General features: G+C 44.8%; 2 protein-coding genes and 1 pseudogene across 2 annotated transcripts; 1 reads left to right on the top strand and 2 right to left on the bottom strand.

Annotated features, from left to right (window-relative positions):
* Window positions 1-57,896: 57,896 nt before the first annotated feature.
* On the bottom strand, window positions 57,897-58,015 carry LOC143986380 (5S ribosomal RNA; annotated as a pseudogene).
* A 6,936-nt stretch (window positions 58,016-64,951) lies between these two features.
* ATP5PB (ATP synthase peripheral stalk-membrane subunit b) lies at window positions 64,952-91,911 on the bottom strand. The gene is made up of 7 exons (XM_077481527.1): window positions 91,756-91,911; window positions 87,835-87,871; window positions 82,284-82,429; window positions 79,032-79,195; window positions 71,657-71,782; window positions 66,758-66,937; window positions 64,952-65,129 (listed from the first exon to the last, which is right to left on the bottom strand). Exons 1-7 carry the CDS (start codon window positions 91,781-91,783, stop codon window positions 65,058-65,060), a joined length of 753 nt encoding a protein of 250 aa, XP_077337653.1. The 5' UTR covers window positions 91,784-91,911; the 3' UTR covers window positions 64,952-65,057.
* Window positions 91,912-92,284: 373 nt separating this feature from the next.
* On the top strand, window positions 92,285-123,532 carry WDR77 (WD repeat domain 77). Its single transcript, XM_077481526.1, has 10 exons — window positions 92,285-92,439; window positions 93,950-94,135; window positions 99,212-99,353; window positions 100,320-100,369; window positions 103,216-103,286; window positions 111,930-111,984; window positions 113,856-113,927; window positions 117,542-117,650; window positions 119,612-119,680; window positions 122,616-123,532. The coding sequence occupies exons 1-10, from the start codon at window positions 92,355-92,357 to the stop codon at window positions 122,770-122,772; spliced, it is 996 nt and encodes a 331-aa protein (XP_077337652.1). The 5' UTR covers window positions 92,285-92,354; the 3' UTR covers window positions 122,773-123,532.
* Window positions 123,533-144,179: the final 20,647 nt, after the last annotated feature.

Here is a 144,179-nt window from a genome sequence, read left to right as displayed (position 1 = left end):
CCTGCCAAACAATAGCCATCAGACCTTATACGGCAGCCCACAGTACACTGTGGCCGAAAGCCGAATACTCGACTACTCGAACTTCCACCTGATAACATTTTGAGAATGTATGTACTGAAGACCAGGTAGCAGCCTTACAAATCTGAGCCACAGATACCTGATGGCGAAAAGCCCAGGAGGTTTCTACACCCCTGGAAGAATGAGCTCTCACCCTAAAGGGAGGAGCTTTACGTTTCAGACCATAGGCCTCAATGACCAATTGACGGACCCAATTGGCAATGGAAGCTTTGGAAGCTGCTTGCCCCTTTTTGGGTCCTTTTGGTAAAACAAAAAAGGAGTCTGATCCTTGGATCTCCACAGATCTAGACAAATAAACCTTGACTGCCTGATCAATGTCCAAAGAATGCAGTCGTGTCTCTTCCCTGGAACGAGGCTGGGAGAAAAAAGAAGGCAAAATAATGCCCTGATTTACATGAAAGGCCGACACTTTTGGCAAAAAGGATGGCACAGGTCGTAACACATTCCTGTCATAGTGGAGGATCAAGTACGGTTCCCTGAATGAAAGGGCCACCAACTCCTATGGAGGCTGGATCCAACCATCTTGACAAACTTAAGGAACAAGAGCTGACGGCAGAGCTTAAAAAGGAAAAGAGAGCTGAACTCGCTGGCCTATTTAACACACTCAAAAAACTGGAAGCATTACATAAAACTTAGCACAGAGTACCCACTCAGAACTTGTTGAAACTTGCACACGCATCCAGGAAGCGCTGAGCCATAATCTCCTGAAAAAAATTGCCCTTTCACAAAAGCTCTTTTACGAGTTTGGCAACAAAAGTGGCCACCGCCTCGCTCAAGCTCTAAAAAAAAAAAAAAAAAAAAAATACACCAATTACATTCCCCTACAGGCCAGACGCTTACGAAAACCAATTACATTGCACAAGAATTTGAAAACTATTATTCCTCCCTATACAATCTCGTTGCATCCAATCCTCCTTCTACGCTACCCTCCAAAAGATTAAACAAGATTAAATCATTCCTAGACCAATTTGCCCCAGGGAAAATACAAAATGACACCGTCACCAATCTTGAATCTCCTATCTCCATAAAGGAATGGGATCAGGCTAGTAAACAATTAAAACCAGGAAAGAGCCCAGGCTCTGATGGACTCCCTGCAGTATATTATAGGACATTTTCAGATACCCTTCGATCCCCCTTTTTGAAAGCTTTTAACTCCCGCTGTCCCTCAAACCCTCTCACAAGAGACATGTTCGAAGCCCAAATAGTAGTTACCCCTAAAGATGAAAAGGATCCCACACAAACAGGAAATTACAGGCCAATCTCACTATTAAATATAGACAACAAAATTTTCTCCAAAATGCTAGCAAACAGATTATTACCACTTCTCCCCTCTCTCGTTTCCCAAGACCAAGTAGGCTTTATCCCTGGTCGTGAGGCTAGGGCTAACACCATTAAGGCAATTAACCTACACCACCTGATAAAACAAACAAACCAGAAAGGTTTTTTTCTTGTCCCTAGATGCCGAGAAGGCATTTAACAGAGTGGCATAGAACTACATGGAAGTGGTCTTAAAAAACATAGGCTTAGGTCCACACATGCGCGGTCTGATTCTTTCATCATATGCAGGCCATCAGCCAAAGTACGAGTCAACAACACTCTGTTGAATGCCTTCCCTATACTAGATGGAATGAGGCAGGGCTGCCCCTATCTCCTATCCTCTTTGTTCTCACTCTTGAGTCCTTCCTCCATAAAATTGAAACTAAACCAAGATATCAAGGGTATACAAGCACCAAACAGAGAATATAAATATGCTGCTTACACAGACGACATACTACTGTTTTTGACCGAACCACTGACCACCTTGCCAGTATTGTTAGCAGAGTTTAAACATTTCCAATCCCTCTCTAACCTCCAAATTAACTTCTCAAAGTCCCTTGCCCTCAACCTTTCCCTGCCTCAATGCCTAGTAGATCGATGCAAAGAAAACGTCCCATTCCTCTGGAAACTTGTGTCGATCACGTACCTGGGTATACAACTCCCCTCCAAATTCCCTGACCTCTATGTGAAAAATGATGTACCTCTCTTAAACAAATTATCCTGTGATCTCAAACACTGGAACAAGCCAGTATTTTCATGGTTTGGTAGAGCGGCCATCCAAAAGATGAACGCACTACCGAGAATGCTTTATATCCTTCAAACGGTCCCAATCCAAATCCCACCATCCTTCTTCAAAACATTTAAACACATCTGCTCTAGATTCCTCTGAAGAGAACATAAAGCTAGAATCAACTTCAAACAACTCACCAAACCTAAACGACTAGGAGGAATTGGCCTACTAGATCTTCGCAATTACCAAACAGCTACTCACCTCACCAGAATAGTGGACTGGAATGTCCACTCCCCTTATAAAGATTGGGTATCCTTAGAAGCTTCCATCTCAGCCTTACCTTTGTATGCTCTGCCTTGGACAACCCCAAATCACATCCCCACCAAGACATGTCTCCATCCTCTGATAGGGCCTACCTTGCACTGTTTCCAGAAACTGTGTTCCCAATCCACTCTATCCTCCATCCCTGGACCTCTAACCTTGGAAAATCTAAACTCTGCCTCCCAACTTGCAAACCAATTGGAGAGACCACTCATTTCCTCCTGGACCTACCTCCTGCTCGTCCAACAGCTCAAACTGCTAAACAAAAACTCGCAACATTCGCGTCAACTTACCCCCTTGGAAAGACTATGCATCCAGGCGACACCCCAAAATCTCACCTGATATCCTCCACACATAACCTGCTTTTTGCGTACCTACAGGCCAATGAGAGTCCAGCCTGTAAAACTGGGAGAAAGACCTCTCGATCACGCTCTCATCTGAGAATTGGGAACAAATTTTCCTAAATATACACAAGGGCTCTTCTAACGTCACTAGATAGGAAAATGGATACAAAGTGCAATCAGATGGTACCGCACTCCATCCCTTCTTATACAAGTTTTATCCATCCACACCAGGCAACTGCTGGAAATTCCATCAAGAGAAGGGCCACGCTACTCCATATATGGTGGTCTTGCACCCCACTTAAAGCGTTCTGGAGGGAAGTGTGCCGCATAACCTCCCAGGTTACCTCTTATGACTTAACACTTTCCCCTGCCCAATTCTTACTCCAACATTTGCCTTTTTCACACAACTTCTACCACAAATCCCTAGCAATGCACATGATCAATGCAGCAAAATTAATAATTTCTGATTGGGACTCTAAAACAAAGTTAATACTGCAGCTGCAGGAACAGATTCACAGGACTCAATCATTGTGTTTAAAATGTCCGTTCAGTGTCAAAATTTATTATTACATGTTATTTTATACATAGATAAGAAAGTGGTGTGAGATGTTATTAAAAAGTAACAAATAGAAATATGTTATTAAAAGCTAGCGAATAGAACAATTGCAAAAGTAAAACATTGAGAAGGGAGGGGGAGTAGAGAGCGTTTAGTAGGAGATGTGTCTGCGTGAAGGTTACAGAACACATTTCAACAGTGTGAACAAAATGGAGTCTCTTGTGCTTAAATGAACAGTACAGTGAATGTCCATGTCATTTCCCTCCTTTTGTTTATTTGACACCATTGAATGAATGAATGAATGAATGAAATACTTGTATAGCGCACAATGCGAACTGAATCGCCTCTAGGCGCTGTGGCGAGCTTTGATCATCTGCTAAAAGAGGAAGGTCTTGAGTTTTTTCCTAAAAGCCAGGTGATTTTCTTCCAGGCGGATGTTGATTGGTAGAGCATTCCATAGCCGAGGCCCTTGGACAGCGAATCGCCGATCACCCTTGGATTTATACCGGGCTTTGGGCACGAGGAGGAGGTTTTTGTTGGCTGATCGAAGACTGCGGTTTGGTGTGTAATGATTTATTTTCTCCATTAGGTATTGCGGAGCTTCTCTATGCACGCATTTGTGGGTGAGGCAAAGGGTCTTGAACGTGATCCGATTTTTTACGGTTAGCCAATGTAAGCTCCTCAGTGAAGGAGAAATGGATTCCCAGGGTTTTTTTTCCTGTTATCAGCCTTGCCGCCGTGTTTTGGATCAGTTGTTACATTCAGCCGATTGCTCCTGTTACATTGGCGCAGAGAGACGGCATCCTGTTCAGCTCTCTCCCAACTTTCTCACAATAATAGGTTCATCAGGGCTGGTGGACCATTTGTTGGTACAGTGGGTAGTCACACAGAGGAATAACCTGATAAGGAAGTAAATAACAAATATGAGATTTTCTGTAACCATGTTGCTATGCCATATAAAAAGTCACCAACACCTCCTAAACCCTTAAAAGGGTTCCATCCATCTTTAGCAATATCTCTGGCCTTATTCTGTAGTTCTCTTATCTTAGCAAGATGCCCTTTAATAATGTCCTCATTATCAGAAATGTATATACAAAAGTCAGTGTGAAATGACTTGCACATCCCACCTTGAGCTGCAGTGAGAAAATTTAGCGTTAAGGCAGGGCTTGATAAATTTACTTTAAATCTAGGAGCAATGCCTGGGGCAAGGCAAGTAATTTGAGCCATCTAACCCCCCCAACCCTAACTTACAGCAGAGCAGCCAGCCAATAACCCTGACGTAATGCCGTCAGGGTTATAGGTGGACTGAAAAGAATGACAAAAACCTGTTAATTTTCACATATCTTCCCCCTCTCCACTTTCTCCACAGCTCTCACCTCTTCATAAGTTGTTCCCTTCCCCCCTACTCTTTACAAATTTCTCCCTTCACAAATACCCCCGTGATTGAAGTTCTGCCTGGTCATGTGAACGGTGAGGTGCACATGACAGACTAGAACCAGGCCTGGTTGGATGTTTGGGTATGGCCCTCTCTGAGCCAATCAGCGGGAGTGCCGGGCCCGCTAAGAAGTCTGGGAGGGGGTACTTAAGCAGGTATGGGTCACGTGTTCAAGGTTCTGGAATTGTTAGTGAGACCCGTGTGGTCTGTTCTGGTTCCAGGACTGGGGTAGCCCTGTGAGGGGTCCGGTCACGGGATGTCTGACATCCCGCATCATGTTCCTGTCAGTGGCCCCTGATAGACCTGACTGGTCTGGGGTAGGGATCCGTCTGTTCCCGAGTCTCAGAAGCTGCTGGTCCGAGGCACTGTGACTGAGGGAGGACTCAAGGTGTCCGGGTGTGCTCTCGGCTTGGAGAGGCACCACAGTTCGTGGAAGTGACCGGGGGAGGACTCTTCAGAGGAGGGCTGGCAAGTGGCATCCTGAGAAGTGCCTGGTTACTGAGTTGGAAAGGACATTGATGAGTTCACACTTTTCCAGTACCACAAAGGAAGCGGGAAATGTTCCAGGTACAGTTAAAAAAAGGTTCCTGTTCATCTCCAGTTGATTGTTCAAGTTTTAAGTCAACGTGCTGACTGCCATGACCTCTAGCTAGAGGTCTGTTCAGCCTTGAAGTACCCAGCTGCGAGTGGCTACTCTCTGGGTGGAAGTAGAGACTTTGTTAAACCTGCAGTTCAAGGTACCTGAGTTCTTCACCCGTGCCCTCTGTTCCCTAAGAGACTGTTTTTTGAAAGTTCTACTGCAAAATAAAACCTTTTGAAAGGACTTTATCTGTGTCAGTGTACAAGTCATTGGGTATCAACCCTGGGAACCCCTAGACGCGGAAGAGCAGGCCAAGAGAAGGTAACCGGTAAACCCATTCAGTCAAGGCTGCCCTGCAACGGGTTATGGCCGCTACATATGCAACCAGGCAGGCCCTTGCACTACATAGTTTAAGATAAATATAAAGGAAAATAAATAGTAAAAGCATATGGAGTGCCCCCTGAGTATACTGGGAGCAGACAAGGTACTTCTAGATACAGGGGGCGGGCTTACATTCACCCTAGGGCTGAGTCCATGGCTATAATGAGAAGTTAGAACAAATATGGGCGCTAGTCACTTTAAGTAGTTTTCAATGCTTTAAGAACTTGAAAGAAGTAGTAGTAAAGAGGTTGAGGGGAGGTTGCAGATACCTTTTTATAGCAGATCACTTACAGACTCCATAGATTAAAAGACAAAACAGCTTTCTCTTAGCGGAATCTTGTATAGCTGGGTAGGTCTCTGCCACAGACCTTATAAACAGTATGATGTCTAGATAAGCCTCTCTCACAGGACTTAGCAGCCAGTACAATACCTGGATAAGTTTCTCTGACAAACTTAGCAGCCAGGAATGTGTTACCATAATTGGATTGTAGAACAGCGTCACAGTACCAGAACCTTTAAGCTGACCCAGCAGTACTGTGAGGGTAGGTTAGATGTAGGTGCATCCTCCAAGTAAGTCACCAGGCCCTTCTGAGAGAGCAGCCTTCATCCTGGCTCTCTCCAGCAAGGGTCCTCCCCTGGATCTCCTCAGCTTGTCTCGGCTTCTTCCAAACAGGCAAGACAGCCTAAGGACCACCTCAGAAGTAGTAGGCCCCAGACAGGCTTCTGAGCCTACTTGCACAGCCTGCAGCAGCGTAGCCTCCAGGCCTGGAGGGCCACAAGGTCAGGACTGACTAGAGCACATGGCATCTGTCCCATATATACCCATTCCCAGAATGCACAGCGGGAGGAACCTCCTACTGGGCTGTTTCTGGAAAGAGAATATTCATTACAGCTCAACTAAGTTGTTGTTCTCATGCTGTCCTGTGATACCAGTGACACCTACTGGCAACAATGGAAAATGCACATCACAGTCAAATTTAAGACAGAGTCAATAAACTATATATAATCAATCTGAGCTGGTTACAGCTCAGCCAAAAATGAAATTTACAAACAGCTTTAGGAACAAGAGGCTACACGTATAATGTATGGCCAGGCTCACACATACAGCAGGTAAAATAATATAAACCAATGGATAATATTAGACTTTAATGTGTGTTCTAGGGTATATTAGACACACACAGAAAAGATATGTAAAAATATAACAATTTTATTAGATATTACATAAGTTGAGCAGCCATATAGATGTCTATCTTGGCCATAGGATCTGGTTGATTAGCCAATGCATTTCACAGGAAAACGCACTACATCAGGGCCTCAGATCCTCTAAAAGAGGAAGGACGGATGAAAGCTTATACAATGTAATCCATAAGTTTATATCCATCAAGACTCTGTGATCCAATGGATCAGAGTCTTGATGGATATAAATTTATGGATTATGTGCAAGCTTAATCCGTCCTTCCTCTTTTTCATGGTTGATATAATACTCTGTTATGCTGTATGTTGAATTAAAAAATGGATGGCACGGGTTATCTAATGAACAATCGTCAAAAAAAAATGTCAATAAGCGTATATATTTATTGGTTTGCGCAAAAGTTATAGTGTCTACAAACTAGAGTACATTTTCTGGAATTCACACAGCTTTTAATTTATGACTGCCTATCTAATTTCTTGAGGTGCTAAAATGGCAGGGCAGTACAAAACCCTCCCAAATTACCCTATTTTGTAAGGTAGACACCCCAAGGAAATTGCTGAGAGGCATGTTGAGCCCATTGAATTTTTTTTTTGTCCCAAGTGATTGAATAATGACAAAAAAAAAAAATATTGTGACAACAAAAAGTTGTCACTAAATGATATATTGCTCACACATGCCATAGTCATATGTGAAATTACACCACAAAATACATTCTGCTGCTTCTCCTGAGTACGGGGATACCACATGTGGCACTTTTTGGGAGCCTAGCCGTGTACAGGACCCCGAAAGCCAAGCACTGCCTTCAAGATTTCTAATGCCGCGTACACACGATCGGAATTCCGGACAGAAAAAGACAGATGAGAGCTTTTCACTGGAAAATGTGACCGTGTGTATGCTCCATCGGAATTTAGCTGTCCGAATTTCCGCCAACCAAAAATTGATAGCATGCTCTCAATTTTCCAGACGGAAAAACTTTCTATCGGTAATTCCGATCGTGTGTATGCTATTCCGACATGCCAAAAAATCACGTATGCTCAGAATCCAGTATGAGACAGAACCGCTCGGTCTGGTAAAACTAGCGTTCATAATGGAGATAGCAGATTCGCCACACTGCAAATTTTTGTTCAATGCCGCGCATTCTCTTCTTTATATAATGCTAGAAGAATGAAGTTGTTTTGCTGCTCATATTCACACCGAGTTATCACAAACTTATTTATTATTTCTAGGCATCTCCTGAATAATTATTTTAATTTAAGCCAGATCTACATAATATATATGTTTTTTTTTTTTTTTGTAAAGTCCTTTTTTTCATTAATAGAAATTTTTGGATTATTGTATTATTTTCTCGTGCTCTCCTTTTTATTTTTTTATGTCACATTTCCACAGCACCATTATTATGTTGTATTTGTAAACCTGTTTGTTGTTGGTGTCCCTTGTTAATTTTGACATTGTATTTTTTGAAATGTACCTGCCTACTCACCCAAAAAAAATGTATTTGCTATTTGAAGAAAAACACATAGGCAAGTATTTCCTTGAAAAAAAAAACTATTTATTTTACATCATAAAAACAAAATAAAGATGAAGGCAATGCTGGAGAAAGTGCTTGAATTTGCAAAGCCTTTGGCCCCCAAGGCACACATGAACTTTGTGGCTCAAAAACTTGGTAGCTTGAGAACTCCATAGAGAAAGTAGGTCAGTCTGGTCCAGGAATCCCAGAGAAAAGGAGCAGCAGCAGATGACATATGTACCCAGGCTGTGGTACTACAACAGGCTGTGTGTTCTTCAGACCAGACTGAAGCCAGACAATCACTTTCTTGTCTTCTGTACGGCCTTCCCTGCAGCCTTTCCTGGAGGCTGTGGCTCCGGAGGTGGACCTGTGGCAGGAGGAGGAGGAGGATGGGGGAGCACACATAGGTGGTCGTCATCAGTTATTTCGCCACTCAACCCCGTGTGGATGGTTGTAAAAATTATTTTTTCACATTTGCACCATTGGCTCTCCTCCATTTGCTGTAAATTTGAGGCTATGTAGATGTCATAGGCCTCTACAGCATCGAGGGGGGATTTCAGGGTGTCATTAGCCTCCTTGATGAGGGTAAGTGCTGCCTCCTCTGTTTTAGTCCCCTTCCTGGGCCTTTTGTAAGGAAGGACAAGGGGAGGCACCTGAGACTGGGTGTTACTGGGCCCTGCCACCTCCTGGCTGTCACCTTCCTCCGCCTCCTCCTGTGTGCCACTTGCCAGAGCCTCGTCCTGGCTGAGGTCTTCCTGTGTATGACAAAGGGACAGAGTTTTAGTTTTTTGTACATCAAACACACACAATTTTCAGCTCATGACTGTTGCAAATTTAATGTTACTAAATAGAAAGGACTATCATTCTGAGCCCAGCATTTTTCATTCTTACCCCAATCATTTTTGGCCACTACTATCTATTGATATGTGAAATACTTTTTGTTAAATCATTCATTTCTTATCATTAATAACATATAATTAACAATAATTTTCACATAAAAAATATGTATAAAAATCCTATACCTGGCTCCAACTGGGCTCCTCAATCTCCTCCTGGATGGAAGGCCCAGGTTGGTTCACAGAAGCCTCAGCTGGGGTTGAGGGAAGGCTGGATGGAAGGCTGGAGGGAAGGGGTGCTGGAAGAGTCTAAAGCGATTCCCTGGCCTCAATATGGTCATCAAGAAAGTGCATCCTGTTATAGTACCACAGACTAGGTACATACACCTTATTTGCTGCTGCTCCTGGCCTCAGGGATTGCTGGACCTTCTGATACTCCTTCCTATAGGTGCTTCTCAATTTTTGTTTCCAAGACCTCATGTCTGCATTGGGGGTCTTTACAAATTCAAGCAGCTTCTCCAGCGTTGCCTTCCTAGCTGCTTTGTTATGATATAAGGGGTTTTTCACCTCCCATAGATTTCTCACATCTCTGTATTTATCCAGGAATTCGCCCAGGAATTCTTGATCTTTAAATGGATACATATTCTCTGCAAGACCAAACAAAAGACCAAAAAACTAATCTCAGGATAATCTTAAAAGCCAAAATAGGCCTCGATCTAGATTCAGTATAGTCCGCTCATGTCACCAAAGTTAAAATCTTACCTTCGGTGTAACGTTCGTCGCTTCTGTTCCTCCTTCCTCTGCACACAGAATGTAGTTACGACACACAGGTGTTTTAGCTTGATATACACTGCGCATGCGTGAAACTCCGCCCACGTCGCCCGCCCCTGACGTTCTTTCTAGAATATTCCCCGCCCCGTCTCTTTCGTCGCAGTGGGAGAGGAACATGGCGGAGACACACCAGGTGCATAATAGCAGTAACGAGGAGGAGGAGGAAAGCCCGGAAGCAGGAACAGCGCGATCCCGGAGGAGATTTAAGGCCACAAATATGTCCTTTGCTGAGATGTTGGAGATGGTCGACATCTTGAAGAAGAACGACTATGACAGGAATTATGGTCCATACCCAAACCCAAATCTGAGAAAGGCCAAGATCATGACTAAAGTTGAGAAGAGTCTGTACAGGAATTTTGGGGTACGACGATCCAAGGATCAATTGAGGAAACGTTGGTCGGACCTCAAATTAAGAGAGCACGATCAGTTTAGAAAGATCAAGAAAGTTATTCGAAAAAGTAAGTATTTGTCGTGTGTTCCTGTTATTAATAATGCATGCTGCGCCATGTGTTTTTCTTTATGGTATTGTACATTTAAAAATGGCTACTTTTATGTTCATACGCACAGTAAGTGGTCGTAATAAACATTGTTCGTTTCCAAAATAAATATGCTATTTTCCCAGATACCTGATTAAACACATTTGTTCATTTTATTTTTTAATTTAATAAAAGAGGTTTAGGACATTGCTGTCTAGATGTGTTTGAACCTAGAAGGAGCAGCAAACTAGATTCAGTGTAATGTATGGAGATGACAGTCAGCACCTGTCTACACATCTGGACATCTTGTACCCCACTTCCAAGCAATGTTTATCATTCATATTTGTTGCCTCAAATATCTATGTGCTAAGTATACCTTTTGTTTCATTCTCATAGGAGAGCAAAGAATCGGGAGCTATCAGGTCACCAGGGACCCCTCACCTCCTGAACAAGGGGAACAGAGGTCACAAGCTGAGGATGTGGAGGAAGGAGAGGTGCTCGAGACTGAGACCACAACAGGTGAGTGTCTGACGCCCCAGCTTCAGGTAATAAGAGATGTATGCTTGCATATTTCTAATACATGGTGTGTTTTTTGGATTTTTAGGTGATGTACAGGTTGTGGAAGAACAATCATCAGCTAATTTCACCAGTGACAGTGCCCAAAGGCTAATCCAGGATATCATGTGGTGCAGTCAGGATTTACACATTATAAAACAGAAAACTATGGATATTGAAGTAAAACTTAACATGATTGATGTCCTAGGAAGAATTTAATTTTAATAAAACTTGGCACTATTCCAAGTCAAAATTTTTAACTTTTTCAAAAAGCCTAATTTTGAAGATGCACACAGTATGTGAACATGTGCTATCTGCCATCAGGGGATAGCAATGTACGTGTTTTGGGCCTGCAACCCCTTCCTCAAAACTCAAGTAGGTGAGAGGAAGGGGTTGCACCCCCAAAACACGTCCATTTTTCCCCCATGATGGGAGATAGCACATGTTGACATTAGGCATGGGATCAGAATGCAAATCCCCACTTTGACTCTCAATTTGTGTGCATCTTCAAAATTAGGCTTTTACAGGGGTGACTTCACCCCATCTGTGGAAGGCAAGATCCACACATTTTGGACAATATAATGTGTGATCTTGCCTTTTAAGTTTTTCAATGTTGAACTTTGTAAGTTCCATAGTCGTGTTCTGTTTTGAAACATAGCTGTTTATGTAACCTTAAACCCCAAAAATATGTATCTAACTCAAAATGTTATATTTTTTTTTACCAAAAAAATGTTTTAAAACACACATGTGAATGTGTAGGGAGTAAAAGAATTTTTACTCAACAATGTGTGGCTTCTTCTTTCAATGATCAATACAATTTTTTTGTGTTTAAATTGGTGTTTACACTGTCAATGGGTTTAGATAATAATGCATAAACCACTTGGTCCTGCAAGTGCACTAGGAGACAGAAAATAGAAACACAAGCAGGAATTCAAAAATCCTGATTTTTCCAGCTTTAAATGTAAAATGTATTCAAAAATGTGCTGGCAAAGCAATGGCCCCCCTCCCCGAAAAAAATATTCCAAATAATTTTGGCGCACTTCACAGGCACTTTGGGGAGGCAAGCCAGGACGGGCCGCTTCCAGGGATGTCATTAATTGTGGAAGTCCAGCGTCAGGCCCAACTGTCACCACATAATTTGGGTTGTTTCTTTTCATAAAGTTATGCAGGATGCAACAAGATAAAATGATGGTATTCAGTTTTGTATTCCGCCATATTTATGGCCGTTTGAAACAGGCGGAACCGGCTGGCCAGAATCCCAAACGCGCTCTCCACAACTCTTCTGGCTCTGGCCAGCCGGAAATTAAAAAACCTCTTCTCAGGGGTGAGGGTCCTCTGGGGGGAATGGCCTCATGATATGGTTTCCCAGACCGAAAGCCTCATCTGCTACGAACACAAATGGCAGTCCTTCAACATTCTCCTCCGGGGGGTGGCAATCCCAAGCCCCCACTCTTGAGACGTCGGTAAAACTCGGTCCAAGTAAATACTCCTCCATCCGACATCCGGCCATTCCTCCCCACGTCCACATATATAAACTCATATGTCGCCGACACCACCGCCATCAACACGATACTATGAAACCCCTTATAGTTAAAATAGTATGACCCCGAATGGGGTGGTGGGACGATGCGGATGTGCTTCCCATTGATTGCACCTCCGCAGTTAGGAAAATCCCACCGCTGGGCAAACTGGGAGGCCACAGTCTGCCATTCCTGTGGCGTTGAAGGAAACTGTGGAGTCAAACAAAAAAATATAATTAGTAATTTTGCACAAAAACATTACAGGCAGATTATACACAAACATTGTTGGACAACATCAGTATAACATTTCTTGTAAAGAGTATTTAAAGGCTAAAATATAAGGTTCACTTATTAGATTCATCACCCCCTCTGATGGCCCCTTGTAAATATTTTGGGGGGGTATGTTTTGGACAGGTAACCACCCTCTCCACTATGTAATGGAGTAATAACAAAGTAATGTGTGTTACTTTGGCCAGCCCCTTCTTAATTACACTATTGGCAGCCCACCGGACAGGTAATAAGAAGTGGCATAAAAAAAAAATGTATAAATGGTATAAATTGTAGATTCTGCAATTACCTATCAAGATAATAATTGGAGAATAAAAATTTAAACAGTAGCATTTGAAAGTATTGAGGCAGGCCCTTGCACTACATGCTTTGGAGAAATGCATCCATAAATCTGACCACAAAAGAGATAGGTATATTGTGTATTGGGTTTGGCAAAGTCAGCAGATAGAGGATTGCTATCAGCTGACTTATTAGCGGTTGGGGGAAGGGGGGGTTCCAAATTATTTTGGGCCCCCCAAAAAGCCTCTGGCACTCTGCATGAATTTAAGGACAACAATAACATTTGTAAACATTTGAGGGGGTCTTTAGGGTAAAGCATTACAATGAAGATGACAAAATACATTGTTAAGTGACTAGACTATAGGAGTATATGGGCCTCGGATAGCATGCTGGGGGGGGGGGGGGGGTTAGTGAAGGCAAATATGCATGAAGGACAAAAAAGGAGCATACAAAAATCCAAAATACATGAGGACAAAGAGGAAATTCCCAGCTTTTTATAATTATGTTAATTATAGAATGATGAAAGAAATCCAATACATTAGCAAACATTAAATACATAGAATGTGATGTTAAAAGGAGAAAACTTACCCTCATATATTCATTCTGCAGGACCTGTATGATGGCAGAACAGGTCTCTGGAATAATGATTCCCAGAGCCTGGGGGGAGATGCCTGTTGAGAACTTGAGGTCCTGAAGGCTTCTCCCAGTCGCCAAGTACCACAACATGGCAACTAGCCTCTGCTCCGGAGTGATGGCTTGCCGCATGCAGGTATCCTGCCTGGTGATATAAGGGGACAGCAAATCCAGCAGACGGTGAAAAACGGGGTCCGTCATCCGGAGATAATTTCTGAAATCATCAGGATTATTCTCACGGATCTCACGCAGCAAAGGCATATGAGAGAACTGGTCACGCTGGCGCAATCAATTCTTGGTCCACGAACTCCTCCTCGCCCTGTTCATGGACTGGGCTTGTGTCAAAGTAAGAACCCCAACACCAAGCCCCCGCACAGCACGAACTGTATGACGAGTACGTACACGTAAAATGGCTTCAAAACAGTCAGCTGGTCAGAAAGGACAACAGAAAGCAGTGATAAACAACAAGGCCTGAAAGAACGAAACGCAAATCAGCAACGAGCGGACAATAAGCCCTGAAAATCAAAGCGTACTATACCAAGATATAGTCCACAATGAGCAACAAATGCTTACTGACTACATGCACTGATAAGCAGATACGCACCGACAAGTGACAAAAGGTGAGATCTGCAAAATACTCACCATAACTCTCAGCAAATAGCTTGGGGTGTCTACTTTCCAAAATTGGGTCATTTGAGGGTGGGGTTTTGTGCCATCTGGGCATTCCATGGCCTCCGAAACTGTGATTGGCAGTGAGGAGTGAAATAAAAAATTGACACCCTAATGCCACGTACACACGATCGAATTGTCCGGCGGACTTGGTCCAGCAAACAATCCGCCACGGACGGACACACGGACACTCGGAAAGTCCAGCGATTTCTAACGTGATGACGTACAGCACATATGACGGGACTAGAAAAATAAGTTCAATAGCCAGTAGCCAATAGCTTCCTTCTCGTTCTTGCTTCAGAGCATGCCTCATTCCTAGTCCGCCGGACTAGCACACCGACGAACGGATTGTCCGCTGAAAGCCAAGTCCGGCGGACAAATTTTGAGTCAAAACGACTTTCTAAGTCCGCTGGACTTTTACTTTAAAAAAGTCCGCTGGAGCCCACACACGGTCAAATTGTCCGGCGTACTGTGGTCCGGCGAATTAGATCGTGTGTACGCGACATTAGAAAGCCTGAAGGCGGTGCTTGGTTTTTGGGGTCCCATACGCAGCTAGGCTCCCAAAAAGTCTCACACATGTGGTATCCTCATACTTAGGAGAAGCAACAGAATGTATTTTAGGGCGTAATTTCACATTTGCCCATTGCATGTTTGAGCAATATATCATTTAGTGACAACTTAGTGCAAAAAAATATATATATATTTTTCCCGCAACTTGTGTCAAAATATAAAATATTCCATGGACTCGACATGCCTCTCAGCAAATAGCTTGGGGTCTCTACTTTCCAAAATGGGGTCATTTGGGAGGGTTTTGAACTGTCCTGGCATTTTATGCACAACATTTAGATGCTTATGTCACATATCACCCACTCCTCTAACCACTTGAAGACAAAGTCCTTTCTGACACTTTTTGTTTACATGAAAACATATTTCCTTTTTGCAAGAAAATTACGCTGAACCCCAAAACATTATATATTTTTTTTAAAGCAAAGGCCCTACAGATTAAAATGGTGGGTATTGCATTTTTTTTTCCACACAGTATTTGCGCAGCGATTTTTTTTTTTGGGGGGGGGGGGGAATACACTTTTTTAATTTTAATGCACTAAAACACACTATATTACCCAAAAGATGATCTTAGGCTGAGTACATGGATACCAAACATGACATGCTTAAAAATTGCGTACAAATGCGCAGTGGAGACAAACTACATACATTTTTAAAAGCCTTTACAGGTTACCACATTAGATTTACAGAGGAGGTCTACTGCTAAAATTACTGCCCTCGATCTGACCTTCGCAGTGATACCTCACATGCATGGTGCAATTGTTGTTTACATATGACGCCAGACGATTTTTTTGAAAAAATCTGGGTCTGTTAGACCCTAGATCTTTCCTCTGCTCTCAAAGCATCTGACCACACCGTTTGGTGTTGTAAAATGCTTTCCCAATTTCCCAATGGCGCTGTTTATATCTGGGAGGGGGGACATTGCAAAAAGATCTGAACAAATTAATGGGGTGGGCAACTACATGCCAAATGAAAAGCAGTCTAGAGGCTAATAAGCCGCTAGGATTGCTTTCCCATGAAAGCTGATCACTGGTTGAAAAGAATGATACCAAGATGATACCTAAACCCCCAGGCATCATTCTGGTATAACCATTCAAAGTCCAGCAACATACCAGTACGTTGCTGGTCCTTGTTGGACATATATTGTAATCTTTTTCTTCATGCAGCCTGTTGGCTGAACAAAAAAAAGAGATTGATCGGTGGGTATGCCCACCATTAGAATACCTCCCTTCATCCACCCACTTCTAATGATGGGCATATATGCTCCATTTATATATGCCGAAGCATGGGGGCATCCTCCCGCAAAAAAGTTATGCAGCGTACACACGGTCGAACTTTTCCACGGGCAAGCCCTCCATCGGAATTTCGACCGTATGTACGTGGCATTAGGAGCAAAATTGCTCCTCTGCCCCATGCTTTGGCATATATGCTCTTTTTTTTAAACTGCGGTGGTGAAATCACCTCCTACAGCATTGGAGTCACGGCTTTATGTATGAGCGTTCAGCAAAGCCAATTGAAATAAGTAAACAGACACTTTTTTGTACCAACGTCCGGCCTTACGGGCAACTAGATACAGTGCCAACAACTGGTCATTGAGGTCCACCCCTCCCATATTTTGGCTATATTCGTGGACACAGAGGGGTTTCTCCACAACACCAGTTGCCGTAGTAATTTGGACTGTTGTGTCTGCACGAAGGGAGGTAAGAACGAAAACATTCTTATTATCCCTCCACTTAATAGCGAGCAAGTTATTACACTGCAAGCAGGCTCTCTCCCCCAGCCTAAGACGAGAATCTACAAGTCCCTGGGGAAAGCCCCGGTGATTAGGTCGCACAGTGCCACATGCTCCAATCTACTGATCAAACAAATGACTAAACAGTGGCACGCTCGTGTAATAATTGTCCATGTACAAGTGGTACCCCTTTCCGAATAAGGGTGACACCAAGTTCCACACTATCTTGCCAGTGCTCCCTATGTAATCTGGGCAGTTCTCCAGCTCTACGTAACTCTTTTCCCTCATAAACCATAAAGCTCCATACATAGCCTGTTGCCCTGCCACAGAACTTATAGAGCTTGACCCCATAGCTGGCACGCTTGCTGGGAAAGTACTGTTTGAAAGACAAGTGGCCAGAAAATTTAATCAGGGACTCATCAACGCAGACAACTTGATAGAGAATAAACAAGGCTGCAAAACGTTTTTTTAAGTGGTTTATGAGGGGCCGAATTTTGTAGAGCCGATCGTATTCAGGGCTCCATGAGGACGACAAAGTTCATTGTTGTTGAAGTGCAAGAACCGCAAGATCTGCTCGTATCGTTTCCTGGACATGGAGGTAGAGAACATGGGCATATGGTCAGTTGGATGCGTGGACCAATACGTCCGCAACGTCATGAATTTATGTATGCCCATGTTGAGGGAAAGGCCCAGAAAGGTCTTAAATTCGGTAACTGTAATTGGTTTACAATCTCTGGCAAGGGAAGGCAACTGGGGATTAGTAGCGATGTGTTGACCAGCATATAAATTAGTTTGGCCCACAATAGATCTATAGAGATCTTCTGTGAAAAACAGTGAATAAAAATCAAGTGGCTTAAAATCAGCTGTTTCCACCTGAATACCGGGTTGGCCAGTGAATGGGGGAAGTACGGGTTCTGCAGAAGCACCCAATCAGGATTGGCAAATTCTGCAGGAAGGACACTATGGGAATGATAGGCCTGCCTTTGTCTTCTTCTTGGTGGCAGCGGGACACTACTTGTGCTTGCTACCTCGCCAGCTTGAACTGCACTTATGGGACTCGCCATGTCACCACGTCTTACTGCAGTGCTGGATGTACGTCCAGGGTGTACTAGGCCGCTGGTGCTTGCCAGTTCACCATAAGGAATAGTGGCGCTAGTACTGGCTCTCTGCTCCATACGAGGGAGCTGCGGTTCCTGCACCTCAACGACATCAGAAGATCACGATCGGGTACGTCTGACCTTAGCAGGGACCTCACCTTCGTCGTCAGAGCTATCTGTCATGTAGCCGCTGTCCTCTACAGGATCATATTCTGAGCCTGAATCAGTGAAGAGGAGGTCACTCATCTGTCAATCTGTCATGCTCAGAAACGTGTAGGCCTCTTCACTAGTGTACCTTCGATTTGCCATTTTGGGCTCTAAATTTAGTGGTACACTAGTGAGATTCACAGGTAAAAAAGCACCTAGGCTGTTAGCGACTGTATAAAATGCTACCAAAAAAAACTGTTAGTGATCGCAGGGATCAGGCCTGACTCTGCAAACGCTGCAGTTATGTGTGTTGTGTTTTGTAAGTGACAGTGATTGATATCTAGTGCTAGTATGCTAATATAGATCTGATCAGATATTGATCTGTTCAGATACTATACCACTAAGGGAGGTGTATGCTTTGCGCATGGGTGTTAGCGGTACTGGCACTAACCTGGCGCTGCCTGGGGCGACACAGACCCTATCTGACCCTAAGACCTAATTGATATCATCCGCCGGGTGATCAGGGGGATAAACCTTTATTGGGTAATAAATGGCGGGTGCCCTGATGCTATAAAAAGCAAACTAACCTGCGTCACCCGTAACACTTATACGGTGATCACTGGTGAAAGGGTTAACTAGGGCAATCAGGGGGTTAAAACCTTTATTAGGTAGTATATGGGTGGTTTTCTCACTTCACCAAGAAAGACAGTAAATTGACTTCCTGGTTAAAGTTGAAGGAGAAAGACACCCCATGGATAAAAGCAGTCTGGGGTTTTAGGACTATTTTGTCTGGGTAGATTGTTAGGTGAGGCTTCTTGTGTACAAAGGCTGCAGCTCTTACACCCTTTTCACAGAAATACAGTCTTCAGGGTTAGATTGCAGTGTAGCCAATTCTGTAGGATAGAAATTAAGCCTTGATAGAGTCTAAGGACTATAAGCAAATCCCACATAGGGAACAATGGTTTCCTGGCATGTCTATACTTGTAACTCAATGCATGCCTTTTAAGAATTGCATCACTAAAGGGTTAAGGACTCCTTAAACTCATGCAAGTGCAGACAAGGCTGAACTTTGAACATTAAACATATTTGAAGCTAGACCCCTGTTCAGCTACAGTTGTAAGAACTACAGAACCTTGGCTGGTTTAAGTGATAAATGACTCCAGACTTTTGCTGCTTGAGATCTGCATAATTTACCCATATTCTCTGGTAAGTCTTATTCATGGAGACCTCTCTGGCTTGACACAAGGTAGCCACTTAATTTTTCCTGAAGACGTACGCATGAGCACGAAATGCATAGAAAATGAGGCTTGAGACACATGATACAAGAGCTCTCACTTCCACATCCAGCTGAGACGCACGCCGCGCTTACCGTTTCACGATCTGAGTGACAGACCGGCCCCTGCCTCATCCATCAGCTGAGCTGCCATCTGTTGTACTGTATATGGCATGTAAGTGCTTTTAAAACCTTTCTGCCTGGGGTCTGATGTGATAATGTTCCATTCGAAAACAATTGGTCAGTTATGAAGAACCAAAGGACACTCAGGCACTGTTTTGCTGGAAGAGATTTCGCTCCTAAAGCATTTTGGCTTCCTCTATCAAAAGACGGATCTTCCCTTGTGCAAGTTCTACTGAAAAAGTTAAGCCTTGTACACACATTCAAATTTTCGGATGACTGAACGTCTGTTTTTTGTGGCATGCTAGTCTCATGTCAAAAGTGGAGAGGTCACCCACAATCCGGAAAAAAGTGTACTAAAACCATACTAATGAAACAAAAATCAGACGTAGAGTTCGCATCCTCCAAAAAATAGGATTTTCTGTACTCACCGTAAAATCCTTTTCTCTGTAATTTACCGACCGACACAGCTCCCACAAAATGGGTTGTCAGCCCTATCACTGGAGATACTAGGCAAAGTTGTAGCACAACACTTCAGAACTTTCAGTTCCGCCCAGGGGGCGGTTCCTAGGCTACAACCCCCACAGCCTGCCCTAGCAGACTCAGTACGTCAACAAGCAGTATAACGTAAAGAGAAAAAGGAGGGGCGGGTGCTATGTCGGTCGGTGAATTACAGAGAAAAGGATTTTACGGTGAGTACAATAAATCCTATTTTCTCTTATATTCACCGACCAACACAGCTCCTCTCTGTAACAAAATAGGACGTCCCCAAGCAGCTGTGCAAGGGGATGGGAAAAACAGCATAAAAACTTCATCCACCATTGCAAGTGGGAACTAGTGAAACTAAACCCACAAAAAAACAGCAGTGGGTGGAAAAATACCACCATATAACCGGGTATCCTCAACAGGAGTGATCCCCAAGGCCGCAACATTGCGGAAATAATGCAACAGTGCATAAACATAACGGTACTGCGTTTTTATCGAAAAAACAGGAAAAACGAAGCTTGCCTATCCAATTGCAACTACACTGCCGCCTGCAAAACTTTGCGGCCAAAACAGGCATCAGCCGATGCACTGACGTCTACCTTGTAGAACTTGTTAAGCGTATAGACAGATGACCAGGTCGCCGCCTTACACACCTGAACGACCGACGCTTGGTGTCGGGAGGCCCAAGAAGTTCCAATTGCCGTTGTGGAGAGAGCTGTGACCGGAAAGGGGGGCACCTGCCCCTTCAAGGCGTAGGGACTACACCGGAGGGACTACATGTCGTACCCCCTGAACAAAGGTACCCACTAAGGAGTGTAATGCCAGGGGTCATTGAAAAAAAGACAGCCAGGGCTGAGATCTGCCCCTTGATGGTGCTCAATGCCAATCTCTGGTCTACTCCTCGCTGGAGAAACAGCAGGATCCTTTCTATGGAAAAGGAACGCGGATGCCAACCATTCTCCTCACACATGGAGATGTAAGCCTTCCAGGTACGATGGTATATCTTCCTAGAAGAAGATTTCCGTGCCCTCAACATAGTTGGAATCACCGAGTCTGACAGACCCTGGTTCCTCAACACCTGGCTCTCAAAAGCCATGCTGTTAAAGCCAGCGATGGTAAAGCAGGATGAAAAAATCGGACTTTGAGACAGAAGGTCCTCTCGCAACGGCAGTCGCCAGGGAGCGTCTGCCACCAGATGCACCAGATCTGCGTACCAGGGACGCTGAGGCCAATCTGGGGCCACCAGTATCACTGGCATCCCCTCGGCTTCCACTCTGTGAAGCAGACGTGGCAACAATTTTAGTGGAGGAAAGGCGTAGATTAGCTGATACTGATCCAGAGCATCTGACGCGTCTGCCCACGGATCTCTCGTCCTAGACACGAATCTTGGCACCTTCCAATTGAGACGGGAGGCCAATAGATCCACATCTGGTGTTCCCCACTTCAGGCACAGCAGCCTGAATGTCTCCGGATGCAATGCCCATTCTCCTGGGTCCAGCATCTGTCGACTCAGATAGTCCGCCTGCTAGTTTTCCACACCTGGGATGTAAATGGCCGACAGGGCCGGAACGTGTCGCTCTGCCCACCGAAGTATGTGAGCGACCTCCCGAGCAGCGGCTGCGCTTCTTGTTCCCCCTTGGTGATTTATGTATGCCACCGCCATGGCGTTGTCCGACTGAATCCTGATCAGACGCCCTTGAAGACTCACCGACTGTGTGTGGAGACACAGCCTGATCGCTCTCAATTCGAGCAGATTGATCGGCAACTCGGATTCTACCGTCAACCAGAAGCCCTGCGTCGACTGAAGCCCCATCACTCCACCCCAGCCGGATAGACTGGCGTCCGTAGTGACCACCGTCCACTTCAGAGGAAGGAACGATTTTACGGACTGAATCACCGGGGACCTCAACCACCAGAGCAGAGAGTCCCTGACTGGTTGGCTCACCTGGATCTGTCGATCCAGGGACAACTGAGACTTGTCCCATTTTAACAAACTCTCCTTCTGCAGTACTCTGGTGTGAAACTGGGCGTAAGGTACTGCCTTGAAGGAGGCTACCACGAGCCCCAGTACTCGCATGCAAAAGCGGAGCGACGACCACTTGCGGTTCATCAGCAGTTTCACTGTGGACCTGAGAGTCTGCAATTTGTCTGAAGGGAGAAAAACTCTCGTTTCCCTGGAGTCCAACAGCAAACCTAGGTACTCCAGATGCTGGGCTGGCACAATCCCCAACTTCTTTAGGTTCAACAGCCACCCAAATTCTTGCAGAGTCTGCATGGTGATCGCCACATCCTCCTCTAATTCTGAGGCAGAAGATGCTCTCAGGAGATCGTCCAGGTAGCCCATGATCGCGATCCCACATTGTTTCAGCAACGCCAAAACTGGAGCCAATACCTTGGTAAAGACTCGGGGGGCTGATGCCAGACCAAAAGGAAGAGCCACCAATTGGTAATGGGCTTCCCCGACTGCAAAATGCAGAAACTTTTGATACCGAAGGCATATGGGTATGTGCAGGTACGCATCCTGGATGTCCAGGGATGCCAGGGAGTCCCCTTGATGGAGTGCAGCGACTACTGAGTGAACTGATTCCATCCTGAACCTCTGCACTTTTACAAAGTGATTGAGGGCTTTCAAGTCCAAGATTGGACGTACCCCTTCCTTCTTGGGAGCCACAAACATATTTGAGTAGAATCCCTGGAAGCGTTCAGAAGAGGTACAATCACCCCTCAATTCAGCAAGTCCCTTACAGCCCCCAACAGGGCCTCCTGGCGACCCGAGGATACGGGTACGCTTGAGGGGAAGAATCTGTTTTGGCGACCAAGAGATCGCAGACCCATTGGTCAGATAACCGGGAGGACCACCGGGCTGCAAACTCCCGAAGGCGACCCCCCACCTGAGACCGGGGGGGGGCAAACCTTCATGCGGTAGCACTTTTATTCACAGGCTTGTTAGGCTTGTGGTTCCAGGGACGTTTTTGACAGTCCGTGGGCATCCTGACGGGCTGGGGACGTTTTGTCTAAGCACCAGGCGGACGAAAAAGCCGTTTGTGAGCGGAAAAAGAGGGCCCTTGCCTGCGGCGTGGCTCCTTAACCTTCCTGGCCTGTGGGAGTAGAGTACTCTTACCACCAGTGGCATTTTTAATAATGTCATCTAACGAGGCTCCAAAAAGCCGGTCGCCAAGGAAGGGAAGATCCGTCAGGGCTTTCTTGGATGCCTGGTCAGCAGACCAGCATTTTAGCCAAATCAGGCGCCTCAGCACCACAGCTGGCAGTGAAGCCCTGGATAACAGAGGGAGAGTATCCAGTGCCGCATCACAGACATACTTAAGGCCTTGCATTAGTTAGTCTGCTAGTTCCACGCAGACAGGAGAGGCCTGTTGCTCTCCCAATTCGTGGTGCAAAAGTTTTGCCCACTCAGTCAGTGTCTGCGACACCAGTGCAGATGCCAGTACAGGTCGCACGGCTGACCCCACAACCGTAAACAAGGAACGAGCCACCGACTCGGCCTTCCTGTCCGTGGGATCATTGAATGCAGGAGTCCCCTCAACCGGGATCGTGGTTACTTTATTTAACCTGGATACTGGGGGGTCCACTACCGGAGGAGCCAACCACTTTTTTAGAAGGCTTTCCTCAAAGGGGTAACACACCACCATGTATTTGGGGACTGCAAAGGTCCGTTGCGGGTGACCCCATTCCTTGCAAATTAACTTATCAAAATAAGTCAGATACGGGAACACCTTAGGTGAACGTGCTGGCTTGTGGGACCCAAAAGGGACCAGTACATCAGCAGAGGGATCCGCTGGCTCCTGAATCTTCAGGATATCACGCACAGCTGTGATAAGTGCTCCAACTAGCGCTTTGTCACGTACGAACCCAGACGGGGACTCATCCTCACTGTCCGAATGGTCCTGGTCAGCGTCATCTGACAAGACAGAGCAGGGGTCACTGGCCTCAGCAGGACCAGAGTCTGCATCAGAGCTCTCCCCAGAGGACATGGGGGGGGCAGGGGCCACTTTTTAGCATCTTTCTTCCCACGTACAGCCTCTATCTTGGCAAAGAACTAATTGAGGATCGCCGTAAGGGGACCGCGCAGTCCGCAGATGACCCGGTTGCAATTGCCTGGATTTCGGGGAAGAAACACCAGGTTCTGAAGCCATGCTGACCCTACCCTGTCTGCCACCCGAAGGGGACTTAGGACAGTGACAGTCCCACCCTTCTGCTGCCGCTGACTGAGGGGCTCTAACCCGCTGGACTCACCACCCTGGGCAGTTCCGCGCTGTATTACCGCAGTGCCTGATGATCCCCAGCTCTCCCAGATGCAGAGATAGCAAAACTGTGACGGTGGCCTGCCGGTCGCACGATCAGTGAGCGTTCTGACCCACGTGTCTAGAATCGCAAGATAAACCTCCCAGCGCTCTGTGATGACCAAACAGGAAGCTGAGGGCACCGGGGCTGCTGCTAGAGCACAAAAACACGGTCCGGCTACAAGAAAATGGCCAGTGTTCTAATAGAGAATCACTAAGAAAATGGCCGCTTGAAGCCAGAAGCATGTCTGACCCTTGCCCATACTTAAAATGGCCGCCGATCAGCATTATGAGAGGCTAGAGAGAACATGTGGCAGACACAGTGCTGCCCCAACACAGGGGCAGACTACACAGGCATCCAGCCGGACTAAGCTGCAGGACCCAGGAACCCAGCACAGCTAAACTCCCAGGTGAGAGCCCAGGGCACACACACACACCGCTCAGCACATGTACAGCCCCCCCCTGTGAGGGGGGAAGGAGGGGAGTTAGGGACAGGGGAGTGAAGAGAGAGGGGCCCCCGAATCGACCTCCCAGGGAATGCCCATCTGCTCCTCCCTGCCGAGACAGGGAGAGCTGTACTTACCAGTCCTGAAGAGCTGGGAGACATTCCATGGTAGTCAGCTCCTGATCAGTATAGGGAAGACTACTGGCCCGGCATACTGGGACGCAGACATCAGTAGCCCGGTCATATGTATGCCCCAGAGCATAAAGCTCACGACCACCTCTGGAGCTGAGGTATGTCGTGGCCTGCCGAGCCGTAGCTGCGACCTGCACACGCTCGATGACCGGACTGGGGAGACTACAAGGATAAGTGAACCAGACTGTCACCCAGCCGGCTGTTGATAGAAGATCATAGGATCATTCATCTTGCTCAAAAAGCCAAGCTTCTGCATCCCTGATTGTGGCTTGCATGTGGATTTTCTGAACACAAGTGCATTTTTTGAACTAAGTGGAGAGTTAATAACCAGGAGTTGTGCTTTGACTGCTTCTGCTTGACTGCTTCTGCTTGCAAGTGTTGTTTTTGGGGGTGTTTTATTTTCTCCCCTCCTTTATTTGATACATTTGCTAGTAGTTTTTAAAAGACCTTTTTTTCTGACACTTTTTAAACAGCATTTTTTTTTCCCCCTCTTTCTTCCTGCCAAAACAGGGGAGGGGTTAATTGTTCACAGGTGTATAAAGGTAGTTATACAAACTCCCCCTTGAGCTTGCTCCCTGATTGTGGCTTGCATGTGGATTTTGTGAACACAAGTGGATTTTTTGAACTAAGTGGAGAGTTAATAACCAGGAGTTGAAAACAGGAGTTAAGACAGGAGTCTCTAACCTCCATCCTCCCCTCCATTTTAAAGATCCCACTGCAAGAGGCAACCAGACAGCTTTCCAGAAACGTCAGGCTGACAGCAAGCCAGATTCACCGGAACCAGAGTGTTTAAAGGGGACAACCGCAGCCAGGTAAGCTCGCACCTCCACTCCCCCCCCCCCCCCCCCCCAGTGATTGTTTCAGGGACTCCGTCCGACCGCCTACGGGGGTCAGGAAGGAATTTTTGCCCCACTGGTGCATTTGGCTGCTACTGTCAGGGGGTTTTTCGCCTTCCTCTGGAACAACCATAGGTTAGCATACCCCTACCTCCGGCCTCCTTTCCATTTTTTACGCTATCCTAGGACGACTATTCCAGATCACAGCCAGACTTCTTTTCTAAGCGAAGACCTCAACCTTAAGTAAAGGCAGCTGGAACAGCCAGCAACCAAATACAGCCAGCAACCGAATACAACAACTCCTTCCGCATCCATATAGGCATCCCCTGATCAACTTGCGCGCTAATAGCCTCAAGCACGGCGGCAAGTCTGATACCTAGCCCCACATCAGGATCAATACCCTGATCAGGATCATCATCTTAGGCCCATAGTACCATCAACAGCATCCACAAACCATGTGCTACTTCAAATACTCAGCTGAAGTTCTGCACAGACTAAGGAACATCAACACCACATTGCCATCTTCCATACAAAAAATACTTCAAAGAGAACAACTATTAAAAACCGGACGACAACCAGCTCCCAACCACAGGAAGACATCTACTCGACCACTACAATTAGATTGCGCCTTGATTAACGCCAGGTCTGCAGTCAAACATAGACTGGAAGTACACAACTTCATCATCGAGAACAATGTAGACTGCCTCTTCATCACCGAAAGCTGGTTAACCTCTGACTGCAACACCATCCTCACCGAATTGGTGCCGGAAAACTACAGGATCATAACCGAACACCGGATAGGGAAAAAAGGAGGAGGCCTAGCAGTGATCTTTAAAGGTCACCTTGATCTCACTAAACCATCAGCTCAGAACCCAGTGTCTTTTATGGAAACCCTGACGCTACATTTTCAACCAACACCCCATGACACCACTCATATTCTACTGTGCTACAGACCACCGGGACCAAAGTCCAATCTTCTTTCACCCCTCACGGAATCCTTTGCAATGCACACCCTAAAATTCAAAAATTTCCTGGCACTCGGAGATTTCAACCTTTGGGCAAACGAGCCTAAAGACCCCATCGCGACTGCCTGCATCAATCAACTAGAAGAACTGGGTCTACAGCAACTGATAAAGACTCCCACGCATGGGTCAGGACACACCCTGGACCTCATTTTCAAACAGAACATCGACGTCAACATACTCGACAACATAACTCTGCCATGGACGGATCACCACGCCATCAAATTCAAAATCGCTACCAACATCACCAACGCAAAACGGAAACCTGTAACAACGCACTGGACCAGATCGCATAAAAAACTGTACTCCGAAGCCTTCAAAACCACTCTGTCCAAAAAAATATCTACAATAACCTTAAACCACTCTACGGAGGAAACACTCAACTCCCTGAACAAGACATTACTGCAATCAGCAGACTCGGTAGCACCAAAACGCAGGGCTCTCATCAGGAAGAAAAATGCTGGATGGTTTAATAGCTCCCTCTTCGTACTAAAGCAAGAACGCAGAAGAGCGGAAAGAACATGGAGAAGAAATCCCACCGAGGAAAACCTATTTAACTACAAAGGTCTGACAGAGAATTATCGGAAAGCAATCTTCAAAGCCAAAAAGGACCACTTCTCATATACAATCTCAACGGCCGCAAACCAACCACGGGAACTGTTTAAACTGGTTAATCAATCAATGAATCTGGTTTGTCTAGAACCCCCAGAAAGCGAATCCCAGGATTACTGTGACAAACTGTCGGATTTTTTCATCGATAAAGTCAAAACCATCAGGGAAACAATTTGTCAGAAGAAAACATCCAACCTCAGCCAGCAAAAACATAAAGAGGATGTCCGCACCAACATACCGCAACCGCCAAAATTTTCACTATCCCCAATTACCGTAGACACCGCAAAAAACATCATTAATAAACTGCGTGACAGTACCTCACCTATTGACATCATCCCCACAAAACTACTGAAAGAATGCTCCGACATCGTGGCTCCAACCATAACCCACCTCATAAACCGATCATTCCACGAAGGGATTGTTCCCAGCATCCTCAAACAAGGCATTGTCAAACCTCTACTCAAGAAACCAAACCTGGACCCTCAGGATCCAAACAACCGTAGGCCGATTACAAGCCTCAACACCATTTCTAAGATCATGGAGAAAGCTGTAGTACATCAGCTACAACTTCACCTGGATACTCATAAACTCCTGGACCCGCTGCAATCAGGCTTCCGCCCGGGTCATGGAACAGAAACAGCTCTCCTCAAGATTTGGGATGACGCCCTCGAAGCAGCAGATGACGGAGAGCCGTGTCTCCTCGTACTGCTAGGCCTAAGTGCAGCGTTTGATACAGTAGATCACAATACTCTACTCGTCCGCCTCACAGAAGTAGCCGGAGTCCAAGACATAGATCTCCATTGGTTCGCGTCCTTCCTAGGAAATCGGTCACAGACAGTGAAACTAGGAAAATTCCTCTCCGAAACTCGGGCAGTCACCTGCGGAGTCCCTCAAGGCTCTCCATTGTCACCCGTTCTCTTCAACATTTACATTCGCCCACTCCTTCAAATCATCAGATGCTCAGATCTCTGCTTCCACTCTTACGCTGACGACACACAACTTTATTTCCGGATCAATGGAAAAAAAGATCACCAACAACAACTTGAAAACTGCCTCAAATCAATAGAGGACTGGATGACCACCAACTCCCTCCAGCTGAACCAATCAAAGACAGAGCTTCTTATCTTACACCCAAATCATAAGCCCGCAACCAAAACCTCCTGGTCTCCACCAACTGTCTTTGGGCAGACTATCTCCCCAAAGACCAAAGCGAAGAGTCTCGGGGTTATTTTAGACGCACAAATGTCAATGGATGCGCAAATAGGATCTGTAGTCAGTCGATCTCACCATCTACTGCGCATGCTTCGCAGACTCATCCCTTTTATCCCAAAGAATGACAAAGCAGTGGTAGTTGGAACAATCATTAATTCAGGACTGGACTACGCAAACTCGCTTTACATAGGATTACCACAATATCAACTTGCGCGATTACAACTGATCCAAAACACGGCGGCAAGGCTGATAACAGGAAAAAAACCCTGGGAATCCATTTCTCCTTCACTGAGGAGCTTACATTGGCTAACCGTAAAAAATCGGATCACGTTCAAGACCCTTTGCCTCACCCACAAATGCGTGCATAGAGAAGCTCCGCAATACCTAATGGAGAAAATAAATCATTACACACCAAACCGCAGTCTTCGATCAGCCAACAAAAACCTCCTCCTCGTGCCCAAAGCCCGGTATAAATCCAAGGGTGATCGGAGATTCGCTGTCCAAGGGCCTCTGCTATGGAATGCTCTACCAATCAACATCCGCCTGGAAGAAAATCACCTGGCTTTTAGGAAAAAACTCAAGACCTTCCTCTTTTAGCAGATGATCAAAGCTCGCCACAGCGCCTAGAGGCGATTCAGTTCGCATTGTGCGCTATATAAGTATTTCATTCATTCATTCATTCATCAAAAAAGCACGGACCTATGGGCCCGCTGAGTTCCTAGGTCTATCTCCTTCGCTAGGCAAGAAAAAACTGAGTCTGCTAGGGCAGGCTGTGGGGGTTGTAGCCTGGGCGGAACTGAAAGTTCTGAAGAGTTGTGTTACAACTTTGCCTAGTATCTCCAGTGATAGGGCTGACAACCAATTTTGTTACAGAGAGGAGCTGTGTCAGTCAGTGAATATAAGAGAAAGTATATAGTCTGCACATCCAGCTTTTGTCTGATGAAAAAGTGAAAAAAGGCTGTTGAAAGCACCGTACCAATGATCCAAAAATTGGCACACAGCTCATCGTACAAATTTTTCCATCCGATTTTCATATCATGTGTACAGGCCTTAAGACCTATGTGAAGGCCCTGGGGGTGGTGTACAGACCGAAGGGGAGGCACTGAAACTGGTAACAGAATTGTGGATGGATTGGGACAAGTAGGTGTCTGATAAACCTACAGAGCACCCAATCTCCCATATTTATATATATATATATATATATATATATATACCGTATATACTCGAGTATAGGCCGACCCGAATATAAGCCGAGGCCCCCAATTTACCCCCAAAAAACTGGAAAACTTATTGACTCGTGTATAAGCCGAGGGTGAGACATGGCTGTCCATCCCTGTGTGTCCGTCCATCCCTGTGTGTGTGTCCGTCCATCCATCCCTGTGTGTGTGTCCATCCATCCATCCATCCATCCATCCCTGTGTGTCCGTCCATCCATCCCTGTGTGTGTATCCATCCATCCCTGTGTGTGTGTGTGTGTGTGTGTGTATTCATCCATCCATCCATCCCTGTGTGTGTGTGTGTGTGTGTGTGTATCCATCCATCCATCCATCCATCCGTGTGTGTGTGTGTGTGTGTGTGTGTGTGTGTATTCATCCATCCATCCATCCCTGTGTGTGTGTGTGTGTATCCATCCATCCATCCGTGTGTGTGTGTGTGTGTGTGTGTGTGTGTGTGTGTGTGTGTGTGTGTGTGTGTGTGTGTGTGTGTGTGTGTGTGTGTGTGTGTCCGTGCAGCCTTGTGTGTGTGTCCAGCCTACCTGTGTCCCAAGCCTCCGTCCCGAGCCGCCGTCGTCCCGAGCCTCCTCTGTCCCGTGCCTCCTCTGTCCCGTGCCTCCTCTGTCCCGTGCCTTCCGGTGTCCCGTGCTTCCTCTGTCCCGTGCCTCCTCCGTCCCGTGTCGTGCCGATGGATCGCCGCTCTTCTCGGCGGCCATTCTACGATTCAAAAGCTGCGCCTCCGTCCTCCGCCTGTGATAGGCGGAACACTCAATTTCCCAGCAGCCTGTGTTCCGCCTATCACGGACATCCTCTCATACTCGTCCGTAGTATGAGAATGAACGGATGTCCGTGATAGGCGGAACACTGACTGCTGGGAAATTCAGTGTTCCGCCTATCACAGGCGGAGGCGGAGAAGGAGGCGCGGCTTTTGAATTTTAATGTCCGCCGTCTGTCTGCTCGATACGCTGATCGAGCAGTCAGACAGCGGTGACTCGAGTATAAGCCGAGGGGGCACTTTCAGCCTCAAAAAAGAGGCTGAAAATCTCGGCTTATACTCGAGTATATACGGTATATATATATATTAGAATTGATTGGGGGTTCTCTATCTTGCACGACTCCAACTTTCTGTGCGTGTTGAGTTTTTTCAAGTTTAGCACTGGGCACAGATTATCTAGTTTTGATTTCTTTTTTTTTTTTTCACTAGGAACAGGTGAACCAAATCCTCATCTCCTCTGGGCACTAGGAACCTTCACGATTGTTGTTTTTTTTATTTAATCCGGCTTACAAATTGGACCAGATTTTTCCATCAAATCTGCCTGGCTAGAAGAAATCAGAAGGTGGACAGCCCTTAAAACTTTCACCAATGTCACACCAATATAGCCCACTGATCCTGAATATTTTCCATTCAGGTTTGTGCAAAAGCTTCACACAGGCTGGGCTTCAGCTGTTCGCTCAAGACAGGTGCCTTAAATTTTTAAGGCTTTAACTATGAAGATTGGGTACTTCTCCAGTTCCTTTACTAATATTTTTCCCGGGCTATAGGATTTTGCCTCCTTGTATCTACTTGGGAGTTGCCGTCTGTATGTTGGACCTTTGTAATTTTTGTGAGATGATATTCGCCATGACTTGCTAGTGGTCCCCCTTGAAATGGCCTTGCGGTTCACCTGGCGGTCGGTTTGCGGCTAATTTTGCTTGTTCACATTTCGCCAAACCAGCGGACTTCTGGTGCTGTTTGCAGCGGCCATATATGTGTACATTGTGAAGAACTTTGATCCATGACACATCCATCATGGGGTACAGGACAGCCAATTGAGACATTTCAGTACATGGACATACCCCCCTACTTTATAAATAAACCTGATCTGGCGGCCATTTTACATTCTGTATTTTGTCAGTGTAGGGAAAGGACCCTGTGTGGAGCAGGGACAGTCAGTCTAATCACTAGCTAGTTAATTAGCTATTACTATTAGGTCCACAAAAGTCCTTTTAAGGACTGGTATAGGTGTGCAGTATATAGGGTTGTAATACACCTATAATATACTTTCTTTCAAATATAGAAAGTATATTATGGTGCACTGCTGATTGCTGTGCTGCTGAGTGCTGACCGATTCTGCAGCTGTCTTTTATCAGTGTAGGGACTGAGGGACAGCTTGGTGTTTGGAGCAGGGACAGTCTGCAAATCACTAGCCACCAGGTCCACAAAGGTCCTTTTATAGGTGTACAGTAGATAGGGTTGTACACGTATAATATACTTTCTTTCAAATATAGAAAGCATATTATACTTGACTGCTGTGCTGCTGACCGATTCTGCAGCTGTCATTTCTCAGTGTAGGGAGGGACAGTTTGGTGTTTGGAGCAGGGACAGTCTGCAATTCACTAGCTACTAGCTAGCTACTATTAGGTCCACAAAGGTCCTTTTAAGGACTGGTATAGGTGTACTATTTGGTGTGCAGTATATAGGGGTGTAATACATGTATAAAATACTTGCACATATAGGAAGCATAGTATAGTGCCTTTCCACTGTGCAGCATTGTGACTGCTGAGCGTTTCTGTAGTGATACTACAAAGAGTGACAAACGCAATTAGAAAAAAGTATTATAACTGGTGTGATAGACCAGTGGCCCCCCAAAACGACAGATTGAAGTGGGGTGTTATATACCTTCTTCCACATACATTCTGCACTTCTCTAGAGACTTTTGTCACAGGGTCATTTAAAAAATGACAGGCAGAGGAAGAGGCGGGCCCTTCCGAAGGGGTGGTAAGGGTAGGGCAGGAGCAACAGGCTTGAGCCAAAGTGGCAAATTGCAGAAGGTGCGTTCGATTACAGCAAAGGACACACCAGACTTGGTTGAGTGGTTCACTCAGCCTTACTCTTCTGCACCCTCCTCATCCTCTCAATCTGCACCCTCTTCTTCACTCTCTGCTGTGTGCACCCCCAAAGACACTACCACCAACACCACCACCACCATATACCCTCCGCTTGAGTCACAGGAATAATTTTCCGATCCATCACAAGACATTGCCGATGCGCAGCCACTCTTGGCATTGGATCAGGAAGAGGAGGTAGCAACAACCGCCACTCAGCAGTCTGACGACAGTACCCAGATCAGCCCAAGGAGGAGGTCGGTCCCCGGTGTTGCTGCCTACTCCGAAATCTCTAATTATAGCGGTGGGTAAGGTGAAGTTGATGATGACGTGTCTAGTGATGTCACGTGGGTGCCCACAAGAGAGGAAGAGGAGGGGAGTTCAGAGGGATATATGGACAAGCAGATAGGGAGGAGAAGCAGGCGGAACTTAGATTGCACAGGAGGGACAAAGCAGACTGCTAATGTATCAGGAGCGAGGCATCAACCATGTACGGTCACATCTGGTACTCCCAGGATGCGGGCACATGGCTCCGCAGTGTGGGCTTTTTTTAATGTGTCCGCTGCTGACCAAGTAAGCCCAACACTCACCTAGGGACGACCGCCTTAAGAAGGCACATGAGCTGCCATCACCGAGCCCAGTGTCCAGCCTCGTCTTCTACTTCTCCTCTCTCCTCACAATTGTCCTCCACTCCACCTTCCATCATGCCGTCCTCACGTTTTTCTGGAAAAAGGCAGGCTTCCGTGGGCCAAATGTTCAAGCGTAAAAAAAACGACGCCGGATAACCCTCTTGCCCAACGGTTGACCGCTGGCTTGTCAGAACTGATAGCCCGCCAACTGCTGCCATATAAACTGTGGACTCGGAGGCCTTTTGAAAATTTGTGGCCATTGGAACACCACAATGAAAGGTCCCAGGAAGGAAGTATTTCTCACAGAAGGGCATCCCAGAGCTATATGGCCATGTTCAGCGGTAAGTGAATGTATCTCTGGCACACAGCGTCGGTGCCAAGATACATCTGACCACAGACACGTGATCTAGCAAACACGGGCAGGGAAGGCATATAACTTTTACTGCCCACTGGGTGAACCTTCTGACGACTGTCAAGCATGTAACCTGTGGCACCCGTGTAGATTTTCCCCCCTCTTTTTATTTTTATTTTTAGTTTGTCATCTACATACCTTGCATTTCTCTATACTCATACGTTTACCTATCTACTTGCACCACCTTCGAGGGAATTTGGGTAGTGTATACCAATTTATCAATTCTATGTTACATATCTCTATATTCTATATTTTATAATTTATATTACATATGATATAATATTGTGCATGCCCCCACAGTGCCTTCATATGACTGTTCTCTGTGCCTCACGTCTGCATCATCTCTTTAAATTTCAGATTAAATTCTTATCTTTATTTTTGGATATTGTTAATGCAATATAGCTTTGTATTACACATTGGAATATATGTTTTTCTTTTCACTTTTAAGAGTTTTATTGCGCCCCAGAAGAAGCGTCATTGGGACACGAAACATGTCGGGCATAGTCATGGGACCCTATATCAGCACATCATCTCAGTGAATATATATTCAAATGCTTATCCTGAATGGGTTATTGTTAGCTACTGTATATTCAAGTATCATATATGCTGTATTATGATGTTATTGCTGATTTAGGTCCCGGTGAAGGAATGTACTCTCCATTTATGGTTTTTAATCATTGTTTTGTACTTTTTTGAATAAATTTAAAAAAATTATCCTATTGCATTTTTTTGTTTATACTGGTGCCTATAAAGTCCACAAGTCCCATCTAGTCCTTATCTTTTGTACCCATGTAGATTTGGTTTTGCCGCCACAGATTGCATGCAGGCCTGCCTCTTCTTCTCCTCCTCCTACTCCATCCTCCTCCCTCTCCTCCTCGGCTGACTCCTCCTTTTCCGCTGCTAGCGTCTCTTCAGCTGCACCTCTCAAGATCCCCAGAACCTATGCAACATGCCAGGTGAGATGTTGCCATGCTGTGCTGCGTCTGTTGTGCCTGGAAGCCAAGAGCCACACTGGCTCTGCACTCCTTTCAGCTGTGCATTCACAGGCAGATCTAGTGGCTAACACCGCTCAATTTGACAGTTGGTAAAGTGGTGTGTGAAGACGGTGCCAATCTGCTTAGCGCATTGAAAGAGGGCAAAATTACACATGTGCCATGCATGGCACATGCCTTAAACTTGGTCCTGCAGCGATTTGTTGTCAAATACCCTGGGGTCCAGGACATTTTGTGGCAGGCAAGGAAAATATCTGCCCATTTCAGAAGATCTTACACGGCCATGGCTCGACTTTGCTGACATTCAGCGGTGACGCAATCTGCCGGTGAGGCATCTTATTTGAGATTGCCCGATGCAATGGAACTCAACCTTCTATATGCTTGATAGGCTGCTCCAGCAGAAGCGTGCAGTTAACGTCTACCTGTACAAACTCTGCAGGAGAACAGGTTCTGGGGAGCTTGTTTCTTTTTAACCGCGCCAGTGGCTGCTCATGCACGATGCATGAAGACTTCTGTGGCCATTTGATGAGATCACCAAACTGGTCAGTCGCAGCCATGGCGCCATCAGTGACATCGTAACTTATGCCTTGTTTATGGAGCGTCATGTCATTGATCAAGCCGTGGAGGAGCAGGAAGATGAGGAAGTCGCAATGCTGGATGAATTCCCGGGGGGGGCTACTCTATCTGAGACAAGTCAGCAACAGGAGTCTGAAGAGGAGTCAGAGGAGGATGGTGCCGGGGCAGATGAGGAGGAGCAAGAAGAGCATGCTTTAAACCTTTCTGGGATCCCTGTTGTTATCCGTGGATGGGGAGAGGAGAACAAGGAGAATGACATTATCCCGGATGATGAGCAGGAGCCAGGCCACCACACCGCTTCCAGTTTAGTGCAAATGGGGGCCTTCATGCTCCAGTGTTTTAACAGGGACCCCCCGTATAAAAAACATAAAGGTCAATGACCAGTACTGGGTGGCAACGTACTTAGACCCCCCGGTACAAATACAAAATGGCAGAAATGTTACCACCATCACAGAGGGCTGTCAGAATGGAGCACTTCCAGGCCTTGCTTCGAGAAATGCTGCATTCTGCTTTTGCGTGCGCTGGCAGAGGAGGAATTCCCACTCCCAGAGAAAGAGTTGCGGGTACCAATTCAACAGCGCCTGCAAGAAGAGGGCGGTTTGAAGATGTGTTGGTGACTTCTGATATGAGGTCATTCTTTTAGCCGGCCCATCGACAGGTCTCATCCGGATCCAGCATCAGGGAACGCCTAGACCGACAGGTGTCCGACTACATTGGGTTAACGGCCGATGTGGACGCTCTGAGAAGTGATGAACCCCTGGACTACTGGGTAGGCAGGCTTGACCTCTGGCCAGAGCTTGCCCAATTTGCAATGCAACTGTTGGCTTGCCCCTCGTCCAGTGTCCTGTCCGAAAGGACGTTCGACGCAGCAGGGGGATCGTGACCGATAAGAGCACTCGCCTAGCTCACGACAGTGTTGACTATCTCACATTTATAAAAATATATGAGGCACGAATCTCTGAATAATTCAACACATGTGACCAGTAGCCCATGTATATGCATAACTCTATATCAGGGGTGCTCAACCTGTGGCTCTCCAGCTGTTGCAGAGCTAAAAGTCCCATCATGCTTCTGCTTTCGGGAGTCATGCTCGTGTAACTGTCAGCCTTGCAATGCCTCATGGGACTTGTAGTTCTGCAACAGCTGGAGAGCCACAGGTTGAGCACCCCTGCTCTATATAAACAATTTATTAGCGCACGGACCTTTTTTCTACCTTTGGCAGTGCTCTCTATCTCGGTGCTGGTGTCAGTGCTCTCTATCACGGTGCTGGTGTCAGTGCTCTCTATCACGGTGCTGGTTTCAGACAGTGAGGGAGATAGCAGCAGAGAAGCCAATTGGCAGGCAGCGCCAGCACCATGGCTGAGGATCAGCACTGGACTGGCACCTCCGGACCACTGCAGTGGAGCCCTGCATAGGTGGGGGTAAGGGCCGGGCTCAAGCACAGGTTGGCACACTGGGATACTGGCACAGGACTGCGCTGCCCTAACTGTGGCACTAATTATCTCCTGCACCCCCTTCATAGCCTGCCCTGACCTTGCCTTTCCTCCATGATCTTCATGTGCTCCTGAATTGTCAAAATTTCACAGATAAAAAAAAGAATGCATATCGTTGTCGATCCCAGATTCACTTAATACTTTTTTATGTCAGTGTCCATGTTGTGGGACTATGTGTGCACAGCTAGTAAGTATTTTGTGGCCAAAAATATGACTTGTAGGTTTTTAGGTTCGCGACGGACCCCATTGACTTTAATGGCAGGCGAACCTTAAAAACCTCCAAATCATATTTTCGCAAACTTTTGGCCGCGTTCGGGAAACGTCCTGTCAGAAGTTCGTCCATCACTAATGGCGGTATCCTGCCTACTCCAAAATAGACTGGATCCATTGCCTGGCATCTTGCACCAGTTTTGTATATAAGGCGGGATCCACCGACTTCACCCATAATTGCACTCCTTGCCGTGACTGCAGGGTACACCACTCTTGAAATACATCAAATGACGTCTACCGACAAATGCACCAGTCTCCCGCCAATTTTAGCTCTTACCAAAGCTGTTACCACCTAGTCTCTCTTCACTTCCTCCAGAAGGGCTTTTTTAACCACCTCAATACTGGGCACTTTCAACCCCTTCCTGCCCAGGCTATTTTTCAGCGCTGTCGCACTTTGAATGAAAATTGCACAGTCATTCAACACTGTACCCAAATTATTATTATTTTTTTTTATCTTTTTCTTCACACAAATAGAGCTTTCATTTGATTTAATCACTTTTTTTTTAATAAAAAATTTGTATTTTTGGTTTGTCAGTAAATTTTGGAAAAAAGTAATTTTTCCTCCTTCACTGATGGGCACTGATGAAGCTGCACTGGCAGGCAGCAAAGGGCAGCACTGATGAGCAGGCACCGACTGGCATCACTTGTAGGCACTGATGGGGTTTTCCTCTAATCAGATTACCTGCCCAGATCTCCCCTGGAAGGAGATGTAGCTGATCGGCACTCCTTGCCACTAGGGATGAGCCGAACACCCCCTGGTTCGGTTCGCATCAGAACTTTCGAACGGACCGCAAATTTGTACGAACTTTAGAACCCCATTGAAGTCTATGGGACTCAAACGTTCGAAATAAAAAGTGCTAATTTTAATTGCTAATATGCAAGATACTGTCCTAAAAAGGGTTTGGGGACCTGGCTCCTGCCCCAGGGGACATGGGTCAATGCCTAAAATGTTTTTAAAAATGGCCGTTTTGGTCGGAGCACTGATTTTAATGATGATTAAAGTGAAAAAAAAAGGTGAAATATTCCTTTAAATATCGTGCCTGGGGGGTGTCTATAGTATGCCTGTGAAGTGCCACATGTTTCCTGTGTTTAGAACAGTCCCTGCACAAAATGACATTTAACGGAAAAAAGTCATGTCAAACTGCTTGCGTTTTTTTAATGTAATATCTGGTTCCGGCAATATGGATGAAAATCATTGAGAAAAATGGCATGGGTAGCCCCCCCTGCCCATTACCAGCCCCTTTGGGTCTTGTACGGATATTAAGGGGAACCCCGTACCCAAATAAAAAAAAAAGTAAAGACGTGGGGCCCCCAGGCCCTATATACTCAGAACAGCAGTATACAGGCGGTGCAAACAAGACAGGGACTGTGTAGATTTGTTGTGTTAAGTAAAATCTGTGTGTAATTTTGAACTGGTACATTTTTAAAGTGTAGCTCCAGTCAAAAAATCTATTTTTAAGCTTTTTGGAAAACATAGGGAAGGGTTATCACCCCTGTATAATTTGTTTTGCCGTCTGTCTTTTTTCATCTCACTTCCTGTTATCTCCTTCCGTTTGCAAGTAGGAGATGTTTGTAAGTTGGATGTTTGAAATTAGGGGCCTGCCCTACATGCTCTGCAGAAATGGCGGAACAAGGTGCTGATGTTCCCACAACATTGCAAGCCCTCAAAGTGACTTCTGGTGGGCGCTGGAGCGCCCTGCTGTGAACGATTATATCAAGAATTGTAATTACATGCCATTGTTGAACAGTGGTAGAAAAATTGACCTTTGGTGGTTGTGGTGCTGGTGCCACAACACTATAAGTCCTCACAGTTACTCTGGGTGGGCACAGGAATGGGCCCTGCTGTGAAATATTATATCAAGAATTGTAATTACATGCCCCTGTTAAACAGGGGCTGAAAAACTGGGCCTTAGGCACTGGTGCCACGACACTGCAACTTCTCCCATATACTCTAGTTGTAGTGCAGGAATGAGCCCTGCTGCAAAGCATTGCATCAAAAATTTTAATTAAACGCCCCTGTTAAACAGAGGCTTAAAAATTGGGCTGGTGGCATCACCCAGAACCAAAAATGTTCTTCCAACATATCAGCGGAGGAGGAAGAGGATAGACAATCAACATAACAGGACAGTCACTCAGCATCAGCATAGGCAATCTTGAACGGATGTGATATTTCAAAAAAAAAAAAATTATTCGGTTACATCAGCTTCAGGTGCTTGATAGCTGTGGGTGACCTAAGACTGATTCATCTTTATGAAGGTCAGTCGATCAACTGAGTCGGTGGACAGGCGCACCTTGTGATCGGTAACAAAGCCACCAGCAGCACTGAAGGTGCGTTCCGAAAGAACGCTGGATGCAGGACAGGCCAGTAGCTCAATTGCATACTGTGCAAGCTCTGGCCAGTGATCCATCCTCAAGACCCAGTAAGCCAGAGGATTTTCGGTGGGAAAGGTGTCCAAGTCTGACCTTGCCCCTAGGTATTCCTGCACCATGTAAATCAGACGCTGGCGATGATTGCTGGAACCGATCATACCTTGGGGCTGCGGACTAAAAAATTGTCTGAACGCATCGGTCAGACGGCCACCTTCTCCACCGCTCCTTCTGATCGATGCCTCAGCAACACGTTGTCTAGGACCAGGAGTTTGTAAACTCCCAGTCTCTGGGAACGCGTTGCACAGACCTTTCTGCAAGGCCTCCCGGAGATGTCTCATCCTCTGCTCCCTCTGCGACGGCAATATAAGGTCGGTAACCTTACCCTTGTACCGTGGATCAAGGAGAGTGGCCAGCCAGTAATGGTCCCTCTACTTGATCCAAAGAATACAAGGATCCTTCCGCAGGCTTTGCAGGATCAGGGAGGCCATGCAGTGTAGATTAGCTGAGGCATTCGGTCCGGAGTCCTCTGGGTCACTAAGGACAACATGATCCGCAGCTACCTCCTCCCAGCCACGTACATGTCCATGGGTTTCTTGGGACTGTAAATCATCCCTACAAGACTGCTGCTGCTGAGTGCCAGCCTCCACCTTCATGCTGACACAATCATCCTCCTCCTCATCCTCTTCCTGTGTGATGGGTGGGACAGCAGGAACACGGTCTGGATAAAGGGGGCCTTGAGAGGCAAGGAAGTCCTCCTCTTCCTGCCTCTGTTCTGCCTCAAGTGCCCTGTCCATTATTTCACACAGTGTATGCTCCAACAGGTGGACAAGAGGTACAGTATCACTGATGCATGCACTGTCACTGCTCACCATCCTTGTGGCCTCCACCAACGGTGACAGGACAGTGCATGCATCCCTGATCATGCCCCACTGGCATGGTGAGAAAAAACTGAGCTCCCCTCACCCTGTCTTGGTGCCGTAGTCGCACAGGTACTCATTGATGGCCCTCTGCTGCGTGTGCAGGCCACTGCAGCATGGCCAACGTTGAGTTCCACCTGGTGGGCATGTCCCATATAAGGCGGTTCTTGGGCAGGTTCAACTCCTTTTGAAGCTCAGCCAGCCAAGCACAGGCATTAAATGATCGGCGGAAATGCACACAGACTTTCCTGGCCTGCTTCAGGACATCCTGTAAGCCTGGGTACCTGCCTAAGAACCGCTGCACCACCAGGTTAAGGACGTGAGCCACACAGGGCACATGGGTCAGTTGTCCCTGTCGGAGGGCGGAGAGGAGGTTGGTGCCATTGTCGCAAACCACCATTCCTGGCTTAAGCTGGCGTGGCATCAACCAGCTCTCGGCCTGCCCCTGCAGAGCTGACAAAATATCTGCCTCAGTGTGGCTCCTGTCTCCCAAACAAACCAGTGCAAGCACGGCATGGCATCGTTTTGCCTGCGTACTTGCATAGCCCCTTGAACGCCTACGGAGCACCGCTGGTTCTGAGGACAGAGCACTGGAAGAGGCCATGGAGGAAGAAGAAGAGGAGGGGGTGGAGGAGAGCGATGTGTCACAACCAGTAGTAGCATTTTGGAGGTGTGGTGGCGGAACAACCTCCAACACTACTGCACATTGTCCTGCATCCTTTCCAGCTGCCAGAAGAGTGACCCAATGGGCCATGAAAGACAGGTAACGTCCCTGTCCATGCCTTCTGGACCATGAGTCAGCGGTAATATGCACCTTACCGCTGACCCCCCTGTCCAGCGAGGCAAGGACATTGCCTTCCACATGCTGGTAGAGAGCCGGAATCGCCTTCCCTGAGAAAAAGTGGCGTTTGGGGACCTGCCACTGAGGAGCCACACATGGTAGACTCAGCCCCCTTTCGTGAGTTTGTACAAACTGAAAAGGCAGCAGTTGAAGTGCTAGCAATTTAGCCAAGCTAGCATTCATCCGCTGGGCATGTGGATGGCTGGGAGTGAACTTCTTTCGACAGTCCAGCAGCTGGGGCAAGGAAATTTGCCTGCTATAATCAGACGTGGGTGTACTGCTAGCAGAGTGCCCGGAAGCACTTGGCTGTGACACACCTAATTCTACACCTTCATTCCTCTCAGAGCAGGTTTCAGAGAGGACTGAAGGTCTAGTGGGGTTGGAAATCCCAGCTGATGAGGAGCAAGGAGAGGTCCGCTTTGTTCTTTGGTGTGGGTCTTTGAGGTACGCTTGCCAACGAGCTGCATGGCAGGTCAACATATATCTGGTCAAGCATGTGGTGTCCAAGCAGCTGATGTTTTGGCCACGTGAGATACGCTTGAGACATATGTTGCAAATAGCAGCGGTGCGATCTGATGCACTCATCTCAAAAAAGGCCCACACCAAAGAACTTTTAGAATAACGCACACTGGCAGCACCCTGCACAGGCGGAGCTCAGTCGGTGTGCTGTCCCTAAGCTCCTCCTCCCTCCTACCAGGCACCCACGTGGAGTCAGTGCCCTCATCATCCCCTCCCTCTTCACCGCTGGAGCAAACCTGGCAGTATGCTGCAGCTTGTGGAACATGACTGCCGGATTGCTGTCCTTCTTGAGCATCCCCTCTCTCTGCGCTCACGCTACTGCCTTCCTCTAGCTGAGTATCATCATCAGAGCCTACAAAACACTGGGCATCCTCCTGAAGCATGTACCCAACACTGTGCTCAAAGAGTTCAGGGGACTCCTCAGGAGGACGTGGTGGGTTTAGGGAAGGAGTCACTGATGATGACATTGAGATGAGGGAAGACGATGCGTTGGCATCTGCTTTGCTAGTACCCTGAGCCTGGGTGAGAGAGGATGAGGAGCATGAAGAGGGCTTGGTCATTCACTCTTCGGCATGATGCGGCTCAACGCGTTCAGCTGCTGAAAAGAAGGACAAGCGTGTCTCATGGCCACGTGCTGATGATGACGATGCACCGCGTCCACGACCAGCACTGTTGTCTTTAGACACAGAGCCTGCTTGCCCTCTTTTATCGGCTCGCGCCTGTCTGCCTCTGCTTGTTGGCCTTCCAGACATGGTAATGGCCTGAAGGGATATGGGAAAACAAGCAATTGGGTAGTGTATATTGTGCTGGAGGCACACAACACGCACTAACTCCTGCAGATGGCTCAATTAGAGAAGAGCTATATAGGTGGATATAATGGTGTATAGTGCGCTTAGGGCACGCAGACAACATGCACAATCTCCTACAACTGACTGCAAGCTCTATTACAGAAGAGCAATATAGCTAGCTATATAGGTGGATATAATGGTGTATAGTGCGCTCAGGGCACGCATACAACTCCCACAAACTCCTGCAGATTGCTAACAGCTCAATTACAGAAGAGCAAGAATGCAAAATCGGCCGATAACGAACGGTGTATACTGTGTTGAAGGTACACAGAGAACACCCACTAACTCCTACAGACGCCAACACACTACACAAGGCCGCCGCGTTGGCGGCCTTATATAGTGTGGGGCGTGTACTACACAGCCTGAGCTATGATTGGCCACAGGCATCCTGCCTGTGGCCAATCATGGCTCTCCTCGCTGCCGGCGCTGTGATTGGCCAAGCATGCGGGGTCACAGTGCATGCTTGGCCAATCATGAGCCAGCAATGCACTGCGATGGCGCAGTGCATTGTAGGCCGTGAGCGCCACACGAATTTGGCGCGAACGCCCCATAACGTTCGGTATTCGCCGAACGTGCTAACAGCCGATGTTCGAGTCGAACACGAAGCTCATCCCTACTTGCCACTCACTCTGCACTCTCGGGCTGGTTATTGATGGTCTGCAGGCACCTGCAGATGTTACAGTACATAAGAGCACTTCAGATCTAGATCACTTTTTCAGACTAGAGCCTCCTTAAACGTAACCACAAGGTGATGTGTATTGCCATCTGCATTAATGATGCATGCACCATTGGGGGAGACCACAGCAGGTTGACCTTTAGCTGTTTCAGGGTAGGCAGTTTTGACAACTTGTTTATACAGGCCCTTTTCTCTGACTTCTTTCATTCTTCCTGCATTAACTCCTCCAGTTCAGTGAAGGGAAATAAGTACCTTCTAACCTTGTGGAGATTTTCCTCCACCTTACCCCTTGCAAAAGGCTTTTGGACAATCAAAGCCTGTGGCCCCTTTACTGCCTTCTTCCTCCAACAAGCTTTCAAATCTGGACACCACCTACTCTGGTTGGAAGTGATAAGCAATCCAGCCACTGACTGGGGAGTACAGGCTTCATGCGTAAACTCCTTGCCTGAATCTTTACTCAAAGCCACTACTTTCCAGACATCCCCTTTGTCAGTTGTCGCTTCCACCAAGCGAACTTGATATACTAGCTTGTCAGGCAGACTTTCCACCACAAATGCAGCAACCATTAGGGCTGGTAACCTATGCTTTTTGTAAAACTGAGAGCAATAATAATGAAATGCAAGATGATGAACTTGATCAACATTGCCTGGATGTCTGCTCTTAGAGGCAACTTGTCTTGACTTTTAGAGGGCTCCCTCCATCTTGATGCCCTTACAGGGTGAAGATATTGGCTCTTTTTTACATTCTTTACTACTTATCTAAATCCATATACTTTAAAAGCAACGGGTGGTCTGACTGGGCAGCGTCCCCCATAGAAACATGACACAGTGATCGAGAGAAAGCATCGAGAAGGGGATAGTAAGGTGAATGCCATAAAGCACACAGTGAACCCAGAGCAACATTGAGAAGGAGCGTGGAAAAGCCCAGGTGAATGCCATCAAAAAGCAAAAAACATACCTTCAAACAATGACCACACAAGCATCCAGCATGCATGAGTAGAGAACTACACCATGTGTTGCCCAAAAATGCTATGAAACCATTTAAAACTGTCACATTTTGCCATTAGTGATGAAGTCAGTGCCTGAGCATGCTCAGATCACCATCTTGGAAAAGGGCTAGCCAGGAACTGGCAAAGGAGGCTGCATCACTTCCTGCCTTTAATGCTCAGAGTGTACTTGCACTGCTGCAGCCATCTTTGAAATATCAAATGCCCATTAAACAGAGAAAAGAAGTGAAAAGCATATGGAAAGCAAAAGGGAAAATGCTGTCACTTATGTAAAAGCTTGTTTAACCGCTTGCCGACCAGCTGCCTTCATACTGCGGCAGGTCGGCATGATCCCGCAAGCCATAGCTATATGTCGACTCTTAAGCGGGATAGCACATGCCTGCTGCACTGTGGGGGTGCAGCTGCTCATGGCCGATGGTCGGGGTGACCACCGGCCACAAAAAATCGGGGGCACAAGAGAGAACAGGGATGTCGTGTGTGTGGGGGTAAACACACAAATCCCTGTTCTGTGAGGAGAGACAGATTGTGAGTTTGTAATAGCTCCCCCTACAGTTATAACACAGTTAACCCCTTCCCTCTATAATGGAAATTTATAAGTTCTGTATAGAATTGTATTCTATTTTGTATGTATTGCACAATGCCCTCACTGTGCACACGGCACTAATAATATTTTCAGTACATGTTTTGCATTCTTTCGAGTCCTGATTAGAATTATCCTGCCTATGTAACACCCCTTGTCACCATAAATGTACAATTGTAATATTAATGCGATACCTACGTAATCATGTGTATAAAAACCTTCAAATGCATCATAATAAAGGAGAATAGTTATATGGAAAGATGCTGAGCGTATCTTTTGTGTCTGTTCCCTACTGCAGTAGTTCTTAATTTGGAACCACTAATCAATGAGGATAGGAGTTGCCCATCTATAAAATATCTTGTTTGGTTATAGCAACGCAATGCCATATTGCAAAAAATTTACCAGTTACTTACCGGTAGCTGTCTTTCTGGGAAATCTTCCAGGACGGCACACCTGAGAGATGAGAGGCTCCTCCCTACAGGAAACACAATCAATCGACAGCTGTTTTAAGTCCCCACCCTTCCCCTTGATCCTCAGTTTGTAGAGAAGTAACTCCTGAACCCAGTTCACAAGGGAAATCATTCCTCATAGGCACTCACCTTCTAGTGTTCTACAATTTTCCCTCCTCCAACGGGTGGGAAGTAGGCCTGCCGTCCTGGAAGATTTGCCAGAAAGACAGCTACCGGTAAGTAACTGGTACCTTTCTCAAGTCATCTTCCAGGACGGCATATCTGAGAGGATAAACAAGTACCTCAGGCCTACCTTAGGGTGGGGCCACTGCAAGACCCTCTTGGCGAACCTTGGTTCTGCAGTGAGCTTTACCTCCACTCCATATGCTCATATGCTTGATGAAGGTATCTTAGCTGGATCATGCGGCTGATCTGCAGGTCTGCTCCACAGATGTCCCTGCCCTTTCCGCTTCGGATGCAGTATCTAGGTGGAATGGGCTCTTAAAGATGGAATCAGAAAACATGTTAAACTTATAGGTTAGCAATGTTGCCTGTCTCACACATCTAACAACCATGGCCTATTGTGTCTGTAGGTGCTACTTAGAACTAAGTATACTGCTACTGCTCACTAAAAAGATAAATCAGAGACCTGTGTTGTAAGACAAGGACACTACATTAATCAATAAGAGGGCCTGTCTTAACACTACCCTGTTCAGGAAAATAAAGCTGCAAAAAAAAAAAAAGGGGGGGGGGGGGCCCTGACAGACAACCTTTTTTGTTCCTTTTTATCTTTACGTCAGCAAAGACTAAAGGGAAGCCTACTTAAGGGTAATAGATTAACAGAAGCTTGATCCCTGGGTTTAAGGCATGCCCAATCTATGGCTTTACTTATGCCTGAGATCGGGTATACATCTTTATACTTCAGCCTCAGGCCATAATACTCCTCTGAACAGAACTCTCCAAGTTCTTACTAAACAGGGCAATTCATTATCCCCTTCCTCCAGTGTCCCATAACCCTACAGGGCTTCAACCCTAGGAAATGGTTCTGGCATCCCTGAATGTAAGGGGTCAAGGTTTTCTGACATGTGGCATCTGCAGCCCGAACTCCTGGCCCCTCCATGGAAAAGAAGGCTGAATGTGACTAGCTAAACTGATATATCAAATATGGGAAGAGACCCAAATCTGAACCTCAATGTAGACAAACAGTCCTCACAGTCTGGGTTTTCTGATGTGCTGCCAAGATGTAAAAACATTAAGACACAAGCAAACTTTAAATGCTGCGTATTTCTGAAGTGCAGCTAGCTAGGTCATAACTGATATATAAATACAGAAAGGACAAGAACCCCGTTACCGTTGTGTTTTACTGATGTACAGCAAAACAAGGCTATAAATAAAGACAGAAAGACCCAAACTTCTATGTTGCATATTTCTGACAAACCACCAAATACAGTTATAAGATCAATATGAACGGGGGGAGGAGTCTGTGATGGTGCGTGTCAGCACCTAGCGTCCTGGTGTGCTCCATGGCCCCCACCGTTCGGAGAATGCCGCTGAGTGCGGCTCCCTGCTAATCCCCCCCCTGCCGGCCTCCTTGACTCGATCCTATCCCCCTCAGGGAAACGAGGATTTTCCCCCCACCTATCCTCCTACCTCCCCCCTCTGTCTCTCCCCCCCGGTCCGGGATAAGCATCAGCACTCCGTGTGACGATTCGGACCTTTAATGGGGTCCGTGGGGCTCCAGCGGGTGTACGGACGTGTGCCGGCGTGACCGGTCTACTGGATCAGCGGGCAGTGCAGGGCTGCGTTTTGGAAAACTTCGGTATACTTCGCTAACCCTCGGAAAGCCTGCTGTGAGTTACGGACGCCACCTACTGGACAAAGCAAGATATAGCTCCCAGGACTCAGGAAGGTATTGTATTGTATTGCACTGACAAAAAGGCAGAAATCTAATGAAGGTCAGTAAAAAAAAAAAAAAGGGGGCTGAATCTGAATGAATCTGAAAGAAAATGTTGAATATTTGAAGGCTAAATATATTATATAATTATAACAACAAGATAAACCTCACTACAAAGTAAACGGTAAATAGACGGAAAAAAAAAAAAAAAAAAAAAGTTAAAAATATATTGTACCATAATATCCGTTAAACAGGGGAATGCTTGGAAAATTTACTTGTAAGGGTCAATACATAAGCAGGAACATACAATTTCTGTGGCGTAACATCAGTGCCAAGACAATTCGTAAATATAGTGATAAAACTATTTCTCAGCAGTCACGGGAGGCTGTCGATACCCCAGGACAATAAATAAATTAAAAAAAGGGAGAGAGAGAAAAGGGAAGAGGAACACACATAATAATAGCAATAAAAGGTGTTCAACTATTGCTGAGCAAGATGAAGGGAAAATCAGCAAAAGCAGGGGCCACCCCAAAATCCCCACGCCGGAGCTTAGTAGCCAGTCCAGGTGCAATGAATAAATACGTTACACAGACGGCAGCCATAGAGAAGCAGCAATTAGAAAAAGCTCAATTGCAATACACAAAAACTCAACAGACAGAAACCAGTGACAAAAGGGAAAGAGAAAAGAACAAAAAGGAGAAAAGAAAACATCAAGCGCTAAATAGCTCCGTACAGGATCTAGAAATATTGGCTGATGTCCCATTAGAAGAAGGACCAAGATTAACAACTGAATCTGATTGTATGGTCGAACCCTTAATAATTCAACAGATACAGCAGGATAACCTCCAGGTTTTGCCCACTAAAGAGGAGATGATCTCCATGTTTGCAGCTCTGGAAAATACCATGAAAGCCGAAATGGAAAGATTACACAAAAACCTTGGTCACATACTTGAAAGGGTAGAAGAGGTGGAAAAAACAGTGGAAAAAGAAACGAAGATAATAAAGAACCTGGAAGCAGAAATACAAAACCTAAAAATAACACAAAAAGATCAAGCATACAAGATCGAAGAACAAGAAAATAGACATAGAAGGAAAAACCTTAGAATACGTGGGGTGCCAGATGCACAACGTGAGGATCTGACAGAAATAATTATGAAGATCTGTAATCCCTTAATGAATAAAGAAATAACTAATGAGATAAAAATAGTGAGGGTGCATAGAATAAGGAAACCTAAGGGTCTCCCACAAGAAATGCCACGCGATATCATAGTGCGATTCCAAAATGAAGAGGAAAAATATCAAATATGGAAGAATATAAGATTAAAAGCACCTTTAAGATACGAAGGAAAAGACATTCAAATATTCCAAGATTTCTCACAAGAAACTCTGAAGAGAAGAAGAGCCCTAAAACCGCTATTGACAATATTGGTAGAGAACGAAGTGCAGTATAATTGGGGCTTTCCTGCAAGTTTAATAGGGAGAAAAAATGGTCGGATAGCAAGACTGAGATTTATAGAAGAAATCGCAGAATTTTGTGGAAAATTGGGGATCCCGGTCCCGGGGGGGGGGGCGGAGGGGGGGAGGCGATGGGGGTGGGGGAGGACGAAAACTGGTCCCGCCCCTCTGTGCCTGGGGAGGGGGGGGGGAAGTGAGATAGAGAGAGATGTAAATTAGTGGAGGAGGGAGTTTTAGCCTGGTGGGACGTTTTTCTTCTTTGTTCCGGCCCGGTCCCCTCCCCCTCTTCGTTGGGGGGGAGGGGGATGGGAGGGGTTGGGTTAGGGGGGGTCGGAGGGGGGGTGGTGGGGGTTGGGGGAGCCCCTAATGGGCGTGATAACCACCTTGCCAATAGAAGGCGAGATGGGTGATGGCACCAAGTACATATAATGTCAGAAATCAAAATAGCAACATATAATGTTAGAGGAATGAATTCTCCAAAAAAAAAAAAAAATATACTAAGGGAGATAGAGGGATACTCTGTGGATATCGTGTTTTTACAAGAAACGCACCTGACGCTAGATTTATGTATTAGATTAAACACACAGAAGTATCCAACGTGGTATTACGCAGATACCCCAACAAGGGGCTCCAGGGGAGTGGCAATTGGGATCTCTAAAAAAGTCAAATGGAAAATGGAAGAAATAATAATAGATCCACAGGGGAGGTTTCTATTTGTAAAAGGATGTATAGAAAGAAATAGATATACATTAGTAAATATATACTGTCCCAATAAAGGCCCAAAAAAATATCTGAATAAAATCCTGAATAAATTAGATACACATAAACAGGGTCATATAATCCTGGGTGGGGATCTAAATTTTGCCATGGATCCGTATATAGATAGTACTTCACGGGGTATGGTACATGAAATTAAACAACATGGAATCTTAAAAAAGAAGATGGCCCAGCAACAATTAATGGACACGTGGCGAATATTTAATATGGGGAAAAAAGATTACACATATTATTCCACAGTACACGACATGTATGTCAGATTGGACTACATACTCGTTGACCATGAATTATTAGAAAACATACTAGAAGCAAAAATAGGATCCATAACCCTCTCAGATCACGCACCGGTAATAATAAAATTAAAAGATCCAGGAAAAGAATTTAGTAAAGGGATATGGAGACTTAATGAGTCCCTATTAGAAAACGTGGAAACAGAAAATATCGTCAATAATTAAACTGAACAATACTTTTTATTGAATGATTCGGAAGAGATCCCAAGGGCTACACTCTGGGAGGCCCATAAAGCTTTAATTAGGGGGAAATTAATCTCTATAGGGTCCTGGAAAAAAAAAGAAAGTGAAAAGCAGCAAAATGATTTAAAAGAAGAACTATATTTATTAGAACAAAAACATAAGTCTCATCTCGATAAAAACATATATAAAGAAATAATACATAAACGTACCCAATTAAAAAACAGAATGGAACAAGAAGTAAGAAAAATCTATAAAAATGTAGCAAGAGAGAGATATATGTGGGGAAACAAGACGGGGAAACATTTGGCCAGATTGGTAAGAGATAAAAAAGCTATTAACTACATAGAAAAGATTAAGAACGCGAAAGGCGAAATAAAATATAGAACATCAGAAATAGCAGAAGCGTTTAAAACATATTATGGCGCCCTATACTCAATTAGGAGCAGGGAGACAAAGTCAAAAGGAGACTAGAAAAATCAAAATACAGGAATACCTGAAGGAAATAGACCTACCAAAAATAACTCCAGAGATGGCCAGAAACTTAGAAGACCCGATCACCCCAGAAGAAATAGAGAACGCACTAAAGGATATGCCCAATGGGAAAAAGCCCAGGACCAGATGGTTTTACCATCAGATATTATAAAAAATTTAAACAACTGGTCCCCCAGCTATGTAAATTTTGGAATAAACTGGTAGAGGATGAGTCCATGAGAAAAGAATCACTACTAGCAAATATTACCCTTATACCAAAACCCGGTAAAGATCCTTCGATCTGCTCTAATTATCGGCCAATTGCGTTGCTGAACACGGACACTAAATTATATGCAAAAGTATTAGCAACGAGGATAAAAAAACTACTCCCAGAAATGATTAATGGAGATCAAGTAGGGTTTGTCCCAGGAAGGGAGGGACGAGATAACAGCCTTCGAACGCTGTTACTAATGGGGAAGGATGGAGAAACTAAACCTCCAATGATATTGGTTTCGATTGATGCTGAAAAAGCCTTCGATCGAGTAGATTGGAGTTTTATCATGGAAACACTACAGACATACGGCTTTGGGCCAAAAATGATGAAATGGGTGAATAACTTATATATGTATCCATCAGAGTGGGGGTTAATGGGAGTATGTTGTCTGCCTTTGATATGCATAACGGTACAAGACAGGGGTGTCCCCTCTCGCCTTTACTATATGTGATAGCTCTGGAACCCCTATTAGCAAAAATTCGAAATAATTCAGTCATAGAAGGAATAAGAATGGGGGGGGAAGAACATAAAGTGGCGGCATATGCAGACGACATACTCCTATATATGACTAACCCCCAAACATCGTTATCAGGTCTGATAAAGGAGATAGGAGATTACGGTGCCCTCTCCAATTTTAAAATAAATCCATTCAAAACTGTTATTCTGAATATCGGCTTAAACTCGCAAGAAGAATTGACACGGCATAAATTCCCTTTTACATGGGAAAAAAAAAGAAATAATATACTTAGGGATTAAAATAACAAAGTCAATTCAAGGGTTATATCAAGCTAATTATATCCCGCTAATAAATGAAATCAAGGAGTTACTCACAAAGATGAACAAAGGAACAATATCCTGGATGGGAAGAATTAATGTGTTGAAGATGGTGGTATTACCAAAAATTACATATAAAATGCAAATGCTTCCGATAAAAATACCAATTAGTTTTTTTTAATATAATAAGAGCGTTATTCTTAAAATTGATATGGCAAAACAAAAAACCTAGGATAAAATATAATTTATTAACAAGGAAAAAAAACCGGGGAGGAATGGCACTACCAGATATACACAGATATCACTTAGCAATCACTATATCGAGATTGGACGAATGGTCAAACTCAACCACTAAAAAGAAATGAGTAAAAATGGAGGAGATATTGATGGGGTCACAATTACAAAAAAATATTTGGATTCCACCAAACTTTAGAGCACTTAGTAGTAGGACACACGAAATCACACTAACGACACTGAAAAAATGGGACACAATACAAAGTAAAAACAAATGGCAACACAATTCACCCCTAATCCCTTTAGAGGGCACGAGTTTCTTTACACCAGGACACGATACTCCATTAGGGAAACAAATGAAGGACTTACAATTAAAAGACATTATAAGGGAGGGGAAGTTAATGTCAAAATTCGATTTAATGATGAAGCATAAATGGCAAAGGTTAAAAGATTGGGAATATCAGCAGATTCAGCACTTTGTGAACTCCATCCCAAAACCATTAAGAAATGAAAGTAGTTTAACACTAATGGAAAAACTATGTACAAGGAAATCAGCAGTTAAGCATTGTGTCTCACAGATATACGATGGCCTTTCTGAACTAGAGGGCCAAGGAAATATCCCATCTATAGTCAAATGGGAGAAAGATCTTGGCTATAGAGTGGATGAGACCCAAATGATTAACTCGATATATGATTCCATATATGATATAAGATCAATTGAAGTAAATTACAAATGCTTAATGAGATGGCACTTAACACCAGATAAATTACATCAAATTGATCCCTCCAACTCCAAACTATGTTGGAGAAAATGTAGTATACCAGGATCAATTTTTCATTTTTGGTGGGAATGCCCAGTAATAAACCAATACTGGAGTAAAATAATAGAATATATAGAGAAGATAACAGGGCAAAAAATACCTTTATCCCCAGGGGAGTGTTTGTTCTTGGGAGTAGAGGAAAAGAGGAGTAAGCAATCCAAAAGAAGAACAAGAAATTCATTAATACCCGTCCTACTTAATGCTGCAAAAGCCATAATACCAAAAAATTGGTTACAGGTGAAAGGACCCTCGATAAGAGAATGGATTAAAAAAATTTAATACATAAATAATATGGAGTATCTAAGAAAAATGGAGGAAGATAGAATGACACAATTCCGTAGAACATGGGAAAAATGGAGAATATTTAAAAAGACGAAGCATTATACACAAGCATTAATGGAATGAAGAGCTGTGGAGATAGGGAAGGTTAACAGATAATTAGAGAAGAGGGAAGGGCGGGGGTGGTATAACTGAATTAAATAAAGAATAAATTACTAGGACAAGGCAACAACTATATGAGGGCAAATATAATTTAGGAGATGATAGTTTTACTCATTGTTTTTTCTATTCTCTTTTTTTTTCCTCTTAAAATGTATATGGTCTTCTCTTTTTAATGGATAAACATTAAACTGATATAAGGTATAACGAGAAGATAAAAAAAAAAAAAAAAGAAGAGATAGTGAAAAGAAAAAGATACCTTGCCACAATGATGTTAACAACAAAGATTAGGATTCTGAGAGTCAAACTGATTAGAAATTACTAATAACAAGAATCCTACCAAGTGGCAAAAAAAAAAAAAAATAATAAAATAAGATCAATATGAACACCAACTCCTGTGTTGTGCATTTCTGCTATGGCACAGGATAAAATATGGAACACAAGACAATCCTTTCTGTCATGCACTTCTGTAGTGTAGTTCAGATAGAACCAACACTGAGAAAGGACACAAGCAACCCGAAGCATTGTGTTTTTCTGAAGAGCAGTAAGGTAAGGCAATATGAAACAGAAAGCACCAACAAGCTTCAATCTTGAGTATTTCTTCTGTGCAACAACATAAAAGCAGACACTGAGGAAAAAGACAGACAGCTTTTACAGCTGCAATCTTTCTGGTCTGCTGCAAAAAATGGAGTTACGTACCGGTAACATCCTTTTCCAGGAGTCTTTCAGGACAGCCACCTTTGAGAGACACTGGCTCCTCCCCTCTTAGGAAACACCGCCTTCATTTTCATGATTTAAGCCTCCTCCTCCCTTCGTTCCTCAGTTCTTCCAGAGTACCTCCGGCCAACTGGGGAGACACAAGAACACGTCAAACAAATAAACTTTTAGTCTTACCTGACGGTCTCATGTGATGAGTTCCCGATGATCTGCAAAAAACCTGGGTGGGAACCGGTGCTGTCCTGAAAGACTCCTGGAAAAGGATGTTACCGGTACGTAACTCCATTTTTCCCCAATCGTCTTTCAGGACAGCCACCTTTGAGAGGATAAGCGAGTACCTTGTCTTAGGGTGGGACCTACTGCTTGCAGCACCTTGTGACCAAAGGGCTTGGTCTTTGGCTGAGAGAAGATCCAATCTATAGCGCTTCACGAACGTAGAAAACTTGAACCACGTTGCGGCTCTACAGATCTGTTCAGGAGACGCACCAGTCCACTTTGTCTGCGGAGTTGCCGCTGTCCTGGCTGAGTGTGCTTTAATTCTAACTGGAGGCTTTAATACCCCAACCACGCAAGTCTGCCCAATGGCTGACCTTAACCATCTGGTTAGCGTACGTCTAAAGGCTTTGGAACCCTTCCTAGCCCTTGGAAGTAACACTAAAAGTAAATCAGACTTCCTGAACTGACTTTGTGCAACCAAAATAATGAAGGACACATCTTTTAACGTCCAATAAGATGTGTTCCTGTTCTCTCACTGGTTTTGAACGAAAAATAGGCAGCATAATCTCTCGGACTCTGAGGATTAGAGACTACCATTAGGTAAAAAGGCCAGAATGGTGTTAAAAACTGAATGGTCTGGAAAGGGAGTGCCCTAACAGAAAGGGTTTCGAGTTTACTCACTTTCCTTGCCGTAGTGATTGCCATAAAAAAACAGTTTTGAGAGTAATCAACCATAACAAGCCAGATTCCAATTGCTGAAAAGGTTCTTTGTGAGAACCTGTAAAACTAATGAGCGACCCCGACTGGGGAGGGGACGACCAAAGGCTTGGTCTTTACCTACTTAAGGCTCTAAGAACCTTACTATACCAAGGTCTGATATTAAATGCCCTTCCAGGAATACGCTAAAAGCGAAAACCTGACTCTTCAATGTTTATGGGGCTAAACCTTTATCTGCCCCTGACTGCAGGAACTCTAGAATGGCTACAAGGCTGTGCACATTGAAGGAGTTCTCTGAGCACCAGCTGTTGAACCGCCTCCATACCTTCAAGAAAATGGTCTGAGTTTCTATTTACCTGCAATTCAGAAGAGTGGCTATTAAACAGTCTGAGACCCCTTTGCCCTTCGGCAATTCCTTCTTAGTAGCCAAGCTGCAAGAATCCACCTGGGGACCGCAGATTGGACCCTGGGAAAGGAGACACTCTTAGACCGGGAAAACCCGGGGGGGTTCCACTGACAGGCCCTTCAGAATGGAGAACCACGGCCTCCTGGGCCCAAGAGGTGTGATTAGAAAACAGGTAGTAATCTCCACCCACCTCTTCCCTGACCCTGCAGGAATCAGAACGGGAGGGGAGAAAGCATAGCACTTAGAGAAACCCTAACTCTGTGCTTTAGTGTGTCTGCTCCCGACCTCCCCTCTCCCCTGTTCATGGAACAGGAGATGGCTTCCTTTGCGTTTTCCCTTGAGAAAAAAAGAGGTCTATCCAAGGAATCCCCCAACTCTGGGTGATCCTTTCGAAAAACCTCCTGCTTGAGAACCTGGTTGCTCTGAGGAAATCTAATATCAGAATTTGCTCTCCTTTCAAACAGATCACTGGAAAGACAGGATTTTAATATTCGGCTCATCTGAGGATGGCCTTCGCTAGGACCCATAAGGATCCGCTCCAGGAGTCCACGTCCTGTCGACGTAAGCCACTGCCAAGGGATTGTTTCCATGACTCTTACATGAAGTCTCCAGAGAACTCTCTGAAAGATCCTGAGAACCAGATCTACTGTTCTCAACTCCCTCCAATTTGAGGATCTCTTAGATTCCTTCCTCTCCCAGGTACCCTGTACCAAACAGGAGTCTAGGTGTGTACCCCAACCTAAGCCGTTCGTATCGGTTGTAACCACCCTGGATACTGGCAAACTCCATTCTAGGTCTTGTAACAAACGTGCTCCCTTTCCCAAAGGGACCTCTTTACCTGAGTTGGAACCGAAACCAAAAAGTCCCAAGACCCCTGACTGTGGTCCCAAACCTTCAAGATAAATAGTTTGCAGAGGACGGTAACATGACCCCGTCCACTGAACTGCTAGGAGCGTGGCTGTCAGTAAACTCAACCTGCCTGAGTTTTTGACGGTTGCCCTGGAGAAACAACAGTGCTAGGTCTATCTTCTGAATCTTCTCCAAGGAGGGAAGACCTTTTGTTCTGTTGAGCCCAGCACCTACCCCAGGAAGGTGACCCCCTGGTAAGGAATTTAAGTTGGGTTTCTCTAGGTTCAGAGGCCAACCCAGGCTCACCAACAGGTCTTTTGTTACCTGTGGATCCCAAATCGACTGCGTCAGAGAAGGTACAAACAGGAGAAGATCGTCAAGACACACGATCACCGAGACTCCCCTGAGACGCAGGAATGCCAGAACTTCTACCATCACTTTGGTGAAGATACGAGGAGGAAAGGGATAGCCCAAAAGGGAAGTGTTTTGAACTGAAGGTGTAGCACCCCTACAGAAGTTATCACTGCCAGCCTCAGGAAACGCTGGTGGTTCTCTGGGATGGGAATATGCAGGTATGCATCCTTACTATCCATGCCCTGAAACAGTTTTGGTGGAAGAGGTGCCCTCACCCAGTGACCAAAACCAACAAAAGCAGTCTGTAGGTGACTAAGACACACAGACGCTTCAGGTTCAGGATGAGCCTGAACTTTTTCCAAAGGCTTGTGAACCACAAAAAAGTGAGAATAGGAGCCCTTCCTATCTATCCTGCTGGGACCTGTATTACCACTTCCTGTTCCTCTAACTCCTGAAGAGGAAAGAAGGGCACATTTTGGCAGCTCAGTGACAAGGAGTCTCAAACAGGGGGGAGTTCTGAAAACTCCCAACGGTAACCTCTTCTGATGATCCTCATCACAAACTAATTGGAGGTGATCATCTCCCACTGGGGGAGGAAGGCCCCTTTTTATATATTTCCTCTTAAGGGAAACGGCCTTTATCTTATCAGCCGTGCGATCTCGCACTGCTTCAAGACCTGGCCAAAAACAGCAGGTCTCCAGTAAAAAAGGATTACACAGAGCTTTTGCATTGGACGCCTTGACCCCCTGCCATGTCTTCAGCCTTAAGGCCCTCCAGGCTGAGTTGGTCAGAGCCGAAGATCTTGCATACATTCGCCTGGATTGAATCGAAGCAGCGTATGCCAACTCCTTAAGCAGCGTGGGAAAGGAGGATAGAAAGTCTCCTCTGCCGTCATTGCTTCATGCATTAATCTGGCTAAGCCGACACTTCATATTATGAGCCACCCCTGTGGCCGCTATGGCAGGCTTAGATATTTTCTTAAGAGAAAAAACCCATGCATCCTTCAGAAGGGAGTCCATCATTTCAAACCATAGGGTCTGAAAGTATTCCCATGTCCCCGAGGACAGGTCAGTATGCCTGGACATCTGAAGAAAGGTAGCCTCTAACCTGGGAGATTCTATTCCAGACAAGAGCTTCCTCTTCCGCCCAAGAAAAAACCTTTGTTTTAATGCACCAGAAAAGAAAGGTTTTCCTTCGGGACCCCGCCATTTCTGATGGCATCGATCAAGATGTCATGAACCGGGAACACCCGCTTCCCCCAGGCCCTAGTACATCTGATCGTGGGGTGACAATGCCTTCTTTTTTTTTTTTCTTGTATGCCTAAAGTGGTATGAATAGCTCCCAAGAGCTTATCCACTTCATCCAGGGGGAAGTTTACATCGTGAGGTTCTTTTGGGTTCCCCACCCAAGCCCTCACCATCAGATTCCCTTGAGAGTCTGAACGGCACTGTCAACTTCTTCCTCAACTTCCTCTCTGGAACCCTCTAGACTCTCCCTTAACCTGCAGGAGGAACATCCATCGGGTTAGGTGGAACACTCTGCTGTGCTGGTGAAAGAGTGCTCTGGAGCTGAGGCCACTGGAACTTTCACAGAAGCCGCCAGATATGCACCGTGTTCTGCTGCCTGTTTCCTGATGGCGCTCAAACAGGGACCTGAACCCTGAACCCTTAGGTTAAAGGTCTGACTGAGCTATCCGGTGCTTCAATACACTCTTAACCAAGTGCTCTGAACCAGGGATTCCCCCAAAGAGGCTCTATATGAAGGACGCTCCCTCCTAGAACCAAGGGGAGATTTGCTCATGTCCCCTACGGCACCTGGTATTCCCAGGTGGTCTCCCATCCAGGTACTAACCAGGCCCGACCCTGCTTAGCATCCGCGATCAGACGAGATCGAGCGCATTCAGGGTTATGTGGCCGTAGGCCTCTGAGACATAGAGATAAAAGAGCAGCATAAAAACCTAAAAAAAGAAACACCAGCACTACTTAAGAGGACCACCGGGAGTGCCCTCCCCTAGGATCAATCTCCATCTGGATCCCAGACGCACTGCCCTTCCCCCCCGACCACCTAGGGGGAAAAAACACCAGTGGAGCTACTGGTTGTAAGGTAAGGGAACCCCTCGCCAGGGCTTTTACCTTTGAGTGGCTGGTGCCGTTACTCCTGGAGCTCCTGAAGCCACTGCTTCGGACATTCTCCTGTTGAGGAAGAGTGGTACGAACGTGCCTCCAAAGCTACCTGTGCAACTTAGAAGAGAGGCTGCACCAGCCGAACGCTTGGTCCTCCTTCCGTCCGCGTCCGGAACCGGAAGACGCGGGTTCAACAAAGACGTCCGCCCCCACCAGAACTGACGTCGCCCGTCATCTGGTCCGGCCTCCAGCTCCAAGCCGACTGCAAACACAGGGGGACCTAGGACGTCCTGTTGCAGCGCCCCACTGGGCGAAAACGAATGGATGGACCTCCCTAAAACTTCCTGCTTTCCCCAAGCGAAGATTAGAGTGCGTGTAAAAAAGGTCAGTACAAGAGATCAGCTCCCCAGCCAACCGGACTGCCTATCCCGTTGAAGCACCCTCCTGCGGGCGAACGAAGGGATGAACCTCTAAAGACTTTCTGCTTTCCCCAAGCGAAGTTTAGAGTGTATGGACAGTACAAAAATTCAGCTCCCCAGCTGACCGGACTGCCTATCCCGTTGAAGCACCCTCCTGGGCGAACGAAGGGATGAGCCTCTAAAAACTTCCTGCTTTCCCCAAGCGAAGTTTAGAGTGTATGGTCAGTACGAAAATTCAGCTTACCAGCTGGCCGGCCTGCCGAAAGACCGATAGACGATCAGACTGCCGAGTGGGGCCAGAGCTCCGCTCGGATAGCTTCAGTCTCTCCAACTGATTCAGCTAAGGTTCCTTAGCGGTGTCTCCCCACCGGAGGAAACACCATAACTGAGGAACGAAGGGAGGAGGAGGCTTAAATCATGAAAATGAAGGCGGTGTTTCCTAAGAGGGGAGGAGCCAGTGTCTCTCAAAGGTGGCTGTCCTGAAAGACGATTGGGGAAATAAGACAATAACGCCATGATGAGTATTGCTGCTGTGTAGCAAAACCTCAACCAGAAGGGACATATAAGCTTAGGGCTCCCATACCCGTGCGACCTAACCTGCAACTTGGGACTGCAAGACACATGAGAAGTCATACACTATGACTTTCAATGGGTACCATTTGTGTCTGTGCGACTCCAGCAGTCCTCAATTCCTGGATCCACAGACCTCAAGATTACACAGGTTGCAGGGAAAAAAAAATAGCAATTTTCAGGTCGAACAAGTGAGGGGTCACCAATGCTGTGACTCCCTGGAGGAGTGCAGCCAACAACCCCCTGCTGTGTATCCCTAAGATGCAGAAAGGTAGATCAATAAGAAACACTGCTCACTGCTGTGCCTGATATAAAAACGATAAGGCAGTAAATATAGGACATACAAGACACAAACATTCAATCTTTGTGTATGTCTGATGTGTAGCAATATACCAATACTGAGCAGAGATGCCACCATCCTCAATGTGTCTCTCAGCTGAGCAGCAAAAACAAAAACAGAAAAAGACAAGCAACCTTCACTGCTGTGTCCTTTCTGATATGCAGCCAATAAGGCAGTATATGCAAGACATAAAGGACAGACAACCTTCAATCTTGTATATGTCTGATGTGCAACAATATAACAATTCTGAATAGAGATAGCACATCCATATTGAAGCCATTTGGCCTTGCGACAACATGTCAAATCGCATAGCTAAAAATCGGCATGCCACCACTTTGTGGTGCTACACGGATTACCAAAGGCATTATATGTACTACACCTGGCAGGGGTTCAATTTGTATTTCTGCTATGTAGCCCAACAAATTCGAACCATCAATTTTCACTGCTGCCTTTCTGATAAGGCAGTAATACAGGACACAAAAACCTCACAGACCTTAATCTTGTGTATGTCTGATGTGCAGCAATATAACCATTATGAGGAGAGATGTCACCAGACTCAATGATGTGCATTTCTGCTGTGCAGCACAAAACCAGAAAGCACAGACCACCTTCAACGTTGTATTTTTCTGATCTGTAGCCAAACAAAGCAGTACCTTTAGGATATAAAGGACAGCAAACAAGCTTCAGTGCAGTACATTTCTGATGTACAGCAATATAGCCCTTATGAGAAGAGATGTCACAAATCTCAATGTGTAATTCTGCTGTGCCACAAAAACATCCCAGCAAGGACAAACCTTCACTACTGAGGTCTACTGGTGTGCAGCCAATGAGGAGTCATGGTCTATCCCTTTATGAAATAACCAACAGGCAATTTATTTCATAGGCATAGCCTGGGCTGTAGATACTAAACCTTCACCACCAGTGAAGGAACAAACCCTAAAATGGTTAGACACCCTACTATAGTAGTTGTTGTCCTACCTTACCTCCATAGACTGAGCAAACGCTAGCCAGCTCATACCCAGGGGTGGGACTGATTAGCAACTAAAGTCTCAATGAGCCCAGCCCTAGAGACCAATTTAAGACAGCCTCTAGAAGAGGTGGTTACCAATTTAGCCTGGGGGTAAATAGCTACGTGCAGGCTTCAAACAAGCAATTATGTAGCTCTTGCATAGGTTTGCACAGAAAATCCTTAATTAAAAGGATGTAGGAAGCAATCTATGGTGAATCACCTTTAGATCTGCCACTGAGTGGATTGTAGTCCAAACCAACAAAAAAGTTTGTTCTTACCTCCTACACTATAACCAGTGTAAAGGTGGAGTGGGAGGTTGGAGCTTATGAAAGTTACCTATAGCAAGCAACCCCCAAAAGGAGGATCTGTCACAAGGGAACCCCTACTGTGCCACATAGAAGCTTGGTCCCTGCCCATCCTTGAATGTTAGGTCAGCTTTTAAAGCGGTAGTAAACCCGCAATTTTTTTTTTTATTTTGTTAAACCTGCAAAGCAAAATGCATAATGAGCTAGTACGCACCGCATACTAGCTCATTATGAAATACTTACCTTAGAACGAGGCCCCGACATCTGGCCCGATCCACGCCAAGGGAGCTGACATGCTCCCTCTGCGTTTCTTCCGGGTATCGCGGCTCCGGCGCTGTGAGTGGCCGGAGCCGCGATATCGGCACTCCCGCGCGCATTTCATTCCGGCCGGCCACTGCCAGATTTTCAGGCCGAGAATCCCCTTGTGCGCATGCGCCGCTGCAGTCAGCGGCGCATACCGAGGGGAATATCTCCTAAACCGTACAGGTTTAGGAGATTTTTTTTTACCTACAGATAAGCCTCATTATAGGCTTTCCTGTAGGTAAAAGTTAAAAATTTGGGTATACAACCACTTTAAGCATCATGAAGCAACTTCAGATTCCTAGCAGCTGGGCTAATAGGGCCGGTAACCTAGTGCACCTGCTGACCAGGGGAGCTTCTGAATCCACCAACCACTGCCCAATTAATAAATTGTTCAGTGGTATACCTGGCCTGTACTTTGTATCTACCAGGTCCCCTCTGTACGCTATATTCATCCCTACTAATGTGCCACAACTGGGCATGTAAGGAAAGGCTGGCAACCTACTGCTGCGATAACCACAGTGTCTCTGCTGTAAGAGGGAGCTGTGGCTGGTGGTTTTAGCAGTGGCGTCTGGGCTATTTGTATCCCAGCCCCAGGTTCTGCACTGCACCAGTCACTATATACACGGGGAGGGGGGGGGGGGGGGAGCAATGGCCTACCTACCTCTTTCCCATCTGAGGTGGTTTAGGCACACTTGTTCCTCTGCACCACCTGTCCACCATACAGCGTCTCTGATGCAAGAGGGAGCTGCGGCTGGTGTTTTTAGCAGAAGCTTAAGGGCTATTTGAATCCAGACCCCAGGTGAAATCTCAAATGCCCAGAAACCCTCTGGCTGGAATTGGGCATTTGGCAGCTAAATTCCCAAGGCAAAGGAAAGTAATCACCATTGTCGTCTTCCCCTTTTTGCCACAGCCAGCGGGCTTGCTTTTCCATCCTTATGGTCCACACGCAAGGAGGATAGCCGCCAAAGTGTCCCCCCCCCCCCCCCAATTGCTGTCCCCATAGGGAGTTGCAAGGTTAGGCTGTGTCCTGAACTGTACCAGTCAGTATATACACATGGGGGGGGAAATGCCTACCGTTCCTCATTCCCATCTGAGGTGGTTAAAGCAGACATCCACCGTAGTGAACTGGTGCCTCCTCGCTCTAGCGAAAGGAGGATGTGGGCGCCTGCTCCTACTGACTCTCAGCCTTCCCTCCTGGGTAAGAACGCCGCCGACATTTTCCCGAAGTTTGAAAATGACGTGAGTGCTTGTTGCCGCGCCCTCTCTGGCAGCCCACACAAGCTACCGGGGACACGCTCCCCCTGGAAAGAACCGATGGCCAGCACCCCCGTCTGAACAGCCACCTGGACAGGTAAGGAGGGGGGAGACAGGATAATGGCCCCCAAAGTTCTGGGTACACCACAGTACCTAGGGTCCTTCAGCTCTCAGGGGGGCTCTTCCAAATTCTGCTGCCCCCCTTGAGGAAAAGATTCGGGAACCCCCAAGGAAGGACAAGAATATCCTACCAGACCCAGAGGCTTTCCTAAGCTTGTGGTCTGGCTTCCAGGGGGAGACCACCAGCCCCAGGCTTCGGGTCATTTGGAAAAAAAAAAAAAAAAAAAGTTTCGCTGTGTAGGGAGAAACACAATAAAAAACTGAGGATCAAGGGGAACGGTGGGGACTTAAAACAGCTGTCGATTGATTGTGTTTCCTGTAGGGATTAGCCCATCATCTCCCAGGTGTGCCGTCCTGGAAGATGACTTGAGAAAAATGCTCTGGTCTTTGAGCAATCAAATCTTCTGGGGCTGAAGTGGTTAAAGCAGAACTCCGGTCAAAAAAAATTTTTTCCCCCCCATGTCCTTGTTGATCTCCTACCTTCACCAACTTTGCCATCCATGTTCTTCCGAGCTCTGTAGTTCCTCTTTAATAGGCTGCTGAACTTGCTGAAAAAACGTTATTGCCTGGTGACACCCTGTTTGTAAGACCGCTGGCTGCTATCACTCCCATATGCTCTGCCAGCGGTCTGACAGGCCCAGTTGTAGTCCTCTGAAAGCGAGCAGGGAGTTTTTATTTCATGTAGTGGGCAAAGGGGCGGTTTCACAACCGCCCCCCCCCCCCCAGTCTGTGCCACCCATGGAGGAGGTGTCTTCTCTCTCTCCTCCTCCCTGCCAGCAATCTGCCCCTCCACTCCGCCTGCTATCTCTGTGCAGAGCGGGTATTTTTTTTATCAGAAATCACTTGTATGACACAACAGGGATGTCGTGCTTTGTCAGATATAGTATTTGAGACCGATTGCTGATGTCCTGCCTCCTGCCGTTATTGGCACAGTGCGCTGTCACCAATGGGGGATTTTTTGGAAATGCCGGAGTTCTGCTTTAAAGCTTTCTTTGACATGCCTGCGCCACCAGAATAGGGCTCCAACCATATAGCTCATAGAGGCTGTATAGCAGGGGTGCCCAACCAGGGGCCCGTGGAGTACTCTGATGTGGCCTGCGACCTCCTACTCTGGGATGGAATAGAATAGAATACTGTTAAAGCTCAGTCTATTACTAAAATCACAGTGTATATATGGGAATATCTGTTCTGCAGTGGTTACTGGGCTGCTTTCAAACTGATCCGCAGATACAGAGCAGTGCACCTGCAGGGTTACCTGCACTGAGCCATAGACTTCTGTTATTACCTGTGAGTTTGAGCTTTCTGAAAAGTGCACCAAACCTGCAGAATATAATAGAAGTCTATTGCAAAGTGCAGGAAAGCCGAAAAGGTACACGAGGTGCAGAAAAACCGCATTGCATCAGTGTAAAAGCAGCCTTGGGCCCCTTTCACACGATTAGTCTGACCCAATTGGACCCTCCATTCACCTCTAAGTGGCAGATGCAAACCGACTTGTGTCCTACCCCCAATACGATCCGCTAAAAAAAATAAAGAGTTTAGTGGGCTGTATCTATGCAGAGCGGACACGGACCTGCATGCTCTGCTCATTGTGGCCCACGACCAGTTACTAAGTCGCTTAAGTGGCCCTTGTGCTTCAAAAGGTTGGGTGCCCCTGCTGTACAGGAAGGACTTCCACCCAGGAAAGGCTGACAAATGGTAAGGGATACCTCGCGATTCCAGGGCTATTCAGGTGAGGACAAAAAGGAGAATGCTGTGAGCCGGATTTGTCTTTGATTTATAGTTAAGCAGCCCTATCAGGTTGTGGGGGTGGAGCCACAACCCACTGTATGCAGCCAAGATACACCAGGAAATATATTTACCTAGAAAAATGGTGATGTGTTCAATACTTATTTTACCCGCTGTATGTGCAGTGGCAAAAGGGTTAGCTTGAATGCCTACACACCACTAATATATGTCATTGCATGGCCAATGTTTGTGTGGCGGCATGCCGAGTTTGGGTAGCCAGGTCTGTCTACATTATTCACAAATCTATGTGTATGACTTTTGGCAATTGTGAAGGTGTGATTGGAGCATATAGGTTGGGAGGGTTCCAGATTAGGGCATTTTTCCCACTCCTGTATACCGTTTTTTTCCCCCCGTGTCAAAGTTGTTACAGAAACAGGGTGTGCCTGCTGCATCCTCAGTGACCAGTCTGTCCGCTCTGTGGAAACTGGAGCAGACATTGATGTGTGATCTCCCACTCTGAGTTGATCCCCTTCTGATCAAAACGGAATCTGCCTGGTGTGAAAGGGGCCTCATTAAAATGCTTCACCAACCACAAACAAACAGCTTTTATCAATAGCTAATTTATAACAATTAGCTTCTGCTAAATTAAACAAAATTAAAAGAAAACAAAAAACTACAAGACAAAAATGTACACAACTTAGGTAGAAAGATTTATTTAGGAGTTACAAGGTATGGTACAGGGCAGGTCTGAACAGCTAGAAGCTCTGCTGTACAAATCTTCTGCTTTAAAAAAACTCAAGCTGTTGCTTGTACTTTCTTGGATAGAAGTTTCAAGTCACTGATGCATTTAGCAATACTTTCTTTTTGCTGAAAAACACAACAGATTTGTTTGGTTAACAAATAGATGCCCAGACAAAATAGATGTAACAGAAGCTGCTATAAGAGTATACATCGGGCTCAAATCTGTAAGCTATAACAATTCATTGCAGTGATCAGAGCATAGTCACAGGATTTATCACATGTGTTGTAGAGCAATAGCCTCTTTGAAAATTGGCAATTTTGGATGCCTGGTCCCCTTCTAGTGTCAAAATACAGAGATTATTCAGGCTGTCATAACTTGTGAAAAGAGCAAAAGATGAAAGCAACTAGCTGGTGTCACAGTTGAGTATATTGCCTTTTCCTTTTTTACATCTTTTTAACTAAACAGCAGAGTTGCTTTACAGAATTCACCTCACAAAACTAGTTCATATTCTATTCTCTGCTTTCTTAGGAGTTCTAGTGAGTCGGCCATCTTACAATGCTCACCTTTACCTTCTTTTGCTTTAAATGAAAATCAATCTTTTTTTATTTACATAAACAAAAATGACATTAAAAATGTTCAGAACTGAAAACAATGTAACAAGAAAAAAAGCAAAAAAAAAAAAAAAATACAAATAATAAAAATTGGAAAAAAAATATTACTAGTTCTAAAAAAAAATGCCAGAGAAATAATAGCCAAGGTGAGAGGAGTTAATTATGGCCGTTTAGGATTTAAAAAAAAAAATAAAAAAAAAAAAAAGGGGGTAAAATAGGAACTGCTTCTGAACATTTCGACAGCGGGAAGCGTCAAGCGTAGAGCAAACAGGGGGAGAGGGAATACAATTTATTTTTTAGTTTATGTGCATGCCTAAGGTTTGCAAGGTGGTAAGAAGGAAAAATATAAAATAAAATAATGAAATTATAAATAATTCTGGCTTTGTGTCAATATAGGTATACGTTTTCGGTTACAACCATTTGTCACAGCCCTTTGATATGACTGCTAATCTACAATTTAAAAAAAAAGATAGGCAAAAAACACCAAATGAATGACCTATAACATCTTCTGGGTTATTCAATAAAGTAGATCAGGAAAGGATAATACAGCATTCCTTCAGGAAGAATTGATTGCACTAAAGACCTGGCATACCGCTCCATATATCTGGCTCAAAATGAAATTCCAAGACTGGTGCCCATACATGTTTCATATATAGGGACGCACTCATCTATTCTGTGGGATGCTACCTCTATGGGCCAGCAATCACCATGCTCCTGTTTGACTCCCTGCAGTGCATTCATTTGAATGGGCCGAAATCTCAGTGGATTGCCCAAAAATTAGTGCATGCTCTACTTTTCAAAAATATACTACACCAAATCATAAGGCTCTGCTGTACCATGCAATGCAGACAAATGCAAGGTATTTGAGATCTGGGTTTAGGGCATTAGGAATATAAAAAGCGACAGCCGCAGCAGATTGCACACCCATTTTTTTAATGAGCGGGAAACCAGCATGGAGCGTGGCTTTCCTGCACCGTGTTCTGGTGCTAATGAGAATTAAATCAAGAAAAGCCTAACCCAAAACCACAGGAGGGTAAGCACACAGTGCAACACACTGTGGCTAAAAAGGCTCAATTCTACTCTCAAATAAAAATACATATTAATACAACAGACTGTGCAGCTATGGCAAGTCATAGTTTTACCTGCTGTGGAGTAAAGCTTTGCACCACATTCTTTTCCACCCAGTTAATCATGTGTTCCTGCTCCTTGTGGCGAAGAAGATGCTGTAGAGCCACCTGGTAGTCTAGACGTTTCTTCACCTCATTGTAGACATTCAATAGTCTCTCCTTGTAGTTTGCTTCCAAAATCATTGCCACATTGTTCTGTGGGTTTCAGAGGAGTTGAAGAAAAAAAGAAAAAAAAAAAAAAATAAAAAAATAAAAAAGGGGGAAACCAACAATTAGTGGACATAGAAGCTCCATTTCTTTTTCTGGATTGTTAGGCAAAATATCATTTCTCTGTGCTTACAGTACAATTCTTTCCATGGAGGGACAAATGATTCTTGATGAGAGCACAAACTAAATCAACCTATCTCAGCAGTCCTAAAAGTGTAAAATTATAGATTATGTACACTCCACCTCAATAGATGTGAGGATAAAAGAAATGAATTATAAAACCGTTAACTAGGTGGAATTATGTTCCTCCAAAACTAAACAAGATCAAACCAGGGCATTCACTGGCGTGTTGGAGAGAGTGTGGACAATCTGTCCTTTTCGATCAAAGGAATCCACATGTGTGCAAATGAGGGAAGTTTAAACTTGACATTACTTGGTTTCAAGTTAAAATAATTTTTTTGCTAAAAATTTACTTAGAAACCCCATAAATATATTATTATACATTTTTTTTTTTTTTGAATAGCCGGCACCTCACCACAGCAGGAGTCCAGGGAGGTGGATGATGCATGTGCCTGGATAGGCTCCTGGAACAGAGAACTGACTGACCATTCATCCATCCAGGTCAGTCAGACCTCAGATGTGTATTGTGCTGACCTACCTATACGGAGCCAAGTATGGTGGAGGAGAGAGGACAGATAGACAGAGCGACTGAGCAGGAGCAGAGCCATCGACAGAGACAGACCCCCCTCCTGTACCATGCAAATGGAGAAATATGTTATTTGACATTTGTTTAACTTAAAAACACATTGCTAATAGCACTTGCTACATGTTTGTAGTTTAAATATTTATATTGGCACTGTTTAACACTGAAAACAGGCATTTTAGGTACTTTTTGCAGTGTCAGTAAAAAATGTGTCCGTCAGTAAATTCCATGATTTTTGCCAGTGAAAAATTGGTTGCGTCTAATCTTTGGGGCCCTGCCAGTAAATTTTACTTCAGGGAGTGGGCAACACTGCTACCAGCAGACATTGCGGCCACGCACATCGTGTCCCCTGCCACGCAGCTCCTTAAAAAGTGCTGATGAAGATATTGATTCGTGGAATGTGCCGACCTGACACAGTATAATGACGACTGGTTGGCAAGTGTTAAAACCCCCGGAGGGCGCCAACACAACATGCCTCTGTTGGTTGAGGTCATAATATAAAAAGGGTAAGTAAGGATGACAGTCCTTGTTGCTGCGGCCAGGCCCATCATATTATTAAAATCAATAGATTTCATCCACTATGGTATGTCATGTCCTACTGAATACCTTAAAGAATAAAAAAAATAAAAATAATCAAGATCAACCAACAGTGACAAGGGTTGTTGGCGCCCTCCGGTGGTTTAATATACACAATATTTATCTAGGATCCTTTGTCTCTTCTATGGCCACCTATAGGACACACATCTGTCATCTAGCTAAAGCACTTCAGCCACAGAAGGATTTGTCCCCTTAACAAGGCCTTTTTTTGCGATACGGTACTTTGTTGCTTTAACTGACAATTGACAAATATAGCTTTCTTTTGGTGGTATTTGATCACCTCTGCGGTTTTTATTTTTTGCGCTATAAACAAAGAGCGACATAAAAAAAAAAAAAAAAAAAAGTATTCATCAGTTTAGCGAGGAAGAGGGGGGAGATGTGCCATAGGCATATAATTGGTTTGCAAAACTAATCGTGTCTACAAACTATGGGATAAATCTAGGGACTTTTTTTTATCGTTTTTAATGGTAATGGCAGCAATCTGATTTTTAGCAGGACTGCAACATTGTGGCGGACAAATCTGACCCTAAATTACGTTTTTTGGGGACCAGTGCTATAAAATGCACTGATCAATGTAAAAATTACACTAACAGTGAAGGGATTAACAGTAGGGGGGCGATCAAGAGGTTAAATGTGTTCCCTCAGCGTGTTCAAACTGTAGCGAGTTGGCAGGGACATGACAGATCACTATTATCAATCACTGGGAATAGCAGATCTCATGTCTATCAGAATGGTAATTCGCTTTGTTTATAAAGGCAGATCCTCATTCTGCCTCTGTATACCGTGATCGCGTGGTCTCTGGTGGACAGAGTCAGAGTCTGCCCAACCTGCGGGCACGCTCCCCCAGCATGCAGCCCACCTGCTATCGTGCCTGAGCGAGCCGCTGTACAGATATGGCAATTTGCGCAGGAGCTGACCTGCCCCAATAATGACGCCAGCTGGTCGGCAAACAGTTAATGGGCTCTAAAATCCAGTATAGTAATCAGATGGTCCTGTTCACTGTTTGTGCAAGTATTATAGCTTAATAATAATAATTGGTGTTACTTTGCTACAATAATTCTTGAAGACACAAATTTGGCGAAACATGTTGAGAATGTAACAACTTGTTGTAGCATGAAACATTTTAATCCAGTCTTAGACTGTTGAATAAAACAAAAAATATGGTTATTGGTTTTAATAAGTTTTTAACAAACTTAATAAAGAATAATTGTTAATTTTTAAACGCTGTGTTTTGACAGAGCAGTCTATAAAAGTCCTGGTTCACATATTTCTCTATTAATTTCTGACCTCAGCCATCTTGAATAAAGTCAGAGGATTCATTTAGCATTTGCTTCCTGGAATCCATCTGCCCTTAGCTTAGGCACACGGGCAGATGTGTGCTTAGCTGAGAAACCCCCTCCTCTCCTTCTGAAGACTCCAGGGATGTTTAAACTGTTTGTTTTTTGTTTCCAAGCCTAGGCAAAAATTAGAGAAAAAAGTTTGGCCTGGAAACCAGGAAGTAACAGAAGAAATGTGAAAAAAAAAAAAAAAAAAAAAAAATAGTTTAAACGATTAAATATCTATTTACGAATGCTAGTAGCATAAGAACTTAAAATAACCAATGTTGAGTGGGAGAGTTCAGTTCCTTTTTAGGTCCTGAGGGCAATGCTAAGAATGTTTTCCACCCTCCTAGGACTTGAAGCATACTGATCTAGTCAGGGGTTAAATCTATCTGTATGTGGCAGTATAACTCAGTTGTTCAAGAACTCTGTGTCCCTCAATGGAGGAGAAAGGAACGTATTTCCTTTCCAATATGACAAAGGTAGAGTAGATCTATACTGGTATTTTAAGAATCTGATATATCTTACAAAGTACAAAAAGTTGGAGGAAAAAAAAAAAAAAAAAAAAAAAAAAAAAAAGGTCCTGGAGTGGCCTAGCCAGTCTCCAGATCTCAGCCCCATAGAAAACCTTTGGAGGGAGTTGAAAGTCTGTGTTGCCCAGCGACAGCCCCAAATCATCACTGCTCTAGACCTGCATGGAGGAATGGGCCAATATACCAGCAACAGTGTGTGACAACCTTGTGAAGACTTACAGAAAACGTTTGACCTCTGTCATTGCCAACAAAGAATATATAACAAAGTATGGAGATGAACTTTTGATATTGACCAAATACTTATTTTCCAGCATAATTTGTGTGATTGTCTGGATTTGTTTCCACATTTCATCTCTCACACTCATAGTTGAGGTATACCTATGATGACAATTACAGGCCTCTCTCATCTTTTTAAGTGGGAGAACTTGTACAATTGGTGGCTGACTAAATACTTTTTTGCCCCACTATTTTTGTCCCAAAAAAATTGCATTTGAAAGACTGCTGTGCAAATACAGTGAGACATAATATATAACAACCACCATTTTATTCTCTAGGGTGTCTACTAAAAAATGTATACAATCTTTGGGGGTTCTAAGTAATTTTCTAGCAAAAAAATAAATAAATTTTAAACTTGAAACCAAAATGTCAGAAAAAGGATTAGTGTTTAATTGGTTAAATTTTTTTCACTTAGGCCCCTTTCACACATGGGGACCATATGTCCGTATTCCATCCATCAGTTTGCGGATGAAATATGGACATACATGCATTCCTATGGGATAGCGGTTGTCTGCGGATAAACATCCTATTTTTCTATCCATCAGCAGAGTGGATCGGATGAACAGACAGACTGTGTTCATCCAATCCCCCATAGAGGAGAGCGGACATCTGACAGGGAGGTCCCTACACAGTGTCACTGTCACATGCTAGCTCAGCGGGGATAAACGGAGCGATCCCCGCTGAGCAAGCTGATCATAATGGGGCGTATCATTACGGAGCCGTCCCGTGTGAAAGGGGCCTTACACACAAAGTGTATTCCATTGACAAATTGTTATAATGTTTATACTTAAGTTCAAATGATAAAGAATGTTTTGATTCTTGGCAGACTGCCCGGTTTTTCTCTTCCTTTCTTTAGAAGGCTGTGGCTTCAGAAGGAGAGAACTATTTGCATAGAAAGAATTGTGAAACACTTTAGTCAAGATTGCGATAACGATTCTTGACGATTAATTGTGCAGCTCTAAAACGGAGGCATCCTATGAGCAGGAGCCAGGAGGGGTAACATCAGACTGGGCAATCTTTTTTGTTTGCTAGTAACACCACTGTCTCTAAAACCTGTGTTCCCCCAATGAATGGCAAGAAACAGATTTTATGGTAAAAGGATAAAAAAAAATATATATTAATATTATATATTACATACATACACATATATACACACACACACACGGTTACAATTGATACCGGCCAGCTAAATCATGAACCTGTACATTTACAAAATCATACTTTATTACTGCCTGCCTTCTCAGTATGCGATATGCAAAAATTACTTCTGAAAACGTACCCTTTTAGCATCAAAAAGGTAATGCCGGCCTTCAACTCTCCACTGTTCTTTCTTTTCTGTCTCAATTGCAACTGCCAGTTCTTTGATTGCAGTGCCTTTCACAGACTGAGCCTTAGCAATTTTCTCCTGGAAGAGTCAAGATTTTTTTTTTTTTTAATATATAAAGGGGAAGCAGCATAAAACCATACACCTTATCTGGGCAATGTGGACATAAAATGACCTCACCAAACACCTATAATGCTCCATTCACACTTTTATGACTCCAAAGTTGTGCCGACTTTGGAATGCAACTTTAACCAGTGATAATGGACAACTGCATTGTATAACATTTAGGTATGACTTTTAAAAAAACCTTTAAGGGTTAACATTGAAGTGTATGGCCTTCAAGTTGCATGAAAGTCGGACCAATGTAGTGGATGAACTACTTTGCAGTTGCTGGAACTTTAAGTCCAGCATATATGAATGGTTATCATTGGAAACATGAGGAACGATATCACATGCAACTTTGATGTCCAAAGTTGCATGACAAGTTGCATGAATAATTTCCTTCCCCCGAATAAACTCCTATGAAGTCTTAAAATGACACTTCATTCTTATAAACACCGCAGCAGCCTACAAAACTGCCGCAGTGTAGCAATGTTAGTGTGCATTTCACAAATTATCCTTACCCAGCAACAAATGTTTCTCCTTGTCATGAAGTCTTTAGCTTATTTTTAAACAAAAATAGTTATAATCCTCCTGACAAACTTAACAGACTGTAGGCAAAGAAAATAAATATATACCGTTCTTCATTAAATGTAAGTATTTTGCTTTAAAATGAAGTCAGGCAAATAGGAACAGTAGATGATGGCAGAAATCACAGCTCCCATATTTTCTGTCTGTAAAGTTGGCCATAGACAGCTCGAATCTCAGGCAGTTCAGCAGGAACAAGCAGAGTTTCGGAAAAAAAAAAAAAAAGGCACTGTGTGTTGATTTGGGAATCTAGTGCATTTCTTTTCTGAAAAACGTGGTTGCAAGAAAGAAATGTGCACCATGTATGCTTTAGGCTCCCATTCACACTTGTATGACTCCAAAATCCTGCAACTTTGACACAAATTTGGATGGGTGCAACTTCGGTGTGACTTGTTGTCCCTATGCAGTCAGACCCACTGTTGCATGTAAAACTTTCGGGTAGGACATTCATGTAAATTTGAGGATTAACATTGAAGTCTATGGCCCCCCCAAGTTGAATGAAAGTTGGACCAAAAGTAGTCCATGAGCTACTTTGAGGTCATTGTGACTGATGCCGTGTACACACAATCGGACAACCCGCCGGACTTTGCAGTGACAACATGGGGACAAGGTTCTTTGGGGTAGGGAGACCGCAGCACACCCCCCCCCCCCCAATGTTGAGGGCACGCAGCCTGGTACAGCTCAGGAGGGGGGCGCTCGCTCATCACCATCCCCTTTCCTGACCAGCCGGGCTGCATGCTCGGATAAGGGTCTGCTATGGAGTTTGGGGGGACCCCACGCCGTTTTTTTTTTCAGCGTAGGGCCTCCCCTTTAAATCCATACCAGGTGACGGGGCTAGTGAGGTGTCAATCTCGACGATGGAGGCGGCGACATTCACTTCCTTCACTAGTTCCGTCTACCTGGAGCCACGTTCAAAACAAACTGACTTTTCTCCTTGTGTGGGCAAGTCCTTTCATTTCAAAAGTCCGGCGGACAATGTTGAGTCAAAACTTTTCTAAGTCCGTCTGACTTTTGGGGAAAAAAAAAAAAAAAAAAGTCAGCCAGAGCCCACACACGGGTGGATTGTCCGGCGGACCACAAAGTCCGCCAGATAATCAGATCATACATGAATGGTTATTAATGGGAACATGAGGCTACTTATGTAATAAATGTACTTTTATTTTTACTCAAAGCATGTGAAAGTTTCTAGGGGGTAGCAGTAATAACAAAATATTAAGGTCACTTGCGCACTGGGAGTAAAAAAGTTTTTTTTTTTCCCCCAATCGTCTTTCAGGACAGCCACCTTAGAGAGACACCGGCTCCTCCCCTCTGAGGAAACACCGCCTTCATTTTCATGATTTAAGCCTCCTCCTCCCTTCGTTCCTCAGTTATGGTGTTTCCTCCGGCGGGGAGACATCGCCAAGGAACCTGAAAGCTGAATTCGGTTGGTGAAACTGAAAGCTATCCGTGCGGAGCCCCGGCCCCGTTCGGCTATCCGACCATTTATCGGTCGGTCCGGGACAGTCCTATCGGCGGGGAGCTGAAGTGTTCGTACTGTCCATATACCCTAAACTTCGCTTGGGAAAGCAGGAAGTTTATGGGGTCGTCCGTTCGTTCACCCGTGGGTGTTTCAATGGAGCAAACAGTCCGGTCGGCTGGGGAAGCTGAGCACCCTCGACTGACCTTTACACGCACTCCAATCTTCGCTTGGGGAAAGCAAGAAGTTTTGGGGAGGTTCATCCCTGCGTTTCGCCCAGTGGGGCGCTAAACGAAGGCGTCCAGGGCCCCCCTGTGTATACAGCCGGCTGGGAGCTGGAAGCCAGACCGGTAGGCGGGCGACGTCAGTTCCGGTGGGGGCGGACCCCTTCGTTCGATCCGCGTCTTCCGGTTCCGGACGCGGCACGTGAAGGGGAACCTAGCGTTCGGCTGGTGCAGCCTCTCTTTCTACAGTTGCACAGGTAGCTGTTGGAGGCACGTTCGTACCACGCTTCCTCAACAGGAGAATGTCCGAAGCAGAGGCTTCAAGAACTCCTGGAGATAACAGCACCAGCCACTCAAAGGTAATAGCCCTGGAGAGGGGTTCCCTTACCTTATAACCAGTAGCTCCACTGGTGTGTTTTCCCCCTAGGTGGTCGGGGAGAAGGGCAGTGCGTCGGGGATCCAGGCGGAGTTTGATCCTGGGCACTCCCGGTGGTCCTCTTAAGTAGTGCTGGTGTTTCCTTTCTTTTTAAAGTTCAAGGCACTTTGTTAGGAGTGTATTAAAGGCCTGGATAGCTCAGTCCGTAGCTCTGTTTGGGTGCCATTAGAAAGCAGGCAGCAGAACAGGGTGCAGATCTGGCGGCTTCTGTGAAGTTTTCAATGCCCTCAGCTCCAGAGCACTCTTTTCACCAGCACAGCAGTGTTCCACCTAACCCAATGGTTGTTCCTCCCACAGGGTAGGGAGAATCCAGAGGGTTCCAGAGGGAAGTTGAGGAAGAAGTTGACAGGGCCGTCTCAGACTCCCAGAGGGAGACTGAGGGTGAGGACTTGGATGGGGAACCCAAAAGAACCTCACGGTATAAACTTCCCCTGGATGAGATGGAAAGGCTCTTGAGGGCTTTCCAAGTCACTTAGGAGGCACTGTCACCCCACGATCAGATGTACTAGGGCCTAGGGGGAGCTGGTGTTCCCGGGTCATGACGTCTTGATCGATGCCATCAAGGATGGCAGGATCCAGATAGAAAGCTTTTTCTTTTCTGGTGCATTAAAGCAAGGTTTCCTTGGGCGGAAGAGGAGGCTCTCATCTGGAATAAAATCCCCCAGATTAGATGCGGCCTTTTCTCAGATGTCCAGGCATACTGACCTGTCCCTGGGGACATGGGGGTACTTTCAGACCCTATGGTTTGAAGATTTACCATAAGGAAATCTCTAAGCCTGCCATAGCAGCCACAGTGGTGGCTCGTAGTACAAAGTATTGGCTTATCCAGATGAAGCAATGACGGCAGAGGAGTCTTTCTATCCTCCTTTTCCCGTGCTGCTTTAGGCGTTGGCATACTCTGCGGATGCTTCGGCTCAATCCATTCGATTGTATGCAAGGTCCTCGGCTCTGACCAACTCAGCCTGGAGAGCCTTAAGGCTGTGGACATGGCAGAGGGACAGGGCGTCCAGATCAAAGCTCGGTGGAATTCCTCTTTAGGGGAGACCTGCTGTTTGGGCCAGGTCTTGAAGCAGTGCTATCGCACGGCTTATAAGAAAGAGGCCTTTCCCCTTAAGATAAAATAGGGGGAGCAGTTAAAAAGGGTCCTTCCTCCCCAAGTGGGAGACGATCAGCTCCAATCAGTTTGTGTTGGGGATCATCAAAAGAGGTTACCGTGTGGAGTTTTCAGAGCTTCCCCCTTTTGAGACTCCTTGTCACTGAGCTGACAAGATGTGCCTTTCTTTCCTCTGCAGGAGTTAGAGGAATAGGAAGTGGTAACAAAGGTCCCAGCAGGTTAAACAGGCAAGGCTTCTATCCTCTCTTTTATGGTTCACAAGCCTTCGGAAAAGTTCAGGCTCATCCTGAACCTGAATAATCTGGGTGTCTTGGTCACCTACAGAAGCTTTTGGTTGGTTTTAGTCACGGGGTGAGGGCACCTCTTCCACCAAAACTGTTTCAGGGCATCGATAGTAAGGATGCATACCTGCATATTTCCATCGCAGAGAACCACCAGCGTTTCCTCATGCTAGCAGTAATAACCTCTGTAGGGGTGCTACACCTTCAGTTTAAAGCACTCCCCTTTGGGCTATCCCCTTCTCCCTCGTATCTTCACCAAAGCGATGGTAGAGGTTCTGTTCTTCCTGCGTCTCAGGGTAGTCTCTGTGATCGTGTATCTCGACGATCTTCTCCTGTTTGTCCCTTCTCTGGCGCAGTTGAACGGGGATACATAGCTTACAAGGGACCCATTAGTGAGCTTGGGTTGGCCTCTGAACCTAGGGAAACTCATCTTAAACTTCTTCCCAAGGGGTCACCTTCCTGGGTGAAGAGGGTCAGGTTGAGCTTTCTGACATCCACGCTCCTAGCTGTTCAGTGGACGGGGTTGCGTTACCGTCCTCTGCAAACTATTCATCTTGAAGGTTTGGGGCCACAGTAGAGGGTCTTAGGACTCTTTGGTTTCGGTTCTAACTCAGGTAAAGAAGCCAGGAGCGGTGGCGTGTGACAATGCGCGCCGTCTCCCAAAGGCGCAGTCTGCGGTTGGATTGCGTATGTCTGAGTTCTAGTCCACCCTGTGCCAAATCACGAGGGTGTCCGTTGCTAGCTTTAGCAAGGTGGCTCACGACTGATCACCGAATGGCAAAGGTCACAGCTGACAGTTCTGTGCTGTCAAGGTAGCAGTGAATAGCCGACTTAGACCATTGAGATAATACTACACAGCCCGTATTTTAAAGTCCCTTTGGTGGGATAGGGGAGCATGTTTGTCACAAGGCCTAGAGTGGATTTGGCCAATATCCAAGGAGGAAGGAGTCAAAGAGACCCTCAAAATTGGAGGGAGAACGTGGGGAGAGAGCAACCAGGTTCTCAAACAGGATGTTTTCGAAGTGATCACCCGGTGGAGGGGGGATTCCTTCGATAGACTTCTTTTGCCCCAAGGGAAAACGCGAAAGAAGCCATCTCCTGTTCTATGAGCAGGGGAGATGGGATGTCGGAAGCAGACGCACTAAGCACAGACTTAGGGTTTCTCTAGGTGCTATGCTTTCCCCCTTCCCGTCCTGATTCCCGTCCTGATTCCCGTCCTGATTCCTGCAGAGTTAAGGAAGTTTCAGGTGGAGATTACCATCTCTGTCTAATCGCACCTCATTGGCCCAGGAGGCCGTGGTTCTCCATTCTGAAGGGCCTGTCGGTGGAACTCCCCGGGGTCTTTTCCCGGTGTCCAATCTGCTGTCCCCAGGTGGAACCTTGCAGCTTGGCTACTGAGGAATTACCGAACGGCAAAGGGGTCTCAGACTGTTAGTAGCCACTCTTTTGAATTGCAGGTAAATGGAAGCTCAGACCATTTTCCTGAAGGTATAGAAGCGGTTCAATAACTGGTGCTCAGAGAACTCCTTCAATGAGCACAGCTCGGGGGCCGTTCTAGAGGTCCTGCAGTCAGGGGCAGATAAAAGGTTAGCCCCGAAACATTGGAGAGTCAGTTATCCGTTTCAAGCGTATTTCTGGATAGACATCTAATGTCAGTCCTTGGTATAGTAAGGTTCTTCAGAACCTTAAGTAGGCGAAGACCAAGCCTTTGGTCGCCCCCTTCCTAGTCGGGATCTGGCTTTGGTTTTACAGGTTCTCACAGGGGAACCTTTTGAGCCGTTAGAACCTTGCTCGTTAAAATTGATCACTCTCAAAACTGTATTTTTGGTGGCAATCACTACAGCAAGGAGAGTAAGTGAACTCGAAGCCCTTTCTATTAGGGCACCTTTTTTTTTTTTTACCTAAGGTAGCCTCTAGTTTCCATAAGAATACAGGGGATTGTGCTACCTACTTTCTGTTCGAATCCAGTAAGAGAACAGGAACACATGTTTCACAGATTAGATGTTAAAAGATGTGTTCTTCATTATTTGGATTGCACAAGGTCAGTTCAAGAAATCTGATTCACTTTTTGTGTTGTTTTCTGGGGCTAGGAAGGGTTCCAAAGCCTCTAAACGTACGATAGCTAGATGGTTAAGGTTAGCTATTGGACAGGCTTACGTGACAGGGGGGTTAGATCCTCCAGTTGGGGTTAGAGCACACTCAGCCGGGGCAGTAGCATCTTCTCAGGCAGAGTGGGCTAGGGCATCTCCTGCACAGATCTGTAGTGCTGCAACGTGGTCCAGTGTTTCTACGTTTGTGAAACATTATAGACTGGATCTTCTGTCAGTCAAAGACCAAGCCTTTGGCCGTATAGTACTGCAGGCAGTGGTCCCACCCTAAGGTAATATACTCGCTTATCCTCTCTAAGGTGGCTGTCCTGAAAGACGATTGGGGAAAAATGGAATTACGTACCGGTAATGTCCTTTTCCAGGAGTCTTTCAGGACAGCACCGGTTCCCACCCAAATTGTTTGCAGATCATCGGGAACTCATTACATGAGGCCGTCAGGTAAGACTTAAAAAGTTTATTTGTTTGACGTGTTCTTGTGTCTCCCCAGTTGGCCGGAGGTACTCTGGAAGAACTGAGGAACGAAGGGAGGAGGAGGCTTAAATCATGAAAATGAAGGCGGTGTTTCCTCAGAGGGGAGGAGCCGGTGTCTCTCTAAGGTGGCTGTCCTGAAAGACTCCTGGAAAAGGACATTACCGGTACGTAATTCCATTTTTTCTTTTGCAGATTTGAAATGAGATGGATTGTGGTCTATGGAGCAATGCACACAGCTGAGTAAAGATCGGTAATACAGCAATGAGTACAGAGCTGTAAAACAAAAATAGAAAATTTTACATTTGAGTGCAGTAATTTACTCATCTATAAAGGATAAGGATGTTAATGGAGTATATTACAAACAATGAAGACAAAATTTTACCCGATTATATGCTTACCCATACTCAACCATACTCAGGTCTTTAAACTTTTTTTTTGTTTTTTAATTCGGGGACCGTGTGCAAGAGGCCTATGACTGATTTCATTATTTTGAAGGTTATCATAAAAACAGACACAAAAGTAAAGAAAAAGCAAAACAAACCAGCTCACTTACTTCATTAAGCCGGTCTATGAACTCTGCTATTTTATGTCCATACGTCTTGATAGCATACACAGTAACAAGTCCAAAGGAAAGCATGGAAATGGTTTCATGATTAATTACATATAATTCTTTAGACAAGAGGTAAACAAGAAGACCAGTTCCAAACATGTAGGGACCTATAAAAGACATAAAATCCTTTGTCAGAATATAGAGATACAGTATCTCACAAAAGTGAGCACACCCCTCACATTTTTGTAAAAATGTTATATCTTTTCATGTGAAAACACAGAACAAATTACACTTTGCTACAATGTAAAGTAGTGAGTGTACAGCTTGCATAATAGTGTATATTTGCTGTGCCCCCCCAAAATAACTCACACAGCTATTAATGTTTAACCACTTACAGACCGGACCATTTTGCTGGTCAAAGACCAGACCACTTTTTGCGATTTGGCACTGCGTCGCTTTAACTGACTATTGCGACGTGGCTCCCAAACAAAATTGACGTCCTTTTTTTCCCCACAAATAGAGCTTTCTTTTGGTGGTATTTGATCACCCCCGCGGTTTTTATTTTTTGCGCTATAAACAAAAATAGAGCGACAATTTTGAAAAAAAAAAACGCATTATTTTTTACTTTTTGTTATAATAAATATCCCCCAAAAATATATAAAAAAACATTTTTTCCCTCAGTTTAGGCCAATACGTATTCTTCTACATATTTTTTGGGGAAAAAAAATAAAAATCGCAATAAGCAATTATTGATTGGTTTGCGCAAAAGTTATAGCGTTTACAAAATAGGGATAGTTTTATAGCATTTTTATTAATCATTTTTTATTATTTTTTTTTTTTTACTAGTAATGGCGGCGATCAGCGATTTTTATTGTGACTGCGACATTGTGGGGGACCCATCGGACATTTTTGACACATTTTTGGGACCATTGTCATTTATACAGTAATCACTGCTATATAAATGCAGCGATTCCTGTGTAAATGACGCTGGCAGTGAAGGGGTTAACCAGTGGGTGGCAGTGTAGGGGTTAAGTGTTCCTAGGGGTGTGTTACTAACTGTGGGGGGGTTGGGCTTTCATTTAGTGAACACTGATCTCTGCTCCAATCACATGGAGCAGAGATCAGCGTCACTAGTTGCTAGGCAGAATGGAGAAATGCTGTTTACACGGCCGTGAGACAATCGCGGGGACGTCGGCGGAGCGCTCCCGATGGCAGGGGGCGGCATTGAAGATTGGACGTACCTGTACGCCAATATGCCTGCCCGTGCCATTCTGTCGACGTACATCGTCGTGCACTGGTCGGGAACCCGTTAAACTGCTCGCAACAAAAGTGAGTGCACCCCTAAGTGAAAATGTCCAAATTGGGCTCAAAGTGTCAATATTTTGTGTGGCCACCATTATTTTCCAGCACTGCCTTAACCCTCTTGGGCATGGAGTTCACCAGAGCTTCACAGGTTGCCACTGGAGTCCTCTTCCACTCCTCCATGACAACATCATGGAGCTGGTGGATGTTAGAGACCTTGCGCTCCTCCACCTTCTATTTGAGGATGCCCCACAGATGCTGAATAGAGTTTAGGTCTGGAGATATGCTTGGCCAGTCCATCACCTTTACCCTCAGATTCTTTAGCAAGGCAATCGCCTTGGAGGTGCGTTTGGGGTCTTTATGTTGGAATACTCCCCTGTGGCCCAGTCTCCGAAGGGAGGGGTTCATGCTCTGCTTCAGTATGTCACAGTACGTGTTGGCATTCATGGTTCCCTCAATGAACTGTAGCTCCCCAGTGCCAGTAGCATTAATGCAGCCCCAGACCACGACACTCCCACCACCATGCTTGACTGTAAGCAAGACACACTTGTCTACTACTCAACCTGGTTGCCGCCATACATGCTTGACACCATCTGAACCAAGTTTGTCTCAGACCACAGGACACAGTAACCCATGTCCTTGGTCTGCTTGTCTTCAGCAAACTTTTTGCAGGCTTTCTTGTGCATCATCTTTAGAAGAGGCTTCCTTCTGGAACGAAAGCCATGCAGACCAGTTTGATGCAGCGTATGGTCTGAGCACAGACAGGCTGACCTCCCACCCCTTCAACCTCTGCAGCAATGCAGGCAGCACTCATATGTCTATTTCCCAAAGACAACCAACCATCGGATATGCCGCTGAGCACGTGCACTCAACTTCTTTGGTCGACCATGGCGAGACCTGTTCTGAGTGGAACAGGGTTGAGCTGTGGTGAGCTGTGTGTGTTTAGTTATTTTAAGGGGACAGCAAATTTACACTGTTAGGCCCCTTTCACACGGGACGGATCCGTGAGGGGTTTACTCACTTGCGAGGTTAGGCCCCTTTCACACGGGACGGAAATGAGGGGTTTACTCACTTGCGAGGTACTGTACATTAGAGAATTTTGCTTCAGGAGAAGTCTAGCAAAAACAGATGGCTCAGTTTTGAGAGGACACCAAAAACATTCATCGCACCCAAGATTTCTAAAATTCTGTGGGCACGTGCACATCAATTATATACCACCTAAAAACCTGTCAATGCTGAAGGGAAATTGGGGATCTTAGAGAGTTTTACTAAACTAGCGACTGGGTAAACCTTGGAGTTTTATCAAAAACACCACACCCACCCCCCCCCTTTTTTTTTGTGTATGCAAATTGTATAAATGTTCTCTTATTTGCTCCCTTTTGGTACATTATATATCCAAACAAAAATAGTTTTATTATATAGGTTTGACAAGTGCAAAAAAATGTAGCGGGTTTGTATAGCCAGAAATCTTGTGAGCCGATAACTTTCCGCCTCTGGGCGGTTATCAGCTAGCTTTGTTCCCCGATAGCTCTGGGGCCTACAAAATGCCTACTATGCAGAAGAGGGAGGAGTTATGTAGTCTTAACATGATCCCTGTCCTAGTGCGACAATTTGCTCTTTTGGCTGTAACTCTAGGACAGGAAATGTGTTATTTGCAGGATTACCACACCTAAGCACACATAGGCTACAATATTGTCATTATTTGGTCTTGGATTTATATACACTCGGGAAAAATACTTTAAAAGCATAAAGAATAAAAGTAAATTGTGGGCTACCCAAGGGAAAACTATGTAAAAAAGGACTCTTAAAGGGTTTATGCCAATGTAATAGTTTTCATCATATCTTCATTATATGTACTGTAGGGTTACTGTGCCAGCATGAGGCTGCATACAAAAATAAATACATGCATTAAAAGCTTTGCAGAAAATAAATAAAACAGCCAAAAATCCTGACCTGTGACTCCTGTCTTTGGATACAGGAACTGAAAGAATTCTTCAGGAATAAGGCCATGGCGGACCTTCCCAGGATACACTGGTAAAGGAGGAACTGGAGCCAAAGAAGGCTTCCCTGTGTGAAGAGACTGGCATGTATTCAAGATCCTAAAAAAGAAAAAATATATAATGTTAGATAGAGGTCGACCGATATGGGTTTTTCTCTGACCGATGCCGATATTTAGAAATCACAGCGGCCGATATATGATGCCGATTTTTTAGGCCGATTCTCTCCCCCCCCCCCCCCAGCTCATAAAATCTAACAGACACCTTTCCCAATGGGGCGTTTTTCAGGCGCTTTTGGGCTAAAAATAGCGCCTGTAAAGTGTCTGCAAAACAGCTCCCCTGCAGTCTGTGTGAAAGTGCTTTCACACTGAGGCGATGCGCTGGCAGGATGTTAAACGTTTGGAGTGGTGTATACCGCTCCTCCACCACTCCTGCCCATTGATATGAACGGGCACCACTGTCGAAGAGCATGCAATGCGATTTGGCAGCAGCACTTCACGGGCGCATTTAACCTAGGCCGCTAGCTAGGTTATATTCGCCCCACTAGCAGCCGAATAGCACCGCTAAAATGACGGTAAAGTGCCGCTAAAACTAGCAGCATTTTACCATCAACGCCTGCCCGCTCCAGTGTGAAAGCAGCCTTCATAAGTGATACAGAAATTTTTACATTTTTAACATTTATTAAACAAAACACCAATCAGTTTACTTGTATAATTTAGATTAAAAAAAAACCTATATAGTAAATAAAAACAGGTAGTCAAAACTTTTGGATGAAAAAAATAAAAAATCTATAATAATATGGGCTAACTTAACCGTTTTTTTTTTTTTTTTAAATCATTAGTGTATTTTTTTTTCCCAAAAAATTGCATTTGAAAGACCTCTGCGCAAATGCCGTGTGACATAAAATATTGCAACAACCGCTATTTTATTCCTTAGGATCTCTTCTAAAAATTAATTATATATATATATATATATATATATATATATATATATATATATATATATATTTATATTTATTTTATTTTTTTTTGGGGGGGGGGGGGGGTTCTAAGTGATTTTCTGGCAGAAAATACAGGATTTTAACTTGTAAGCAACAAGTGTCAGAAAATATTTAGTCTTTAAATGGTTAAACTAAGAACTCATCCACACAGGGTTGAGTTCATTCAGAAGTGTAAACATTGTATCTCTTTACTCTTTTCTTGGCAGACTGCCCAGAGAGGAGGAAAGTCCCTTCACTGATAACTCAGGCAACTTGCATTGACTTCTATTACAGAAGTCATTTGCAAGTTACCTGTAGTTCTAATCGGCCTTTTCATCAGCACAATCGGCCGATGCCGATTAATTAAAAGACGGCAATTTTGGCCGATATATTGGTCGACCTCTAATGTTAGATAAAAGGTATGACTAGGAGCACATTCCATTTGCAACAAACAACAAAAGTGAAAAATGCACTTCTACATAAAAATTTACTTTGTCCCCACCCCAGATGTATACTTGTGTGCATCAATAGCCTGTTGTAATGTTAGCCACATAAGACATTTGAACAGGCATTTAGTCAGGCCTTGAAATATAAATCAAAATATTTAAGTTTGCTTAAGTAAAAAAAAAAAAAAAAAAAAAAACCCACACACACTATAATAGAATTAAGGCCTAACTGGGAAACACGCTGATGTTAAAACATATTTAAGACATTGGGGTTTATTTTCTAAGACCCCTTTCACACCACACCGCACATTGCGTCGGCGGTAAAACGCCGCTATTTTTAGCGGCGTTTTACCGCCGGATTTGCGGCGCATTTTGGCCGCTAGCGGGGCGCTTTTACCCCCGCTAGCTGCCACGAAAGTGTTAAATCCACCGGCAATACGCCGCAATATCGGCGTTTTGCCGGCGGCATTACAGCGCTGCCCCATTGATTTCAATGGGCAGCAGCGGTGGAGGAGCGGTAAACACTCCGCACCTTCACCGCTCCAAAGAAGCTGCTGGCAGGACTTTTTTCTGACGTCCTGCCAGCGCACCGCTGTGGTGTGAAAGCCCTCGGGGCTTTCACACTACAATGGTGCAGCTTCTTTAGGGTGGATTGCAGGCGCTATTTCTAACGCTATAGCGCCTGCAAAACGCCCTGGTGTGAAAGGGGTCTAAAGGTAAATCCATTTTGCACTAAAAGTGCACTTGGAAGTGCAGTTGCTGTAGATCTAAGGGGTAGATCTGAAATTAGGAGAAGCTCTGTTGATTTTATCATCCAATCATGTGCAAGCAAAAAAATGCTGTATTTTTTATTTTCCTTGCATGTTCCCACTCAGATCCACAGCGACTGCACTTCCAAGTGCACTTGTAATGCAAAGTGGATATGCCTTTTGTAAATCAACACCCATTGTTAACTTACTGGTAACATGGTCTTTATCTGCTCTCTAGTTAATGTTCCACAATCAGACAACATGCCTGCTTACTGCAGGATTCTACTACATTCTCCACGAGGGGAAAAAAAAAAAAAAAAAGTAAAAGAATTCTAACCACAGGGGGAGGAGGAAAAGTCCAAATTCTTAAGGATGGCCTGGAGAGTCTACTTAAAGTCTTGTGTTCTTAGAAAAATTAGGACACCTTCATGCCAGAATGGGAAGCAAAGATTTTTTTCCCCCCGAGAATCACAAATTTTTTTTTTTTTTTTTATCAGCGCTGCAGAAATTCCAGATTCAGGAATCTGAATGTTGTCCACTAATGCTCAGGCTCCCTTTCAGATGGGCTGTCAAGGGTGAACCTCAACTGCATACAACATAAAGCTGAACTTAACTTATAACAACTTGATAAAAAAATAAAATATGTTCTTTAGCAGGAACATAGATTTCACATTAATAACTATGCTACCAAAAGAGTGTGTGCTGTAAATTGCCTCCAGCGTTGCTGCTGTTCCTTCTTTGCAGAGGCTACCATTTTGCTGAAGCCCAGAGCACAAAGCAGGAAATCATAAAGTGGAACTAAACCCATCGATTTAACAGTTTCAAAATACAATGACATCCCTGGAATGTCAGGATTGCTGTCACATTTTCTTGTGCCCTCAACCAAACTGTCAAACCATCAAATGGCTGGTATTAGAACTGATCACATGTGCAGCTCAATGGCAGTTGCAGATCAAACAAAAGCAGCTTCCATTGCTGTAAAGCAGGGATATGCAATTAGCTGACCTCCAGCTGTTGCAAAAACTACAAGTCCCATCATGCCTCTGGGTGTCATGCTTGTGGCTCTAAGAGTCTTGCTATGCCTCATGGGACTTGTAGTTCTGCAACAGCTGGAGGTCCGCTAATTGCATATCCCTGCTGTAAAAGGATAGGAGGGTTTAATTCTGCTTTAAGGCTGCCAGAAGATGGGCCTCTGCAAACTCTGTAGTGCCTAAAAATTGAGAGCAACTGAGCATGTGCAGAGCAGGGTGAGACAGTGTATTACTGGATTTAAACAGTATAGACACTTATTTTTAATGTTTTACATACAGTGGCTATACCTGCAGAATGGTCCTGTCTGACCTGATCTAGCAGGAATTAAATTTTCTGACTAAAGTTGCACTTTAAGTCAGGATTCTTTCCAGTTAGGCAGTAGACTACTGCATTGTCTGAAAGTGCTTGCCTAGGACACTGACAGAAAACCATAGACCACCAAGGTAGCTAGTGGCTCACCCCAATTTGAGGATCTTAAACCTTCTTAATCCAAGAGACCATAGCAACTTTCCCAAGAAGAGCCCCTCAGTGTCACACACTTGGTTAAACTGAATTGACTTGTGTCTGTTTTCAACCGAACTATGTAACATGATTACAAGAGGGCATGGGAAAACGGATGCAATTGTCGGCCTTGATACCCCCACACCAGAGGCTTTATATGCTATAGAAGGGAAAAACAAATGAAGAAAAGTAAAGAATTTTGATGCATGGACATATAAATTGAAGGGAAAACTGAAGATTCTTTGGATAGAATTGTCAGAAAAAAGGCAATGGAGAGCCCTATAAGCCACAGCAGATACTTCTTGAAACAGCTTATCGAAGCCGTTTAACCATCTTGCTAACCGATTTAGCATTGCAAGAAGCACACTTTTTTTGGGAGCGAGGGAGCTTCAGGCTTGGAGGAAAAAAAAAAAAAAAAAAAAAACAAGAAAGGCCCCTCAAAGAAACAACTAAGATGCCCACGATAAAAGAAGAAAGATAGCCGTGCCAATGAACAGAATCTCAGTTTAATATACAGGCTACATGAAACCACCTGAAGGGAAAGTGTGTACACTAAATGTTCCTGATAATCAAGGCCAAAGTACCTGTGCAGAAGCTCTGCCACTCACAAAGTAGTGCTACTAGTCCAATACAAAAACCCCTGATGATTGCAAGGTATATGGGAGGTACCCCCAAAACCATCAGCACAGCACTCAAGGGAGCAAAGGCACTGCCCTGCATAGGGTTCATACAAGCTCAAAAAGTGCACAGAGCCTGCTGAAAATTCCTGCCCATCAGAGGTAAAGTGGGGTACAGAAAACAAAGCCTACTTAACCACTTAAGGACTGACTCACTCCGATGTACGTTGGCAGAATGGCACGGCTGGGCACAATCATGTACGTTGCCCTTAAGAGCCCAGCTGTGGGTCTCGTGCGCTCTGCTGGCGGCGCACTTGCGACCCGGTCCTGAGCTCCGTGATCGGGTCACAGAGCTGAAGAATGGGGAGAGATAAGTGTAAAAAAACCTCTCCCCGTGCTTCCCTGTGTGGCTGTCACTGATCGTCTGTTCCCTGTTATAGGGAAAGACAATCAGTGACGTCACATGCCAAGCCACACCCCCTATGAAAAAAAAAAAAAAAAAACACACGCACCGGCCCCTAGTGGTTAACCCCTTCACTGCCAGTGACATTTTTACAGTAATCAGTGCATTTTTAATCGCACCGATTGCTGTATTAATGCCAATGGTCCCAAAAATGTGGAAAAATTGTCCGACGTGTCCGCCATAATGTTGCAGTCTCAAAAAAAAAAAAAAATTATTAATAAAAATGCCATAAAACTATCCCCTATTTTGTAGAAGCTATAACTTTTGCGCAAACCAATCAATAAACGCTTATTGCGATTTTTCTTTACCAAAAATATGTAGTAGAATACGTATTGGCCTAAAATGAGGGGAAAATAGAATTTTTCTCAAAATTGTCGCTCTATTTTTGTTTATAGCGCAAAAAATAAAAACCTCAGAGGTGATCAAATACCACCAAAAGAAAGCTCTATTTGTGGGGGAAAAAAAAGGCATCAATTTTGTTTGGAATCTGCGTTGCACGACCGCGCAATTGTCAGTTAAAGCGGCGCAGTGCCGAATCGCAAAAAGGGGCTTGGTCCTTTAGCTGGAAAATGGTCCGGGGCTTAAGTGGTTAAAGAAGTAAAAGGCAGGACAGGAGAGCACCTAACACAGCATACCTTCACTACCAGAAGAAAAAGGGAATCATCTTCCGTCCATTCACAGGTAACAGTATGTAACAGATGAGAATACGAAGTTACTTACCCAACTACAGCAGGTGCAGATTTCTTTACACTATAGGCTGTAAATCGGAAAAAAAAAAAAAAATGATGAGAACATACTTTACTGATGAAGTACATTTTCTTTTTAGGCTTAATAAATAAGGCAAAGAACACCATGCAGTATTCCATAGCAAAAAAAAAATAATAATAAAAAAAAAAAAAAAAAAAAAAAAAGGATTCATCTTTTTAATGTCAAAAATCAAGTTTGGAAAATAGAATTCCTTATGAGTGTACACAAAAGAACTCAGATAGGGCTCAAACAATTAATCAGCATAATTATGAAAACAGCTGTCAACTAGTTACATAATTTATTAGTTGGCCAGCTGATACATTTTGTTACATTTCAAAAAATACAGTGCAGCACATATATAGCTCAGTACACCACCCATACATGGCAGTAAGTGCCTGAGAACTTGTGAATGTGTAAGGAGCAATGCCTCATGGGACATGTAGTCCTGGGCAGGAGAAGGAAGTGAGTGATTCTAAACGCAGACATCTTTTTACCTTGCTATGGGGGCACTATATACTATACTTAGCTTGCTATAGGGGCACTCTGAGGGTAGGAGGATCCAGGAGTATCGGCAGGGGACTCCAGAAGTAGAATCAGAGATGCTCTGTGCAAAACCATTACACGGAGCAGGTAAGTATAACATGTTTGTTGTTTAACCACTTACAGACCACCTTCAGTATATATACTGCGGCAAGGCAGCTTGGCTGCTCAAACCGGCGTGCCTGTGGTACTGTGGACACGCAGCCATTGCATGTAAACATGGCAGGTCCTTGTTCTGATGGGAGAGAGAAGGATTCATCAGGAACAGTGACCTCTGTAGTCCCAGTCAATCCATCCCCATGGCAGTTAGAAACACCTCCCAGGGAACACTTAACCCCCCCCAATCACCCCCTAGTGTTAACCCTTCCCATGCCAGTTATACCAGAAAAAAAAAAAATTATATATATATATATATATATATATATATATATATATATATATATATATATATATATATATATATATATATATATATATATATATATATATATATATATATATATATATATATATATATATATATATATATATAATCTGATCCCCGCCATTACTAGTAAAAAAATAAATAAAAAGTCCCTAAATCTTTCCCCTATTTTGTAAATGCTATAACTTTTGCGCAAACCAATCAATATATGCTTATTGCAATTTTTTTAAAATCAAAAATATGTAGTAGAATACATATCGGCCTAAACTGATGATTTTTTTTGGGGGGGGGGGGGGTATTATAGCAGAAATATTGTTTTTTTTTTCCCCCAAAATTGTTAGCCTTTTTGTTTATAGCGCCAAAAATAAAAATAAAAACACAGAGGTGATCAAACACCACCAAGAGAAAGCTCTATTTGTGGGGGGAATGACAAATATTTGTTTGGGTACTACGTCAAACAACACGCGCAATCGTCAGTTAAAGAGATGCAGTGCTAAATCGCAAAAAATGGCCTGGTCATTTTAGGGAGTTAAATCCTTCTGGGGTTGAAGTTGTTAAAAAATAAAAATAAAAAAAAAATAATAATTCAACGTTTACGATCACTTTAACCACTTAAGGACCGGAAGATTTGCCCACTTAATGACAAGGCCATTTTTTGCAAAAACGGCACTGTGTCGCTTTAACTGACAATTGTGCGTGTCGTGTGATGATGTACCCAGACAAAATTGATGTAATTTTGTTTCCCCAGATATAGCTTTTTTTGGTGGTATTTGATCACCTCTGTGGTTTTTAGAGTCAATATGTTTTATAATAATAAATAGGTTTAGGCCAATATGTATATTACATATTTTTGGTAAAAAAAAAAAAAAAAATTGCAATAAGCTTACCGTATATACTCGAGTATAGGTCGACTCGAATATAAGCAGAGGCCCCTAATTTACCACAAAAAAACTGGGAAAAACTTATTGACTCGTGTATAAGCCGAAGATGAGACATGCAGCAGCTACTGTTACAGCTTAAAAAAAAAAAAGAGTGGAAAAGAGGGTCAACAATGCCCATCTGCAGCTGCATACCTCCCTGTGTATGCCTCCGTGTGCCAATCTGCAGCCTCTGTGTCCTTCTGCAGCCTCTGTGTCCTTCTGCAGCTCCGTGTGCCATTTTGCACCGATCAGCACGTCATAAAAACATACGGCGGCCATTCCAGGATTCAAAAGCCGCACCTCTCCTCCGTCTGTGACAGCCGGCGGCCCTTCCACTGTTCAAAAGCCGCGCCTCCCTGTCTGTGATAGGTGGAACACTCAATTTCCCAGCAGTCAGTGTTCCGCCTATCACGGACATCCTCATCCTCGTCCGTAGTATGAGGATGAGTGGATGTCCGTGATAGGCGGAACACTGACTGCTGGGAAATTGAGTGTTCCGCCTATCACAGACAGGGAGGCGCGGCTTTTGAACAGTGGAATGGCCGCCGTCTGTCTGCACGACACGCTGATCAGGTAGGCAGACGCCGGTGACTCGAGTATATGCTGAGGGGGGCACTTTCAGCCTAAAAAAAGGGGGCTGAAAATCTCGGCTTATACTCGAGTATATACGGTATATTGATTGGTTTGTGCAAAAGTTATAGCGTCTACAAAATAGGGAATAGTTATACTGCGGCAAGGTGTCTGGATAGCGCGAATCGCCGTAGGTGTACGTTGGTCCGTGCATGTGATATACTCGATGTCCGCCGGGAACCTACGATCACGGTACACAAAGGCAGAACAGGCATCTGCCTATGTAAACAAGGCGGATGCCCCGTTCTGACAGGGGACATGATAGAGATCTGCTGTTCCTAGTGATCGGGAACAGTGATCTCTGTCATGTCCCTAGCAGCCCACCCTCCCTACAGTTAGAACACACCCAGGGAACACATTTAACTCTTTGAACGACCCCTAGTGTTAACCCCCTTCCCCGACAGTGTAATTTATACAATGATCAGTGCATTTTTATGGCACTGATCAATGTAATAATGTCACTGGTCCCCAAAGAGTGTCATTTGTTGTCAGATGTGTCTGCCGCAATGTTGCACTCCTGAAAAAAATGAAAATTGCAGATCGCATTCATTACCAGTAAAAACAAAAAACTAAAAATAAAAAAAAGTCCCTAAATCTATCCCATAGTTTGTAGATGTGATAACTTTTGCACAAGCCAATCTATATACACCTATTGCGATTTTTTTTTTTCTATAAAAATATGTAGCAGAATATATATCAGCCTAAACTGATGAATACATTCTGTTTGTTTTTTAAAACATTTTTGGGTTATGTATTATAGCAGAAAGTAAAAAAGACAAAAAATACGTTGGTCTATGTGGTTTCCAGCACCACTCCTGTATGAGCCAGGCTTGTGATTCGGACAGGAATCGCACCACATTCCTGTTCAGATTTCATGCAACTCTCTGCAGTGCAAGTTGATCCCATTCATTTTTGTATGGGATCAACTCGCACTGCAAAGTATCAGCAAATACTTGACCAAAAATATCGGTATTTGTATTTGATGGTAAAATATAAAAAAAAAAAAAAAAACTATATAAATCGGTGCAAGCCTAAATAGGCATTATGCAGCCCAAGTCTCCCTCCCACTGACCACAGGCACTAGGTCATCCCACTGACCTCCTTCAGGCCCCCTAAAGCCTGAAGGACAGTAAATTAACCCTTTGCTTATAAAGTTTGGATCCCCCTTATCTAAAGGCATCGCATTTACTCTATGCAGGAGCACTAAAATAGAATACTACTTCAATCAGAATCGCTAGCAACGACGGAGAAATAGAGAGCATGCTGACAGGCCAGCCACCATGACCTGTACAGGTAAGTGACCAGGAGAACCATGGTGGAAGGTCACGTCCTTCACCAAAACCCCTCTTATCCCTTCTCTCTATAGAAGAGCAGACGCACCCGATACCAGAGCCGCCCTGGACAGCATGATGAACCTCTCCACTCAGGAACACAAGCGAGATACGAAGCCGCCTCCAGCCACACCGCTGCCCTCCGTGTCCCTGACAAGTCCCCAAAAACCAAGATGGCGAAGGCCACGCCCACTCGCACGTCAGGAGGCGGTAAGGTTACCCGGCAGCCATGTCAATTATGGGCAACACTCATCACACGTCTTTTAGCACTACTTAACTTGCCCATTATAAACATATACAAATGATTCCACTACAAATAGTTATTAAGATAAAAGTCTTCATGATGCAGTCCGTGCCCTTGTGAGAAATGGCAGGGTCTAACGCCTGGTTTACACAAAACGTTTTCCCGTGTAATACGTATTATTAGAACGGTAGTGCCCATACTAATTTATACCGAGTCAGCTAAGTCGTGTATTCTAAAAGCTTCAGTTTGTGCTTTTCCCATATTAAATATGGCGATGTGGACACTTCCTTTGAGGGCGGGGTTTGGAGAGGATGAGAGGCGGGGCGAGCTGTGGCTGACGGGAGGAGAGGCGGGGCGAGCTGTGGCTGACGGAAGGAATCCTGTTTGTGACACGTGCGGGAGAAATGAGTTGTGAGAGGCCGTGGGGGAGTCCAATGAGAGCCCCGGCCTGTATGGAGGAACACCTGGGAGCAGTGAGGTACCGGACAGGTGAGGGGAGCCTGCAATGTACACACACATATAAAAACATGCAATTCCATTATGGTGGTCATACAAGGTGCGATAAACCTGCTGAAGTCAAATTCAACAAAATCAATGTCTGATTTCATAAAACAATCAAATTGGACAACAATTGAGCGAGACAAGATTGATGAATGATGTTTTGATCTAGCTGGGAAAAATGCAGTCCTTACATGTGGATCAATTATAAGGGGTTCACCATTGAGCTACAACATCATTGGTTTACCCTGTGCAAGTTTTTTTTTTTAATCAACTTGAGTCTGTGAAAGGCGCTCTTTACACAGCCATGCTATTTTTGGTGTGATTTAATGGATTTGTGAAATCAGTTATCGCTTGTCTAATTTTACCGCCCTGTGTATGCCCATCATAAGGGTGACATACATGTTACAATCTGATCATACAATCTTTGTGTAATCCACTTCGGATTGACCAAAACTATGTAATAAGAGGCTCTACCTAAACGATCCAGCCCCTGGCACTACATAGTTGTTGGTAGATCTAAAGAAGATTGTACAATTAGATTAATGTGTATTATGGGCTTTTTGGTGGCCATACACTTGACAGTCTGATCAGTTCTTCACAGTATCGGATATTACAATCAGATCTGAGTCATTGAAATGACAGATAATGTGTCATCAATTGGATGAAAACCAGTTGATTTAACCAGAATTGGTGGAACTAGATGGACTTTTGTCTTTTTTTTTTTTTTTTTTTTCAACCTGTATAACTATGTAACTAGGTGAGACCTATTCAGACCGGTTTGGGTGAAAGATAAGATTGTAGGAAAATACAGACCAGTAAGTGTATGGTGTATCTGACCATTCCATCTTCTGATTAGATAGTAAATCTATTGATAATGCAATTATTATTATTATTAATAATAATCAGGTTTTGATGTAGGCTTTACAACATGAGGGCAGACATTAGTTACATTACAATTTGGTACAAGAGGAATCAGAGGGCCCTGTGTGTTAGAGCTTACAATCTAAAAAGGCAGGGTCGATTGATCAATCATGTATAAAATCATTCCGTGTATGGCCATCATGGGGTCTGCTGTCAAGTTTAAAGGGCAAGGAGCAGCCGAAATTGATGCAAAGGGTTGTTTAGATTAGATGTGTCCTAATCTAAAGGAGATTATACAGAGTATGGCCAGCTTTCTTGTCCTAGCTAAACTATTCCATTCATATGGAATAAGACTGGTCCCTGCACTACTACTAGTGATCCAGGTAAAAGTGGCTCCCCTGCCCCTTTATTCCACATGATGTGGGGACTGTCAGTTCAATATATGGATGTTTGTTTATATATAATACACACTTGGTTGTATATCACTAAAATAACGTTGTAGCACCTACCTTTTTATGTTTTGTAATTTTCCAGAATATAACCTATGCAAATAATGTGCCCCAGCAGATAACCACACATGTTTGTGAAATGTTCTGTTATTTTTAAATCTGAATACATGCATATTATTCTTTTTCAGATGGAGCACTGCTGATGTCCGCTTCTAGCCTAAACAGTCGCACTTGGGGAGGTTCCATTTGGGTTTTTAAGGATCCCCTGGGAGCTCCTAATGAAAGCCTTTGTACTGCTGGAGTTCAGACAGAGGCTGGTGTAGTAGATGTGGCCTGGGTCCTGGAGAAGGCAATCCTCGTAGCTTCAGATTGCGGTATAGAGATTTTGTCTGCCAGTCATTTATGTTTGTGCTAAAAGAAAATGAAAAGTGACCTCCACCCCACCTAATGTATGGGAAACCTTCAAAGTTACTTCTAGGAGCACCTGTATGTCTTTTACAGGGTTGATGAGAAAAAAAAATGCTAACTTCTTTATTATTTTTACGACTGATGATATCAAGCAGGCTGACCAGGCTTATATCTCCTCCATCGTAGAGGTGAAGACCGTGGACTGCAGTATAGTCCCAGTTTGCTCTCTCCAAGTTGTGTTGCTTTTCTGGTCCAAGAAAATTTGTTGGGATAGCACCAAGCTTATCTCCACCTGTTTTCTGCAGCTCTACAAATTGCTTCCACTGCTAAATTAAAGGGTACAGACAGGAGGAGCAGTTAATGCAGATTTCGCATGATACCTACAGGACTACTTTAATATCCTCCAGGGTTAAAGTGGTACAATTAAAGGTTTTTCACCAAATCTTTTATACTTAAAGTGGTGTTCTGCCTTGGTGAAAAAAAATTAAATCAGCAACTACAAATACTGTAGCTGCTGCCTTCTACTATATGGACACTTGCCTGTTCAGGGAGCCCGCGGTGTTGGCACCCCAGCCGATCTTTGGATCAACTGTCAGGTGCACCCGCCGCCATTTCAGGTAAGGGAAACCGGCAGTGAAGCCTTTCAGCCTCACACCGGGTTACCTACTGTGCATGTGCAAGGCACGCTGCGCTTTCTGATTTGGCGCGGGGGAGTTGGCCGTACTTCTGGGAGATCAGGCTGCAGCCCGGTCTCCTGGGGGTGGGGAAGGGGACCTGTCAATGGTGCTCAATGTGACACGGGAGGGGAGGGGGGAGCAATTAAGCAGAAGTACCACTTTTGGGTGTAATATTGCTTTGATGTAAAGTAGAGCGCCACCCAAAAGGGGAAGTTCTGTTTTTAAGGCCGACTCTTCCCCAAATGCCAATTTTTTTTTTGGGGGGGGGGGTGGTTTTAATGGGTACATGCTCCGATCACCTCCTCAGCCCCCATTCACACCTATGAAAATTAGATGTGGCTTACGCCACTTCCAATTCACAGGACATTTTAAAATACATTAATTTGAATGCTTCTGGTTCACATATGTGCGTTGCATTCGCAGTGCACATTGCACAAAACACGTGTGTGTGTGTGTGTGTTTTCTGGCCATTGCAGTGCAAATTACAACCCTTTATCTTCTATGGAAATGCATCTGATTCACAGATGCATTCCGTTCTGAGCACAAATTATCTCCTTATCCTCACTACACACTTTATTTCTACTGTCTTACAACTTCCTAATGCCTGTAACGTGTCTCATTGGGTGCTCAAAGGTGTATCTCCCTCTCCCTCTCCCTCTCCCTCTCCCTCTCCCTCTCCCTCTCCCTCTCCCTCTCCCTCTCCCTCTCCCTCTCCCTCTCCCTCTCCCTCTCCCTCTCCCTCTCCCTCTCCCTCTCCCTCTCCCTCTCCCTCTCCCTCTCCCTCTCCCTCTCCCTCTCCCATCTCTTATAATTTTATACTAAAATGTTAATTATGCTCACTTAAAGCCCTTGCTCTCCTGCACTGGCAGAGTGACCTTTATGATTAAAGTGGCATTATCTCCAAGCCAAAAATTGTAATATTTTGCACCTTATCAATCATTAGATGTAGTGATTGCAGTCGCTTTCTTTTTCTAGTCTATTTTTCCCTGGTGATTTGGCCAGTAACACACTTGCTGTATTTGAGTGCCTTCACTATGGATGAAGGAGCACACAGACCCCATTGAGACAGCAGCTTTGTTGATCTGGGGGGGAGGGGGAGTGTTGGGTGTCCTATCAGATTTGGATACACTAACAAATTGAAGCCAAAGTCCAAATAGTCTTTAAGCCGTTACAGTCTTTTTTTTTTTTTTTTTTTTCCTTTGTGATAAAGGTTTTACATAAATTAACTTAAGTGAACCATTGTAAGCACCCGTATTAGCGGTAAATGATCTGTTTCAACCTTTTAACTGTAACATTTGCAGGACAGCTTGTTCTGTTGAAAAATAAAAAACTTGGGTTTCTATACATGTGTATGTGCATTTGCACTGCAGACGAAAAAGTCCCCAAACCTTTTTTAAAAGTGTGCCACACAAGGATTTTGCACATGCAAAAAAAAGTGCCTTATTTTCTGATGCGTTGGGGTGCCATTAAAAATACATGGCACCCCTTCTTACAGCGTGTTTGGCCTGCGAGTCGAGAGTGCACAATTATGCATGCATTCCCAATCCACACAAACTAGCCCTACTGACTGGATCACCAGGTGAAAATAAGAGCCTAAAGAAAAGATGCAGCCATCACATGTAAGAATTGGTAAGCTGCGATATGTTTTGATTTTGGGTTTATTACTGCTTTACCTCTGTCTTTATTATTCGCTCACTTATTAGTCGGGAAAAAAGCTAATTATAATGTGGACTAATTTGGTACCCCTTTGTTAAATTGGAGCATACGTTTTCGTCTCAGGCACTCTTGTTTGCTATACTTTTTCTAAGCCCTTCGAATGCCGTTTATAATTAACGTTGTCATCCAGTATTTTTTGTGTGGTAAAGAATGACACGGTGAAAGGTGTGTGTGCTCTTCCTTTGTCCATGTTGTACATTAAATTGAACCTTTAAAACAAAAAAATTCTTAAAGCTATGAACAATCTACAGTCTAACACCCTTTGTTAAACCCATGTGATTAGGCTAAGTTTGTATTTCTGTGATGGTGTGGCACTGCCCCTGAATTCAAATCGAGCTGTATAGATTGGTATCTGCTTGCTTGGTTAATGCTGGGTTGTGTTGCCCAAATACACAGTTAGTCTGTAAAGCCAACTGTGTTCAGGGCAGATGTCAATTAAATTCACCCTGCGCTCATGTGGGCCATCAGGTGAGATACGTTAAGTGCCAATTCCAGCACCTTAACCGCCCCCACAGCAGAGGAACTTGCCCCAAGTAAGATGTGCCTTGTCTAAATGGCCAAATTCAGCTTGTTGGTGTAAAATCAGAGCTTTGTTTTTTGTGCTTGTAGAATATATTGATAATTATATAAATCACAGATCTGGTATTTTATCCATTAAAGAATTATTACATGTTTAACCAGCTAAACTATTGTTGGAAAGGTGGGAGGGGATGCTTTGAATATAACCTAAGCTACTGTATTTTATCGTACAGTCCTTAATTATCAAGTATAAATATTCAGAAATGTGTTAAAGGATAAGTTAACCTTTTTGGAATATGTTATATGTTCCATCCGTATTTGGGGTGGAATATGTAACATGTTCTATCTCTGGCAGCCAGTTCACCCAATCTCCGCGTGACAGTAGGCGGGGGGGGGGGGGGGGGGGATCTTCTCCTCACACCTGCTGTCACAATTCAAAAGCAGCACGGCCTTGCAGGGCTTTGCCCACATGACTGCATCATTCATTCGGTTTCCTGTGAATGAATAAACTACAACCTTACATGATGTCTCCAACTTACAAGCCGACCTTATTGTACTGTTTAATTGGGCAACTATGTGGCAAATGAGGTTAAATGTAAAATGATGCACTTGGAGACTAAGAATGTGCATGCATCATATGTTCCAGGGAAGAGTACAATTGGGTAAATCGGTGGTGAAGGATCTGGGTTTTTTTTGGAGATCGTAAGCTTAATAACCTGCAATGCCAAGCTGCAGTTTCCAAAGCGAGCAACTTATTTTCTTCTATTGAGAGACTCCAGTGAGAGATCATTTTGCCCCTGTACAAATCATTAGTAAGACCTCATCAGGAATATACAGTTTGGTTTTGGGCACCAGTTCTCAAAAAGGATATCGCGGAACTGGAGAAAGTGCAGAGAAGGACAACCAAACTGATTAGAGGCATGGAGGAGCTCAGCTATGAGGAAAGATTAGAGGAACTGAATTTATCCACTTTTGAGAAGAGGAGATTAAGGGGGGACTTGATCCAAATATATAAGGGGTCCTTATAGTGAACTTGGTGTTATTCACTTTAAGGTCATCAGAGGACAAGGGGCCATGCTTTATGTCTGGAAGAAAAGCAATTTATTCTCCAAATATGGAAAGGTTTCTTCACAGCAGGGTGGAATTAACTTAAATCAAGTCGATTTAAATCGCTAGTAAAAAGGCTTGATTTAAATCATCTTTAAAGAGCAACTGTCCCGCAGCGTCTCCCCCATCTGACCCGCTGTTGACTCACCTGACAGTCCCATTTAGTTTAATGGGATGGCTAGTGATGCGGCAGTGACACCAAAAGGTGAGGGAAGTGGCGGCAGTAGGTGAGTGAATGCCCACTGCTATGATGGGTCTGAAATGACAGGTTCTCTTTAAATGTGAGGACTTATTCTTGCTGGTAGTTACAATCTGTAATATTTGCAAACAAAATGTAGGTTTCCTATTTAGAGTAATAAGCTGTCAGGTTAGTAAAACAGCAATATCAACCAATTCACTCATACAGTTGTAGTGTACATAATATCACTGAGTACTAACATTTTATAGGGAAAGTTGATCCAGGGAATATCTGCTGATCAACAGGAGGAAAACATTCCTTCCTGGAGAAAATTGGATCATACTTTGCTGCTTTTTTTTTTTTTTTTTTTTTTTTTTTTGGCCTTCCTCTGGATCAACTGTGGGTATAGGATTGTGTATATGGGATTGTATGTGGTGTGTTGTTGTTTTTTTTTCCGCTAGGTTGAACTAGATGGAATTAATTTTTTTCAACCTATGACTGGTGGCTTGTAGTTCTGATTGAAGTGCAAGGGAGCTGATGAGCGTTCTTGAAGTTCATGCACAAGCCCTGCAGCTTGCAAACTGACAACCCGTATGCAGGTATGGGCTAAACGTTGCAGGGCTTTTCTGCAGAAGCCAGGCCTTGCATCCCTGATCCACTGTTCATGGATACAATGGCTTCTAGTCTCTTGCAGGAAAAATAATGCACCATTTTTTTATTGCAAAAATATGTGCGTTTATATAAAAAAAAAAAATCTAAAAAAGTGAACGTTTTCTGTTAAGTTGTTTGAATTGCCTCTTTTCGTGTAATAAAACTGTGTATTTGGATTGTTTTTATCTTGGCAGGTGCAGTGGAGCTATGGGAGTTGCTGGATAATGAATCTCTACTTGTTAATAAATTCACCAAATATGAACATGATGACATCGTCACATCTCTGAGTGTCTTCACTGGTGGTTCCCAGGCTGTTAGTGGGAGCAAAGACTTCAGGTTTGCAGTAAACAATTGAGTTTAAAGAGTCAGTCCATCCAAAATTGAGGACGCGTTGGTTTTCTTAGTTTCACCTCTTCCAGACTTTTGTGGCGAGATCACAAAAGGTTCCCAGGCTTGCCCACACAAGACCAATATTGTAGTGTCCCATTCTCCCTGTTGGGTTATTTTTTTTTTTCACTTTACTATAGAAAATTCAACAGTAGGAGAGGGGACATTTTTAAACTCCAAAGTGGATGAGAACTCTGCTGCTCAATCTAGCAGGATGATGTCTCTAAAGCCGTCCATAGATGGAGCGATAATCTTTCCTGCAACCATGGATTGGTCAGGGGGAGCTGCCCAGGCTTGGAGACTACACTGTAAAAGTCAGGCTGGTTGTACCAAAGTTGATAGCTGCATACATACCCATACATGGTCTATGGCAGACTTTAATCTGGTTATACATTATGGGGTTGATTTATTTTTTGCAACAAGGCTGTGAACTTTGCAAAGTGCAGTTGCGCTCAGCAAGTGCAATTGTTTCAGAGTTTAGTAAATGAGTTAAAACTTTACTTTGCAAAGAATACCAAATCACATGTAAAGAAAATAAATAAAACAGCATTTTTGCTTGTACATGATTGGATGATGGAAGACAGAAGAGCTTCCTGACCATTTACTAAGCTTTGGAGCAGCTTCTCTTGCAGAGTACAAATGCGCTTTGAAATGTACACAGTCAACTTGCCTTTAGTAAATCAATCCCTATATAATCTGTGTTCTACCAACAACTGTCATGTAGGAGCCTGTGTAATTTATTGTATAGGATTGTCTTCATATAGTTTAATGTGAATGGTACAATCAGATTGTAGATTGAGGTTTTGGCCAACCAGATAAACTGATGACTCATTTTTTGTGGATTGCTCCTTTAGATTACATATTGACTGTCTGATGTCTGTCTCCTGTTTGTAATAACCTTTATTTGTATTTTAGTGTAAAGGTTTGGGATCTTACTCAGAAAACTCCCTTGAATTCCTATAAAGGTGAGTGTACAATTTTTTGTACATTTCCTTCTGTCGGTCTGTTTGGTTTTAAAGCAGATTTTTAGATATGGCAAGTTTTACATAGGTAAATAGGTCCACCTTGGACCAGTAAGTATGTGTATGTGCCATACCTGTGGAAGCTAGTAATCCCTGTTGTCAGCACTGCCACTATGGTGTTTTCCGCTAGCTTTTGGGGTCTCTTGCCTGCCCTGCTGCTTGCTGAACACAGGAGGTCACTTTCTCAACACAAGCGCTATTGTTTGCATTCACTCATTGGACAATATTGAGATCAACCATCATCCCCACGCTGCCTCTCCAACCTGCACAATCAAAGAATGCTTTGCATTAATTGAGAAATTGTAAAGTGTTCCCTGAATGGCAGCTGTGCCAAGCAAGCGATTCCTTGTGTTTTAAAAGGCAGCAGGGCGGTTGCTTGGCAAGGGACATGGAAGCTAGCGACAATCCCTGTAGGAGTGTATGCCACAAATATGGCAGATACATAATTACTGTAGGACACAGTGGAAGCAGCGGTAGCCTATGGCTTCTGCTGCTGTCAATCAAACCCTGTGAGAGCAGGGCTGAGCCGGGCTATGTGTGTCTATGGATACATGCAGCCTGGCTCAGGCGCGAGACCACACTTCTGCGCCCATGGCAAGCGGCTTGCTAGAGGGCAGACACACAAGAGAAGGAGCAGAAAGCACCAGTCTAGGACCCCAGAGGTTCAGGGCTGCTTTGTGCAAAACCATTGCACAGAGCAAGTAAATATACCATGTGTTTTTTTTTCATTAAATAAAGCCTTTATAACCACTATAAATTAGAGGTCGGCCGATATTTGCGTTTTTTTTTTTTTTTTATTAATCGGCATCGGCCGATTGAGCTGATAAAAAGGCCGATTTAGAACTACAGCGCGACTTGGAAATGACTTCTTTAATATAAGTAAATGCAAGTCGCCTGAGTCTTCATAGAAGCGACTTTCCTCCTCTCTGGGCAGTCTGCCAAGAAAAGAGCAAAAAGATGCAATGTTTACACTTGAATGAATGAACTCATCTCAGTGTGTAGAGTTCTCAGTTTAACCATTTAAAGACTAAATCTTTTCTGACACTTGATGCTTACAAGTAAAAATCCAGTATTTTCTGCCAGAAAATCACTTAGACCCCCAAAAAATTATATATATTTTTTAGCAGAGATCCTAGGGAATAAAATAGCGGTTGTTGCAATATTTTATGTCACACGGCATTTGCGCAGAGGTCTTTCAAATGCATTTTTTTGGGGGAAAAAAAATACACCAAATGATTAAAAAAAAATGAACAGTAAAGTTAGCCCATTTTTTTTTTTCTTCCAAAAGTTTTGACTACCTGTTTTTATTTTATAGGCTGCTTTCACACTGGAGCGGGCAGGCGTTGATGGTAAAATGTTGCTAGTTTTAGCAGCGCTTTACCATAATTTTAGCGGTGCTATTTGGCTGCTAGTGGCGCGCATATAACCCAGCTAGTGGCCGAAGAAGAGGTTAAATGCGCCCGTGAAGCACCGCTGCCAAATCGCATTGCATGCGCTGCGGCAGTGGTGCCCATTAATATCAATGGGCAGGAGTGGTGGAGGAGCGGTATACACCACTCCAAATGTGTTGCTTGCAGGACTTTTTTTTTTTTTTAACATCCTGCCAGCGCATTGCCTCAGTGTGAAAGCACTCTGTCTTTCACACAGACTGTGGGAAAGGTGTCTGTTAGGTTTTATGAGATGAAGGGGGATAAAATAAAAAAATAAAAATCGGCCTAACATCGGCCCAAAAAAATCAGCATCATATATCGGCCATCGGCCGCCATGATTTCTAAATATCGGCATCGGCCAGAGAAAAACCCATATCGGTTGACCTCTACTATAAATGTTTTGCCTGTGCTTGAGAATGCAGAAAAATGCTCCCCATCCCGTGGTGCACTAGCTGTAAGTCCCCGTTTCCCCTATGTATAAAGTGCCTCGCGGAGTAGCCACTTTACCTCGCTCATCCCTTGACTTCCTACTTTCTGTCACTGAAGTGATGGGAGCGGACCCCGTTGATGGAAGTCTCCACATCACACAAGCAGTGATGGGGTCAAGGAGGACACTTTGCCTGTAACTAGAAGAGAAGTTTCAGGACCAGACTGTCACTTGCCTGCAGCTTTAGGTAAGTAAGGAGGGAATTCTGGTAGGGGTTTTATGCCAGCAATCAGTCAAGGGGAGTTATTTTCAATTACTGAAGAATTGCACTCTGCCTTGAGTTTGGATTTATGTAACGGCACACAACTATTCCTAAAAGTGTGTAAGACTGCACTTTTATAACCTCTTAAAGTATGAGTTGGGAAGATTTACTCGCTGTTTGTCATGTTTACAGTTCTTTTAAAAAATGAAAAAAGAAAATTGGGTTGTCCCCAGAACAGTAATAGAGGGTAAATCCTCCACTGGGGACACTAGTTCTGGTGACAACACGTGATTCCCTCACTTTGAAGGAATTTCTTCCCAATCTCTTGCTGTGGCTATGGGACAGGAAATCTCCGAGGGGTCACAGATGGCAAATAAAAGATTGACCGGAGTTATAACCCTTTCTTAGTTTAACCAAAATTAACTTTTACTTTAAAAAGGGGGAGTCACCTTTTTTTCAAAGACCCTGTCTTGACTGTTTTTTTTTTTTTTTTTTTTTCTCTCTAAACTCCATAAACCACCCAAGTTTGACATACTGCCAGGGATTACACTGAGCTGAAATGTATATGTGGTTTTGCAATTACTGGCTGTCTTATAAAATGTCATTGTGTGTAGAAATTTAGCCATTTTTGTTTATACATTTTTTTTTTTTTTTTTTTTTTTTTTTTTAGCACATTCCAGCTTTGTCAACTGTGTCTCCACCTGCCCTGGAAAAGAAACAATATTTCTTTCCTGCAGTGAGGTAAGGATTGTTTTTCATTTATAGCTGCAGGCTACACATGCTGATATGGAACTTATAAAGAAAATTTGCTCTAGTGTGTGTGTGTGTGTGTGTGTGTGTGTGTGTGTGTGTTTGTTTTTGTTTGTTTTTCTTTTGCTTCACTCAGCATTTCAAATGGACCAACCCTGTAAATTTCTTTAAACTGTATCTTCACCCGTAAATCGAAATATGCCTCCTTTCCATATGAAATGCATATGTTTAGGTACCATCACTCTGTCTTAGGCCCCTTTCACACTGGGGTGGTGCAGGTGTCGGCGGTAAAGCGCCAATATTTTTAGCGCTGGTCTGCGGCCGAAAAAAGGGTTATGACCGCCCGCGCTGCCCCGGGCCGGTTTTTTCATGCGCTACACAGGTGCTATTTTTAGCGACGTAGCACCTGAAAACCACCCCAGTGTGAAGGGGGCCTTACTGTCCCTGCTGCTCAAACAACTTTAGCACCAACTGCCCTTTATGGCTTTTGAGCCTCTTTAGCAAGTACTATCCAGATCTCAACAGCTTGCCGCACAAACGCACACAATTTGTCACCCAGTGTGTAGCCCAATATTCAGCCAACACCTAACACTTCCCATCTGCCAGTTATACCAACAATTTAAATCTTAACGTTGTCTGTGTGTAGTCCCCTTCAAGTGATATAAAAGGCAGTCTTTTTTTTTATTTTTTATTTTTTTGTTTTTAAATAACAAAAATGTCATATTTACCTGCTCTTTCTAATAGTTTCTCTTATATTCACCGACCGACACAGCTCCTCTCTTAGCCATTGGGTTGTTATGCCCACCACTAGGGGAATACTAGGCATTACCTTTTGTACCACCACCCCCTCCCTTTAGAATGTTGGCTCTATGAGCAAGGCCCTCTTGTACCTTTTTTGTATTGTACTGTAATTGTGTTGTCCCTCCTATACATTGTAAAACTCTGTGTAAACTGTTGGCGCTATATAAATCGTGAATAATAATTATTGCTTGTTATGTAACACTCAGAACTTTCCAGTTCTGCCCAGGGGGTGGTCCTTTGGGTAAGAACCCTCCAGCCTGCCATGCAGTCATCGGTTTTATTTTGCCTAGTGAAGGAGAAGGGCCTAGGAACTCTGCATGCCCATCGGTCCGTGACAGGCTGGATAGCATTATCCTTGTAGTCTCCCCAGTCTGGCCATCGAGCGTGTGCAGGTCACAGCTCCGCGCTAGGCCGACCGTGATGAAACATCAGCTCCAGAGGTGGTCGGAGAGCTTTTATGCTCCGGGGCATACATATGACCGGGCTACTGATGTCTGCGTCAGTGTGTCCGGCTAGCAGCCACCCTGTACTGATCAGTGACTGGATCTGTAATGGAATGTCTCCCAGCTCTTCCGGACTAGTAAGCACAGCTCTCCCTGCCTCGGTTGGGCAGAACAGCTGAGTGGGCTTTCCCTGGGAGGTCGATTTGGGGGTCCCTCACCTCCTTCTCTCCCTGTCCCTCTCCCTGCTGCTGAGCAGTGTGTTTGCCTGTGCAGGGGCTGGCTGGGGGGGCGGGGGGTTGGCGTTGGCTGAGTCCTGGGTCCTGTTTTTCATGTCCCTGGAAGGTGTCTGAGGCTATGCTGGTGTCCTTTGCAGCGCTGTACTCACTGCCATTGTTTGTTTCTCCCTGTCCCTCATGGCTCTTGCATGCGGCGGCCATCTTAGATGTGGGCAAGGGAAAGCATGCTCTCCTGGGCTTCAGCGGCCATTTTTCTTGTGATTGTCCCTATACAGGATGCCAGCGGGCATTTTCTTGAAGTCAGAACACGGTTTTTAGTGTTCTCTAGCGGCAGCATGTGCTCTGACAGCCATTTTCCCCTGCGTTTTTATGTCCTTATGCTGGACGCTGGGCGGCCATTTTCTTGGAGCCAGAGCACACCTCAGAGAGGTTTCAGCGCCATTAGCAGCTGCTTCCACCGACACAGCACTGTTTCTTCTGCACCTAGTAGCCAACAGTCTACAGACACTACCTGCTGGATAACGCAAAACCCTCAGGGTGGTGATTCCTGCGGGAAAGAGCTCCTCAGCCAGCAGTAGTAAAGGGGGTAGGACTGTCACTCTCCTAAATTCCCTACGGGTGGCAGACAGGGTAGGGTCAGCATGGCTTCAGAAACTGGTGTTTCTCCCCCCGAAATCCAGGCAATTGCAACCGGGTCGCCTGCGGACTGCGCAGTGCCCCTGGACACCCTGATGGTGGTCCTCAATTCGTTCGTTGCCAAGATAGAGGCGGTACGTGGGCAAAAAAGGTGCAAAAAAGCAGCCTCTGCCCCCCCCCCCCCCCCCGGGTCCTCTGGGGGGGGGGGGGTGTCGCAAACTCTGGCCCTGCTGAGACGGATGACCCCTGTTCTGTCTTGTCAGACCACGCTGACCAGGACCGTTCAGAAGTTGAGAATGAGTCCTGGGTCCATGCGCGACAAAGCACTTGTTGGAGCACTTATCACAGCTGTGCATGATACCCTGAAGATTCAGGAGCCAGCAGATTCTTCTGCTGATGTAGCGGTCCCTTTTGGGTCCCGTAAGCCAGCACGTTCGCTTAAGGTGTTCCCGTATCTGACTTATTTTGACAAGTTCATTTACAAGGAATGGGGTCGCCCGCAACAGACCTTTTCGGTCCCCAAATCCATGGCGGTGCATTACCCCTTTTGAGGAGAGCCTTCTCAAGAAGTGGCTGGCTCCTCCGGTCGTGGACCCCCCTGTATCCAGGTTAAATAAAGTAACTATGATCCCGGTAGAGGGGACTCCTGCATTTAAGGATGCCACAGACAGGAAGGCCGAGGCAGTGGCTCGTTCCTTGTTTACGGTGGTGGGGTCCGCCGTGCGACCAGTACTGGCATTCGCTTTTGTGTCGCAGACACTGAGTGGGCAAAACTGTTTCTCCGTGAATTGGGAGAGCAAGAGGCTTCTCCTGTCTGCATGGAACTAGCAGACCAACTAGTGCAAGGCCTTACGTACGTTTGTGACCCGGCCCTGGATACTCTTCCTCTGTCATTCAGTGCTTCAGTGTCAGCAGTGGTGCTGAGGCGCCTGATTTGGTTAAAATGCTGGTCTGCTGACCAGGCTTCTAAGAAAGCCCTGATGGATCTTCCCTTCCTTGGCGACCGGCTTTTCGGAGCCTCGTTGGATGACCTTATAAAAAAAATGCCACCGGTGGTAAGAGTACCCTACTCCCCCAGGCCAGGAAGGCTAAGGAGCCTCGCCGTAGGCAAGGGCCCTCCCTTTCCGCTCATAAACTGCTTTTTCGTCTGCCCGGAACTTCAGCTAAGCGTCCCCAGCCCGGCAGGACAACCACGGAAGGACAAACGTCCCTGGAACCACAAGCCTGTGAACAAGTGCTACCACATGAAGGTTTGCCCCCACCCATGTCTCGGGTGGGGTGTCGCCTTCGGGAGTTTGCAGCCCGGTGGTCCTCTCGACTATCCGACCAATGGGTCTGCGATCTGATTTCCACAGGCTACAAGATAGTTTCTTGACCACCAAACAGATACTTCCCCTCCAGCATACCCGTATCCCCGGACCTGCCGAGTCGCGGGGTGGTTGTACCGGTTGCGTAATCAGAACGTTTCCAGGGATTCTACTCAAATCTGTTTCTATTTCCCAAGAAGGAAGGAGTATGTCCAATCTTGGACCTAAAAGCCCTCAATCACTTTGTGAAAGTGCAGAGATTCAAAATGGAATCTGTTCGCTCAGTGGTCACTCCATCAAGGGGACTCCCTGGCGTCCTTGGACATCCGGGATGCGTACCTGCACATACCCATATGCCTCCGGCATCAAACATTTCTACAATTTGCAGTCTTGGAAGCCCACTACCAGTTTATGGCTCTTCCTTTTGGTCTGGCATCGGCCCCCCGAGTCTTTACCAAGGTATTGGCTCCAGTTTTGGCGTTGCTGCGGCAATGTGGGATCGCTATCGTGGGATACCTAGACGATCTCCTCCTGAGGGTATCTTCCTCCTCAGAATTAGAGGAGGATGTGGCGATCACCATGCAGACCCTGCAAGAATTTGGGTGGCTGTTGAACCTAAAAAAGTCGGTGATTGTACCGACCCAGCGTTTGGAGTACCTGGGCTTGCTGCTGGACTCCAGGGAAGCAAGAGGTTTTTTTTTTTTTTTTTTTTTTTTTTTTTTTTTTTTTTTTTTTCTTCCTTCAGACAAGCTGCAAACTCTCAGATCCGTGGTGACTAATGGTAGCCTCCTTCAAGGCAGTACCATATACCCAGTTCCACACCAGAGTCCTGCAAAAGGAGATTTTGACAGTGAGACAAATCTCTCAGTTGTCCCTGGATTGACAGATCCAGGTGAGCCAGTCAGTCAGATTCCCTGAACTGGTGGCTGAGGTCCCCGGTGATTCAGTCTGGGAAGTCGTTCCTGCCTCTGAAATGGACTGCGATCACAACGGGCGCCAGCTTATCCGTCTGGGGTGGAGTGATGGGGGTTCAGTCGGCTCAGGGCCTCTGGTCAACGGAAGAATCCAAGTTGCCAATCAATCAGCTTGAGCGATCAGGCTATGGCTCTCCACATGGTCGATGAGACTACAGGGGCGTCCGATCAGGATCCAGGCAGACAACGCCACGGCTGTGGCATACGTCGATCATCAAGGAAGAACAAGGAGCTCAGCCACCGCACGGGAGGTCGATCACATACTTTGGTGGGCAGAGCGACACGTACCGGCCCTGTCGGCCATTTATATCCCAGGAGTGGAGAACTGGCAAGCAGACTATCTGAGTCGCCAGATGCTGGACCCAGGAGAATGGGTGTTGCATCCGGAGGTATTCAGGCTACTGTGCCTGTGGTGGGGCACCCCAGACGTGGATCTTCTGGCCTCCCGTCTCAATCGTAAGGTGCCGGCAGCTGCACACAGGTTTTTTACCTGCTTTCCATTCAGGCAAAACCTTGAGCCTTTCCCACCACTTTAACACTTCTAAGAACACGTTCATTCCATATGACCTTAGTCTGTGTAGTGTCATAAAAAACTTGTATGAGCAGGAAGTAGTCACACCTTATGAGTCTGCAGTCTAAGGTTTGCGGAACCTTATTTAAATGGCCACAGTTGGTGGATTTGCACCTACCAGCTTGTTACCAGTTGCAGACAATAGCCAGACAAAAAATGCCCAAAAATACTTCATCACTAGCTATTCCAGAAGCTACTATTAAAAAAGACTTTCCGATATATAGTGTTAAGGAGCACTGTTCGGATGAAGATGGAGTGATTTAACTACTTCCAGACCAAGGACCGGACTTTCAGTGGGAATATCTGAATGATGCCTCCAGCTACAGGCATCATTCAGAAATCCTTGTTTTCAGCCGGCGATTCTGTGCTCCATAACAATCATGGCGGCAGTTCCACCACTTGATCGTTCTTACAGGCAATGGGAGGGGACATTCCCCCACCCCAGTGCCACAATCCTGTGCTTCTCCAGGCTCTCCCATACCATCGGGGACTCGGCGAATGAATCGCCGGATGACGAGCATAGGGATTTCCTCTGGTCACCAGTCATCTCTGAGACCGTCGGATGCCTGGGCACAACGTTGTGACGTTGCGTCCAGGCTGCGGTTGTAAACAAAGCCTTGATCGTGACTGGTAAGCATGAGATCGTAGGTTTTATTTTTTTTTATTTTTTTCCCGATCTCATGCTTTCCAGCCTGGAGGACAGATGGCGGGTCCTTTTGACCCGCATCTCTGCATAAAGAGACCCTGTCGATAATGATTCCTATTACAAGGGATGTTTACAGGAATAAAAGTGATCAAAAAAAGAATTTTTGTAAAAATAAAAATTTAAAACGCCCTGGTAGCTAGCGATCAGAAGCGAACGCACGTGCAAGTTCTGCCCACATATGTAAACGCCGTTCAAACCACACATGTGAGGAATTGCTGCATGTGTTAGAGCGCGAGCAACAATTCTAGCACTAGACCTCCTCTGTAACTAGGGTTGCCACCTCGTCCCTTTAAAACCAAACGCATATTAATTGCACAGTGTCTGTGGCTGATTAAGGTGATAATTAAACTCGCTTGGTGCCTTATCTGCATGAAATAAGCCTCAGAACCTGTGTAATTCATATGTGTTCGGGTTTAAAGGGATGAGGTGGCAACTCTACCTGTAACGCTAAACATGTTACCTGTTAAAAAAAATAAAAATAAAAAAAATGTAATGCATCACCTATGGAGATTTTTAACTACTGAAGTTTGGTGTCATTCCATGAGTGTGCACATTTTTAAAACGTGACATTTTGGGTATCTTTTTTTACTTGAAGTAGCAATCTTTCACATTATTGGGCTAACTTTACTGTCTTGTGTGTGGTTTTTATCGTGAAACAGTTCTCTTTTTTTTTTTTTTTTTCCCCAAAAAAAGTTTGAAAAATTGTGCAAATATCGTGCAAGATAAACAAGTTGCAATGACCGCTATTTTATTCCTTAGGTTATCTGCTTTGGGAAGAAAAACAGAGAGATATACATCTCATTTAATTGCTTCACAAGTGCCCCTGTTGTAATTTAAGCTGGGTTCACACTAATGCGAATGGATTCCGTGCATCCAATTCGCATGTCAGGAGATTGTGACCAGCTCTCTATGGAGCTAATTCACACATCTCTGGAGCGGCTCTGGTACATATCGGACAGGAGTCCTTTGCATCTTCTGGTCTGGTTCAGGTCCAAATTCAGACAAATATTTGGACCAAAATCAGACCTGAAACATTAACAGGGACACACTGGACACTACTGTGAGCCACTCCCATGCCTCAGTGTGAACCCAGCCTTAATGCTATTTAAAAACTACCTTTTTCTATCTGCAGTGCTGCAATTTTCTTTAAAATGCAATGCACAGCAGCTGGTGTACAGAACGTTCCCTAGAAATGTCAATGTTCCCTGCTTTTGTGATTGGCTCACCGATTTTCCCAGAAGTCTGCACTAAGATGCAAGTCAGATTTTAGGCATCCTCTGCAACAAAAATGTCATTATTGGTAAGATACTCCCAATGAGTTAATCACGTCAAAAGGCATTTAGATCCTGCACTTTTCCTCATTCAAACACTGCAAGTACATCAGTTTAATAATGAAAAAGTCACACCCATTCAGATTCATTTTGCACATGGACACAAACCGCTATTTCTTCTGAATAACAAAAGGTAGGAAGCTTGAAAAAAGTCTGTTAAAATCCTTGCACTGTACTTTGATCACCCAGAGGGATTTGTTTTGTTATAAAAAAGAAAAAGTTGAGGTACTTCAATACAGGGCACTTATACTTCCTGCCCAGACCAATTTTCAGCTTTCAGCGCTGTCGCACTTTGACAGTTGCATGGTCATACTACACTGTACCCAAACTAAATTTTTATACTTACAAATAGAGCTTTCTTTTGGTGGTATTTTATCACCTCTGAGATTTTTATTTTCACTAAACAAAGGCCGAAAATGTTGAAACATTGTTTGTTTGTTAAAAATAAATTTACAAAGTTTTTTGTATTTTTTTTCCTGCACTGAAAGGTGCCACTGATGGGCACCGATGAGGTGGTACTGATGGGTGTCAAACAATGCCTGCCAATCAGGGATGCCCATTGAGCGCACTGGCATCCATCGTGGTCTAGGGTGGCATACCTGGTGGTGACATCTCTGGTGATCCTGGTGGCATCCCTGGTGGTCCAGCATGGGCATCCTGGGGGGGAGGGGAGGCTGCTCTGATAAATCGGCACAGACCCCCCCCTTCAGAGGAGCAGCCAATCGGCTCTCCTTTACTCGTGTCTGACAGATGCAAGTGAGGAAAAGCTGATCAATGGGTCTTCCTGTTTACATCGTGATCACCCATGATTGGACACAGCTGATCACGTGGTGTAGAGTCTGTCAGACTCTTTACCTAGGTTGGAGTTGAGGTGTATCATACTGACATAATGCAACAACGATTGCCGCGATGCATGCCCCTGGGGAAGCGCATCGGCTTGATATCCCGGTGACATATGACGTCCGGTCAGTATATTGAAACCACTTTGCCGCTGTCATTTTGCAAATTAAACAAATTAAAGCTGAACTCCAGCTAACACTTTTTTAACCAGTTATGACAACGTCTTTTTTTTTTTTTTTTTCTTTTTTTTTTTTTTGGTGGCTAATAAGTTTTACATTAAGACAATCTGACCATTTTTATGCACCCCCGTCAGTGGTAAATTGTTTGTCTCAGCCCTCTATCTGCCACTTTTGCTGGACAGCTTGGTCATTTAAAGATAAAAATCACACTTGCCAAGTCACCAAGTTAAAATAAAGGGAAAGTTTAAAAGATGAATGCAACTACAGCATCTAAGCACAGGAAAACTGCTATCTAATTTTGTTTCTGGGTTTAATACTGCTTTAAAGTAAAGCTGTTTCTTTACCTTTAGTATATCCAAAAGTGTATAGAGATATATGGCAGTATGCATTCAGGCCTGAAATGAGATTTTTGCATGGAATTGCTATTTAACGTGTGGGGGTAAAGCAAGTATCAAATTGCTAATTACTATTGTCTCCTTATTCTGTGTGACAAGTGACCACAATGCTGAAGGGAATACCCCATAATGGAGACACAAAAAATGTATCTTTTTATATGTAAGGATGATTTTGATGCTTTTAGTAATAGTGCACTTGTAATTTTTTTTTAAAGGATGGCAGGGTATTGCTATGGGACACCAGAAACGCAAAACCTGCAAAACGTATTGGTAAGTAACATGGGTATTCTATAGGAAATATTTTTATCACTCTCTTAATTCTACTTAGACCAGACCTGGGCAAATTGCAAGCCCCAGGGCCACATCTGGCCTTTTGGCTGTCCTTATGCAGCCCTCTGCCTCCACTGTCAGCATGCCTCTCTGAGCTTGTTGGCTTCCTCACTGAGGAAACTGCCAGGCTCAGAGAGGCCCACAGACAGATTTTTAGGTGGAGTGCTACAAGAAATGGAAGGAGAGAGCTTGAGGAGCTGATCAGTACAGCAGGGAGGCTCGGTTTTAGTAGGGTACCTCCTAATGCTGTTCCACCACTTCACTACTATACTTGGTTGTTAGCACCTGCATGCTGCAAACCCCAGGAGCCATACACCTGTTCTTCACTCCAGGTCAGGATCTTCAGAAATCCCTGCTGTACGATCTCGGGCCTTCTCTCCTTCTTTTTTTTTTTTTTTTTTTTTGTCACTTTTCAGAGGGTGAAGAGATGTTATATCGCCTCCTTACCACTTGTTTTAACCATGTAATGCCTCACTACCATTCTGTAATCCCATGCATTGCTCCATTGAACATAAGGGCCGATTTGATATGCGGTGCCGCTTGTCAAACTCTGCAGCCCAAGTTTCATAGTTAAGTTGAATAAAGACACCAGTCCATCCAGTTCAACCTGAGTGAGTGTCTACAATTGTCCCTATCCTTGTACATTGCACACTCACGTGGGTCCCTACCCTCAAGGAGCCCACAATCCAAGGTCCCAATTCATATACTAGGGACAATTTTGGACAGAACCCAATTAACCTACCTGCATGTATTTGGATTGTGGGAGGAAACCGGAGTACCCGGAGGAAACCCATGCAGGCACAGGGAGAACATGCAAACTCCAGGCAGGTAGTGTCGTGGTTGGGATTCGAAGCAGCAACCCTTCTCTCTGCTAGGTGAGAGTGCTAACCACTACACCACTGTGCTGCCATAAAGTTGCAAATGCGGCATTTGAACAGCTCAGTCTGGCTATTATTTTGCAATACGTGTGGGTGGCCAGGGGGCTAGAAACTCGGCTGCCTGCTTTACCACCCACACCCTCAATCCTGTAATCACTCCATCATAAGTCAGTGTAAGCCTCCATTCACCCTGGTGCGGATTTGAAATTGTATTACTTCAGCATTTCAAAGCTGCAGATCAGTGCGATTTGCACTGCTGATTTCATTGCAGCTTGCGATTTCATGGAACAGAAGTCTATGCATGCCACAATGAAATCGGCAAGTAGTAGTGCATGATCCTTCTTTCATGTTGCTTCAGTATGAGATGCTATTTGGTTCCATTGCTGCCAATGGGGTGCAACTTGTCATTTGATTTGGAGCTATCAAATCGCATGACAAATCAACCCCGTGTAAATGGGGGGGGGGGGGGGTTAAGAGAATCGCTGCTGGAGAAAAGCAGCAAGGCCATCACAAGATCTGTGTGTGTGTGTGCATTTATATTACACCTGGTAGGACATGCAGACTTCCTCAATTTCTAGTTAACTATCCTTCCAGCAAAAATAGCATCTCTTATTCTTATGTGGGTACTGTGTTTGACAGTATGTCTTAATCTACCAAGAGTCTTTGTCATTCGACAATTCCTAAAGCCTTTCTGGACGCCAGGAGCAGTCCACTGCTGGATCATTGTGGAGAGGAGGATCAGGTGAGTAAAAAGGCTTCTCCTTTACCCCTGAACAAAATAAGCACCTTTTTTCTGCCCATAGTTGGGTTTTAACTGTTTATTTTGCTGGAGCTTTAAGAACCAGCCAAATGTTGCTATGAATGTAATGGTTTATTTAAAATGTCATTGTGTTATGTCTGAGATAATGACTTTAACATGTTTCTTGCCTGTAGATTTTTGCGCCTCACACAACATTCCCACATATGTTACGTGGCACCCTATCGAAGATGATACATTTGCTTGTGGTAGGTTGATTTTGTTTTTGGGTTTTAACATATGTGAAATCACAAATTCAAATGTTCTCGATTTTGATTGAAACCTTTCACTAAATTAAAATGCAGATCTTGTATGATATACAAGTCTCCGCTCATCACATCCATTATGTCAGTTGTCTGACATGCCTCTCTAGCATTACTTATACTGAGCATAATGTGTGGCTGTATGGAGATGACAGGAGCCACATTTGATAGCTCCTATACCTGCCAAGTTAACAATCACTGCTAAATCTGCTGTTGTCAAAGGAATTAATTTGTTTAAGATTTAACTATGGTCAAAAATTTTAATGTACCATGCAATAAAGCTCGAACACTTGGGAGACGTAGCAGTAAGCACAGCACTTGTTTACTAGCGCTACATAGCTTCTCCCAAGGCCAATTCTTTGCAAGGATATACAAGGCTAAAGATGGACTATGTATTTGGATGCATAGAAATTAAAACTAGACTGCACACTTATGAATATCAAATAGGCAAAAAACATTTGTGCAAAAGGTCTCTGTTATCCAATCCTGAATTAACCACTTGCCGCCCGCCCTATAGCAAATAGACAGCGGCAAAGTGGTTGCATAATCCTGACCGGACGTCATATGACGTGATCAGGATTATGAGCCGCTGCGCACCCCCGGGGGTGCGCATCGCGGCGAGCCGTCCAATCACAGCTGATCACAGTGTAAATAGGAAAAGCCGGTGATCGGCTTTTCCTCACTCGCGTCTGTCAGACGCGAGTAGAGGAGAGCCGATCGGCTGCTCCTCTGACAGGGGGGGTCTGTGCTGATCGATTATCAGCACAGCCCCCCCGAGGATGCCCACACTGGACCACCAGGGACACCACCAGGGATGCCAAGGACAAGGTATGCCACCCTAGACCACCAGGGATTCTATTCAGTGCCACAATGGATGCCAGTTAGTGCCCACAATGGGCATCACTGATTGGCATGCATTATTGATTGCCATCCATTAGTGCAATATATTATAATACAATGCCGCCTATCAGTTCCCATCTGTGCCGCCTATCAGTACCTACCCATGCCCACCTGTGCCGCCTACCCATGCCCACCTGTGCCGCCTACCCATGCCCATCAGTGCCCATCAATGCCACCCATTAGTGCCCATCAATGCCACCCATCAGTGCCCATCAATGCCACCTCATCGGTGCCCATCAGTGCCGCCTTATCATTGCCCATCAGTGTAACCCCATCAGTGCCCATCAGTGTAACCCCATCAGTGCCCATCAGTGAAGGAGAAAACGTACTTATTTGCAAAGTTTTGAAACCGAAACAAAAAAAAAAAATTTTTCAAAATTTTCGGTATTTTTTTTTATTTGTTTAGCAAAAAATAAAAACCGTAGAGGTGATCAAATACCACCAAAAGAAAGCTCCATTTGTGGGAAAAAAAATGATAAAAATTTCATTTGGGTACAGTGTAGCATGACCGCGCAATTGTCATTCAAAGTGCGACAGCGCTGAAAGCTCAAAATTGGTCTGGGCAGGAAGGTCTTTAAGTGCCTGGTATTGAAGTGGTTAAAGTGCTTGGTGCAAATAAATGTAAATGGTATTCAATAAACAATTGTGCAAAAAGTCCATAATATGAAATCTTAATTTAAGTGCTCAGTGCCAGTAAATGCATCCAAACATGAAGGAAAGTGATACCCAGGTGAATAGTGCTCTTCCTTGTTTTCCTGGTAGAAACACACTGCACTCACCAGAAATATAAGGCTTCTTTCCTCAAAGTAATTCAAAAGTTGCTTAAAGTATCCCAAACGGGTCTTCCCATATGCTGCTGTTACATTTTCAGTCAACCGATAGTATCCTGTACACATGGATGACTAGATCTCACTTTTTACTTGATGTTACTCCTGCACCTTTAAGAGGCTCTGTACAGACCTCACTCGCAAGGGAATAAGGTAGAGGAACCTCTCATAGTGTAGAAAAATATCCAGTTCTATTAAAAAAAAAACTTGCACTCCACCTGCGCTCCGAAAACTGAAAATGACAAGTCCTGTCCATCATATAAAATGTAGCCATATAATACTGGTTTTCGCATTTATTTTGTCTTGGTATTGGCTTCCTGCATTTGACTGTACAGCAGAGTTTAGACTGATGGAGGGAGAAGCAGCACAAGGGCCCAATCAGTTGTGCTGTGGTGCAGTGCTGATAGGAGTGAGAGCTCATTAATCTGCCGCTTCTCCTTTCACTGTTCAAGGGTGGATAGGTGCCAGGTAGTAAATGCTACGTGATTCATCTGGCCTTTACTCATGATGGCTGAAGCGATAATTTCTAGAGGGTGTTGAGTAGGTTTGCTTTGAATATTAAAAATGAATTAAATAGTGGTTTGTTTGTGGTACTCAGTTTTGTTTTGCTTCTAATATGGGAATGTTTCCAAAGTAGCATTTAATTCTTGCTTAGTACTGCCACACTACAGTATAAGTAATTGCACATATAAGTGGCAGTTTAACCACTAGCGATCCGCGCTATAGCCAAATGACGGCTACAGCGCGGACCTCCTTTGCCGGGACTACGTCTATTGACGTTGTCCCGTGCACGAGCGGCCTACGCGCCCCCCTGAGGGGCGCGCTCTGTGATCGGCGAGTCTGAGACTCGCCTGATCACGGATCCGAGCAAGGGGTCGATCCCGACCCTTTACCACGTGATCAGCTGTCAGCCAATGACAGCTGATCATGTGATACAATGGAGCCGGTAATCGTCTATTTTTCATCCTTGCGCTGACAGCACAAGGAGAAAAAAAAGCCGATCACCGGCGGCCATGATCGGGACATTAGTCCCGATCACGGGCAGCTTACCAGTGCCCACCTGCCCCCTGCCAGTGCCACCTCAGGAATAAATAAGTGCCCCCGTCAGTGCCACACATCAGTGCCCACAATCTGCCTCAACGGTGCTGCACCCCAATGCCACATATCCGTGCCCAGAAGGGCCACCTATCAGAGCCACCTATCGGTGCCCATCAGTCCCATCTATCAGTGGTACCTATCGGTGCCCCTTAGTGCCACCCATCCGTACTGCCTCATCTGTGCCCATCAGTACTGCCTTATCTGTGCCTATCGGTGCCACCTTAACTATGCCCATCAGTGCCCACCAGTGCAGCCTATCAGTGCCGCCTCATCGGCGCACTTCAATGAAGGAGAAAAATTACCTGTTTGCAAAATTTTATAACAAACTATTAAACATGATTTATTTTTTTGCATTTTTTTTGTTTAGCAAAAAATAAAACTCCCAGCTGTAATTAAATACCACCAAAAGAAAGCTCTTTGTGGGGAAAAAAAATGATAAAAATGTAATTTGGGTACAGTGTTGTATGACCGCGCAATTGTCATTCAAAGTGCATCAGCGCTGAAAATTGGTCTGGGCAGGAGGGGGGTTTAAGTGCCCAGTAAGTAAGTGGTTAAAAACTGCAGGGATGTGACATGACTTCTTCCCAGGTATAAAGAAAAATATTTTGTACGACATTTGTGTTTGTCATATATGGCTGTGTGTACGTAACAGTGATATAATATGCAATATGAAAGTGCCATCATATGGAGTTTGGTAGCAGTAAAGTCATGGCTTTTTTTCAAATCTTTCCACAGGTGATGAGAATGGAAATGTTTACATTGTAAATTTAAAGAATTCAGATTCAGCCCAGGCAGTGGCCATACATTCCAGACCAATTACAGGACTGGCCTATTCACAGCACAGGTAAAACCACCACCTCACTGGCCTAGACTTTTCTTCTTCATATTTGGTGTCAGTTGGAATCACAATGTTTAGGGTCTCTCATCTTCACTTTCTTTAACCCCATACTTACAGCTTTCACATATGCTGTGCAAACATTGTTAATGTATCCTTGAACTAGCCAGCTTGGACATTACGCCAACTGTGGTAAGAGTAAAACCTTCTGAACCACTGGTGGCTGTCTGATTCATTCTTAATAAACGTGATAAAATGGTTTTCTTATTGTACTTCACGGGACACAGAGCCATAATAGTTACTATGTGGGTTATAGGCCACCTTCAGGCGATGGACACTGGCACGCCCTAAGACAAAAAGTCCCCTCACCCTAATGTACCCCTACCCATTCACCTGTACAAAAAAAAACACAACACACAAGGGTTAAAATAGTTTATTGCACAGCTCCGGGGGTCTTCTTGCGTCTTCGGGGGTCTTCTCGCCGGACTCCTCTGCTATCTTTTGCTAGCTCTTTCACTAGCGGAGGAGCCCGGCTTTCTTCTTCACCGACGCCCTCTTCCGACTTCGGCGGTCTTGTACCCCTCTTCAGTTCTTGCCGGGCCACCGCGCCTTCTTCTAGCTCTTTTACAAGCGGTGCCCCGGTCTTCTGTCGCCACTGTCTTCTCTTCTCTTCTGGAGATGTTGCCTCGTCGCTGTCTCCGGTCACAATGGCAGGGACGCGGCGTGCGGCGACTTATATAGGGACATCACCTGATAATGTCCCCGCCCATTATGATGTCACAGTCCCAGAGGAAGAACCGAAGAGGGGGACAAGACCCCCGAAGTCGGAAGAAAAGGGCGGCGGTGAAGAAGAAAGCCGGGCTTCTCTGCTAGTGAAAGAGCAAGCAAAAGGGCAGAAGATAGCGGAGGAGTCCGGCGAGAAGACCCCCGGAGCTGTGCAATAAACCATTTTTTGTCCTCATCAACATGGGGACAAGAAGGTGCTACCCGGCTGGCCAGGAAAGGGGGTGGGGACGAGCGTGCCCTCAAGGCACCCCCCCCCCCCATGTTGAGGGCACGCTCGTCCCCACCCCCTTTCCTGGCCAGCCGGGTAGCGTGCTCGGATAAGGGTCTGATATGGATCTGGGGGGGACCCCCCACGCCGTTTTTTTGGCGTAGGGGGTACCCCTTCAAAGCTATACCAGACCTAAGGGCCTGGTATGCTCTCGGAGGGGTAACCCACGCCAATTTTTTATTTATTTTTTTATAAATTTGGTGTAGAGTTCCCTTTTGAGAGCTGATAATTCTCTGAGAGTCGCCTCCGTATAGACGGAGATCCTACTTGGAGGCGACCTCCATTGAAATCAATGGGTACCAGTCGCCTACAAGTCGGATAGAAGTAGTACAGGAACCTTTTCTGAAGTCGGAGCGACTTCAGTAGTGTGCATTAAGATGGCTCTCATTCACTTACATTTATTTTTACATGTAGCGCCACTAGGGGCGACCTGAAGTCGGATCTGAGTCGCCCCTGTGTGAACCGGCTCTAACTCCACCCACCAATAATTTGAAAACAGCAGGGCTCCACCCACACCGCAACGTTATTCATTAATTTTGTTTCCTGTTAATGAACAAACTGCAAGTAACTCCACCGCAGCAGGCAGCTTGTAGTCCTCAATACATGATCCTGGTATCTGCAGATTACGGGAGCAATGCATTGCTTTTTTTTTTTTTTTTTTTTTCCTTCAAAATGTGTTTTTGAAAGGGGAACTTATTCTTTAGGAAAGCTAGCTGTTCATTCCTGAGCTCCAACTAATGCCCATTGACCATGATTTGCAAGCTACTGTGGCATCCTTAGCTCCAACCTACTTAAGAATGAATAATGTACAAAGCTTATAAACTATAACCATTTATTTGTAATCTGTATAAAAATGGCTATTAAAACAGCACATTTTATTATTTTTTGTTTTAATTTTTTTTAAATCTGATTATAGCTCTCCATTGCTGGCTTCAGTCAGTGAAGATTGCTCAGTTGTGGTCCTCGATTCTGAATCTTCAGTAATGTAAGTATGTTTTAAAGCTATTTTTCCACTTTGCCGACTGTGCTTTAGCTGAATGAAGGCTACAGTGCGGCCAGCCAATTCTGGGAGGGTGTCGCGCTTTGTGATCTGTGTCCTTAAGTCACAGCTGATCACTGATCGGGGTAAAGGGACAATCACAGGGGCCTTTTACCACTTGATCAGCTATATCCAATCAGAGCTGATGACAATGTAACCAGTTATCAAAAAGCCAATAACTGGCTTCTGTTAAAAATCGACACTAATAATTGGGGCACTGGCTTTTTTTCAAAAATGTATGGTCTTTTTCGTTTGGCAGAAAAAAAACCCAGTGGTGATTAAATACCACCAAAAGAAAGCTCTATTTGTATGAAAAAAAAAATGATTATAAAATTTTCATGAGTACAGTGTTACATGACCGTGCAATTGTCATTCAAAATGTTGACAGCACGGAAAGCTGAAAATTGGCTGGGGCAGGAAGGGAGTCAAAGTGCCCAGTAGGCAAGTGGTTAAAGGCAGGAACTCTGGATTGGATATTGAATATTGCATAAAGCTTTTATTAGTCATTGTCATAAACTTGTCAGGCTTAAGCTAAACATTTATAATAACTGTACCACAGGGGTGCATCCTAAAGCATTTTAGCACTTCAAGCACAATTTGTATTTATCTGGCCAAATAATTAACAAAGATCGTAAGAAAACTATTAACTACCAAGAAGATGTTAGATGTGAGAGGATTATTTCACATACAAGCACATAAACCCAATTCCCACGTTTATCAATAAAAGGAATGTATTTAACCACTTTGCGCATCGGGGAAGCTCTGTGTTGGCTGTGTCCCTTGGTACAGCCCATCACAGATTATGCTAAATGGCCAATCACAGCGAGCGGCCATTGAGCACTCGATCGCCGTATACATATGAGATCATCTCTCATTGAAAACATATGAGATCATCTCTCATCGCCGGCTCTCCCTCCTCACACAGAGACAGCGTGTAAGGGAGAGGTTCCATGCTGCAGCAATGAGTGTACGCAAAAAAAAAAAAAAAATTTAAATTCAGTGCCCACAGTACCTGTCAGTGCCAACTGTCCCCAGTGCCACATCTGTGTGGGCCTTCAAAAGTGTAATAGGTAGTCAACAAGTTAAGCTGGCCATACACCTATAGATTATCTGCAGATTTTCTATGGTTAGATAGAAAAAGTGGGAGATTCCTCCATCCGCACAGGTTAGCATACATGGAGAAATCTGTTACACTTTTTCCACCTAATCATAGAAATTCTGCAGATAATCTATAGCTGTATGGCCAGCTTAACATGTGTAATTTTTTTCTCCTAGAACACCTGATGGTGCTCCCTGCATGTTGGGCCTCTCTATGTGGCCAGGCTGTGAAAGTCTCACATGTGGTATTGTAATACTCGGAAGGAGTAGCAGAATGTATTTTGGGGTGTCATTTGTGGTATACATATGCCATGTGAGAGAAATAACCTATTACAATGACAATTTTGTGGGGGGCAAGGAATCTTCATTTTGCAAAGAATTGTGGGGAAAAATGACACCAAAAACCTCACTATGCCTCTTACTAAATACCTTGGAATGTCTACTTTCAAAAAAGGGGTCATTTGGGGGTTATTTGTACTTTCCTGGCTTGCTCGGGGCACAAGAAATGAGATGGGCCACCAGTACATCAGGTGTGAAGTTTTTTTTATGATTTGCACCACAGCTTGTAGACTCTCTAACTTTCACAAAGACCAAATAATATCCACTAATTTGGGCTATTTTTTACCAAAGATATATAGCAGTATAAATTGTGGCCAAAATTTATGAATGAATTTTTTTTCCCAATTTTTTGGTATATTTTTTTCCATTCATAGCTCAAAAAATAAACCTAGAGGTGATCAAATACCACCAAAAGAAAGCTCTATTTCTATAAAAAAAACATTTGGATACAGTGTTACATGACTAATTGTCATTTAAAGTGTGAGAGCACTGAAAGCTGAAAATTGGTCTGCACAGGAGGGGGGTTTAAACCCAGTAGGTAAGTGGTTATATAACTTTTATTTAATCAAAAGGTACATGCAGTAAAACAAAATAACGATCCTAGGGTGCTTGTTCCTCTAAATTCCGAGTTAATTTTAAAACTTTGCAGTTGGGAAACATTGAAACGCACTGATATGCTTTCATTTTATCTTGTTTCAAATATTGATAGTCATAACTAAACTAACATAGTTAAAGTGGAGTTCCAGGCTTTTTATGTTTAAGTCAGCAGCTACAAAAAGTGTAGTTGCTGACTTTTAATAAACACACTTACCTGTTCTACGGTCCAGAGATGCGGCCGACCGAAGCGCCGCTCCTCTCTGCCGGCGCCTCCATTGGCACTCTGGGCACCCGGCCGTGACAGCTTTTGGTGCATGCGCAAATCGCGCTGTGCTCCCGGAGTCCCAGGAGATGGCCCTAAGGGAGGGGCCGCCTAAGGCGAAGGGAGGAGTCGCCTTGGCGGTCCCTGGGTGGAAGGAAAAGTGAGTCCCCCTCCTAACGAAGCCACCCCCCCAAAAAAATGGACTGCCAAATGTGGCATGCAAGGGGGCGAGGAGTGCTTAAAGCGGAAGTTACGTTTGTGGGTGGAACTCCGCTTTAACACAAGCTACCTTACCATAGGAAAGTGCAGCACTGTTTCAGTTTTTATTAGTATTTAACTCTGTAATGTAAATGACCTGGGTTGTATTTAAAAAATAAAAAATAAAAACTTGTAAGGATGTTACTCTTGGGTGCAATGTCTAGCAATCACGATATATTTAGTGTCTCTAAGTTTTTTTTTTGTTTTTTTTTTTTTGTTTTTTTTTTGTTTTTTGTTTTTTGTTTTTTGTAAAATGTTCCAAGAAAGGTTCAAGCGTTAAGTTGTTTATTAATATATTTTATTTCTTTTTTTCCCTTTACTACACAGCTTTAAAGATGAATCTCACCGTGATTTTGTAACGGGTGTGGCATGGTCACCAGTCAATCTTGGCAGTTTGACAACAGTGGGATGGGACCACAAAGTTCTTCATCACAGTATCCAAAAGGAGAACAATCCAGAGCCCAAGGCTGAGGAACAAACTTAATGGTTATACATGCAGAGTGAAAAATAAGTATGGTCTGCAGGTTGTGACAACATCTGTTATACACGCAGAGTGTACAGCTGTTACTGATTCATTTTAAAACTTGGTAATGTATACTTTCAATATTTAGATTACAGACCTAGGTCTGGTCTACAGTGTGCGCAGGTTTGTTTCAAACACTTTTTGCCATATTGGCAGAGAACGGATCAAGAAAATGTATAGCACCCCACTCATGTTTTTGGTTATTGTGGTTAACCTCCACATTAAAGGTGTTTACCAGTATTTTCAAAGTCTGTTCCCTGCGCCTTACTTTTCTGTTTAGTAATGCTCCGTATTTGCCCACACTCTTTGTAAGTCACAGCAGGACACTGTTCATGTTGGTAGACTAAAATCTATCTCCATCACATTTCTTAACAAAGAATTAAGATGGAAAACGCCAGTTTCACCAACAGGTGTCACTGCAGTCAGATTTATGGAAGTGAGATTTCTGACTCCAGAGAAACCATTGGTTTACAGGAGTCCCCACTATGTTGAGGGCAGCTAGCAGATGTTTCAAAATCCTGTAACTATACCTTTAACAATTTTCTGTTTTACTGCACTTACATGTTTTGGAATTTAGACAGTGGTTATTTATCATTGTAAGCTGTTTTTTTTTTCTTGTAATTTGTAAACATTTCATTTTGTGTTACTGTAGTGATGTTTTGGAAAGTAAAAGAATAAAGGTTAGTACCACCTATAGCTCAGAACACATTTGCCTTGACAATCTTGTGTGTGTGTTTTTTTTTTTTTTTTGTTTTTTTTTTTTTTCTGTAATGAACCTTCAAGTAATATCGTCTTTACAACTGGCATTTAAAAGGTGAGTTCACCAGAAAAACACTATGCTTGTCTCATTTGGGTATAGCAGCATAGTGTACTTTACCTACCTTCCAGCCAGGACTCCCTTTCAATTTTAACCAGTTCCCAACCGGCCCATAGCCAAATGACGGCTACAGGGCGGTTGGATAACTGAGAGGGCGTACGTGACGTCCTCCCAGAATCCCGCTCTTGCATGCACCTGAGAATATCCGTGACCGCCGGGTCCTGTGGATGGCAGTTTACCACGTGATCGCTCTGTCAAATGACGGAGCGGTCACTTGTAAACAAACCATTGTCATGTGATGCCGGTTCCTATCTCCCCTCTGTGTACTGATCTGTACAGTGGAGGGGAGAGTTCGGATGGCAGTAGCACTGTGGGCTGGATCCGTAGTGCCCACTGCGCTGCTCTGTGACAATTGCAGTCACATGCATAGATCCATCCATGCTCAGCCATCCCTGCATACACTGCAATACTCTGCCAATACTCTGCCGTACCTAGCGATACCCAGCCGTACCCTGCAATACTCTGCTCTCCCTGTGCTGAGTTCCTGGGTATGTACACCTGCTGTGCCCATTATGAGGGGTTCCCACCATCCCAGAGCTGAGTTCCTGGGTATGTATTCCTGCTGTGCCCATTATGAGGGATTCCCACCATCCATATGCTGAGTTCTTCTTTGTGTGGTCTCAGATCTGGGCATTGCTCTTTAGGGGTCCAATCACGGACAACCTCTCCATCCCTGATTACTTTTTATGTCTTCCAAACTGTTGAACAGATCAGTACATTTTCTGCACTCATTTAAGGTGGCTAAAGAATAGATGATTCCCTTTTTAATTTCATTCCTACGGCCACCTTAAATGAGTGCACTGATGTACTGATCTGCTCAACAGTTTGGAAGAGTTAAAAAGAAATGTGGGAAGGAAAGGGTGTCAGTCAGGGATTGGAATGGTCAGATCTGAGACAGAGACTACAGGATGTGAGCAGTGAAGATCTATACAAACAGAAGATAGTGAAGGGGGGTGGGGATCAGTGTGATGGGGAAGGTATACAGATGTGGGTTACACGGAGAGAGGGCAAGTAAAGTTGCTGCATTAAAGTCACTCAGGACTCAGTGATAATAGCCCCTTCTGCCCCTCTCCAGTCCTGACATCTACTGTACCTGGCAATTTTTTATGTGATACCTCTGTCACAGGGAGATGAATGGACAGCTGCCTCTGCACGGACCGATCGCTCCCTGTCTGCCCTATGCTGTTCTTCTGCTGGCAATTTCCCCCTCATTTGCTGAAGGAGACAGGCAGCCTGTGAACCAGTGACAGCTGCAGGTCTGATTAAAGCCCCACTCTACGGACCCAATTAATTACAACCACTGGAAACCTAATGCCAGAGTTTTCGGGGCGCAGAGCTTATAGCCCCGAGCACGCTCTAAAAGTACGCCAATAGAGCTTCTTGGCCCCAATCACGTGTTTACACACAAGTCATGCCTTCAATAGCTCCCCTGTGCCTGGTGCCCTTAATACACCCACTGAAAGGGACCCTTTTCTTACATCAGGGGACACAGAGCCATAGTAATTACTATGTGGGTTATATCGGACCATCAGGTGCTGGACACTGTCACGCCACTTAAGGCATGTACTCAGTTTTTTTTCGCCAGTGTCTAAGGTGTTGGGCATGAGTAAAGATGTGCTGTGCTGAGCTCCATGGGCAGTAATCTTTTGAGAGCCAGCCATGCTGACCAGATCCGTTCTGATGTCTTGTAATGGGCTAAATAAATGGTACCCGGACCTTGTGATCCGAAGAACAAGCTTTTGCTTGCAAATGCTTCTCTTTGAGAGCTGGGCCCTGGGATCCAGTACTTTTTGGTAGTGAGGCCATAAAGTTTTACTGGAAGGGTCTTGTCACAGGCCCAGGATTGTGGGTTAACCTGAGAGTTCCCTGGTTCCTGAAGGTTTTCTTTAAGGTCTTGGAGCCTACCATGATGGGTAAAGATTGTTGTGTTTTTTTTTTTGTTTGTTTTTTTTAATCTCTGATAAAACCCTGCTGCGAGGATAAGGTAGGGGAGATTTTCTCAGGAATTTCTCCTTCTATGTATTGTTGTCATGTCTGTGTCACCACTGGGGGCTGTATTGAGCACTCACCCTTCCGACGCTGGAAACAGCAGAAGCCTTCACTCTACTCTCCTTCAGTCGGCTCAGACCCTCTGGTAAGAAAAACGGGGATCTGATCTGTTCCTGTGCCCCTAGATTGGCATTTTTTTTTCTTATTTGCATGCCAGACCAGCTGTTTTGTTCTTTAACCACTTACAGTCTGGACCATTTTGCTGGTCAAAGACCAGACCACTTTTTGCGATTCGGCACTGCGTCGCTTTAACTGACAATTGCGCGGTCGTGCGACGTGGCTCCCAAACAAAATTGACGTATTTTTTTTCCCCACAAATAGAGCTTTCTTTTAGTGGTATTTGATCACCCCTGCGGTTTTTATTTTTTGCGCTATAAACAAAAATAGAGCGACAATTATGAAAAAACGCATTATTTTTTACTTTTTGTTATAATAATATATATATTTTTTTTTTTTTTTTACTAGTAATGGTGGCAGAATGGAGAAATGCTGTTTACAAAGGCATTTCTCCATTCAGCCGCCCCGTGAGACGATCGCGGGGGTCCCGACCAGCACACGAGCGCCGCAGGGCTGCATTAAAGATTGGACGTACCTGTACACCAATATGCCTGCCAGCCCATTCTGCCGACATACATCGGCGTGCGCTGGTCGGGAACTGGTTAAATTTATTTTTTTTTTTTGGAGAGCAGGCCGAGGCCACTCGAAAGAGCAGAGGATTTACCTCCCCCTGCCATGCTGCAAGATGCCGCTGTGGGTAAATTGGCTCCTTTTTGATAAAGGCTGAGGGGGCCGGCTAACGGCGTCAGATGCAAGCCACACGTGCAGGAAGTGTTCTAAGCACTGAGACAATCTGCTGCCTGGCAGTGGAGGGACAGCAGAGAGGTTGGCTGGTCAGGTTTGGCGACACAGGCTTTTCCCTGACAACATTGTACTTTAACCACTTCCCTACCTGCCCATTATTATTATTCAGGTTTTATATAGCGCCAACAGTTTGCACAGCTCTTTACAACATGAGGGCAGACGTTACAGCTACGTTACAATTTGGTACAAGAGGAATCAGAAGGCCCTGCTCGTTAGACCTTACAATCTAAAAAGGAAGGCCAGAGTAATATGATGCCCACAGATGGGATCTCCCATCCTGGGCGGGTGTCATGACGTCCTCCCATTCCCGGCCTTCTAGGGGGCGCGCGTGCTGCGGGCGTCGCTCGGAACCTGATACACGTGTGTTCCCAGTACAGAACACCGATCGGTTCCCCCCCCCATAGTTAGAATCACTCTCAGGGAACATAATTAACCCCTGCAGTGCCCCCTAGTGTTAACCCCTTCCCTGCCAGTCACATTTACACAGTAATCTGTGCAATTTTATAGCACCGATCGCTATGTGAATGGTCCCAAAAATGTGTCAAGTGTCCGATATGTCCATCACAATGTCGCAGTCATGAAAAAACGCAGATCGCAGCCATTACTAGTAACAAAAAAAAAATGCCATTAATGTATTCCCTATTTTATAGACGCTATAACTTTTGCGCAAATCAATCAATATATGCTTATTGAAGAATATGTATCTGCCTAAACTGAGGAAAAAATGTAGTTTAAAGCGGGAGTTCCACCGTTGTGGGTCTTTTTTTTTTTTTTTTTTTTTTTTTTTTTTTTAATAAAGTCAGCAGCTACAAGTACTACAGCTGCTGACATTTAAAATAAGGACACTTACCCTCCCATCGCGCCCGCGATGTCGGCACCCGAAGCCGATCTCTCGATCGGCTCTCGGGTGCTGCCGCTGCCATCTTGTGTATGGGAATCAGGAAGTGGAGCCTTGTGGCTTCACTTCCCATTTCCCTACTGCGCATGCGAGAGTCGCGCTTCGCAATAAGGATGGTCCCCTCTGTCTCTGGGATCCGTGTGTTTCTCAGCAGACAGCGGGGGACCCGCAGGAAGTGGCGTAAATATCCGCAGATTCTGCGGATATCTATGCGAGAAGTGGGTGCAAATACCTGTACTATACAGATATATGCACCCCCCTCCCCCTGACAGGTGTCAATTATGGCGCCGGAGGGGGGGGGAGGGTTCCAATGAGCGGAAGCTCCGCTTTAAAAAAAAAAAAAAAAATTGGATATTTATTATAACAAAGTAAAAAAATATTGTGTTATTTTTCAAAATTGTCACCCTTCTTTTGTTTTATAGTGTAAAAAATAAAAACCGCAGAGGCGATCAAATACCACCAAAAGAAAGCTCTATTTGTGGGAAACAAAATGACGTCAATTTTGTTTGGGTGCAACGCCGCATGACTGTGCCATTGTCAAAGTGATGCAGTGCCGAATCGCGACAAGTGTTCTGGTAAGGAAGGGGGTAAAATCTTCTGGGGCTAAAGTGGTTAAAAGGCTAGGAGATTAGTAGCAGTTATTGTACTATAACCTAGCAAGTTTGCATTCTTTTGCTGGTAGTGCCTCTGCTTTGTGCTGTAAGCTATGAGTGGCAAAGGGACCAGGAACTCCTCTAAGGGTTCTAAGGTGTCAATGGCATACAACAAGCTGAAAATCCTTTCCAAAAGAATGTCATCCTCCCGTGAGAGGTATACGGCTAGTCAGATGAGCCTTCAAGGGAAGAACACTTCAGTCCCTGTATATATCATACAAATGTTTATTTTTTTTCTTCTACCATTTAAAAAAAAAAAAAATTATGGCATGACTAAACATAGCAGATTCCCATCTAGTCCTCAGGGCCCTTTTGTTGAGGTGCAGGGGGCTGGGGATCAGGTAGATCTTCCCAAATATTGGAAGATGCTTTTTTTTTTCCTCTTCGGAGGATCCTAATGGGGAGGGAGTAGCCAGGTCAGGTGTTTGTCTACTCCCTTACTTAACCCTTTTGTTGCCTGCAGCACAGGCTCTTGAGGTATCTACCTCTAATAAGGTTAATTTGAACCTCCCCCACCTGGGGATGTTTTTTTCCTATTCATGCATAGCTTATGTATTCTGAATGGGAACATTTTCTATGAAGAAATGGGGGGTTCCAGCAATTGATGCTGCAATCGCCTTGGTGAGCAGAGTCTCGCATGTCCAGTGGATAATGCACTGATGTTAAAGGCTCCAGCAAATTAAAGTTGGAACTTCCTTTTAAAGACAAGATGTCTTTTGCAGTTCTTGCTGCAATTTGGTGGAGCACATTTTAAGTCGTGCTAATTCATTGAAAAATGTGGACTTCTGAGGGTTAAGCCCATAAAGCAGAATACTAAAGCCTTCGCATGAAGGAGCACCCCTACTCGGTTGAGAATCGCAGGAACTTTCCCCTCACCCAAAGCCTGGCAGGAACAATGTCAAGAGCAGAGGGATTTCTGCAATTTTTTTTCTCTAGGTTGCGACTAGAGTTCCGGGAGCCCAGATAGCTCAGTCGGCTTTGATCTGAGGGCCGGGGTTCAAGTCCCGGTTTGGGTGCTGCCTGTGGGGTCCTTGGGCTGCTGATGTGGCAGTCTGTATGCAAGAGTTTCCGTCTCCTCGGAGAATGTTCCTAATGATCCAAAAAAAAAAAAAACGAAGGCTCTGGATCAGCTGTTATCACCGACTGGGATATCAGAGGTTCCCGTAGTGGCTCAAACTTTTTAAGGTTCCAGAACTAAACAAAGGGAAGACCCATTCTAGAGCTCGAAGATCTGAATCAGCACTTAAACGTCCGATCCTTTTCGGAATTTGATCGGCTGTGTCCAATCTGCAAGGTGTGGAGTTGCATATGTCCATGTGCCAAATTTTTTTACCAGAATTTCTGTGGTTTGAAATATAAAATAATTTTTTCAGTTGTGGCCCTGCCATTCCGCTTAGCCACAGCGCCACGAGTGTCCTGAAAGATTCTGGCACCTCCTTTAGCCTGTTTAAGGGCTCAAGGCATATAGCGGTCCTAGCCTGTTAGAAGATCTACTTTTAATAGATCATTCAGTCTGAAGTCTAAAACCAGAGTCTGATTCTCAACCTATCAAGATTTTCCTTAAAACCATCAAGGAGATTATGGTACTTCAAGACCGTCCCTTACGTGCAGTTTTACTCAAAGACTGCTTCAAAACACCATCCTGCTGGTCTGGAATAAAGAAGATTCAGGCCTTTTGTTTCCAATATGCTTGGCTCCCGACGTAGGTCATAGCCTAAATTGGTGGTGATTATCCAGCAAAAGGGAAAATCTTTATCCTGAAAGGTGTTAACAGATGCAGGGAGCAGCCCTGGAAGAAGATTCTGTCCAGGGGAAGATGGTCCAGGTTAGAGGACCTTGCCTATCAACTTTTTTTTGGAAGTTTCAGGCAGTACATCTGGCCCTAGAATCTTGGCGGTCAGACTACGGGACTGTCCTGACAGGATTCAGTCTGACAAGGCCACGGCGGTGGCTTAGATTGATCATCAGGGGAGGCATGAGAAGTCGTGCAGCCCAAAAAGAGGTGAAAAATGTTCTAGCTTTGGCAGAACCTTGCCTATCGGCAGTTCTAATTTTTCAGGCGTACTACTTGAGACGCCAACAATTATTTCCGGGAGAATGATCTCTTCACCCCGACATCTTCCTAGCAATATGTCAGATGGGGTATTCCGGACATGGACCTATTCGCATACAGATTCATTAACAAGGTCTACAACTTTGTCAAACAAAGGGTCCGCTAGCAGGCAGAACAGACACATTAGTCTTCCCAGGGGATCAGTTTTCACTGATCTATGCATTTCCTCCGGTTCTGCTACTTCCGCGCCTTCTCCGCAGGATTGAGCGGGAACGGAGGTTATTCTGGCAGCCCCAGCGGGTCCCAGAAGATCTTGATTTGCCGAGATCATAAAGATGGAGGTGGGAGTCCTTCTTGCACAAGGTCCAATATTTCATCCTACCTTACGCACAAGAAGGTTTGACTGTTGAATCCCACTCTATGAAGATCGTGGGTGATCTCCTTCGGTAGTGTCGACTTTGACTAATTCCAGGAAGCCGGCTTCCAAAGTCGCTTACATTAGATTCTGGAAGGCATAGGTTTCTTGGTGTGGATCCAGGGGTTGGCACCTCAGGAAGTATATCAATAGGCAGGATTCCTGATTCCTGCATATGGGATCTGAAATGAAGCTGGCCTTGACTTCTCGCGAGCCAGATCCAGGCCTTGTCAGTGTTTTTTCCTATGGCCTCTTGCTTCCCACTCTTGGTGTGTAGCTTATTCAGGGGGTAACACGGTTTATTCCCCCTATCAAGGCACCTCTAAATCCTTGGGATTTATAATTGGTCTTATCGGCTTTGCTGAATCAGCCGTTTGAACCTTACGACAAGAAAGAGATAATCTTTTCTGCTTGCCATTTCTTCTGCTAGAAGAGTATTGGAACTAACGGCTCTGTCTTGTAAGAGCCATATTTCTTCAGGCATAAGGATGAGGTGGTTTTAGGTCCTTATTCTGAATTCCTAACAAAAGTGGTAACAGGTTTTAATTTAAACAAAGATATTATTCTTCCTTCTTTCTCCCCAGAGCCTTAATTGATGGGCTGCCACTGCCAGCCACACTCGGCGATACCCTGCCATATCCAGCCATATTCGACGATATTCGGCCATGCTCGGCTTTACTCAGCCTCTGTATGTGACCAGGCTGTGGAAGTTTCACACGTGGTATCGCCATACTCAGGAGGAGTAGGAGAATTTATTTTTGGATGTCATTTTTGGTATGTACATGCTATGTGTTAGAAATATTGTATAAATGGACATCTTTGTGTTAAATAAAATAAATGCATTTTAACCACTTCCATATGACGTCCTTGACTTTGTACGGGGATATCTGAATGATGCCTGCAGCCACAGGCATCATTCAGATATCAGCTTTTTCAGCTGGCAATTCCCTACACCATAAGAATGATCATAGGTGCTCTTCCACTGCTTGATCATTCTTACAGGAGGCGAGAGGGGATGTCCCCCCCCCCTCCCTCCCTTCACCCTCCGGTGCTTCTACCAACTCGCCAATACGATCAAAGCCAGGATAGTTTTTTTTATTATTATTATTTCAGGTTTCCCAGCCTAGAGGTGAGATGTGGGGTCTTATTGACCCCATATCTCACTGTAAAGGGCACCTGTCAGGCCATGTTCCTATTACAAGGAATGTTTACATTCCTTGCCAATGAATAAAAGTGATCAAAATATTATTTTTGGGGAAAAGTGTCAAACTAAAATAAAGTAAAAAATCCTTGCAAAGAATTGTGGGAAAAAATTACAACTTCAAAAACCTCACCATGCATCTTTCTAAATACCTTGGAATGTCTTCTTTCCAAAAAAGGGGTCATTTGTGGGGTATTTGTACTTTTCTGGCATGTTAGGGTCTCCAAAGATCAAATAATAATAATACACCAATTTGTACTTATTTTTACCAAAGATATGTAGCAGTATAAATTTTGGCCAACATTTATGAAGAAAAATTACTAATTTGCTAAATTTTATAACCGAAACGAATAAATATTATTTTTATTTTACAGAATTTTCTGTCTTTTTTCTTTTTTCTTTTATAGCACAAAAAATAAAAAACCCAGTAGTGATTAAATACCACCAAAAGAAAGCTCTATTTGTGTGAAAAAAGACAGACAAAATTTTCATATAGGTACAGTGTTGCATGACTGAGTAATTGTGAGCGCACTGAAAGCTGAAAATTGGTCTGGTTAGGAAGGGGGTTTAAATGCCCAGTGGTCAAGTGGTGTAGTTGAGCTGTTTTCATGGCTAGACTTCTATCCCCACTCCCACCTTTTGTCCTTGCCTTCGATACCTACTAAAAAGCATCCAATAACCCCTTCCCGCTGACCGTACGCACATATTCGGCCTCGGCGTTAGGGGGGTTATACCGGTACTGTTTTTTCTTTTCATACATCAGGGGACACAGAGCCATAGTAGTTACTATGCGGTTTATAGGCCACCTTCAGGTGATGGACACTGGCATGCCCTATATAACCCCTCCCACTACTGGGAGTACCTCAGTTTTTTTTCTCCAGTGTCTAAGGTGTTGGTCACGAGGAAATATGTGCTGTGCTGTGCTCCACTGGAGCAATCCTTGCTGGAGCTAGCCATGCTGACCGGATCCATTCAAAGTGTTTTATTTTTGGCCAGATTGAATGGTACCTGGGCCTCGTATCCGAAGAAATTAGGTTTTGCCTGTGAATGCTTCTCTTTTTAGAGAGCTGGACCCTGGGATCCACTACTTTTTAGTAGTAAGGCCATAACGTTTTTACTGGCAGGGTGCTGTTGCAGGTCCATTGTGTCCATTGTGGGTTTCCTCAAGGACCCCCTGCTCCTGAAGGTTTAACGGAACCTACCGTGAAGGGTGAAGATTGGGTCTGTTGGTTTACCACATTAAACCCTGCAGCAGGAAATGTAAGTGGAGTTTTCTAAAAATGTTTTGAATTTTCTTATGAATGTCTCCTTTTAAACAACTTTTTTGCTGCCTGTAGTGCAGTCTATTAATGAGCCCACCTCTGGTTTGGGATCACTGAATCCTCCTCAATCTGGGGATGCCTTTCCTATCCATTCATGGCTAAAAAAGCTGATGTATCCTGATTGGGAACACCCAGATAAGCAGTTTTTTCCTCCAAAAAAGTTTTCTATACTTTATCCTATGGAGGAGGAATTCTGTAAGAAATGGGTTCCAGCAAACGATGCTGTGATATCCTCAGTAAATAAAAACCTCACTTTTTCTGTAGACAATGTGCAAATGTTGAAGGATCCAATGGATAAAAAGTTGGTATTTATTTTTAAGAACAACTTTGCTGTAGCAAGTTCAGTGGTGCAGCCAGCTCTTGCGGCGATTGGACTATCTGTCCATAATGCCGCGTACACACGATCAGACTTTTCGAGGGACTAGGTCCGACGAATTTTTGGCGGAGTTCCAACGGACTTTCCGAATGAACGGACTTGGCCACACACAATCACACCAAAGTCCCACGGATTCGAATGTGATGATGTACGGCCGGGCTAGAATAAGGAAGTTCATAGCCAGTAGCCAATAGCTGCCCTAGTGTCAGTTTTTGTCTGTCAGACTAGCATACACACGAACGGATTTCTCGGTCCGGCGGAAAAATTTAAAACATGTTCTATTTCTAAAGTCCGCCGGATTTTTGGCAAGCAAAGGTCTGATGGAGCCCACACACGATCGAATTGTCCGACAGACTCATTCCGTCAGACCTTTGCTGTCAAAAAGTCCGGTCGTGTGTACACGGCATAAAGGGCCAGTTTCTGGAGATACTCAAGATTATTCCTGATCAACAGGCCCAGCAATGGGCCCTCATATCAGAAGTACTATGCTATACAGTGGATGCTATGAATAATTATATTATTCAAGCCTCATGGCTTATGCTAGGACTTTTCCTATGGTTGAAAAATTGGTCAGCCAAAACGCTGTGTAAAAAGCTCTTGGCCAGTTTCCCATTTCATGATGAACGGTTGATTTGGAGACGTATAAGTATATCCAAAGAATTTCTAATGGGAAAAGTTCTCTTTTACCAGTAAAGAAGTTTAAGCATTTTTCCTTTTTAAATGTGCATCTTCTCCAGTGCCAGGAGCATCTGCCTCCAGACAGTCTTGACGGCCTCCACCGTCGAGCTCAAGAGGAAGACGCCAGAGGTAATCCCAGGGCCAAAAGAGGACTTGGGGCAGGAAGCCTGCAAAGCAAAATACTAAAACCTCCCTATGAAAGGGCAACCCCGCTCACTCAGGTGGGGGGAAGGCTTCTACAATTTTCAAATATCTGGCAGGAAAATTGTCAAGACAGATAGATGGCTTCCTTAATTTCTCTAGGTTACAAACTAGAGTTCTGGGAATTCCTGTCTCCCCGTTTTTTAAAATAAAACTTTTACAGAGATCCAGGCAAAAGGAAGTCTCTCTTTCTAGCTCTGGATTATCTCTTGTCCCAGAAGGTGATATCAGAGATTCCCACATAAGAACAGGGTTCAGAGTTTTATTCAAACCTCTTCACGGTACCAAAACCAAACAGGGAGGTAAGACCCATTCTAGATCTCAAGGATCTGAACCGGCACATGAATATCCATTCCTTTCGCATGGAGTCCATCCGATTGGTTGTTTCCATTCTACCAGGAGGGGAATTTTTGGCATCAATCGATATCAAAGATGCCTATCTCAACGTGCCAATATTTCCCACTCATCAGAAGTTTCTATGCTTTGAGGTAGAAAATCGCCATTTTCAGTTTGTGGCTCTGCCGTTTGGTCTAGCCACTGCACCACAAGTGTTCACAAAGATCCTGGTGCCTCCTTTAGCCAGGTTAAGGGCTCAGGGTATAACAATTCTAGCCTACCTAGACAATCTGCTTTTAGTAGATCAATCAGTCACCTGTCTAAAACCAACGTTTAATCTCAGCTGTAAGCTACCTAGAATTCCTAGGCTGGATTCTAAACCTAGAAAAATCCTCCTTAAAGCCGTCAAGGAGATTTCAGTACTTGGTGCTGATCATAGATACCGTTCAAAAGAAGGTATTCTTACCCTAATCAAGAATCGGCTCCATAAACGAACTGATTTGGCATCAAAACAAAGAGAAATCCTTCCATTCGGCTGTGTATGAAATTGTTAGCTAAGATGGTGGCCTCCTTTGAGGCTATTCCTTATGCGCAGTTTCATTCAAGACTGCTGCAAAGCACCATTCTGTCGACCTGGAACAAGAAGGTCCAGGCTTTGGATTTTCCAAGCGCTTATCCCCCAAGGTGCATCAGAGCCTCAATTGGTGGTCGATTTCCAGCAATCTTCAACAGGGGAAATCCTTTCTACCAGTATCCTGGAAAGTGGTAACAATGGATGCCAGCCTTCTAGGCTGGGGAGCAGTGCTGGAAGAAGCATCTGTCCAAGGGAAGTGGTCTGAGTCAGGACCTTGAGCATCAATATTCTAGAAATTCTGGTAGTACGTCTGGCCCTAGAGGCCTGGACGGTCAGACTACAGAATTGTCCTGTCAGGATTCAATCCGAAAAATGCCACGGCTGTGACCTACATCAATCACCAAGGGGACACGGGAAGTTGTGCAGCCCAAAAAGAGGTGAATCATGTTTTATCTTCAACATTCCTTGCCTATTGTCAATTTTCATTCCAGGGATAGAAAATTGGCAGGCAGACTACTTGAGTCGCCAACAATTATTTCCGGAAGAATGGTCCATTCACCCAGATGTATTTCTGTCAATATGTCAAAGCTGGGGTGTTCCAGACGTGGACGAGGGACCCGCTGGCATGCGGAACAAACTCCTTGGTCTTTCCACTGATCTATGCCTCTCCTTTGGTTCTGCTGCTTTCACGCCTTCTTTGCAGGATCAAGCAGGAAGGGAAATTCTGGTGGCCCAGAAGATATTGATTTGCCAAAATCATAAAGATGGCAGCAGGGAACCCTTGGACCCTGCCGTTGTGGCCAGACCTTCTTGCACAAGGTCCGATATTCCATCCTACCTTACAAACGGTAAATGTAATGGTTTGGCTATTGAAAACCACATTCTAAAAGACCGTGGGTTATGTCCTTCAGTGATGTCTACTTTGGTTAATGCTAGGAAGCCAGCCTTCAGAGTCATATACTATAGAGTCTGGAAGGCATATGGATCCATAGGTTGGCACTCCAGGAAGTATGTCATAGGTAGAACCCTTGAATTCCTGCAAATGGAATTGGAAATTAAGCTGGCCTTGAGTACTATCAAGGGCCAGGTCTCTGCCTTATCAGTATTCTTTCAATGGCCTCTTGCTTCTCATTCTCTGGTGCGTAGCTTTATTCAGGGGGTAACGCGGATTAATCCTCCCATCAGGGCACCTCTGAATCCTTGGGATTTGAATTTAGTCTTTTCTTTTTGGTTGCCATATCCTCTGCCATTGCTATGGGACATCCCACATGGTAACTACTATGGCTCCATGTCCCCTGATGCATGAAAAGAAAACAGGATTTTTAAAAACGGCTTACCTTCAAAATCCTTTTCTGTGACGTACATCAGAGAGGGGATACAGAGGTCCCTCCCTTCCTTGGTATACACGTATATTGCTTGGCTACAAAACTGAGGTACTCCCAGTAGTGGGAGGGGTTATATAGGGAGTGCACTTCTTTTCTTAAGGCGTGCCACTGTCCATCACCTGAAGGTGGCCTATAACCCATATAGTAACTACTAAGGCTCTGCGTCCCCTGATGTACTTCAAAGAAAAGGATTTTACAGGTAAGTTTTATTTTTTATTTTTTTTAGAGCAGACGATCGGCTCTTCAGGGATAACAACCGATGCGGCTAAAAGCCGCTCAGGTTTTATCCCAGAGGGGGCGGGAGGGAACATCCTCCCTCCCCCCTCTTCCTGCCGCTGTTCCTGGGCTTCCCATCCCACCGGGAGACCCGATGCACTATCTGGCTCTTCCGCCTGCTAGAGTGAGACTGGAAGGAAGCTGGAAATGGCTTCCTTTCAGTCTTCACGTAAACATGGAAGCGACATCACTTTCATTTTACTCTGCTTACAGTATTCAGAATCGCCATTTTTCTCTTATATTCACCGACCGACACAGCTCCTCTCTGTAACTAAATGGGTTGTATAGCCTGCCATTAGGAGAAACTAGGAAAAATTGTTACACAATACACAGAACTTTAATCCCGCCCCAGAGGGATGGGCCCCGTGCTATCAACCCTTCCCACTGCTCCTAGCAGCTTCAGTTTTTATTTTGCCTAGCAAGGAGAATGAGCTAGGAAACCCTGCGGGCCTCTCGGTCCATGTTTTTACTGCAGGTTTGCTGCTTTTTGCACAAGATGAGAGATCCTGAGATCTTCTATCAACTGCTGGGTGGCAGGCTGGTTAATGAAATCCTTGTAGTCTCCCCAGCTGGGCATTCCCTGGGGGGGGGGTCGATTCGGGGGCAACCTCACCTCCTTATCTTCTCTCCCAAGTCCCTATCATCCCTCCTTCCCCCCTCTGAGTGTGTGTGTGTGTGTGTGTGTGTGTGTGTGTGTGTGTGTTGCTGTTTCTCCCCTGTGGGGCTCTGTTCGGTCCAGGTCTGGGGGGTCCAAAAAAGGCAGTGTTTGTGGAGGATATCTGTGTGTCAGCAGGCAGTTCGTTTTTATTCTTTTGCTTCTTTTCACCTCATGGCGCCGTTCCGGCGGCCATATTGGATTTGGGAAAGCTATAGATTCCCCTGGGAAGCTTCAGCAGACATTTCCCCTGTGATTCCTATGTATTGCATTGGCAGCCATTTTGTGAAAGCCAAAATGCTTTCTTCACTGCTGGCCTCATGTGATGGCTTGCAATGTGCTTTCTCTTGTCATTTCCTGTATTCCCTGTGTGTGAGGGACACTGGATGGCTCTGTGTGGAACGCTAAAGCTGTTCTGCAGACCGTTGCACTGCTGTTAGAGCTGCTGCTGCTGACACAGCTCCTCTCTGCATCTGGGAACCTCCTAGGGACTACAGGCACTGTTGTTGCCATTCACAGAAGGCCCCAGGGTGGTGAGTCTAGCGCTAAGCAAACGTGACGGCAGCAGGAGGGTGGGACGTTCACTGTCCGAAGTCCCCTTGCAGGTGGCAGACAGGATAGGGTCAGCATGGCTTCAGAAACTGGTGTTTCTTCCCCCGAAATCCAGGCTATAGCAACCGGGTCACCTGCGGTTAGTGCGGTGCGCATGGACACGCTGACGGCGTTCCTGGACTCCTATGTTGCTAAGATAGAGGCGGAACGTGGCAGGAAAGGGGCTTGTAAGAGGCCCCTGCCCCCATCCTCTGGGGAAAGCTCTGATGCAGACTCGGGCCCTGCTGCAGCTGGAGACCCCTGCTCTGACCTATCAGACGTGGCTGACCAGGACCGTTCGGACAGTGAGGATGATTCCCTGTCCGGGTCCAGGCGGGACAAGGCGCTTGTTGGAGCACTTATCACAGCTGTGCGTGATACCCTGAAGATTCAGGAGCCAGCAGATTCTTCTGCTGATGTACCGGTCCCCTTTGGGTCCCACAAGCCAGCACGTTCATCTAAGGTGTTCCCGTATTTGACTTATTTTGACAAATTCATCTACAGGGAATGGGGTCACCCGCAACTGACCTTTTCGGTCCCCAAAAATTTGGCGGTGCGCTACCCCTTTGAGGAAAGCCCCGCCCGCAGACCCCGATAACCAACGGCCAGGGTTGTCGGGAAGAGGCCCTTGTCCTCATCAACATGGGGACAAGGTGCTTTGGGGTGGGGGGGCCGCGCGGCCCCCCCTTCCCCAAGGCACCCCCCATGTTGAGGGCACGCGGCCTGGTACGGCTCAGGGTGGGGGGGGGGCGCTCGCTCGCCCCCCTTTCCTGGCCGGCCGGGTAGCGTGCTCGGACAAGGGTCTGTTGTGGACTTGGGGGGGACCCCCACGCCGATTTTTTTCGGCGTTGGGGTTCCCCTTTAAGTCCATACCAGGCGGCGGGGCCCACGACGTCTCCATCGCGGGCCCCGCCTACCTGGATAGCCGCTCGAAATGAGCGGACTTTTCTCCGGGCGGGAAAAGTCCGCTCATTTCGAAAGTACGGCGGACTGGCACACACACGGGCGGATTGTCCGCTGAAGTTCCGTAAGACTTAGTCCGCCAGACTGTCCGCTGAAAAAGTCCGCTGAAGCTCACACATGAGCGGACTGTCCGCTGAAATATGTTTCGGCGGACTAAGTTGGGCAGACAGTCCGCCCGTGTGTACGCGGCCTAAAGCGAGTTTTTTTTATGTACAGCCTCAAGTTTGCGGATCTTCAAAAATAACGAAACAATTTCCGAGCGCCTCGATTTCTTAATCCTCACTCCACGTTTAAGAAATATACCTCTTATAAAACATTTGTGTGCCTCCCACAATACTGTCAGGACGTATTAGGTTGATCGTTCTGGGTAAAATATTCTTCTAAACCCTGAAGGGGCCTTTAACAATGTGTCATTAAGCCTCCAAGACCAGGTCCTTGTAGCTACTATGTTTAAATCTATGTCCATTTGAAACAGTCCATGATCGGCAAGCGTAATTGGTTCAATCGTGGTGACTTAAACTCTGTCCAAATCTTTCTAAATGATAAAAAAGTTATCCATTCTTGAATATTTTGAATGAACTGGGGAAAAAAAGATAGTCTTTTACATTGGGATGTTGTAGGTGCGATACATCTACCAAGGTTTAATTCTGCTTTCAGTTGCTTTAAATAAGAGAATGATAAGTGGGATACCCTCTTTGAAACATCTAAGAGTGGATCATATGCAAAATTAAAATCCCCTCCTACGATCAATACACCATCACTATGCTCCAGAATCAGGGGGGTCAATGACCTTAAGAAAAGCAACTGATTTGAATTTGGAAAATACACATTGACCAAAGTTACCCGTGTAGCTCTAATTGCACCCTTAACAATCAAGAATCTACCTTGCACATCAGCAATATATGTGCCTGGCAACCATAGAACAGACCTTGCTAGGAGAATACTGACTCCCTTAACTTTAGAGATCGCTGATGAACTGTGATATACCACTGGATATACTCTATTAGTCAACTCTGGAATTTTCTTGGTCTGAAAATGGGTTTCCTAAAGAAAGACAATTTGACTCCACGTTTTTGGCAAATCTCTTAATAACCTAGACCTTTTTTCCGGGACATTAAGACCGCTCACATTAATGGAAGTTAACCTCTCTGGGAGGTAAATTGTGCCCCGGAGTAATCAGGTGCTATGAACCCCCCAAAAAAATACGGGGGGAACAAGAAGGCGAGAAGAAAAGTAAAAAAAAAGGGGGGAAGAAAAACCTCAACTCTCCCAACCTAGCCCAATGGGACTGGGAGATGTCTATTTGGGGGGTGTGCCTATGGCCAGCGGTGCTGCCGATATCACTTCAAATAAATAAAAAAAAATATACACTGTACTATAATGAGTCTTCCTCTGGGGTCATTTATGATAAACAATCACTTCCAGGCCTCTTGATAAAAACTAAGAGCCTAGCCAAGTTAAAGAGTCTATTTAATGAAACACTGTGTCCACTAAAATATACAATATGGTCCTCGTGTAAAGAAGAAAAAAAAGACACAAGCAGGCTCAAACTCAAGAAAAGTCTAACCAATTAGGAACTTGTATTGGTTCACACCCCAGAAATGTAAACCGGTCTTGAAGTTGGTCCTGGGTGTGGAGTAAGAAAGAGTGGTTCTCTTTCTTTACCCTCAAATTAAATGGATGTCCCCAAGAGTATGTTGCCCCAAATTCTTTAATCTGGTCTAGGAGTGGACGCATACATCCTCTCATTAAATTGTAGATTTTAACTTGTAAACAACAAATGTCAGAAATAGGCTTAGTCATGAAAGGGATAAAGACTGACCTACCCTTCTTTTTACCACTTTTAAAAACCTGGGATCACATAATAAAATCTACAGCCATCTTTACTAATGTAGGCCCAATGACCCCCGATTCTGGGCAGTCTGGGCTTTCCACCAGGACTACTCAGATGGGATTGCTCAAGTGGAACTCCCTTTCGATCTCGCCAATAATAATTAAAACCCCTAAGTGAATTGATGGCGGAGTACTGCTAAGTTGCAGGGAAACTGGCTGTCATATTTTCAGCTTAGGAACTTTTACTTAAACCTTTTAAAGAAGGGCCCCATGCATAGACCTCTCACACCCTTTGAAAAAAACTATGTTTAGAGACCTATGCCCCGACTCCTCCAATTTTAAGTATTTATGCTATATTGTTGACCTCCAGGAGACATCACCAGATGGTATTAAGATCCGGTAAAGTTGCACAGAATATTTCCCCAAAAGTCAAACAAATGTTGGAGATGTCACACGCCTGGGCACTTATGAATTCATAACGAATACAGAAATCCCTTGAACTCTACAAATGGCATTGCTGTCCATTATCCTGGGCTCATGTTTTTTTTATGGCCGCAAAGACTGTTATACCAAAATATTTGAAATCTTCTGACTCCCTTAAAATGGTACAATGGGTGCAGGAAATGCAATATTTGCAGCAAATATCCAGTGCAAGGTAAATACAAAACCAGAAAACTTTCAAAAGCTGCATGAAAATTTTTGTGTAAAGTGATGAAGTAAGAACTGCTATTTTGGAGAGTTGATGTGGAAGTGAGAGTGAGAGGGTGTATGTAGGGCGTGCTCTGTCCTTTCCATTCTTTACTGGCTAACTCCCTAACCATATGCCCTGATTGCCTGGGTAGCTGACATCATATTTGAATAGCCGCTTTGGGAAAAAAAAAAATCTCGAGCCTTTCCTGCCAGTTGCTGCTTTCTGGTCAATTCTGGTTAAAGTGGAAGTAAACCCATGGATTTAAACAGTTAAAAAAAAAAAGCATCCCGGGAATGCTAACTGCACATTGGCTGTGCTCTCAGCCAAACTATCAAACCATCCAGTGGCTAGTGTCATAACGAATCACATGTGCAGCACCATAGCAGTTGAAGATTAAACAGAGGCAAAGATGGCAGCTTCCTTGGCTGAAAACGATAGGGGAGTTTACTTCCACTTTAAGGAAACCATATCCCTGAATTTCCACTTGCCTCAAAAGAGACCTCTTTTTTTTTTTCCTTGTTAATAACAGTGGTACAAGTGCTAATACTGTTACACAGCTCCTACCTGCTCTACCTGCATTGTGCTCATGCTGTGTCCATGCTATGCTGAGCTGAATTCGGGGCTTCGGAGGAGACCTGGTGACATACAGAGTTGCTGGAGTCTGGGTCTCGGCTGTGGCCCCCTTCTCGATCTCTGCCTTCCTCAGTGGAGGTGATGGAAGGTCTCGGCCCTCAGTGACAGCCGAGTCCTCCGTGACCTGTGAGAGTGAGCAGTGCTCAGGAGCGTCTCTGCTCCAGGAGCCCCCAGACTGACACGAAGGGAGATAGATCGGGGCCACCTCTGGCACCTGCCTCCTGCCTGGGGAATGAACGGAGGATTGGCAAAATTGGAAGGATTCTACAGAAATCTGAAGAATCCGAATGCAGGAGCAGGTACATTTTAAAATAACAACTAAAAACTGTATTTAAAAATAAAAAACAAAAAAATGGTGAAATAAGATAAAGGAAGGAGCAAACAAAGAAGCAGAAAAGGAAAGGGAAAAAAAAGAAAAACCTATATAAAATTAAACAAAACCAAAATAAAATAAACCAAGGAAGGAAAAGAAAAAAGAGGGGCAAAAATAAATAATTAAGAAAGGGACAAACAAGAAGAGGAGGAATGGAGAGAAGGGGCGGTAATAGAGAGGCCAAAATATGGAAAGGGAGCAGGGGAGTTTTAATACTGATGCCTTTATGCAAGATAATGGTGGAACTCCCCAACAAACACAAAGTGGTAAATCCACAAAAGAAAAGGTTAAAGAAGCTGCAGCCAAGGGACGTGCTCAAGATGGCGGACTGATAGGACATGTGGAACGGGAGCTCCGCACCTGGCAGGCTAAATTTTCCTCTTTATAGGGACCTATTGCCACCCTATTCGTTGGAAAGACTGGGACTGCAAACGGGCATGCAAAGGGGTGGCTCCGGTTCGCAGAGGAAACGGTAATTGGCTTTACAGACACCGCAGCTCCGGAGCACACGTGGGGCTGCCTTTGTGAGCATGGAGTCACAGATGGAGCAGGCTGATCCACCCCTGCTGGGATCGGAGCAGTTCCAGGCACTCATACAGGCAATTACAGGCTACCAATCTACCCTAACCACAAAAATTGAACAGATGCAGCTGGAAATGGGTCTCATACGCCGGGACATGGACAAATACCGGGAAAGGCTGTCGGAGGCGGAGTGGAGGGTAGGGGACACTGAAGACTGTCAATCCGCACTCCCTCCACACGCTGCAAGTGAAGATGAGAGCGATGGAATCTAGGGCTGAAGACCAAGAGAACAGAAATCACAGGAATAACCTGCGATTAGTAGGTCTTCCGGAGGGAGTTGAGGGTAGAGGAGGAGGCTTCTAGATGGATTGAATCTCTTACCCGTGCCCGCTTATCTCCTCCACGCTGACTACAACTGCCATTCATCTAATCCACCTGCTCCATCCAGTGGTAAGCGCCATAGACCTCAGCTTATATGCTCCTTTCCCTTATTCCCGAGACCTGTTGGACTGGGTTCCTGCGCCCCCCCCCCCCTCGCCCCCCCTTGTGCCATCTTTTCTAACACTGCAGGAAGACCCTGACCTCTGGATCTGCATGACTGCTGTCACTGACCCCTTGATTAGACTAAGTTGGGTAGCCCCTGAGGGCCTGATACACTTCTCCTATCTAGCAGTGTCTGGCTGCTTACAATGGCCCCCTTTTTTTTCTCTCTCCCCCCCCCCCCGGTATGGCCTAGGTATTGCAGACTCTCCGTGAGCTAATGTTACTCTGCCTACCCCTGCCAGCACGGGGGTCATCATAGACGTTTTTTCTGGTGTCCATTTACATGGAGGGGAGGGGTGGGTAAGGGCTGCTGCCTACTGCAACTTCGGTGGTTTGTGTGGGGGCAAGGGGAAATTGAACAATTGAATACTGGGACCCCCTTGCGGGTCAGGGTAGGAGCCCAGCTTAT

Source organism: Lithobates pipiens, unplaced genomic scaffold (genome assembly GCF_037356315.1).
Source record: "Lithobates pipiens isolate NorthernLeopardFrog02 unplaced genomic scaffold, aLitPip1_a1.2 Scaffold_16, whole genome shotgun sequence".
NCBI lineage: Eukaryota > Metazoa > Chordata > Amphibia > Anura > Ranidae > Lithobates > Lithobates pipiens.
Note: the sequence above shows the minus strand (reverse complement) of the source record. Positions and strands in the feature narration are given on the sequence as shown.

Coding starts and splice junctions, on each gene's coding strand:
- WDR77 (XM_077481526.1), top strand. CDS start 92,355: ATGAGTTGTGAGAGGCCGTGGGGGAGTCCAATGAGAGCCCCGGCCTGT. Junction 92,440..93,949: donor AGCAGTGAGGTACCGGACAG/GTGAGGGGAGCC, acceptor ATTCTTTTTCAG/ATGGAGCACTGCTGATGTCC. Junction 100,370..103,215: donor TCCCTTGAATTCCTATAAAG/GTGAGTGTACAA, acceptor TTTTTTTTTTAG/CACATTCCAGCTTTGTCAAC.
- ATP5PB (XM_077481527.1), bottom strand. CDS start 91,783: ATGCTGTCCAGGGCGGCTCTGGTATCGG. Junction 79,196..82,283: donor TCCAAAGACAGGAGTCACAG/GTCAGGATTTTT, acceptor TGTCTTTTATAG/GTCCCTACATGTTTGGAACT. Junction 71,783..79,031: donor TCATAGACCGGCTTAATGAA/GTAAGTGAGCTG, acceptor TGACTCTTCCAG/GAGAAAATTGCTAAGGCTCA.